The following is a 102,997-nucleotide window of genomic DNA, read 5'->3' as shown; positions in this document are numbered from 1 at the left end:
TGAGGAGAGATTGGGAAAACTGGGGTTGTTCTCACTGGAAAGATGGAGGATGAGGGGTGACCTAATAGAGGTGTATAAAATTATGAAAGGCATAGATAGGGTGAATGGTGGGAAGCTTTTTCCCAGGTCGGTGGTGACGTTCACGAGGGGTCATAGGTTCAAGGTGAGGGAGGGGAGGTTTAACACGGATATCAGAAGGACGTATTTTACACAGAAGGTGGTGGAGGCGGACACACTGGGAACGTTTAAGACTTATCTAGATAGCCACATGAACGGAGTGGGAATGGAGGGATACAAAAGAATGGTCTAGTTTGGACCAGGGAGCGGCGTGGGCTTGGAGGGCCGAAGGGCCTGTTCCTGTGCTGTATTGTTCTTTGTTCTTACCACATCTCTATTCTAAAATTCACATCCTTGTTTTCAAATCCCTCCATGATGTAACCTCCTTCAGCTCTGTAACCATCTGTTCCTCCAATTCTGCCATCTTGATCATCCCTGATTTCAAATTGCTCCATCATGAGCAGCCACATTTTCAGTTGCCAATTCCTAAACTCTGGAATTCCCTCCATAAAACTATTTAACTTCCTCTTGCATCCTTTAGAATGCTCCTTCACTGTCGCTGGGTCAAAATCCTGGAGCTCACTCCCTAAAAGCACTGTGAGTGTAACTACACCATGTGGACTGCAGCAGTTCAAGGGGATAGCACACCACCATGTTCTTAAGGACAATTAGGGATGGCCCAGCCAGATCCTAAAAAGGAATTGGAAAAAAATGCTCCTATAATCTACCTCTTTGACCAAGCTTTTGGTCATCTGCCCTAGTGTCTCCTTATGTGACTTAGTGTCAAATTTTGTTCAGTGGGGCATTTTACTACATAAAGACATCTTATAAATTTAAGGTGTTACTTTTTTGGAACAGTTCAAATGCATTGATTTAATAAAGATGCTTCTCAAAGATTTTGAGTTTGTAAACTGTACAACATACAAAGAATCAAAATAACAATTAAATGATGATAGCTAACATTCAGAGTAGCTTTATCAAAAAAGCAAGAGTAATAATTACAGATTAAGGGCAGGGTTCTCTGATCTCGTCGGTGCCCGCCCCACTGCAAGTGAGAACAAAGAATTTGGTGTACCAACCAAAACTCCATTCACTTTCAGCAGCACCGGAGAATCCCAGCCACGAGCACCAAAGGTGGTTTTCGGCAAGAGTTTACGTTCTCAGACAAGTTTAAGATAAATTATTTGTCATACTTGTGGTAAACCACTGTTAGCTTATTGCCGGTGTGTGTGACATGCCTGGACACGTCCCTGCCCAGGACTCCTCCCCCCCCCCGGTCCAGGTATAAAGGTGACTGCTCCCCCCCACCCCCCCACGGTCCAGGTATAAAGGTGACTGCTCCCCACCCCCTGCCTCAGTCTCTGGACCAGTTCATCAGCATGGGTGTGCTCCAAGTCTTTTGCTAATAAAAGCCTATTTGTTCTTGCATACAAACTAGTCTTTGCTTGATTGACGGTGCATCAATTTTATTAGCAAAGGTTTTGGGATGGAGCAGATACTAAAACCCGATAAACTAGAACTGGACGCTCAAGCTGGAGGAGCCTCCAACAGCTTCGATCACTGGCTGCGCTGTTTCGAAACTTTCCTCACCTCCTCCTCCGTCGTCCGGACTGAAACCGACAAGCTACACGTGCTCCACGCCCGGGTAAGCGATCAAGTCTTCTCGATGATTAGAGACACTGAAACTTACAAGGATGCGATCGAACTTTTAAAAGGCCAGTACAACAAACAGTCTAATGAAATCTATGCCAGACATCTTCTGGCTACTCGCAGACAACAGCCAGGAGAATCGGGCGATCAATTCCTGCGTGCGTTGCGAGCACTTGGCAGGGCCTGCAACTGCAAGGCCGTAACAGCCGCCCAAAACACTGAGGACTTAATCAGAGATGCCTATGTCACGGGTATCAGGTCAAACTATATCCGACGACGACTGCTGGAACAGGGTGGGCTTGACCTACAAAAGATTGTGGCACTTGCCGACTCGTTAGAGGTGGTTTTCCGTAATCTCGAGGCCTACACCCCCGACCACGGGGGCGCATCTTGGACACCGCGGCCGCCGCCACCTCTGTATTCGGGAGGCCGCAGGCCTACGCCACGCCACATTCCACCAATGACCCGACCGCTGCGGCAGTCTCCAGAGGCCCGAAGTGCTACTTCTGCGGCCTGGGGAAGCACCCCCGACAACGCTGCCCTGCGAAGGATGCGATCTGCTCCGGATGTGGAAAGAAGGGCTATTACGTGAAGGTATGCAGAGCGAAATCGACCACCAAGCCCAGGAGCGCCGCGTGCGACCCGCGGGGGCCGCCATCTTGGACACCAGGAGCCGCGTGTGAGCTGTGCGGGCCGCCATCTTGGACGCCACCAGCCACGTGCGGGCCACCATCTTGGACGCCATCAGCCACGTGTGGGCTGCCATCTTGGACGCCATCAGCCACGTGCGACTACCCGCAAAATCCAACGGTGGCTTCGATTACACTGGACCAGTCCATGATGGACATCGAGGTAAACGGTCGCATTATGAACTGTTTATTTGACTGTGGGAGTACGGAGAGCTTTATTCACCCTAACACAGTGAGTCGCTACGCCCTTTCAGTACTGCCAGTGAAGCAAACGATCTCCATGGCTTCAAAGTCCCACTCGGTGGATGTCCTCAGGTACTGCGTGGCGACCCTGACTGTACGGGGCACAGTGTACAAATATTTCAGGCTCCTCGTGCTGCCACACCTCTGCGCTGCAGTACTCCTGGGGCTAGATTTCCTGAGTCACCTTAAGAGCATCACCATGGAGTAAAATGGGCCTTTTCCCCCGCTTTCCGTTTGCAATCAGCAGTTCTTAGATCGCCCACCGCACACCACCTGCAGCCTCTCGACCCTTAGAGTCGCCCCTCCTTCACTGTTTGAAAATCTCACCCCCGATTGCAAGCCCATCGCCACCAAGAGCAGACGGTACAGTGCTGGAGACAGAGCTTTTATCAGGTCCGAAGTGCAACAGCTCCTCGGGGAGGGGATCATTGAGGCCAAGTAGTAGTTGTTAAAACTGGGGAGAAACAGTCAGACCATTAACTGATACACGCAGCTGGATGCGTACCCCCTTCCCCGCATATCTGACATGGTTAATCAGATTGTGCAATATCAGGTGTTAGAACATAGATAGAACATAGAACAGTACAGCACAGAACAGGCCCTTCGGCCCACGATGTTGTGCCGAGCTTTGTCTGAAACCCAGATCAAGCTATTTCCTCCCTATCATCCCGAAGTACTCCATGTGCCTATCCAATAGCTCCTTAAATGTTCCTAAAGTTTCTGACTCCACTATCCCTGCAGGCTGTCCATTCCACACCCCAACCACTCTCTGAGTAAAAAACCTACCTCGGACATCCTTCCTATATCTCTCACCATGAACCCTATGGTTATGCCCCCTAGTTACCGCTCCATTCATCCGAGGAAATAGTCTTTGAACGTTCACTCTATCTATCCCCCTCATCATCTTATAAACCTCTATCAAGTCTCCTCTCAACCTCCTCCGCTCCAAAGAGAAAAGCCCAAGTTCCCTCAACCTTTCCTCATAAGACCTACCCTCCAAACCAGGCAGCATCCTGGTAAATCTCCTTTGCACTCTTTCCAGTGTCTCCACATCCTTCTTGTAGTGAGGTGACCAGAACTGCACACAATATTCCAAATGTGGTCTCACCAAGGTCCTGTACAGTTGCAGCATAACCCCACGGCTCTTAAACTCAAACCCCCTGTTAATGAACGCCAACACACTATAGGCCTTCTTCACGGCTCTATCCACCATCGACTTCTCCACCATCGACTTAAAATCTGCATACCACCAGCTCCCTATCCGCCCGGAGGACCACCAATATACTGCCTTCGAGGCGGATGGCCGCCTCTATCACTTCCTTAGAGTCCCCTTTGGCGTCACCAACGGGGTCTCGGTTTTCCAGCATGAGATGGACTGAATGGTAGACCAGAACGGGCTGCGGGCCACCTTCCCGCACCTGGAAGACGTCACCATCTGCGGCCATGATCAGCAGGACCACGACGCCAACCTCCACAAATTCCTCCACAATGCCACACTCCTAAATCTGACCTACAATAAGGAGAAGTGCATATTCCGCACACACCGCCTCGCCATCCTTGGTTGTGTTGTGGAAAACGGGGTCATCGGTCCCGATCCCGACCGCACGCGTCCCCTCCTGAAACTCTCCCTCCCCACCAGCCTAAAAGCACTGAGGAGATGCCTGGGCTTCTTCTCGTATTACGCTCAGTGGGTCCCCAATTATGCGGATAAAGCCAGTCCGCTTATCAAATCCACCTCTTTTTCCCTGACAGCAGAGGCCTGCCTGGCCTTCGACCGCATCAAAGCGGACATCACGAAGGTCACGATGCATCCCATTCCAGGTGGAGAGCGATGTGTCTGACTTCACCCTACCCGCCACCGTTAACCAGGCGGGCAGACCCGTGGCCTTCTTCTCACGAACCCTCCAAGGCCCTAAAATTCAACACTCCTCTGTCGAAAAGGAGGCCCAAGCCATAGTGGAAGCTGTACGGCACTGGCACCACTACTTAGCTGGTAAACGATTCACCCTACTCACGGACCAACGGTCAGTTGCATTCATGTTTAATAACACACAGCGGGGCAAGATCAAAAATGATAAAATATTGAGGTGGAGAATCGAGCTTTCCACCTACAATTACGACATCTTATACCGGCCCGGGAAGCTCAATGAGCCCCCAGACACCCTGTCCCGGGGAATATGTGCCAGCGCACAAATAGACCAATTGCAGACTCTCCACAACGACCTCTGCCACCCGGGGGTCACCAGGTTTTTTCACTTCATTAAAGCCCGTAACCTGCCCTACTCCATTGAGGAAGTCAGGTCTATAACCAGACACTGCCAGATCTGCGCAGAGTGGAAGTTGCACTTCTATCGGCCAGACAGAGCACATCTCATAAAAGCCACCCGCCCTTTCGAATGCCTAAGCGTCGACTTCAAGGGCCCCCTCCCCTCTTCTGACCGCAACATATACTTCCTCAACGTCATTGACGAATATTCACGTTTCCCCTTCGCTATTCCCTGCCCGGATATGACCTCGGCAACGGTCGTCAGGGCCCTGCACAGCCTCTTCACCCTGTTCGGTTTCCCTAGCTATATCCATAGCGACCGGGGATCCTCCTTTATGAGTGATGAGCTGCGACAGTACCTGCTCTCCAAAGGCATAGCCTTGAGTAGGACCACCAGTTACAACCCCAGGGGGAACGGACAGGTAGAGAGGGAGAACGCGACAGTCTGGAAGGCCGTTTTACTAGCTCTGAGATCTAAAGGTCATCCAGTCACCCGCTGGCAAGAGGTCCTCCCTGATGCACTACACTCGATTAGATCACTCCTTTGCACAGCTACCAATGCTATCCCTCATGAAAGAATGTTTGTTTTCCCCAGAAAGTCCTCCTCGGGGACCTCACTACCGTCGTGGCTGACGTCCCCAGGCCCTGTCCTGCTCCGGAAGGACGTGAAGACCCATAAGTCGGACCCCCTGGTCGAAAGGGTCCAACTCCTCCACGCCAACCCCCAATACGCCTATGTGGCGTACCTCGACGGGCAGGAGGACACGGTCTCTATTCGAGACCTGGCACCCGCAGGTGCCCCAGGGACCACTATGACCCACAACCCCACACCCCCAACCCCCGTATACAGCACGCCTGAGCCTCAGGAGCCGCCACCACGCACCCGACAATCGGAAGGGACTACAGACGATTCGAGCGACTACGGCCTGGCACCTGAACCAACACCGCGGCCACCAGAACCGACACCACAACCGGCACTACGGTGGTCACAGCGGCAGATCAAGCCCCCAGAGAGACTAAATTTGTAATTCTGTAAATATCGTTCCACCCACCTCACCCCCGCCGGACCCTTTTTTAAAAACAGGGGGTGAATGTGGTAAACCACTGTTAGCTTATTGCCTGTGTGTGTGTGTGTGTGTGTGTGTGACATGCCTGGACACGTCCCTGCCAGCCCTGCCCGGGACTCCTCCCCCCCCTGGTCCAGGTATAAAGGTGACTGCTTCCCACCCCCTGCCTCAGTCTCTGGACCAGTTCATCGGCATGGGTGTGCTCCAAGTCTTTTGCTAATAAAAGCCTACTTGTTCTTGCATACAAACTAGTCTTTGCTTGATTGATGGTGCATCAATACTAAATGCCAAATTTCAAGTAGCATTAAATATGAGGCATCCATATCTCTGGTAGTGGGCAGGATAACAAGAAAAAGAAGAGCAGCTTACATTTATACAGCAACATTCATGTTCTTAGTAAGTATTAATGTTTCACAATCAATGGAGTTCTCTCTTAAAGGAGTTTAATCACTGTTAAGTCAACAACATTGCCTGAAACTCAAGTAAAAGTTGAAATTATTCCGAGTCAGAATGAATGGGCAGTGTCAGGGTGGCACTGCACAAGAGGCATTGCCCCCGACCATCCATGGGGCTTCAGTGGTTTCTATTCCCACCAGCGAGGCCATCACGTCTGGTTTCCATTGATGGGAACCATACGTGATCCTCGCCGGTGAGAACCTTGACTGGTGAACAGATATAGGCAAGTGAGCCCGGACGATAGCGTCCAGGACTCATTAATAATATTTAATTTAAGTAATGAAGGGCACAAAGCTGATTTCGCCAGCAAAACAGGACTAGTAAGATCGCGAGAGGCAAAAAAGCAGGCACAACTTCGATTTTTCACCTCTTTCTCAATCTTACTGGCTTGCTACACCGATCAACCAGCGGGACAAGCAGGTAAGATTGCCCCCTTAGTCTTTAATCCAGTGCCAACTTAATCCCCAATTTTCATCCCATCATTGAGAAGCTGACATTTAACCTCCTACACAATTAAGTTTAAATGGTTTAAATAAGCACTGACTCAATATCAAGCACATTAAATAAAAATGAGGCCTTCTCCCATGCTTTCCCTCTCCCAAGAGCTTGTAGTTTCAAATGATCCTTGTCAACACAGCATTTATCAAGTAGTATTTGAATATTCAACTGACTAGAAAGCCTATAGCAAACATTCTTACAATTAAACCATCTAAATTAATTTAAGGACAAAGGAGAAGTTTAAGTTATCTAAACATGTATATATAGTACTTGTGGCATCAAAGGAGATCAATTCAGAACTTCCTCCCTCTGGATTCAAGCCTAGTAGTGTGGAAAGACACTCTGCGACCTCTTCCTCAGCCATGCATTCACCTAAAACAAGACAAAACAAAGGAGAGCAGGATTTTATAGAATGCTCGAAAGAAACACAAGAAGCACCTCCAGATCAACAACCAGTTCATAAAACACATTGTTTTTCTTATCATTTTAATTATTTTGGTAAGTTTTCAAATGGAATTTTTATCTTTGTATTTTCAACACATTTGATAATTATATAGAAGAGATGGGACTCCGTGGCACTTATAATGCTTTTAATAATTAAAGTAATTGATAAATGTTGAATTACTAAACCATTCCCACTAATTGCTTTCACAATTAGTGAGTTGGATTCTTATTTTTAAAAATCTATTGAGTATTGTGAACGACCTTTGCATTTCTTTGACCATAACTGACTGACTTTGCGAACCAGCTACTATAGTAACTATTCATTGAATTTCATTAGTTTTGAGCTGGAACACTGCATAAGACCCTCATCTTTTTGTTCTTATTATTGCACTTTCCAACAACTCTACAGGCAACTTAACAACAAAGTAGAAATAAAAGTAAATGCCAAGTTGGGAAAGGCAGCCATGCAGTGAATCTTTGTACCATTTCACACTGAACCCAGGTGACCTACCTAACCGTTGATATCTCTGCTGCTGGAGAGTGCTCAGCTTTTACCATTGACATTGTTGCCTTTGTACAAGGCACGAACTGTACTTAAATGTGTGTGCATCCAAATCCACACATTTCTGAAAAGGTTTGTAACTGTTCACTTATTTTATACATCTGAATTCTTTTCTCTCCTCCTTTGTACGCTCTTCCCCTCTAACCGCTTTTCACATGTTTGCGACCATTTTATACATCTGAAACAATGATGAATTTATACTTTTGTCTTTTGTGAACAGAGGAACCTGGTTAATAGAAAGTAGTTTTTGTTTTTTGTGTGTGATGTGTGCCTGTCTACTTTCTAACTTTCTATTCTCCCTGCACAAAATCAAAAATATCAACTGTGACTGTACACGCATAGCTCCATCTAATGGATTACCATAGAAATTTCACATGCATCATTGTTAACAAATCAGCCTAAATTTTCATGCAAGACTATAAGAGAAAACCTCCTGCATTTCAGCTGGTGGGATTTAAGTTTAATTCGTAAATCTGGAATTGAAAATCAATCTTTTGACCATTACAACTGTAATAGACTGAGGGCGACTTGACGTGGCTTGAATGAACAAAAGCTTTATTGCCAAACAATAAGAATAATATATACAATAAGGTCAGACTAAGTTGCAATACAACTGCTCGACTCGACTTCCTGGCTCCAACTGTGAGTCCCTCCTCGACCCATGGTACGCGCCGTGGTGCCAATTGGCTCAGCTTCCCACTATAACAATCCATAGGGTCCGGACCAATCACGTGGCCCTCGGGAAACGCCCCCCTCCCTAAAATGGTCGTGCCACAACACTCCTTCCCCCTATCGGGCAGCACGGTGGCACAGTGGTTAGCACTGCTGCCTCACAGCGCCAGGGACCAAGGTTCAATTCTTGGCTTGGGTCACTGTCTGTGTGGAGTTTACACATTCTCCCCGTAACTTCATTGCAGTGTTAATGTAAGCCTACTTGTGACTAATAATTAAAACTCTAAAATTCGAAATACACCTGTGGAGGAGCAAACAACAGGATTAGTAAGGCACACAATAGGCTTCAATTAAGAAGGGTAACAGGAAAAAAAAACCACTGGAGAACTCAACGGTTTAATTGGCCCAGAGACTTCTGGAGTCTGGTGGAACACCTCGGTTTGGTGGTAGGCTCTTTTAAATTTAAGGAGTCAGAGGGGACAGACGAAAAAGACAGTCTCATTAATCCAGAATCTAGTAACCCTTCGGCAGCTTCTGGCTCCTCAGTCACCACAACCATCAATTGCTACGGTCCCACATTCTCCACTGAAATCCCAGTAACCAGCCCTGGCATCCTCGAACTATCTGCAGGGGCCGCCTGTTGATCCCGTGTCCATTGCTGCTCTCCTTGATGGTCTACATGTTTCCTGAGCCGACAGCCTTGTATTTCCACGATGTAGGAGACCAGTCCTGTTTTCTCTCCACAATTTTACCAGCCACCCATGACAGGTCTGCTGCAAAATCTTTAACCATGACACCATCCTCCACTTTAAACACGTTTTTCCTTCCTGAATCATGATTTTCCTTCTGAGAGGCTTGCCTAGCCGCCACCCTCCCTGTCAAATTTGGGAATATCCTGTCCAATCGTGTTCTTAAATGGCATATGAATTCAGTAACTCAGCTGGCATGATCCCTGTGGTCACATTTGGGGTGGTGTTATCTAATAGAAAACTGGCTTGATGTAAAGGAAGGGACCTGCTCACCTGTTCTTTTATTGATGACTTAAATGTTTGTACTGCTCGCTCTGTCAGCCTATTTGATGCTCGGTGGTAAGATGCCAACCTCACATGGCAAATGCCATTAGACTTGAGAAATTTTGGGAATTCTTCCACCATAAGTGATATCCCTTTTGCAACACAGCCACTTCTGGAATGCCATGAATAGTAATGATCTTCTTTAACTTGTCAATGATTGCCATGGACTTCAGCAACTGCATATATAACCACTTGGAGTGTGTGTCTACTAATAATAGTAATTTATGACCCATAAATGGCCCAGCAAAATCAACATCTAGCCTTGCCCATGGTTGGTTAAGCCACTCCTTTGGATGCAAATTCACCGGTGGTGGTAAAGTCTGTTGAGCTTTGCAAATAGGACATTGACGAACCATCTCTTCTATTTCTTTGTCAATGCCCGGCCACTGCACATAACTCCTTGCTAGGCCTTCATGACCTGGATGAAAGTTGTGCAGTTCTTGTAACAGGAGTTGTCTCCCCTGAGGTGGGACCAAAACTCTAGCCCTTGCACAGTAACACCCCGTATTCACAGGTTATTTCTATCCTTTTACTTTGGTAGGGTTTCAGCAACTCTGACTTCTCATACCCTTGCATGACCATCCTTTTTATTTTTGATAATACAGGGTCTTTTTTGATGCTGGGTGGTATGTCCACAGCTTTGTGTTTAGCTGAGACTTGCACGGTCTTGACCAGTGCCAGTATAATCTTTTGAGGGACCGGTGGTGATGCTACTGTACATCCCTCCTGCCGATTGGCTCAGCATCCTGCCATCATGAGGCCCTCGGGAAATGCTCCCCTGTATAAAGGGCCACGCTACTGCAACAACTACTAATTGTTGTATAAATCCACCTGGTTCACTAATGTCCCTTAGAGAAGGAAATCTCCCATCATTACCTAGTTGGAATCTACATGTGACTTAAGACCTACAGCAATGTGATTGACTCTTAACCTCTCAATCAGGGGTGGGCAACAAATGCTCACCTTATAGAATCCCTACAGTACAGAAGGCGGCCATAAGGCAAAGGAGAATCCAAAGAGCTTCTACAAATACGTAAAGGGCAAAAGAGTAACAAAGGAGAGAGTAGGGCTTCTTAAGGATCAACAAGGTCATCTATGTGCGGATCCACAAGAGATGGGTGAGATCCTAAATGAATATTTCTCATCAGTATTTACTGTTGAGAAAAGCATGGATGTTAGGGAACTTGGGGAAATAAATAGTGATGTCTTGAGGAGTGTATATATTACAGAGAAGGAGGTGCTGGAAGTCTTAAAGCGCATCAAGGTAGATAAATCCCCGGGACCTGATGAAGTGTATCCCAGGACGTTGTGGGAGGCTAGGGAGGAAATTGTGGGTCCCCTAGCCAAGATATTTGAATCATCGATAGTCACAGGTGAGGTGCCTGAAGATTGGAGAGTGGCAAATGTTGTGCCTTTGTTTAAAAAGGGCTGCAGGGAAAAGCCTGGGAACTACAGGCCAGTGAGCCTCACATCTGTGGTGGGTAAATTGTTGGAAGGTATTTTGAGAGACAGAATCTACAGGCATTTAGAGACGCAAGGACTGATTAGGGACAGTCAGCATGGCTTTGTGAGTGGAAAATCATATCTCAAAATTGAATGGAGTTTTTTGAAGGGGTAACCAAGAAGGTAGATGAGGGCAGTGCAGTTGATGTTGTCTACATGGACTTTAGCTAGGCCTTTGACAAGGTACCGCATGGTAGGTTGTTGCATAAAGTTAAATCTCACGGGATCCAGGGTGAGGTATCTAATTGGATACAAAATTGGCTTCTTGACAGAAGCCAGAGGGTGGTTGTGGAGAGTTGTTTTTCAAACTGGAGGCCTGTGACCAGCGGTGTGCCTCAGGGATCAGTGCTGGGCCCACTGTTATTTGTCATTTATATTAATAGAGAACCATAGAACATTACAGCACAGAAACATGCCTTTTGGCCCTTCTTGGCTGTGCCGAACCATTTTTCTGCCTAGTCCCGCTGACCTGCACCTGGACCATATCCCTCCACACCCCTCTCATCCATGTACCTGTCCAAGTTTTTCGTAAATGTTAAAAGTGAGCCCGCATTCACCACTTCATCTGGCAGCTCATTCCACACTCCCACCTAATATTCCCTTTAAACTTTTCCCCCATCACCCTTAACCCATGTCCTCTAGTTTTTTTCTCCCCTAGCCTCAGTGGAAAAAGCCTGCTTGCATTCACTCTATCTATACCCATCATAATTTTATACACCTCTATCAAATCTCACCTCATTCTTCTACACTCCAGGGAATAAAGTCCTAACCTATTCAACCTTTCTCTGTAACTCAGTTTCTCAAGTCCCGGCAACATCCTTGTAAACCTTCTCTGCACTCTTTCAAACTTATTAATATCCTTCCTGTAATTAGGTGACCAAAACTGCACACAATACTCTAAATTTGGCCCCACCAATGTCTTATACAACCTCACCATAACATTCCAACTCTTGTACTCAATACTTTGATTTATAAAGGCCAATGTACCAAAAGCACTCTTTACGACCCGATCTACCTGTGACACCACTTTTAGGGAATTATGTATCTGTATTCCCAGATCCCTCTGTTCTACTGCACTCTTCAGTGTCCTACCATTTACCTTGTATGTTCTCCCTTGGTTTGTCCTTCCAAAGTGCAATACCTCACACTTGTCTGCATTAAACTCCATCTGCCATTTTTCAGCCCATTTTTCTAGCTGGTCCAAATCCCTCTGCAAGCTTTGAAAACCTTCCTCACTGTCCACTACACCTCCAATCTTTGTATCATCAGCAAATTTGCTGATCCAATTTACCATATTATCATCCAGATCATTGATATAGATGACAAACAACAATGGACCCAGCACTGATCCCTGTGGCACACCACTAGTCACAGGCCTCCACTCAGAGAAGCAATCCTCCACTACCACTCTCTGGCTTCTTCCATTGAGCCAATGTCTAATCCAATTTACTACCCCTCCATGTATACCTAGCAACTGAACCTTCCTAACTAACCTCCCATGCGGGACCTTGTCAAAGGCCTTACTGAAGTCCATGTAGACAACATCCACTGCCTTCCCTTCATCCACTTTACTGGTAACCTCCTCGAAAAACTCTAATATGATTTTAATAATAAAATGTTAATAATAAAACTCTAATAATGATTTGGATGAGAATATAGGGGGCATGGTTAGTAAGTTTGCAGATGACACCAAGATTGGTGGCATAGTGGACAGTGAGGAAAGTTATCTCCAATTGCAACGGGATCTTGATTAATTGGGCCAGTGGGCTGATGAATGGCAGATGGAGTTTAATTTAGACAAATGCGAGGTGATGCATTTTGGTAGATTGAACCAGGGCAGGACTTACTCAGTTAATGGTAGGGCATTGGGGAGAGTTACAGAACAAAGAGATCTAGGGGTACATGTTCATAGCTCCTTGAAAGTGGAGTCACAGGTGGACAGAGTGGTGAAGAAGGCATTCGGCATACTTGGTTTCATCAGTTAGAACATTGAATACAGGAGTTGGGACGTCTTGTTGAAGTTGTACAAGACATTGGTAAGGCCACACTTGGAATACTGTGTGCAATTCTGGTCACCCTATTATAGAAGGGATATTATTAAACTAGAAAGATTTACGAGGATGCTACCGGGACTTGGTGGATTGAGTTATAAGGAGAGGCTGAATAGACTGGGACTTTTCTCTCCGGAGCGTAGGAGGCTGAGGGGTGACCTTATAGAGGTCTATAAAATAATGAGAGGCATAGACAAGGTAGATAGTCAATATCTTTTCCCAAAGGTAGGGGAGTCTAAAACTAGAGGGCATAGGTTTAAGGTGTGAGGGGAGAGATGCAAAAGTGTCCAGAGGGACAATTATTTCATACAGAGGGTGGTGAGTGTCTGGAACAAGCTGCCAGAGGCGGGTACAATTTTATCTTTTAAAAAACATTTAGATAGTTACATGGGTACGATGGGTATAGAGGGATATGGGCCAAATGCGGGCAATTGGGATTAGCTTAGGGGTTTAAAAAAAAAGGGTGGCATGGACAAGTTGGGCCGAAGGGCCTGTTTCCATGTTGTAAACCTCTATGACTCTATTCGGCCCATCGAGTCTGCACTGACCACAATCCCACCCAGGCCCTAACCCCGTAACCCCACATATTTACCTAGCTAGTCCCCTGACTCTAAGGGGCAATTTAGCATGGCCAATCAACCTAACCCACACATCTTTGGACTGTAGGAGGAAACCGGAGCACCCGGAGGAAACCCACGCAGACACGGGGAGAATGTGCAAACTCCACACAGACAGTGACCCGAGGCTGGAATTGAACCCAGGTCCCTGGCGCTGTGAGGCAGCAGTGCTAACCACTGTACCACCCCAGTGACACCCACATTAAAAAAAGAGTGGTACTGTGCCCACCTTGTTTTCAGTGACTCTACTCAGGAATAGAGTACAGTGTAGAATTAAAAACAAAAATGATGGCACTCCTGATGGTTCCATTAATAAGTGCACAGTTCAGTACTCAATTATACAAATGAGAAAGAAAGGTGTGTATTAAATAGCACATCCTGATGTCACTTTGTAAAATCTCAAAGCACTTCACATGTAATTAATTTATTTGAAGAACACTGCAGTTGTGATTTTTAAATGTGTACAAAATATAACAAACAGTTAGGTTAGATAATAGGAAGAATGTATGTTCACAGAGAGTCATCGTCCAGAATAGAATACCAAAGCATTCATCGTCTAGGGAATCGGTTGATAACGCATGTATCTGCACCATGTCCAGTTCGGGCTTTATAGACCAGATGGTCATTTTCTATCTTTCCTTTGTATATAATGGGAGCAACCGTTATAAACATGCAAAATCTCAAACAGTAATGAGATGAATGTTAATCTAGATTTTAGTTCTATTTCTTCAAGGAGGAACATTAGCTAGGAGGCCAAAAGGTTATTCTTCTCTTTTCTCAAAGGATCATGGGATCATTGATGCCAGTCTCAACTTCAGGAACAGGCAGATGGTCTCTTTTGAAGGATACAACCTCCGTCGCTCTTTTGGAGCGACGAAGGTTGAGGGGAGACCTGATAGAAGTCTACAAGATTATGAGAGGCATGGACAGAATGGATAGTCAGAAGCTTTTTCCCAGGGTGGAAGAGTCAATTACTAGGGGGCATAGGTTTAAGGTGCGAGGGGCAAGTTTTAAAAGAGATGTACGAGGCAGATTTTTTACACAGAGTGGTGGGTGCCTGGAACGCGTTGCCGGGGGAGGTAGTGACTTTTAAGGGGTGTCTTGACAAGTACATGAATGAGATGGGAATAGAGGGATATGGTCCCCGGAAGCGTAGGGGGTTTTAGTTAAGTCGAGCAGCATGGTCGGTGCAGGCTTGGAGAGCCAAAGGACCTGTTCCTATGCTGTAATTTTCTTTGTTCTTTGATAACACTTCCAACAACATTGCACCCCTCAGTGAAGGTCACTCCAAATTATGTGCCCAGGTCATAGAGTGAGGCTTGATCCCAAAGCTTTCTGACAAAATCAAGAGTGCTACCACTGAGCCAAACTGATGCACAAATTAAGGTTTCTTTTTGGAACAAAAGCAAATTACTGCGGATGCTGGGATCTGAAACAAAAACAGAAAATGCTGGAAAATCTCAGCAGGTCTGACAATATCTGTGGAGAGAGAATAGAGCTAACATTTTGAGTCTAAATAACTCTCTGACAGCTCTGATGAAGGATCATCCAGGCTTGAAATGTTGGTTCTGTTCTCTCTTGACAGATGTTGTCAGACCTGATGAGATTTTCCAGCATTTCTTATTTTTGTTCCTTTTTAGAAATTCAGCTGTCCAGAATCAGTTAATCTCAGTTGGGATGGTAATGCTGCAAATAGCTTAGTATCTTTGGAGGAGGGAAAGTGTAAAAAATTAGCAGGAGAACCTGCTCCTATTCGATATCTAGCAACTCTTCTGGAATTATCCAAAGAACATCTGGTGAGAAAATGATTTCTCTCATGCTTCAGGACAGGAGAAGACTCAAAGCTGGGTTCAATGACATCCTCACAATATCTACAGAAATTTGACACACCATCCTAACTTGAAAATCTATCGCTGTTCCTTTACTGTCGCTGGGTCAAAATCTTGGAACTCTCTCCCTAACTAACACCAGATACACTAAAGCGGTTCAAAGCGACAGCTCACCTTCTCAAGAGCAATTGGGATATGTAGAGATGGGCAATAAATGCAAGCTTTTCCAGCAATGCTCACATCCCACAAAAGAATTAAACAAAAAGCCTTGCATGGATGTTGAAAAAGGCAGAATTAAATTCAGCATTCAAGAAGTTCCAGAGTGGAATACTGTACTCACTTATTAGATTCACCTGCAAACAATGTCTACTTGGATGAGATACCATAAGGCTCCCACAAATTTAAATGTATCTTAGCTTAAGTCTTTAGAAACAATGAGAAAATTAGAAATAAAAACATGGGGGGAAGAATGTCATTACCGTGTGGTTTTACATGAATCACAGAATCCTACAGTGCAGAAGAGGCCCTTCAGCCCATCAAATCTACACTGATGCACCTAATCCCACTTGCCAGCATTTGGCCCATAGCACATGGTGCCTTAGTACTCAGTTTATATAAGAAATAGATTTATTGCTGTGTACTCGCTCATTTCTTCTCTACACTTGTATTAATATATTCATTTCTAAATAACAGAGAAATAAAGAGTTGCATTTGTATAGCACCTTTCATGATCACATCTCTAACGTTTTACAGCCAGTAAATACTTGTGAAATGTAGCTATTGTAACGTGGCAGCCAATTTGCATGAAGTAAGTTCCCAAAACAGCATGTGGTAATGTCCAATGTTTTACATTTTAATGATCTGTTTTACACACATTACATTTACACTTCGGCATTTGACTCACCTCCATTTTGCAATAGTTGCAGTAATTTTCCTAAGTTAATTGCTTTTTCTCCATTCTCATTGTCATAGCCAAGAACATCAAATGTATGCTGCAGCTCAGAAGCAGTTATGCCAAAAGCCGGTCGATAGTTTATATACAGTTTAATGAATTCGCCGAGATCAATGTGTGTCACATATTTTCCGGTATCCACATATTGACTGAACTTCACCTCATTCAGTATGTCTTCGATCTGGAGATGAAAGCATTCAAAATTACCAAATGATACAATCAATTTAATGGAAACTTACTCCCAATGCATTTGTTCCTTTTCTCAATATTGCAATGCAGGCCTTAGTCTGGTAGTCAAGATCTGCTCCAGCCATCAGTGGGGTCAGGACCTTGGCTTCAAAGCCACTGTCTTGCATTAATAAAGCGTCCAGGGTGAAGAATAAATTTATCAGTTTATTACCTAAGTAGGCTGAAAGCCCTTTATCACTTCTTCACCCTGATTTCTAACTTTGTTCTACCTTCTACACCTCAAGACTTTTATCTTGCTTTACCTTTTCCTGCATTCTCAATTTCTAACTGTTCTCTACCTTCCCTTATGTCTCAAACTTTAACCATCTTTTTTCATCTGCTGTATTCTCTGTAAGCCTGTTCTAGCTTTTCCCCCCACGCTAAACTATGCTTTCCCCCCCTCAGCCTCAAGCATCAGGGATGTCTCATGGTCACATCTACTTTTCTCCCATCCTTTAATACTGCTTGACCTGAGAAATTCATTTAGTCTTAACTCTACCTGCATAACATCATGTAAGATAGATTCATGTATATTGTGTTTATGCAGTGGAGACTGAGCCACAACAGGCACTGTTTAACATCAAGTCAACCACCACAGCGCATACCATCATCTCTCAAAATGGAAGGCTGCCTTCAATGCCATATTTATTAAGGAATTGTACACCAGCCCCTATTAGCAAAAGTGAGCTACTTTTGCAGACGTGATCATATACAATGTACCTCTTTCTCGGTAGGGTAGAATCCCAGTGCTCTCATCACAAATGGAATTTCCTGTATTGGAATATGAGTTGACACCCCCCTGGTTTCCATTGAACTGACATGTTGAAAACGCAGCTGCGAATAGTAGAAATAGTTCTCCATCTCCTTTATAGGGCATCAAAACAAAATATTAATTGATTGGAACCAAAAGAAAGTCTGACTGGAAACCAATATAGTATATGTAATTGCATTTTCTTCATACTTTTTGATCTAAATTGAATTGCAGGTGGCATCCCAATGCTGAGTAAGAGTTTGCTATATTTCTCACTTGGGTGAGCCTATGAACAAAACATGTTGAAGTGGCAGAGATGGAAATTATGTTAATATGGCACAAATACAGTAATCTATGGCAACATCTATTCAATGGCCGGACTGTGCACATTACTGTGGCTCAACAAACTGGGAGCACTAAATATAGCTGTCCATTATGTTTATTCAGGTGGACATAAAATAACTAATAACAGTAGTTTGAAAAAAAATGGAATTTTCTTTTAGTGTTCTGGTTAACGTTTACCCTCAAACTTTTATCACCAAAAAAAGATACAGATCAACTGGGTATTTACCTGACTGCTGTTCGCATACTGGCTGCTCCCTATATAAAACATACCTCAATAAAAGTGATTATATCTCGGGATGCACTGAAGATATGAAATATGTTTTATATATATATATGCAAGGTATTTTCTTAGCTTTGTAGCCAGGAGAGACTTTTGGTTTAAATTATGTTTATCATAATTTAATATTATAAACATAATTTATCATATTTTGCACAAAGAAAAAAGTTGCAGTCATTTAGACAATAGGAGATTATCTCAATGAGTTGCCTTGAATAGAATAGTTCCGACATCAAAAACATTATCCTCATCAGATTGAGTTAAACAGATAGATCTTTAACACACACAGATTTTCTAGCATGCTATAGTAACTGATGTATCGAAAGAACAGTCTGTGGGACAGCAGACCTTGGACAAATCCACTGCTAGCATTAGCTGGCTTTATTGCAGCAGTACTAGTCAACTTTGATACAGGAAGGAAGTCAGAGGTCAATCTGCCAACGTCCTGCCCAGAAAAGACAGAAATACATATTCCGAGTTCAGCTACGGAAGGCTGGTAGGAATAACAGGAAGATGACAAATACCCCCATGTTAAAGATAAAACAGGTCAGAAATCAGTGTGCTTCACCTGAGTGCTGAGCAGTTCTACTTCTCAAAAGCTTGGAGAAACACTCACTATTGCACATAGAAAATGACGGCACTGAGTATATGTTGGTGCTGTGGTCCTGGGTCATAAGATTACTAGATTTTAGGGAGTTAAGGTACTCTCTGGATCTGCTTATGGAAGAAACCAGTGAAACTGAATCCATAAAAATATTTAGCATAGCCCCAAATTTGCAGTGGCACCTTTTAGAAATGTTTAGGCTCAGCAAGGCCGAAACCAAATCATTTCTCAGTGTATCAAATGTGAACTGCATTTTTCAAGGCAGTCTGCCACAAAAACCCAACGTTCAGAAGAAATTTGAACACCAGGAGTTATTTTGCTGAGTTCAATTAAATTTATTTTGAGGAGTTGGTGGAGTGAAGGTGTAGGTGTGGATAAACATAGCGACTGTGACAGAATTTACGACTCATTAATTCTCAGAGAGATTGTTTAGATACAACAAACCTCTCTTATCGGTTCCAAGTCATGAAACACTGAGATAGCTGTCTTTTATGTTAATATACAGATACCTGCAAACTTTTACTCTACATCAATAGAATAATTCTTGCTCAAAGAATCAGCCTTTTGGAAGTACCCTGTAAGTTCAAAATTCAGATGGTGAAACATGTCAGTACTGTACAAGAGCAAAGTCCAATACTGTGGACGCTGCAAATCTGGAATAAAAAACAGAAAAAGATGGAAATACTCAGCAGGTCTGGTAAAATCTGTGGAGAGAGTAACAGAGCTAATAGGTAAAATCTAATGGTTCCAGCTGGAGAGCCAGTGACAACCCTACCATGGCCATTTTAGGACCCCTCACTGACCTGATTTAATGCCAATTAGGCTTGGTGATGAGTTCTTTGGTATCTTCAGGGTGGATGTCCCACATCCAAGAGCAATTGGCCAGAGGCCAGCGGCTCTCCAGTACCTGAAACACCACCAGGTGCAGTGACCACTGACAGTATTTCATTAGACCCAGGCTGTAGATCCATCACTGGAGCCCTGAAGAAAGGGTAGATGAAGCAAAATCACTGGGGCCAGTCAGGGAGAACACAGGAGTAGGAGGAGACCATGTGGCCTGTTGTGCCTGCTCCACTATTCAATAGGATCATGGCCACTATTGTGCTTCAACTTCACTTTTCTGCCCACTCTGCATATCCCTTAATTCCCTGAGAGATTAAATCCCAACCATGAACATATTCCCAATGAGGGTGGGAGGGGGTTTCAATTTATAGGTCATACAGGAGTCTGGTCAGCCTTTACCACTAGTAGTCTCTCCATTGGGCACAGGCTGCACAAATCGGTCGGACAACCCTAACAGCCAACAAGCAATTTTTATTTCACATGGCATGATCCCCACCTGCCACAGGTTGAATACAAGCCCTTAAGTGGCCACTTAAGGGCCTCAATTGGTCTCTGGGCAAGAAGGTAATTCTTCAACCATCCTAGGCCCTGGACTTAATCAGTGTGAAGGCAAAATGGTTCTCCACCCAGCACCTTCCTGCCCAAATGTATAGCCCCCAGACTTCCCAGCCCCTCTCTGGGGAACCATTAAATTCCACCCAATGTTTCAGGTCAGTGAGCCTTCATAAAATGGGGAGTGCTTCGCAATGTAACAATTTTTCAGCAAGACAGGGAGAGAGGGGGGATAGAACAAAGAGGAAAGTCAATGATAGTGTGGAAGGCAAGAGAGATTAAATGACAAAAGGGATGAATATGGAAGACAAAAAGAGATGATAATAGGACAAGAAAAGATGGAAATTTTGAAATTGTGCCCTGTACCCCAAGTCTAAGACTGGGATTTTCTGGCCCTGTCACAGTGGGACCCACTGCAGGAGAGTCACTGGCCCAGCCAAAGTCCATTGACTTTTGGCAGGACCAGACAAACTCGGCGACAGGCAAGACCAGAAAATCCTGCCCTAGGTCATTAATATAGATTTTAAAAAGCAGTGATCTTAACACCTGGGAAACTCAACTATATACCTTCCTTATGTCATACCTTTCCTACTTTATTTCAGATCTTAAGCTCTGCTCTAAGGACGTGTGATAAATGCGAAGTGATGCATTTTGGTAGAGCTAATGTAGGGGGGAGCTATACGATAAATGGCAGAACCATAAAGAGTGTAGATACGCAGAGGGACCTGGGTGTGCAAGTCCACAGATCCTTGAAGGTGACGTCACAGGTAGAGAAGGTGATGAAGAAGGCATATGGCACGCTTGCCTTTATAGGACAGGGCATAGAGTATAAAAGTTGGGGTCTGATGTTGCAGATGTATAGAACGTTGGTTCGGCCGCATTTGGAATACTGCGTCCAGTTCTGGTCGCCACACTATCAGAAGGACGTGGAGGCTTTAGAGAGAGTGCAGAGAAGGTTTACCAGGATGTTGCCTGGTATGGAAGGGCTTAGTTATGAGGAGAGATTGGGTAAACTGGGGTTGTTCTCACTGGAAAGACGGAGGATGAGGGGAGACCTAATAGAGGTGTATAAAATTATGAAAGGCATAGATAGGGTGAACGGTGGGAAGCTTTTTCACAGGTCGGTGGTGACGTTCACGAGGGGTCATAGGTTCAAGGTGAGCGGGGGGAGGTTTAACACGGATATCAGAAGGACATATTTTACACAGAGGGTGGTGGGGGCCTGGAATGCGCTGCCGGGCAAGGTGGTGGAGGCGGACACACTGGGAACGTTTAAGACTTATCTAGAATACCACATGAACGAGTGGGAATGGAGGGATACAAAAGAATGGTCTAGTTTGGACCAGGGAGCGGCACGGGCTTGGAGGGCCGAAGGGCCTGTTCCTGTGCTGTATTGTTCTTTGTTGGTGATGATTCTGTTATTCCCATTTAAAGCTCCTCAAATCCCATGATTTGGTTCTTTACTTGTCCCATTACATATGGAGATTTGTAAAGATGAGTAACACAATTTTTTCTTTATAGGTTACAATTACAGCATTTGTAAATTATTTCATGATTAGAGTATGAAAGAAATGTAAAATTATTTTAATTATCAGTATTCGAAACAATGAAAATGACAAGAACATTAAGTGTAAATTCTCCATTACAATAGCTAAATTTAGAAAAATCCAGAAATATCATGACCTGAAATAATTCTCCATCTCGTCCACCTTCCAATAAACCATAAAATGGGATCAAATCTTCTCCTCCAAGTGTAGTTACTGCCTCATGAGCCCTTTAATATCAGAAATTAACAGTTATTCCTTGTGCATGAGATGCAAAAGCCCAGTCTGCAGGTACAACAGGTGATCAAGAAGGCAAATGGGATGTTGGCCTATATCGCGAGGGGGATAGAATATAAAAGCAGAGATGTCTTGATGCACCTGTACAGGGCATTGGTGAGGCCGCAGCTGGAATACTGTGTGCAGTATTGGTCCCCTTATATGAGGAAGGATATATTGGCATTGGAGGGAGTGCAGAGAAGGTTCACCAGGTTGATACCGGAGATGAGGGGTTTGGATTATGAGGAGAGGCTGAGGAGATTGGGTTTGTACTCGTTGGAGTTTAGAAGGATGAGGGGGGATCTTATGGAGACTTGTAAGATAATGCGGGGGCTGGATAGGGTGGAGGCGGAGAGATTCTTTCCACTTAGTAAGGAAGTTAAAACTAGAGGACACAGCCTCAAAATAAAGGGGGGTCGGTTTAAGACAGAGTTGAGGAGGAACTTCTTCTCCCAGAGGGTGGTCAATCTCTGGAATTCTCTGCCCACTGAGGTGGTGGAGGCTACCTCGCTGAATATGTTTAAAGCGCGGATGGATGGATTCCTGATCGGTAAGGGAATTAAGGGTTAGGGGGATCAGGCGGGTAAGTGGTACTGATCCACGTCAGATCAGCCATGATCTTATTGAATGGCGGGGCAGGCTCGAGGGGCTAGATGGCCTACTCCTGCTCCTATTTCTTATGTTCTTATGTTCTTACTGTACATTTACCATTGTAATAAGACATTATGAAACAGTAGCATTGAACATTTAATTGCAGTAATGGTCGTTAGTGGTCTCAAAAATAAATCCTGGTAGTTTTTGCTCCACTTAGATGTAAAAAAACTTTATGATGTATTACTGAGTCCTGCAGAACAGGAAGGTCTCAGATTAATGTGGCTGTGTGGAGGTTAGCAATCTTAAAGGAGGTCAATAAGGGTGTTACTGCTTCCCATATTTGTGCGCAATCAGGTGTGAAAGTAAACCCTAACTGTTGTATTAGCTGATGTTATTACGATCCCCAGAGACTGGTAACATTTAGAAAGGTATTTGAATTTTCAGTGACTGACTGATAGGATCACATAAAGAAGATTTGAAGTTTTAAGACTTTCACGATAACAAACAAATAAAAAGCAACAGGATCCAAACATTATTGAGTAGGCAATTTTGACTCTAAACCAGTGGTTCCCAACCTTTTCAGTATCACAGCACACTTCAATGAGACAAACAATTCCACAACGTACCCACTTTTTTTCAGCAGAGTCAATTGCTCATAAACATTGCATTTGCTCCGAGATGTGACAGATGCTGTCCCATTTAGCATTTGGGCCCAGTGTGAATAGCAGTACTGGTGGCCACTGGACTGATGCTTGGGGGTTTGCCAGCGGTTGTACCAGCACCTGCTGGGTGTGCCAGATCACCTTGTGGTGCTTTCTTTGTTGCCTGGAGATTGCAAGTTGGTTGCCTGTGCTGCCAACCCGGCTGCTGCCACCGGTACAGCGTTCACTGCTATCATTGCCGGTGCTGGGCTTGACTGAATCGTAGTTAACAACACCCATGCTGGCCTACTGCTGGGCAATCCTCCCGTTCTGCATTGCCTCCTGCACACATTTGATCACTTTGTTAGTCCAGGGGCACATGTCGTACCACCTTTTTTTAATGTCACCTATATCCCTGGTGCACTTGGACACAGCATTGGTCTTGGCCAGTATTGAGAGCCAGATCTTATTTTTAGCCCCGGGGGCAGTTTGGTATCCCTTCTGCCAAAGAGCTGTTCCTGATGCAGTGTCACTTCCCAGATCAGAATTTCCATCCCATCTCATTGAAGTTGAGTTTGACGGCAGGCTTCCTCCTGAGCCAAGTGTTGCAGATGATCACTGGTGATGTGCAACCTCTGCCCAGGAGGGAAGGGGGGGTTGGTGGGGGGACTCTTTTGTATATTAAAAAAATACAAGCACACATAGGAAGCAGCCTCTCTGACAAAATGGGAGTTTAAGATGGCAACTAAGTTGCAAGTTGTGCTCCAAAGGGACGTCGCATCTGTGGTGTGTTTGAAGTATATGAATTTGCGGCGTCACAACTTTGTTGCATCGCAGGAGGAGATGTGACAAAATTTAGGGAGGGAGGAGGTGATGAAATTGAGCAAAGTTTCTCAAACCTGGCCCTTGACTTGAGAGAAACATACACACAAAAATAAACATTTCTACTTACAGATTTATGCAATGCAAACCTGCCCACTCATGTATCGCAGTGTGTTTCTGACCTGTGAATGATGTGTCATTTTTAATTAGAGACAGAAATATATCTCCTGAATCATGAACATTCTGCGCCAAACATTGGCCAGACTATCAATTACCAGAAAGTGTAACTGCAGTGTGTCCAAATACATTATGCCAGGAACCTCCTGCCGGCACACCTCTCATCCTTTCCTGGTCCCATTTTGCCAGCTGCGGCCAGCAATTGATTGTTTGTGTGAGATTGAAACGTGAAGAGATTCCTCTTAATTCTTTAAGGGTTTGTATAATTGCAGACACGCGAAAAATAACTTTGCCAAAAAAAAATCATCCTGAAACTTTATAAACACAATTATCAGGCTAATCCCCTCTGATCATTTTGCCTCTTACTGCCTATTTACCACATGAATACTTTCTATTAAAGAAGCCATCGCAATCACATAAGAGAAAAACTTACCGGTGATCATTTGCGAAGTTACTTAGACTTAGAACTTAGAACAGTACAGCACAGAACAGGACCTTCGGCCCACGATGTTGTGCCGAGCTTTATCTGAAACCAAGATCAAGCTATCCCACTCCCTATCATCCTGGTGTGCTCCATGTGCCTATCCAATAACCGCTTAAATGTTCCTAAAGTGTCTGACTCCACTATCACTGCAGGCAGTCCATTCCACACCCCAACCACTCTCTGCGTAAAGAACCTACCTCTGATATCCTTCCTATATCTCCCACCATGAACCCTATAGTTATGCCCCCTTGTAATAGCTCCATCCACCCGAGGAAATAGTCTTTGAACGTTCACTCTATCTATCCCCTTCATCATTTTATAAACCTCTATTAAGTCTCCCCTCAGCCTCCTCCATTCCAGAGAGAACAGCCCTAGCTCCCTCAACCTTTCCTCATAAGACCTACCCTCCAAACCAGGCAGCATCCTGGTAAATCTCCTCTGCACTCTTTCCAGCGCTTCCACATCCTTCTTATAGTGAGGTGACCAGAACTGCACACAATACTCCAAATGTGGTCTCACCAAGGTCCTGTACAGTTGCAGCATAACCCCACGGCTCTTAAACTCCAACCCCCTGTTAATAAAAGCTAACACACTATAGGCCTTCTTCACAGCTCTATCCACTTGAGTGGCAACCTTTAGAGATCTGTGGATATGGACCCCAAGATCTCTCTGTTCCTCCACAGTCTTCAGAACCCTACCTTTGACCCTGTAATCCACATTTAAATTTGTCCTACCAAAATGAATCACCTCACATTTATCAGGGTTAAACTCCATTTGCCATTTTTCAGCCCAGCTTTGCATCCTATCTATGTCTCTTTGTAGCCTACAACAGCCCTCCACCTCATCCACTACTCCACCAATCTTGGTGTCATCAGCAAATTTACTGATCCACCCTTCAGCCCCCTCCTCTAAGTCATTAATAAAAATCACAAAGAGCAGAGGACCAAGCACTGATCCCTGTGGCACTCCGCTAGCAACCTGCCTCCAGTCCGAAAATTTTCCATCCACCACCACCCTCTGTCTTCGATCAGATAGCCAGTTACCTATCCAATCGGCCAACTTTCCCTCTATCCCACACCTCCTTACTTTCATCATAAGCCGACCATGGGGGACCTTATCAAACGCCTTACTAAAATCCATGTATATGACATCAACTGCCCTACCTTCATCAACACACTTAGTTACCTCCTCAAAAAATTCAATCAAATTTGTGAGGCACGACTTGCCCTTCACGAATCCGTGCTGACTATCCCGGATTAATCCGCATCTTTCTAAATGGTCGTAAATCCCATCCCTAAGGACCTTTTCCATCAATTTACCAACCACCGAAGTAAGACTAACCGGTCTATAATTACCAGGGTCATTTCTATTCCCTTTCTTAAACAGAGGAACAACATTCGCCACTCTCCAGTCCTCTGGCACCATCCCTGTGGACAGTGAGGACCCAAAGATCAAAGCCAAAGGCTCTGCACTTTCATCCCTTGCCTCCCAAAGAATCCTAGGATATATACAATTTATAAGAAGTCATTAAGCTGTGACTTTCCTACTTACAGAACAGGCAATGAATATAAACAACAAAGCTACAGTTAAATATTAGTTTAAATTGAATTATTTCACTACTTGCCAACAGTTAGCAATTTATCCTCACCATTAACATCTGAGTCAGCGATTGCTGACAAAAATCCTTTCAGCAATGCTGTTATTGGTATGGAAACTGGTTCCAGTCCCTGTCAGCATGAATTCACAGGAGAACCAGAGCCCCTAACTGAATTCACAGCCCCTAGAATCACTATGGAGGAAAAATTGATGCTGAAGAGACAAAGGAAAGAGGGAATGGATGACAATGAATTTAAAGAAAAGGAGGAAAAGGAATGGATAATATTAAGGGGAACCATGGGAATCAGGAAAAGGTAGGAGGCTGTGAAAAGGAAAATGAACGGTAATAAAAGAGATGGAGAAAAAGGGATTTGGGAGAGAGGCTTTGGTATGTGAGGGGAAAGCGAGAGCTACCATTAACTGGGGTGAAGGAAAAGCAAAGCCATTTGGAACTTAAGTGGGGGAAGGGCGAAGAAAGAATGTCAGCATGATCTGAGAAAGTTAGAGGGGCAAAGCAAGACCAATTTGACTAGGGTAGTGCTGGAAGCAGATTGCCTTTTTATTTAATGTGGGCGTCACTGGTAAGATGTGTTATCTATCCCTCATTGGCCTTGGGAAGCTGGTGGCGAGCTACTTTCTTGAACCACTATAGGCCATGTGATGTAGGCCCACACTAGAATAGCAGGATTTTGCCCACATGACGATGAAGGAACAGCAATATATGCCTCTAGAAAACAAATATGCAGCACATATGAAAGTAGAAAAGAACTCAAACAGGGACTTAGAAGGGCAAAAAGGGATCACGAAATGTCCTTGGCAGACAGGATTAAGGAGAATCCTAAGGCATTTTATACATACGTTAAGAACAAGAGGGTTGTTAGGGACAGAATCGGATCTCTCAGGGACAAAGGAGGGGAATTATGCTTAGAACCAAAGGAAGGAGGTGAGATCCTAAACGAATACTTTGTATCAGTATTCACAAAGGAGAGGGACATGTTGACTGGTAGTGTCTCAGAGAGATGTGTTGACCCGTTAGAAAAAATCTCAATTACAAGGGAGGAAGTGTTAGGTTTTTTAGGAAACATTAAGACAGACAAATCCCCAGGGCCAGATGGCATCTATCCTAGACTTCTCAGGGAGGCGAGAGATGCAATTGCTGGGCCTCTAACAGAAATCTTTGTCTCTTCACTGGACACAGGTGAGGTCCCATAGGATTGGAGGATAGCAAATGTGGTCCCGTTATTTAAGAAGGGTAGCAAGGATAACCCGGGTAATTATAGGCCGGTGAGCTTGACGTCCGTGATAGGGAAGTTGTTGGAGAAGATTCTTAGAGATAGGATATATGCGCATTTAGAACTGAATAATCTCATTAGTGATAGACAGCATGGTTTGTACGAGGGAGGTCATGCCTCACAAATTTGGTTGAGTTTTTTGAGGAGGTGACAAAAACGATTGACGAGGGAAGGGCCGTGGATGTTGTCTATATGGATTTTAGTAAAGAGTTTGACAAGGTCCCTCATGGCAGGCTGGTGCAAAAGGTTAAATCTCACAGGATAAAAGGTGAGCTAACTAGATGGGTGGAGAACTGGCTTAGCCATAGAAGACAGAGAGTAGCAGTGGAGGGGTCTTTTTCCGGTTGGAGGTCTGTGACTCGTGGTGTTCCGTAGGGCTCTGTACTGGGACCTCTGCTGTTTGTGATATATATAAATGATTTGGAGGAAGGTGTAGCTGGTGTGATTAGCAAGTTTGCGGACGACACAAAGATTGCTGGAGTTGCGGATAGTGATGAACATTGTCAGAGAATACAGCAGGATATTGATAGGCTGGAACATTGGGCGGAGAAATGGCAGATGGAATTTAATCCAGACAAATGCGAAGTGATACATTTCGGTAGATCTAATGTAAGGGGGAGCTATACAATAAATGGCAGAACCATCAGGAGTATAGACACACAGAGGGACCTGGGTGTACAAGTCCACAGATCCTTAAAGTTGGCAGCACAGGTGGAGAGGGTGGTCAAGAAGACATATGGCATGCTTGCCTTTATTGGACGGGGCATAGAATATAAAAGTTGGCATATGATGTTGCAGCTGTATAGAACATAGAACATAGAACATTACAGCGCAGAACAGGCCCTTCGGCCCACGATGTTGCACCGACCAGTTAAAAAAAAAAACTGTGACCCTCCAACCTAAACCAATTTCTTTTCGTCCATGAACCTATCTACGGATCTCTTAAACGCCCCCAAACTAGGCGCATTTACTACTGATGCTGGCAGGGCATTCCAATCCCTCACCACCCTCTGGGTAAAGAACCTACCCCTGACATCGGTTCTATAACTACCCCCCCTCAATTTAAAGCCATGCCCCCTCGTGCTGGATTTCTCCATCAGAGGAAAAAGGCTATCACTATCCACCCTATCTAAACCTCTAATCATCTTATATGTTTCAATAAGATCCCCTCTTAGCCGCCGCCTTTCCAGCGAAAACAATCCCAAATCCCTCAGCCTCTCCTCATAGGATCTCCCCTCCATACCAGGCAACATCCTGGTAAACCTCCTCTGCACCCTCTCCAAAGCCTCCACATCCTTCCTGTAATGTGGGGACCAGAACTGCACACAGTACTCCAAGTGCGGCCGCACCAGAGTTGTGTACAGTTGCAACATAACGCTACGACTCCTAAATTCAATCCCCCTACCAATAAACGCCAAGACACCATATGCCTTCTTAACAACCTTATCTACTTGATTCCCAACTTTCAGGGATCTATGCACACATACACCTAGATCCCTCTGCTCCTCCACACTATTCAAAGTCCTCCCGTTAGCCCTATACTCAACACATCTGTTATTCCTACCAAAGTGAATTACCTCACACTTCTCCGCATTAAACTCCATCCGCCACCTCTCGGCCCAACTTTGCAACCTGTCTAAGTCTTCCTGCAAACTACGACACCCTTCCTCACTGTCTACCACACCACCGACTTTGGTGTCATCAGCAAATTTGCTAATCCACCCAACTATACCCTCATCCAGATCATTAATAAATATTACAAACAGCAGTGGCCCCAAAACAGATCCCTGAGGTACACCACTTGTAACCGCACTCCATGATGAATATTTACTATCAACCACCACCCTCTGTTTCCTATCCGCTAGCCAATTCCTGATCCAATTTCCTAGATCACCCCCAATCCCATACATCTGCATTTTCTGCAGAAGCCTACCATGGTGAACCTTATCAAACGCCTTACTAAAATCCATATATACCACGTCCACTGCCTTGCCCCCATCCACCTCCTTGGTCACTTTCTCAAAAAACTCAATAAGGTTAGTAAGGCACGACCTACCTGCCACAAAACCATGCTGACTATCACCTATCAATTCATTACTCTCCAAATAACTATAAATCCTATCCCTTATAATTTTTTCCAACATCTTGCCGACAACAGAAGTGAGACTCACCGGTCTATAATTCCCGGGGAAGTCTCTGTTCCCCTTCTTAAACAATGGGACAACATTCGCTAACCTCCAATCTTCTGGTACTATACCAGAGGCCAACGACGACCTGAAGATCAGAGCCAGAGGCTCTGCAATCACTTCTCTTGCCTCCCAGAGAATCCTTGGATAAATCCAATCGTATAGAACGATGGTTAGGCCACATTTGGAATACTGCGTCCAGTTCTGGTCGCCACACTACCAGAAGGACGTGGAGGCTTTGGAGAGAGTACAGAGAAGGTTTACCAGGATGTTGCCTGGTGTGGAGGGTCTTAGCTATGAGGAGAGATTGGGTAAACTGGGGTTGTTCTCCCTGGAAAGACGGAGGATGAGCGGCGACCTAATAGAGGTGTATAAAATTATGAAGGGCATAGATAGAGTGAACAGTGGGAAGCTTTTTCCCAGGTCGGAGGTGACGAACACAAGGGATCACGGGTTCAAGGTGAGGGGGCCAAGGTTAAACACAGATGTCAGGGGGACGCATTTTACACAGAGGGTGGTGGGGGCCTGGAATGCACTGCCAAGCAAGGTGATTGAGGTGGACACGCTGGGATCATTTAAGACTTATCTAGATAACCACGTGAACAGACTGGGAATAGAGGGATACAAAAGAATGGTCTAGTGGGCACATGAGCAGCGCAGGCTTGGAGGGCCGAAGGGCCTGTTCCTGTGCTGTATTGTTCTTTGTTCACAAGTACAAATCATCTAAATGCTACAGTTGAGGTCAATTTTCCTTAAAAGCATATCAACAGTGTACTTACATCAAGTCAACTTTCCACATATGCACAGTGCAATCATCTCCTCCTGCAGTGAATATGTAAGAACCATCATATGAACAGGCAATATTGGACACCATTGTTCCATGGCAGATAACTGCGCAGGACTTATGGGGATTTCCATCTAATGGCACAGTTTGTAAACCCACCTAGGTAACAGGAGGCAATAGTTTTAGAATTCCTGGGCACAAATGCTCATCAAATCAGCAGAACATCACACCTTTACATCAATCCACTACATTACCAAACCCACAATCCAAAACTAAATTCTGTTCGAATTATTCTCGTAAAATCATTGGCCCAGGAGCTTCTATAGGGTCCTCCCGCTGGCCATATAAAGACCAGTGGGAACCTCAAAGAAACTGCATAAATGACTAGTTTTAATTGTTTAAGCCATTTATCTAGGGTCTCACAAATCTCCCACCGTAAAGCCTCCATGGAAGTGCCAAAATTATTTTTAACATTAGAATATTAAATCAGCAACTTGAACGACTGTAAATTAATACAGATATATCCCTTTTCAAGTGAACTGAATAAGCAGCATTTTAATTAAAAATAGGTTCAATTCATCGGGTCATTTCAATTATCCTGTTAAATTTAGCTGCCAACCCATCAATAATCCCCCAACCACTTCACATCCATATGAACACACTTTAAGCAGGAGTAACTACAATAATCAGGAGTTAAATTCTAGTAGATTTTTCTCTTGCTTAGCCAGGGACACTGGTTCGATAGAATGGCCCCAATGTGGCAGTTCAATAGGAAAGGAATAGAAAATGTGCAGAATCTTCTGCTCCCACCAGCAACGGGAATCTTAATGGGTGGGAAGCACGATTTGGCAGGAGGCCAAAAATCAGTTTCCCAATGCGGGAAATTAGTTTGGAAACTTGTTCTCCTGACTTTCATAGCTGTTGAAAGGCAGGTCAAATGTCTGCGGAGCTACAATGTGAACCCCGTTTGAATCAAATGAATGCTTGTCAAAAGGCCAACACACTGCAATCGTGCTCTCCCTCCAAATTAAGCACTCCAATAGCAGTAATTTGGAACAAACACTTTCACGACTGTACACAAGTGGGTGTGCATCTGGCATGGTACACTTCATGCTGTCACTGAGAGATATCTGCCTGTAGCACAAGCTGTACCAAGGCTGGACACAGGAAGGATGAGACTGAAGCAGAACTGAGGGTGAGGGGGGAATTCAAAAAGCTGAATGACTGTCCAGGTGCCATTTAAATATGGTGCCCAGACATTGGAGCCTATCGGGGCAGGCCACTTCCTGCCCATCCTGTCACGGGATTCGATTCGCTGCACAATTAATAAGCTGATCAGTTAATGACCTCACGTGTTCTGCCAACCCGCTCTCCAGCGGAAGGCACGCAGACTTCCACCCTCATCAGCAAACTCAGTCTCCAGAATGGAAGATTCTGCCCCACATTTTCAAAGAGCACATTTATTCACTGAGCCATTATAAAAGGTCTTTGAAGAATTATTTTCGGAAACAAACAAACACAAAAGAATACAAAATAGTTTCTCTCACAGAATAGTGAAAACTGAGAACAACATCACTACATTATATTTCCTTTTAATGCAGATACTTTTGTAGATGAATGCATATACCTTGTTATCTGTGATGTAGGCTAAATAACACTTTTTAACTTCACCGTCATTTGAGAAAGGGAGAACTTCTATCTTCTTAACAGGAGATCCATAAATTGGACCTAATACTGTCTTCCTAGAGAGAAAGGAAACAACCTAAACATACAACAATAAAATAAATTGCAGGATGTTATCAAAAACAAGAGTGGAAGGCGATACACACTGCTACTACTATGTGTGGTGGTGGAAGGAGATACACACCTGCCACTATGTGTGGTGGTGGAAGTAGTGAATGTTTAAGATGGTGGATGCTGTGCGCAGAGTGAACTGCTCTTTCCTGATGGTGCCACTTTTCTTGAGTGTTGTTGAAAGTGCAGACATCTAGACAATGGAGAATATTCCATCACAGTACTGATTTGTGCCGATGGTGGACCAGCTTTGGGGAGTCAGGAGGTGAGTTACTCACTGCAGTATTCCCAGTCTCTGACCTGCTCATGTAACTCAGTATTTACATGGCTGGTCCAGTTCAGTTTCTGGTTAATGGTAACTCCCAAGATGTTGAGGGGGTGGAATTCAGCGATGGTAATGCTTAAGGGGAGATGGTTAGATTTTGCCTTGTTGGAGGTGTGATGTGAAGATGCCGATGTTGGACTCGGGTGGACAAGATGAGAGGTCACATGACCAGGTTATAGTCCAACAGGTTTATTTGAAATCACTAGCTTTCTGAGTGATGCTCCTTAATCAGGTGAAGTAAAGACTTCACCTGACGAAGGCGCAGCGCTCTGAAAGCTTGTGATTTCAAATAAACCTGTTGGACTATAACCTGGTCATGTGACCTCTCATCTTGTTGGAGATAGTCATTGCCTGGTCCTTATGTAGCACAAGCATCAATGTTATCTAGACGTTTGGATTGCATGGACTGCTTCAGGGGGTATCACGAAGTTTCAGAGCGCTGCTCCTTCATCTTGGGAGTTACCATTAACCAGAAACTGAACTGGACCAGCCATGTAAATACTGAGTTACATGAGCAGGTCAGAGACTGGGAATACTGCAGTAACTCACCTCCTGACTCCCCAAAGCTGGCCCACCATCGGCACAAATCAGTACTGTGATGGAATATTCTCCATTGTTTAGATGTCTGCACTTTCATAGTAGTAGTATCTGAGGAATTATGATGATATTGAACACTGGCCAATCATCAGCCAACATCCCCACTTGTGACCTTAGTCAAGAACCAACTGGATGCTCCAATTTGGTGGAATTAGGGGATTTATGGATGGGCCAAATGGCCTTTGTCATCTATTGTTGTGATTTGAATCAGCCTAATTTTGCTCTAATTATTTTGTAAGCCAGTGAAATTGAGAAGATACATTTTACGACTGATAGCATTGACTAAAGTAATCGTGGTATGCCATTTTTTATTTGGGCACAGTAAGAAGTCTCACAACACCAGGTTAAAGTCCAACAGGTTCATTTGGTATCACGAAGTTTCAGAGCGCTGCTCCTTCATCGGTGAGTGATTTTTTATTTGGGCAACTTGTCATGCTTCAATCTTAAAGGACAGGACAAACCAGTAAACAGAAAACTTTCACTTTCCTAAATGACTGAGCTGCACTGCTCACCCTGCTGAGAGCTGGAATACAAAGCTTTGGCATCTAATGCTTATCTTATCATCAGGAGACACACTTCTCCTGGAGAAAATTGTGAAAATCATCTTCTTCTGTATGTCTCATAGTTCCCTGGAGGCAGCAGAGAACCATATACTTCATAACATTTTGGATTGGAATAGCTGAAATTCAGTTTTGTCAAACATGTGAATCAACAGTTTAATAAAACTTTGTGAATAGATGCATACTGTGTGTTCACATCTTTATTTAAGTATTTTATGTTGGTGTTAACACATTTTCATCAACTCTGAACCTTTTTGTAATGTGAAAATTTGTGATGAACTAAAAGGCTCTTCAAATGGCGCAAGCCAGCAATGCTGCAAGTGCTCCAAAAAATAACTTTATAAATCTGGAATAATTCGGCTATGCTCAAAATCAAAGAAACCTAACCACAATGAAGTAGTTATTTCCGTATTAGACTGGTTAAAAAGATTAATGTTTTGAAAGCAAAATGTTGTGCCTTTTCTGAATAAATGGGTTTCACAAACCTGCACATTTTGGTAGTGGCATTGTAGAGCTTTAGCTTATACTGGTTGTTGGCTGTGATAATAAAGCTCTCTTTACTGATTGGTGGGTACCAGGCCATGCATGTAGGGACAGCACTCTGTTCTATTCTTTCACTGCTTAATATTTGCAGGTCGCCCTCTGTACTGTGAGCCAGATCGTACTCCACCTGAGAAATAAAAATAATAATTTTTAAAATAAGTTTTGCATGACAGCTACCACATCTTTATTTTTTTTAAACTGGAAGCGATGTTGCAAGGAAAGTGGCAAATACAACAGTAAATATGAAGCAATGAAAATAAAATAGGTGAAACACAATAACAAATGCATAGCAAACAATTTTCAAAAAACTCAAACAGTGGAGAATAATCAATAAATTTTGCAAAGCAATTACTTACTACCAGAAGAAAATATCTAGCAACTCAAAGTTAGAGCTAAGGAGCTCCTATGTATGTTGGATTCTTATCATTAATATGATGCCACACCTGGAAATGGATCTGGCTGAGATGAACTCCAAAGAGTCCACCCTAAGTCAGAGAGGCCTGAAGAAGGCATTCATTACTACATGAACCAACAATGAAAGCATACTTCTATTTGAGTTTGAAATATGTTAACATCTCTTGAAAGAGTTCCAAGCAATTACAATTAACATGTTGCTCTCTTTTCAGTTTCTTTTTATAATTTGCATAAAGTGAAAAGCTAATTCCATTAAGCAGCGATCATGCTTTGAGGTTAGTGAATCTAGCAGTGCATTTACAATATTTTTCATTCACTTTAACACTTGCTAATCAATAACAGATGATTAGTTTCAGCCAAATCATATTTAGGGTTTGAACAAACATTTAACAGTTATTATTTTGCCAGGATGTTGCCTGGTATGGTGGGAAGATCGTATGAGGAAAGGCTGAGGGACTTGAGGTTGTTTTCATTAGAGAGAAGAAGGTTAAGAGGTGACTTAATAGAGGCATACAAGATGATCAGAGGATTAGATAGGGTGGATAGTGAGAGCCTTTTTCCTCAGATGGTGATGGCAAACACGAGGGGACATAGCTTTAAATTGAGGAGTGAGAGATATAGGACAGATGTCAGAGGTAGGTTCTTTACTCAGAGAGTAGTAAGGGCATGGAATGCCCTGCCTGCAGCAGTAGTGGACTTGTCAACATTAAGAGCATTCAAATGGTTATTGGATAAGCACATGGATGATATTGGAATAATGTAGATTAGAGGGGCTTTAGATGGGTTTCACTGGTCGGCGCAACATCAAGGGCCGAAGGGCCTGTACTGCGCTGTAATGTTCTATGTTCTATTCTGAACTATGTCAAAGGAATGGATTTTAATGCATAAAAGGAGCCTGGCCAAAATAAAACAGTTACCTACCAGAACTCTGTCCTCTCCAAGAGATAATAGTCTGGGTAGATTGCTGTCCAAATATATCCCAAACATGAGATTTTGGATAAGTTTAAAGTGTGCATTTTGTCTGCCTAAGTAATTCCAAGACTTATCCTTGAACAGAAAGACTGTTACTGTGGTTTTACTATCCTGCAATAAAAATAATAAATCATTACAAGATTCTTTGTACAAACCAAGATTTATTATTTAGCTGGAATAAACTGCACATTGGATTATGTAATTGGTTCTTAGACGACTAATATATTTTGTGTAGTGTTAGAGTTCTGGATCCAAACCCCAAAGTATATTATGAAGCCAGACTGGACCTCAATGATGTTATTATTTTGTGAGGAAAGGATGCTTCACTCCAGGAGTAATTCCACTGACAAACTAGGGATTTTTTAAATCAAAAACAGCTTTATTCATAACACAGTTAAGTATAATTCTGACAAAACGAAGCAGCTTAACTCTCAACAGTTGAACAATCTTTAAACATGAAAATAATTTCTAACTTACCACAATTTCAGTTCCAAATAAGCAACATTCTTCCTACACACTTAAATGTCACTGTAAATACAGTTAGCAAACTTAGGCATATTTACTATAAATGATTGTAGAAAATCTTGGATCTGTCAGAGAGCAGACTTCTGTCTTTAAACAGCTCCAGCTGGCAACTTCTCAACTGAAACTAAACCAGCACAGAATCTTTGCCACAGACCTAGCTCCTCCCATAAACCAGATTATCATATGACCCTGCCCCCTAATCAAAAGTCCCAGTTTCCAGTCCTTTAGTCAAATAAATCCAAGGGACCTTTTCATTTATAAACAATAGTCTATTAGCCTTCTGCTAAATAAACATTACATGGATAAAATTAATAATTATCCTGCTGCCAGCATCTGACCAGATACACCAACTGTCTGTAGAAAAACACTGAATCTCAAAACAGTACCCCTTTAAACAAAAAATATATCAACAGCACAGTGTCATCACAGTAGCACAGATTATTGTATGCAGCAGTGTTGAAATAGAAAATTAAATTTTAAAACTGTAAAAAAGTAATATCAATCATCATTGTAGTATAGCATTTTACACAAGTTTTTGACCATATAAAACCAGGACTTCAAAGATGATTGAACAATTACCCTAGCTCCATATCACTTAGTCATTGTCTACCACTTTATAGCTTTCTTACTAAGCACAATCTATAAAGAGAACAACCAGAATTAGCAAACAAGATTTTCTTTTCTCAACTGTTGTTATTACAGAAAGATAGGTCTTAGTGTGCCAATTTGGGCAGGTGTTGAGTTGAAGCATGGCACATGTTTGCCTCATGGCACAGTGATAGTACCCCTGCTACTGGACCAGAAACTCCAGGTTCGAGTCCAACATCAAGATTTGTTGGTCATGGAAGGGGTGTTCTACATGGCTCAACAGACTGATAATCAGTTCGGAAATCTTTCCACCACTTCCCCACTATTCCCCAAAGGGTAAAAGAACAGTGCAGGTGTGAACGTATGCTGACAACAACAACAACATGGCACTTGTGGTGGTATAGATTCCAGTTAGGACATAGTTCCAAAATGTGCTAGTCACCCCAATACTTTATTGAAGCTGCTATTCTTCAAATGTGAATTTACATCATGAATGTTGGTATGCTATCCTACACAAGAACATCATTTCTGAGCCCAATCCTTGGCCTTTTACAGCAATGACATAAACACTTTGTAGAAGGGGGCTCACTGGAGAGTAATCCTTACAGTGTCCCTAACTCAAAACTGATTTGAAATTCAATCACACAACTGTTAGTCTATTCACCTCAGCTAAATGCTGCCTTTATTAAATGAGCAGTCAGACTGACAATTTCTCCTATAGCTCACTTGGTGAGATGGTCCCCACATAAGACACTTCCAAGTACACCTTCATGTGTAATATTTCATCTGCTTGCCTCTTCATCAGGGTATATGGGATTTGAAAGAGGAATAGAAAAATAAAGCCTAAAGAACTTAACATTATATTAAATTTAATTCACTGTACTATATGAAGTAGGCCTAGATTTATTGTGGTTCATCATATTGGCCTAAGTTTTACTGTACTAATAATACCACTATCATTGACTAAAACTGACAGCAACTTTGGGATCCTCACATATGCATATATTAAGCTGATCTTTCTAGCTATGACAGTAACACTATATTCTGCACCCTCTCCTTTTTTTCTCCCCATGTACTCTATGAACGGTATGTTTTTTCTGTACAGCATATAAGAAACAATACTTCACACTGTATCCCAATGCATGTGGCAATAATAAATCAAATCAAATATGCAGTTAAGTAGTTTAAGTTTAAACATTATTTATTAGTGTCACAAGTAGGCTTACATTAACACTGCAATGAAGTTACTGTGAAAACCCCCTAGTCACCACACTTCAGCGCCTGTTCAGGACACTGAGGGAGAATTTATGTGCACCTAACCAGCACGCCTTTTGGACTGTGGGAGGAAACTGGAGCACCTGGAAGAAACCCACACAGACACGGGGAGGACATGCGAACTCCGCACAGTGACCCAAGCCAAGAATTGAACCTTGGTGTTGTGAGGTAGCAGCTCTAACCACTATGCCACCATGCTGCCCTAATACTAAAATCCAGAAGTTGCTGTCAGTGATGTCCACAGGGTGCACTGTTATGATCTTTGCTGATGGAATCTACACAGAGATCACTGTTACAACGTGACATTAGGCTAATTACCCATTATAATTGTACAAAATTGTATGGAAACCTTAGCCTTGTTCAATCAGGAGTAACTGGGTATTTAATATTATAGCAAGTCATAATTACTGCTGAAGGACTCCTCTAGCACCCCAAAAATATTCTTACAAGTGTGAAATCTTATTTGCTTAGAAGAAAATCAATTTTGCAAATATTTTATAAAATAGAACATTTTAGTTTTTATAGTTTTAATTTTGCTCTTTTATGTCTTTTACCTAATCCCAGGTGAATGACCAAATCTTTACTTCACTTTCAGTACAATGATCTAAATGTAATATATTTCCTGTTTTTCACTTCCTGCTTTTCTGTCAGTAAAGATTCTGCAGTTTGATTAGCCAAGCAGATTCTCTACTGCCTTCCCTACTTTCAGACACAACAGACCCCTGCAGAGAGAGTTGAATTCAAACAGCTGCCCGAAGACTGGAGTCCACACTCACAAGCCTGCTAGAAGTCTGTGGACAGTTGTACATGAGGTATGGCAAAAACAGTTCCTTTGCTACTCACTTTATCAAGATTTCAAGATCCAGGTATACATGCATATGTATCAGGTTCTTTTATCAATTAGTCTAAGCAACCATTAAATATTTCAATAACTCACTATGGTTGCTAGGTAAGTGGAATCATGCGAGAAGGCGATCTGAGTAACAGCATCCCTGGCATACTGGAAAGGTTCTGGGCACTCATCATTTAGAGAAATCGCATCAAGGATGTGAACACATCCGTCAGTGAGGCCAACTCCCAACAGTGTACCTACAGGAGGTAAGAAAATGTTATTCAGCCAATGAAAACATCGACAGAGAACATAGATTCATAGAAACCCTACAGTGCAGAAAGAGGCCATTCGGCCCATTGAGTCTGCACCGACCACAATCCCACCCAGGTCCTACCCCCATATTCCTACACATTTTACCCGCTAATCCCTCCAACCTACTCATCTCAGGACACTAAGGGGCAATTTTAGCATGGCCAATCAACCTAACCCGCACATCTTTGGACTGTGGGAGGAAACCAGAGCACCCGGAGGAAACCCACGCAGACACGAGGAGAATGTGCAAACTCCACACAGACAGTGACCCGAGCCGGGAATCGAACCCAGGTCCCTGGAGCTGTGAAGCAGCAGTGCTAACCACTGTGCTACCGTGCCGCCCAGGGCATACAGGACAAATTTACTTTTTCCATTAAATGTTCGTTCATTTCTGGGTCTACAGAAAAGGAAATGGGGTGAAGTGTACAGACAGCATCACAAGCAATTCACTACAAACCCCTTTACACCCAGTGTAAAGCATGGGTGTAATTCATCCCAAGCCCTGGTGTAGACCAATTTCAACAACAAGATGTGACTGCTCTTTGTTGCTTTGGAGAAAGGCAGAGGTGTGACAGGAGTTTGGGGGTAAGATTTAATTTAAAGTACTTTTTCGCAGGTGTTATTTATTTATTTAATTATTTTTAAATTTTGGCGCGAAACTGGCAGTGGCCACGGGGTTTACTGGGAAGGGTCTTTTGAGTTTTTTTTAGTGCATGGGAGGTTTAAAAGGCAGGCCCCACTATCTAACGGGCAGCGTTGGGAGCGGGCAGCAGAGTGAGAGGGAGCTGTGTGAGAACTGAGGGGCTTTGGCTCATCGGGCTTAGGCAGAAAGGGCGAGCAGGGGTGAGTTTCTTATTTATTTTAATTTATAATTTACTTTTCTCTGTGTACCTTGGAAGAAAGGGTGAAATATGAGTGTTAAGCCAGTGTGTTGCTCGCAGTGCAGTATGTGGGAGGTCTTGGAGGCACCTGGCCTCCCGGACATCCACATCTGTGAGGGGTGTGTCGAGCTGCGGTTCCTGAGGGCCCGTGTTAGCGAGCTGGAACTGCAGCTTGACGATCTTAGGCAGGTGAGGGAGAATGAGGAAGTGATAGACAAGAGCTATCATCAGGTGGTCACACCAGGGCCACGGGAGGAGGCCAAGTGGGTGACAGCCAGGAAGGGTAAAACACGGGTGACTGAGAGCACCCCGGTGGAAGTGCCCCTACATAACAAGTACTCCTGTCTGACTACTGTTGGGGGGGACAGCCCATCTGGGGGAAGCAGCAGTGGCCGTGTCTCCAGGGTGGAGTCCGGCCCTGTAACTCAGAGGGCTAAGGAAAGGAGGAGGAAGGCGGTATTAATCGGGGACTCAACAGTCAGGGGGACGGACAGGCGATTTTGCGGAGGCAGGCGGGAGTCTCGCATGGTGGTCTGCCTCCCTGGGGCTGGGATCCAGGATGTCGCTGGGCGAGTCCCAGAAATCCTGAGGTGGGAGGGAGAGGAGCCGGAGGTAGCGGTACATATTGGTACCGCTGATGTGGGTAAGAAGGGGGAAGGGAACATGAAAAAAGGGTATAGGGAATTAGGGAGACAGCTGAGAAGGAGGAAAGCAAAGGTAGTAATCTCGGGATTGCTGCCTGTGCCACGGGAAGGTGAGGAATGGAGTGAGGTGGAGGATGAATGTGTGGCTGAGGGAATGGTGCAGGGGGCAGGGATTCAGATTCCTGGACCATTGGGACCTCTTTAGGGGCAGGTGTGACCTGTATACTAAAAACGGGTGGCACTTGAATCCCAGGGGGACCAATATCCTGGCAGGAAGGTTGGCTAAGGCTACTGGGGAGAGTTTAAACTAGATAGGTTGGGGGGAGGGGATCAAAGTGACGTGACAGAGTGAGGAAGGTAGCTCGCAAACAGAGAAGGGTTATAGGCAGTGCAAGAGGGCAGGTGGACTGGGAACAGAGAAGGGGAGAGGTCAGACCATAGGATTGAGATGTGTCTTCTCTAATGCCAGGAGTATAGTGAATAAACAACTAGCTAAAGGAGGAGAGGGCTTGGGAGATGTTAGTAGCGCTTCAACAAACCGGGTCCAGATAAAGGCTGGCATAAAGACACTTTGCCTGAATGCACGAAGCATTCGAAACAAAGTAAATGAGTTGATGGCACAAATCCATACAAATGAATGTGATCTAGTGTCCATCACAGAAACGTGGTTGCAGGGTGACCGGGACTGGGAACTGAATATACAGGGTTATCAGGCATTTAGGAAGGATAGACAGGTAGAAAAAGGAGGTGGGGTAGCTTTGTTAATAAAGGATAATATCAGGACAGTAGTGAGAGACGACATAGGCTCTAAGGAGCAAAACGTGGAATCGTTGTGGGTGGAGATAAGAAATAGTAGGGGGAGAAAGACACTGGTAGGCGTGGTCTATAGGCCCCCAAATAATAACTTAGAGGTGGGGAGGGCTATAAACAAGCAAATAATGGATCCGTGCAAAAGTGGAACGGCAATAATCATGGGGGATTTTAACCTACATATTGATTGGTCGACTCAAATTGGACGTGGAGGGCTTGAGGAAGAGTTCTTGGAATGCTGTCGGGATTGTTTCATTGAACAGTATGTTACAGAACCTACGAGACAGCAAGCTATCTTGGATCTGGTTCTGTGCAATGAGACAGGTAGGATTAAGGATCTTCTTGTGAAGGATCCTCTTGGGATGAGTGATCATAATATGGTGGAATTTCTGATACAGATAGAGGGTGAGAAAGTAGGGTCCCAAACCAGTGTCCTCTGCTTGAACAGATGGGAGTACGATAGGATGAGGATGGAATTGGCTAATGTAGAATGGGCGAGCAGACTGGTGGGTAGGACAGCTGAGGAACAGTGGAGGATTTTTAAGGAGATTTTTTAAAGTACTCAGCAAAAATATATTACGGTGATAAAGGACTGTAAGAAAAAGGATAACCGGACGTGGATAACGAAGGAAATAAAGGAGAGTATTAAAATAAAATCAGATGCGTACAGAGTGGCCAAAAATAGCGGAGAATTAGTGGATTGGGAAAGCTTTAAAGAAAAACAAAGAACGACTAAGAAAGCGATTAAGAAAGGAAAGATAGATTATGAAACTAAACTAGCTCAAAATATAAAAAATGATAGTAAAAGTTTTTACAAGCATATAAAAAGGAATAGAGTGGCAAGAGTGAATGTTGGACCCTTGGAAGATGAGAGGGGGGATTTAATAGTGGAAAACGAGGAAATGGCTGAGACTTTAAATAAGTTCTTTGTGTCGGTCTTCACGGTGGAAGACACAAATAGTTTGCTGAATATTATCCTTAGGGATGGGATTTACGACCATTTAGAAAGATGCGGATTAATCCGGGATAGTCAGCACGGATTTGTGAAGGGCAAATCGTGCCTCACAAATTTGATAGAATTTTTTGAGGAGGTAACTAGGTGTGTTGATGAAGGTAGGGCGGTTGATGTCATATACATGGATTTTAGTAAGGCGTTTGATAAGGTCCCCCATGGTCGGCTTATGATGAAAGTAAGGAGGTGTGGGATAGAGGGAAAGTTGGCCGATTGGATAGGTAACTGGCTGTCTGATCGAAGACAGAGGGTGGTGGTGGATGGAAAATTTTCGGACTGGAGGCAGGTTGCTAGCGGAGTGCCGCAGGGATCGGTGCTTGGTCCTCTGCTCTTTGTGATTTTTATTAATGACTTAGAGGAGGGGGCTGAAGGGTGGATCAGTAAATTTGCTGATGACACCAAGATTGGTGGAGTAGTGGATGAGGTGGAGGGGTGTTGTAGGCTGCAAAGAGACATAGATAGGATGCAAAGCTGGGCTGAAAAATGGCAAATGGAGTTTAACCCTGATAAATGTGAGGTGATTCATTTTGGTAGGACTAATTTAAATGTGGATTACAGGGTCAAAGGTAGGGTTCTGAAGACTGTGGAGGAACAGAGAGATCTTGGGGTCCATATCCACAGATCTCTAAAGGTTGCCACTCAAGTGGATAGAGCTGTGAAGAAGGCATATAGTGTGTTAGCTTTTATTAACAGGGGGTTGGAGTTTAAGAGCCATGGGGTTATGCTGCAACTGTACAGGACCTTGGTGAGACCACATTTGGAATATTGCATGCAGTTCTGGTCACCTCACTATAAGAAGGATGTGGAAGCGCTGGAAAGAGTGCAGAGGAGATTTACCAGGATGCTGCCTGGTTTGGAGTGTCGGTCTTATGAGGAAAGGTTGAGGGAGCTGGGGCTGTTCTCTCTGGAGCGGAGGAGATTGAGGGGAGACTTAATAGAGGTTTATAAAATGATGAAGGGGATAGATCGAGTGAACGTTCAAAGACTATTTCCTCGGGTGGATGGAGCTATTACGAGGGGGCATAACTATAGGGTTCATGGTGGGAGATATAGGAAGGATATCAGAGGTAGGTTCTTCACGCAGAGAGTGGTTGGGGTGTGGAATGGACTGCCTGCAGTGATAGTGGAGTCAGACACTTTAGGAACATTTAAGCGGTTATTGGATAGGCACATGGAGCACACCAGGATGGTAGGGAGTGGGATAGCTTGATCTTGGTTTCAGATGAAGGTCGGCACAACATCGTGGGCCGAAGGGCCTGTTCTGTGCTGTACTGTTCTATGTTCTATGTTCTATTAGAGATCGAGAGTTGGTGGGAGGGGAGGTCCTTAATACAATTACTGTTACTAAAGAGGTGGTGCTTGGTAGACTAATAGGACTGAAGGTAAACAAGTCCCCGGGCCCGGATGGAATGCATCCCAGGGTACTGAAAGAAATGGCTGAGGTAATAGCAGATGCGTTAGTAGTAATTTATCAAAATTCGCTGGACTCTGGGGTAGTGCCGGCTGACTGGAAAACAGCTACTGTTACGCCGCTGTTTAAAAAAGGAAGTAGACAAAAGGCTGGTAACTACAGGCCGGTTAGCTTAACGTCCGTAGTTGGGAAGATGCTAGAGTCCATTATTAAAGAGGAAATAACAGAGCACCTGAATAAGAATGGTTTGATCAAGCAGACGCAGCATGGATTCATGAAGGGAAAGTCGTGTTTGACGAATCTACTGGACTTTTATGAAGATGTCACTAGTGCGGTTGACAGAGGGGAACCGGTGGATGTGGTGTTTTTAGATTTCCAGAAGGCGTTCGATAAGGTGCCTCACAAAAGGTTGCTGCAGAAGATTGGGGTACACGGAGTTAGGGGGTAAGGTGTTGGCGTGGATTGGGGATTGGCTATCTAACAGGAAGCAGAGAGTTGGGATAAATGGGTGCTTTTCTGGTTGGCAGTTGGTGACCAGTGGCGTGCCGCAGGGATCGGTGCTGGGGCCTCAATTGTTTACCATTTACATAGATGATCTGGAGGAGGGGACTGAATGTAGGGTATTCAAGTTTGCTGATGACACGAAGGTGATTGGGAAAACAAATTGCGTGGAGGACCCGGAAAGTCTGCAGAGAGATTTGGATAGGCTGAGCGAGTGGGCGAGGATCTGGCAGATGGAATATAACGTTAGCAAATGTGAGGTTATCCACTTTGGAAGAAATAATAGTAAATTGGAATATTATTTAAATGGAGAAAAATCGTTGAATATGTTTAAATCACGGGTAGATAGCTTTCTGATCGATAAGGGAATTAGGGGTTATGGGGAGCAGGCGGGTAAGTGGAACTGATTCGCTTCAGATCAGCCATGATCTTGTTGAATGGCGGGGCAGGCTCGAAGGGCCAGATGGCCTACTCCTGTTCCTATTTCTTATGTTCTTATGACTGTGGGTGTCTGAAATAGAGGGGTAGATCTTACCAAAAACGTTCTAAGTCCAGGATGGCCATGAAAACAGGAGAGTTTCTTATCCATTTTTGGGTGAGTTCAAATCCAGTATCCTATCGATTCAGCGCAGGGAAAAATGGGCTAAAACATTTCTCGCCTGTCGGGGAAGGGGCAAGACTTAAATCGCCAGCAAGCCTGGTGTAGCAGCAGTGAGCGCCATTGTTCATGTGCAGACCTCTGTGGTTGTACATGCACAATGGCAAACAGCAGAGGCCTGACAGGTCTGAGAAAGAGACCTGTCAAGCCTCTACTGCTGCAGCCAGCCTTGGCCCAGCACCCCCACCCCCCCAGCTATCGCAAGGGCCCACAGCCGATTGCGAGCCTCACCCCACCCAGAAATAGCACCCCACCCCCCCGGCTGATTGCACCAGATATCCCCTGCCGGTAAGATCACGAGAGGTGAGAAATCGGGTGCGAATCTGATTTGTCGGCTCTTGCACAATCTTACCGGCTCGCCCCGGCCAACGGGGCATAATGGTAAGATCACCCCCAGAGTGTGTGTCAGTCATCAGTGAGAACATCCCTGGCCTCATTATGCATGAAATAATATTTACATGCTAAAAAGATTGTTCTTTTAATACCTGTTTTATTATAGGTCACACACTGAATATAGTTCCCTGTTCCAAACAGCCTGCTACAGAGAGGTTCCTTCTTCTCATAGTCCCAGACCTTCAAGAGCCCAGAATAGCTTCCCATGCAGATGAGAGGTTGAGCAGGACTACATGCTATAGCATGTACCGCTGCACCATGCTCCTGCAACAACACTTCAAGTTTGCATCCGTCTCCAGTTACATGAGCCACTGTAGCATCAACTGTTGCTACAACAAAGTTTCTACATAGAACAAAACACACAATAAAGCATATCAATTAAGAAAATATTTTAATTCCTTAGGCAATAAGTGAAATTCTGCTTTTCAAATGTTAATGTGTTGAGACAACTTGAAGAGATACAAATAGGTTGGAAACATTGGTAAATATCAACAAATGTTCAAAATCATAGAAAGCCTACAGTGCAGAAGAGGCCAGTTGGCCCATCGAGTCAGCACTGAGTCAGCACTACCCTCTGACAGAGTACCTTACCTAGCCCCCTTCCCCACCCTATCCTGTAATCCCGCCCATTTACCATCCATCTAACATACACATCATTGGACAATAAGGGGCAATCTAGCATGGCCAATCCACCTAACCTGCACATCTTTGGCTTGTGAGAGGAAACCAGAGTACCTGGAGGAAACCCACACAGACATGGGGACAACATGCTAACTCCACACAGTCACTCAAGGCCAAAATTGAACCCGGGTCCCTGATACTTTGAGTCAGTAGTGCTAATGGGGCTTAAACTAGTCAGAAGCATTACATTACTCCCACTTTATAGGCTGGATTTCAGAGGGGAGGGAGCACATTGCTCACCACCCCATTGCAAGAGTTGGCCAGCAGTCAAAGCACCTGGTAAAAGCCCACACAGCCACAACATGCTTCCTGCAGATTAAACATACTAAGAGTGGGACCTCTTCCCTTTAGTGGGAGGGGATCCCACCCTCGAGAGCTGCTAGCTAATCAGACTGGATGGCAGGTCCAGCAGGACAAGCAACATCATAAATGTGTGTTACTGGGACTGCAAACGGGCCCAAACAGAACTTACATGGATCCTGGAACTTGGTAAGTCCCAGCTTTTGGGATAGGGAAAGATTGGGAATGTAAGGAAGGGGATGAGGAGGCTCGAGGGGGCACGTTTAGGAGACCACGTAGAGAGAAACAAAGCTGGGAGTGGGATAGCATTTTGGGAAATGGAGTGCCTCCGATTTGAAAGGACATGCCCCAAAGGACACCCCGCTTCTCCCCCTCCTCCCCCGCTTCCTTCTTAGCTTTAACCATGTGTTTAAAAATTGCCTTGTCCACTCCCGTGTAAAGGTCAGGCCAATTGGTTTGGTAACCAGCTCAATTGATCATTAATTATTTATTCTAAAATAATGGGCAGAATGCTGATTTTGGTCCCATTAATCTACCATATTATGGGGGACAACTTGGGAATGGGTGGGAAGATGGTAGGATGGGCATCCCTCATATTTTGTAACCTCCCCCACCCAACCCCCAAAAACACACCCAGAGAGAGGCCATAAAATCCGGCCCCATATGTCTAATCCTGTATCACCAAGAGTGAGTATCTGTGACAAAGAGCAGGCCAACAGTTCATTCCAAATTAAGTCATTGAGGTGAATTTTCCCATTCCGCCCACCACGGGAATCGTAGCGGGCAAGGGACAGATCATGAAAAGGTACGTTGACCGCGGGTGGGATTTTCCAGCTCCAGGCAAGCGCGGCCAGAAAATCCCAACCATTGGGTTTGAGATAGAGGAATATATATTTTCTTCTCCAGCTCTCCATCCACATGTGACATGGAATATTCCAGAGTTAACTACCTTTGAGGTCCTACTAGCTAGTTTCCTTCCTAGCTTTGGGTTCTACATCTAGTTAAAAACTGATTACATTCTTAACATAATCAGGATATTTCAAGCAAACATATATAACGATTAATAACATTTAAATAAGTACAAAGATCACTAACCTGACAATAAATTGCTGAGCATTGATGGTAGATTCCGATGGATAAGAAGTTTTCTCATCAGCTTTGAGAGCTGGTTGACTGGAGAAGGAAATTGAACTGATGGGTCCCAGGTTGAAGTTACTGTACCAATTAAGTAAGCAAAGCTGCTCATCATAAAACTTGATGCAACCTTTGACATCACATGTCACTATATATCTGTAATGAATATTAAAAATGCAGTTAGTATTATATAAACAAATTAATTCTGTTGCATAGGCACTAACACAATTGTCTTATTTCAACATCATTGGACTCAAAATACAACCAGCATATAAGGGCGCAAAGTGTATGCTTATGTCTATTTTCTGTAGCTTGTTTTTCCTAGAATAGGTTGTTAGCCTGAACCCAGAGCTATAGCTTGAGGGCCATTAAGTAAAGCTGACCAGGAGTCTTTCCTGCTCTTCCTACCTGCCACTGGCATGTTGGGATTTGGTTGATAATCTACTTGTTTGGCGATGTTATGAACACACCATCCATGGCCATCTGGTCCTGGAGTCTAGAGACACCATCCACTGCACCACAAGTCTGCCTTTCAACACCATTGCAATCACAGAAATACTAAGATTAACTTTTAGGTGCAACTTTATATTTGAGGATGTTTAAGCTGTCTAATTCTCCATTCCAAGTTGATAACAAATGCCATAGAACATAGAACAGTACAGCACAGAACAGGCCCTTCGGCCCACGATGTTGTGCCGAGCTTTATCTGAAACCAAGATCAAGCTATCCCACTCCCTATCATCCTGGTGTGCTCCATGTGCCTATCCAATAACCGCTTAAATGTTCCTAAAGTGTCTGACTCCACTATCACTGCAGGCAGTCCATTCCACACCCCAACCACTCTCTGCGTAAAGAACCTACCTCTGATATCCTTCCTGTATCTCCCACCATGAACCCCATAGTTATGCCCCCTTGTAATAGCTCCATCCACCCGAGGAAGTGCCTTTCAAGTTATTAAAGTCACCCCTCAGCTCCTTACAGTATTTGCTAAAGGACATTGAGCCAAAAATTGCAATGGCAGCATTTCCCTTTCAGAGTAGGATCAGGGCGGTAAGCTCATCATAACACTGTGCCCTAGCTCTCCTCAAGGCTTCTTAAACACCCCCTCAACCTCAGTGGGGCCCGAACTTATTGTCAGTTCAATTTCCTTAACCTCTTCTTTGGGTTCTGGCTGTAGTGCCAGCAGTGGCCACCACTCAGACCTGACACTGCTGTGGCCACAAAGCTACCAGCCAATTGGATTAGTCAGCAGCTCTCGAAGCAGGACTTCCTCCACACATCATTTTGTGGTTCACCAAATCATCCTTGGAAGGCTGCATTCAGAAACCTATGTTTTTCAGATTCAGGTTTGACCTGCAAATCTTTGATTTCCTGGTTTGGCTCCTTCTTGCAATGTTGGTCAAATCACCAATTCAACGCCACTGCATCTCACCTCTCCACCCTGTCAACATTCCCTGAGGTTGACCAAGCAGCCAATTTCAATCATTATTTACATAGTGCAGGAAACAGTCAGAGATGAAAATGAAATTTGACAGTGCAATGCAGAGGCTCAACAGAAGTCAGCCCCAAATCCTGATCTTGAATCCTCAGGACTCTGTTTCAAAGTGGGACCCCAATAAGCATTGCACCCACATGGAGATACTGAGGCCATATTGAAGGACTGACTCAGATGGCAGAGATCACAGGGTAGTCCAAAGCCATCCTTAATGCTAATATCCAAGAAAGATTAAACATAGCACCTTACTACCTGGAGAAGGTGGTGGAAGCACAGATGTCTACTCTTTTTCCTCTACCAGAAAAGCCTTCAGATCAGTCTATGCATCCAACTGGAATGTACATTGGCTTTCAGGCCTGAGACCATTTGGAAATAATGATAAAAAGTGGCTTCTGAGAGCTTAGATCCAATAATAAGAATGAGGCTAGAGTCTGACTTCACCATATTATTTTTTGTTCTGCTGACAGCTCCTTTAACCTTTCTAACTAATCCCCTCAAATGGCTTTGCATAGTTATGAAACATTACATAGTGCAAAATAACAGATATTAGAGAAAAAATTCAAGATTATAAACAGATGTTGTTTGGTTCATGATTACAACTAAAATCCTCAATTCTCAACTTCAACTTAGAAATTAATTTCTGTGATTGCTTTTTCTATCTCTTTTACTCATCTCTGAGAAAATATTTAGCTTTCAATTTGTAGATAATGGCATAATTAAGGTTTCAAATCATCTCAATGCAAATAAGTATGTTACAAGGTACAGTTTAAAAAACAGTTGAATTGTACGTTCATCAAGTCCTATAGTTGATTATGGGGAAATTTTCATTCTATATCACAATTATTTCTTCATTTGTGGTATTCTCTGAAAAGGTGAAGATATAGGGAAGATTACTATTTGGTGCAAAATTATAAAAATATTCTTTATCTGAGTTATAATTTCAGTAGCGAAAGAAAATGATGTATAGACATACTCATGTTAAAATTCATCTTCAAATTCTTAATTGGATCAAAAAGATCCCACTAATTCAGATGTGTTTTAAGAATCCAGCAGGGAAAAAATTTCTTCTAACAAAAATGAGAGAAAAATGTTTCTTCTTTTCCAGCACTGATGCTGCATGAACAAAAGATTTTGAATGCGCAGGTTCAAAATACGTAATTTCTAAGAAAACAATTTTGTTAAGGGACCAGTAATTAAATAAAAACATGCATTTTCCCATTATGAAGGGCAATTTTGAATGATTGCAATGAAAGTTAAATATGCATCTGAGTTTTGCAAAGAATTCAATGGTTAAAGCGTGCCTTTCCCTTACCTGTCAGACACAGTGACCACTGTAATACTATCATTTTGCAGATTCATCAGTTTTAGTGCTTTTTTTTTGTATGATTTTGCTGCATCAAATTGAAGTTGTGGTGTCTGCACAGTGTCCCAGATAACCAAATTCCCCACAGAAGTAGCACTGAGTACTTGTGAAGCGGTAAGATGAAAAACGGATTGACTGTAGAGTCCCACAATCTTGTTAAATGTCTGTGGAAGGAAAGCTTAGTAAGAAGTCTCTCAACACCAGGTTAAAGTCCAACAGGTTTATTTGGTAGCAAATACCATAAGCTTTCGGAGCGATGCCCCTTCGTCAGATGGAGTAGTTATCTGTTCTCCAACAGTACACAGACACAGAAATCAAGTTACAGAATACTAATTAGAATGCAAATTGACAGTGCAATGCATTCTAATTTGCATTTGTGCCGCTCATTGGTCCAACTAGACCATTCGTGTGTATCCCTCCATTCCCAGACTGCTCATGTGACTATCCAGGTAATTCTTACTATTTGCATTTGCATTCTAATTAGTATTCTGTAACTTGATTTCTGTGTCTGTGTACTGTTGGAGAACAGATAACTACTCCATCTGACGAAGGGGCATCGCTCCGAAAGCTTATGGTATTTGCTACCAAATAAACCTGTTGGACTTTAACCTGATGTTGTGAGACTTCTTACTGTGTTTACCCCAGTCCAATGCCGGCATCTCCACATAAGGAAAGCTTAAGCAGTTAACCATTTGGCTGTAAACAGGCAAACGCCAATCACCTCGCTGCAATTCTGAAGAAACATTGTTTATTTTCAGTGAGTAGGAAGTTTGAGAACAGCTGCTTAATAGTTATTAACATAGTCTATGTTATTCCTGTTTTTCTATTTTCAACCCCTTCAACTATCAGGCTGCAAGCCTGCTCTAAGGCAAGTCATGCTACTCAGCTCCTATCAGCATGCTGCTGAGAGAGACTGCTCTCTCCTCTGATTTTCTTTCCCACTGTTGGAAGAGATCAGACCTTTAGTTATGCACTTGGTTTGAATCAGGAACTAAAGAAAGTAAGGCATGACTGTCCCCTCCATGCCATGATGTGGAGATGCCGGCGTTGGACTGGGGTGAACACAGTAAGAGTTTTAACAACACCAGGTTAAAGTCCAACAGGTTTATTTGGTAGCAAATGCCATTAGCTTTCGGAGCGCTGCCCCTTCGTCAGATGGAGTGGATATCTGTCTCAAACAGGGCACACAGAGACACAAAATCAAGTTACAGAATACTGATTAGAATGCGAATCTCTACAACCAACCAGGTCTTAAAGATACAGACAATGTGAGTGGAGGGACCATGCCATGCAGCAGTCACACACTGACATTCAACACCACCACACTACTTCTCAACATTGTTTTTAAGATATTTATAACTTGTGAATAAATGAGTTAATTGATGTATCATTAAATGCTTTGGTTTTGATTCTGTTTCAAATGTCTGCTGCTCTATAGAAAAAAGGAAATCCTCTCAGCTTTAGTTTCATCTGAGGCTTGTTAATTTAAAAAATGTAAATAACTTTCAAAAATGCTACATAATGTGGAAAATATTGAGTATTTCGGAAACAAAAATGCTCCATTATTAAATTAATGATCTTACTAATTCGATCTACATACATTATATGTGTAGTTTATTTCATGTTTCAGTGTATCACTTTAAATAGTAATGTGTCATCAATACTTACTTCATCTGTAAGGATTGGTGATGCAAATTCCAACTGGTTATTTTTCTAAAAGGAATGCAATACAGACATAAATTAATGAATACATTACTATTAAAATTGCAGTACATATCTGCATATTAATATTAAGCTTGTCTTAAAAATTAGTATAACTTTCCTGTAAAAATAAATGCCATTTCCCAATGCTCCTTAGTTTGCCCTTTCCACTGCAGTTCTTTTTTCAAAATATCGATAGATGCAGCAAATTGCCTTTATGTCATTGTTGAGTTTCTGATTGCTGGTTATTACGGATTTTAATAGCGAACTGTGCAATCAGGACCGCTTCAACAAGCAGGAACGGCCTTTTGGGTAATTAACTGTTTCTCCATATCTATTTTCCTTTCTCAAACAAAGGCAGGTTGTTATTATAATGTAACAAGTTGACATAAGTTGCTCCATTTTAAACGTGAACACAGGAATTTATAAACCGGAGCAGTAAAATTCAGGATAGAATGTATGGCTTTAAATAAGCGCTAAAGTATGCCTGCAGGCTCTGTTCCAATTATGTGTTGTTGTCTAATAACCCCGCCTCAACTGAAGATTACATTTGTTCTTAAGTCCCCATTTCCAATGAAAATCAAATAGAGTATTAAAAAAAGAAAATCAGTAATTTCTTTCAGTATTCTCTGTCCTGGAGCTGGAATGTACAAAAAGTTACAAATGTCCTTAATTAACCTCAGTTTATGAGCGGGGACAATTGCCTGGATTTACCTATTTAGAGCCTTTCCCATACAGAGCATTTAGGTAATGATTTTAAGAGACAGGGAATATCAGATTACCTATATGCTGCATGAGAAAGATTTGAACAGATCTGGATTTATATTAGTATAAAACTAAAAATTTTAAAACGAAAATGCCCAGAGAAGATACCAAAGTCAATCATGCAAATTTCAACTGCTTGATAAATCCTTTATGAATAAAGATCACATTTTAAAGAAATGAAATTACTGTGTTGTATATTACTTACATAACAAATATCAGTGAATTAGACATGTTAGACCCAAGTTTCAAGTTTTGGACAGAACTGGAGTTTTCCCCCCCTAAACAAAACTGTGTCATGACGGCGAGAATAATGGAGAGATCTGCACCAGGCTGTCAGGCACTCCACACCGCTATCCTCCCACACAGTCATTTTTTTGGAGAGTGGCGAGTTTTGCGCTGGTACTGGAGAGGGCAGGGCCTAAACACAATGATCAGCCTATCTTCAGAGTGCTCTGGCACCGTTCTGCAAGGGCACTCTGATCTCACAGTGCACTGGGAGACCCCCTCCCACACCCCAATGGACATCAGGACCTCCCCCCACAATCAGCGGCATGTTCCCCCTTTCCCCCGACACAGGTCACCTGCATCGGGGCATCAAAGAACAAAGAACAGTACAGCACAGGAAACAGGCCCTTCGGCCCTCCAAGCCTGTGCCGCTCATTGGTCCAACTAGACCATTCGTGTGTATCCCTCCATTCCCAGACTGCTCATGTGACTATCCAGGTCATTCTTAAACGATGCCAGCGTGTTTGTCTCCACCACCCTACTTGGCAGCGCATTCCAGGCGCCCACCACTCTGTGTAAAAAACGTCCCTCTGATATGAGTTATACCTCGTCACTCTCACCTTGAGCCCGTGACCCCTCGTGATCGTCACCTCCGACCTGCGAAAAAGCTTCCCACTGTTCACCCTATCTATACCCTTCATAATTTTGTACACCTCTAATAGGTCTCCCCTCATTCTCCGTCTTTCCAGGGAAAACAAGCCCAGTTTACCCAATCTCTCCTCATAGCTAAGACCCTCCGTACCAGGCAACATCCTGGTAAACCTTCTCTGCACTCTCTCTAACGCCTCCACGTCCTTCTGGTAGTGCGGCGACCAGAACTGGACGCAGTACTCCAAATGTGGCCTAACCAGCGTTCTATACAGCTGCAACATCAGACTCCAGCTTTTATATTCTATACCCCATCCTATAAAGGCAAGCATGCCATATGCCTTCTTCACCACCTGTGCTGCCACCTTCAAGGATTTGTGGACTTGCACACCTAGGTCCCTCTGTGTTTCTATACTCTTGATGGCTCTGCCATTTATTGTATAACTCCCCCCCCCCCCCCCCCTACATTCGTTCTTCCAAAATGCATCACTTCGCATTTATCTGGATTAAATTCCATCTGCCATTTCTCCGCCCAATTTTCCAGCCTATCTATATCCTGCTGTATTGTCCGACAATGTTCATCGCTATCCACAAGTCCAGCCATCTTCGTGTCATCCGCAAACTTGCTGATAACACCAGTTACATCTTCTTCCAAATCATTTATATATATCACAAATAGCAGAGGTCCCAGTACAGAGCCCTGCGGAACACCACTGGTCACAGACCTCCAGCTGGAAAAAGACCCTTCGACTGTTACCCTCTGTCTCCTGTGGCCAAGCCAGTTTTCTACCCATCTAGCCACCTCTCCTTGTATCCCATGAGCCATAACCTTCTTAACCAACCTGCCATGAGGGACTTTGTCAAATGCCTTACTGAAATCCATGTAGACGACATCCACGGCCCTTCCTTCGTCAACCATTTTTGTCACTTCCTCAAAAAACGTCACCAAATTTGTAAGGCACGACCTCCCTCTTACAAAACCATGCTGTCTGTCACTAATGAGATTGTTCCGTTCTAAATGCACATACATCCTGTCTCTAAGAATCCTCTCCAACAACTTCCCTACCACGGACGTCAAGCTCACCGACCTATAATTTCCTGGGTTATCCCCGCTACCCTTCTTAAACAACGGGACCACATTCGCAATCCTCCAATCCTCAGGGACCTCACCTGTGTCCAAAGAAGCGACAAAGATTTCGGTCAGAGGCCCAGCAATTACATCTCTTGTCTCCCTGAGCAGTCTAGGATAGATGCCATCAGGCCCTGGGGATTTGTCAGTTTTAATGTTACCTAAAAAACCTAACACTTCCTCCCTTGTAATGGAGATTCTCTCTAACGGGTCAACACCTCCCTCTGAGACAATCCCAGAAAACAAGTCCCTCTCCTTTGTGAATACCGATGCAAAGTATTCATTTAGGATCTCCCCTATTCCCTTGGGTTCTAAGCATAATTCCCCTCCTTTGTCCCTGAGAGGTCCGACTTTTTCTCTGACAACTCTTTTTGTTCCTAATATATGAATAAAATGCCTTCGGATTCTCCTTAAGAACATTTCGTGATCTCTTTTTGCCCTTCTAACTCCCCGTTTGAGTTCTTTCCTACTCTCTCTGTATTCCTCCAGAGCTCCATCGGTTTTCAGTTGCCTGGACCTAACGTACGCCTCTCTTTTCGTTTTGATCAGATCCTCAATTTCCCTGGTTATCCACGGCTCTCGAATCCTACCTTTCCTATCCTTCCTTTTTACAGGCACATGCCTATCCTGCAGCTTTATCAACTGTTCCTTAAAAGACTCCCACATGCCAGACGTGGACTTACCCCCGAACAGCCTCTCCCAATCAACGACCACCAATTCCTGCCTAATCCGGCTATAGTTAGCCTTCCCCCAATTTAGCACCCTACCCATCAGGACCTTTCCAATCAGTCCCTCTGCCTGGCAACATGCACCCCCATCATGACCCCCCCCCCCCCCCCGCCACTCTCATGTTCGACCCCTCCATGATCCACTTCATGATCCATTTCCCCCCGCCCGTCAAAGCCCACACCCAGACCCCATCTCCCCCAGGCACATTAACAGTGCCCCACTGGCACTTCCAGGGTGCCTGTGACCACTTGGGGATCCTGGTAGGCAATGCCAGAGTGTCCGGAGGGCAATGCCCAATGGGCACTGTCCGGGCATGCTCTCAACCACCCAGGACTTCAGTGGCTTCTGAGCACCGCCCCCACCACCCCCTTCTCCCCACCCCGGCGTAACCATCACGCCAGGCCTCCGCTAGTGGAGACTAGTAGTGATTCTCGCTGTTAATGTGCTGCATCCGAAAGCCAGAAGACTCCATGTGCTGGGTTTCGAACAGGCTAAGCATATTTAAATGTTATTTTAAATATGCTAATCGGACTTGTGCCTTTTCTGGGCACGATCTTGTTCGTGCCATTAGGATGATCGCAAACCAAATCGCGCCAGGTATGAAACCAATTTTTAAGACTCGCACGCTACTTTCCAGGATTGGCATGCTTTGCAACAGGCACGGAGAGGTCGAAAAATTGCCCCCATCATCTGAAATCTTTCTCCAAATGTCATCACTTATTTGTAGCCATCTTCTAATATTTGCCAAGCAAAATTTTAAAAAAGACATTTGAAGTAAATGACTGGGTCACAGCCCGCTAATATGCAATAAAACTCACCCATGTATAGAATACAACTTCAGTTTTACTGTTGCTGAGCAGCTCAGTATTATCCTCAGGATTAAATAGTACAAAAGTCTAGAAAAATAAAACAGGGTAACTTAAGAGAAACTATCAAGCTACTTTTCCACTTGTTACAGTCCATCTAAGTGAATGTCTGACAAATTACCTTAGATTAAAATGAATTAAAAAATCTTCATTCCTGATTGCTGAATAATTATGAACATAAACTACAGTTACACAAAAATGTTTTTTTTACACAGATTTCAGCTCTTATGTTTAGCAGTCACTTTCTGAAAATCCTCTTTATTGTAAATTCATACAAATCATAGAAACCCTACAATGCAGAAGGAGGCCATTCGGTCCATCGTGTCGGCACCAACAACAATCCCACCCATGCCCAATCCTCATAATCCCACCTATTTACCCCACTAATCCCTCTAATTTACGCATCACGGGACACTAAGGGGCAATTTAGCATGACCAATCTACCTAACCCACACTTCTCTGGACTGTGGGAGGAAACCGGAACGCCCGGAGGAAACCCACGCAGACACGGGGAGAATGTGCAAACTCCGCACAGACAGTGACCCTTGCTGGGAATCGAACTCGGGTCCCTGGAGCTATGAGACAGCAGCGCTAACCACTGTGCCGCCCTAGAAGATCATTAGAATATGAATAGAATTAGAAGATCAATGCAAGAATAAAGATTTTACATTTTCAAAACTGTTTCCATTAGAATTAATTTTTGATCAGCAATTACGTAACACCAACGCTGTACTCATATTCACTGTGAAGCATTAGCAAGTAGATACAGCTAAATTTATGACAAACAGGTCACTTTCATAGAATAAATTAAGTACATTATAACAACACAGCATTAAAATGAGTTTGGTAAATATGCTTCATGAGAATAGCTATAACAGAATTAAGCCTTTTAAACATTTGATTATGTGGCAAATATATTTATGCAGAAAAATCTATTAATTTGATTTTTTTTAAGGGCCATATAACACCAAATGTAAAATTATGATCATTTTGCAACAAAATATATTTATATGTTAAAAAATTACTTTTGCACAAGTTTCCTGTCAACACTTTTCCCATTACAAATTCTTATGTCCACACTTATAATGGAAATGACCTATGTAAACTTGCTGCACTGTAATTCCACTCTCCCCTAAACAGAGGCACAGAAGGAGAGCCTAATTAAGCTGTGGCAGGTTTCATTATAAATGTTGCATAAGAGTTTATAATGAAAATACATACATAAGAACAGATTATATAACTTAAAATTGGAACTGAACTATATTTGCACATCTGTTCCAATTATCCCCAGCTAGATAACTTCATTTCATGTGCCGGCAGCATTCGCTGTTAACCCAATAGGGGAGTTTTAACATGGGTGAGTGGGTGGGATTGAACAAGTGGGTGGTATTGGGTGGGGGTGCGGATCTAAAGGATAAAAATTCCAAGTGTGTCAGGCAGCCAGCTCCAGAACCATCAAATTATAGGTTTTATGGAGGTGAGACAAGGGACAACCTGACCCCAGGAGGCGCTCCAGCAGGCAGGTTGGCATTTTAGTTATATTAATGAAGCTAGAATCCTCAGATACAAGCTGCTTCATGGGTTTAACCAGGGCTAGTCCAGTTTTCTGGGCATTTTCTAAGTTCACCATTATCAGATCAGACCACCACCTTCCCCCCACCCTCCCCTAAATAGAGGCATAGCAGACACGCATGCTAGAATTACCACAGATTAAGTGATCATACAAATCATCAATGTTAGAACATAGAAAAAATACAGCACAAACAGGCCCTTCGGCCCACAAGTTGCGCCAGTCATGTCCCTACCTACCTAGGCTTATATATAGGCTTACCTATAACCCTCAATCCTATTAAGTCCCATGTTGCTGGATCTTCATTGTTGCTGGATCTCCAATCTGCATCAAATGGCTGACATGTATCAAAAGTCTCTGCACCCTGAAGCAACTCATTTTAATGTGAATTGCTTTGACATATTTTTATGCTTAAATTGTCAGCTGTGACTGAGTTGATAGCATTCTCGCCTCTTGTGTTCAGAAGGTTGTGGTTTCAAGTCTCACTTCATATACTCGGGCACAAAAATCTAGACAGACATTTCTATGCAGTACTGAGGAAGTGCCTTAGTGTACTGTTGGAGTTGTCATCTTTGAGATGAGATACTAAACCAAGGTCCCTTCTGCCCTTTCAAATGTAAAAGACCTCTCAGCACTATTTTGAGGAACAGCAGGAGAGTTCTCCTCAGACCCGGCCAATATTTATCCCTCAACCAACATCACTCAGCTCATTGTCTCACTGCTGTTTGTGGAACTTGGGTGTGGGAAAATTGACTGCCATGTATCCTACATTACATCAGGGACAATACTTCAAAAGTACCTGTTGGTTGCAAACCACTTTAGAAAGCCTACAGCCATGAAAGGCATTATATGGAAGTCTTCCTTTTCCTTTTTGGATTAGAAACGATGCTTGTATTTAAGGATGAGATTTCTACAGGAGCTGCCTGATCTCCCATCTTAATATTGGTGGAAGATTTGCAGAAAACCGGGAGAAACAATGTAGCATTTTTAAATGGCAGCCAAATGTGACATGAGAGTTTTATGTGTGCTATACGTTCCAAATGGTATTCAACTTACTAATTTTAAATATCTTAACTGAAGCAAAAAAATTATGATAATATTTCAGTTATGTACCTGAAGGCTAAAGGCAGGACTCAGGTCCACAGAACAAACTGGCCCTTTAACTTCTGAAGTCCAGTCCCAGATGGACACCCGCTATCAAAAAGTACAAAATTAAGGTTTCAGACACAATGAAATGAACATTTAATGAGGTACAGATAATTAATAACTTAATGGCGCTAAAATTTTATATCTTGGTTTGAATTTCTCCAATCAGATTTTTACCCCTTTCAAAGCGTGAAAACATCTCTAAACAAAATCATAGACCAAATTCTATGTGATTGTACTCCACCTCACTCTCATTATCCAGCTCAGTGGAATCATCATCTCATGGTTGTCTCCATAACTATCCAATTAGAACCACTGATTCTCCCATAAGGGCTTCTATTCTCAGCCTTGTTCTATACTGTCTCGCAAGGATTTCTTTTTGCATCTCTCCTCTTCCTTAGCAACCATTCAATGCTGAATCCAAGTAGACAATCTTCTTACCCAAGATCAGATACTGAGTATTAATAAGCTATTCAACACAGTCACTTCAAAAGGAATACATCCAGATGAACCAGTTTATCCTTAAGGGGCAAGAGCTCTACTCGCCAATTACTAGCCACGGATGACTAAAGAGATATGGGACAAGGTAAAACTTGAAGAAAAAGCATTAAAAATGCAAAAATATAGTACAGCTCCTGGTAAATGGGAGAGATACAAAGAAGAGTGACAAAAATAGTAATAGTTACAAACAGTGTGTATAAGAAGAAACTTGCAAGAGATACAAAAATTAACACAAAAATCTCTGCAACTGTATTAGAAAAATATGTGAGTGCTGAAGAGAAATGTGGGCCTCTTAAAAACTGAGAAGAGTGAAATTATAAATGAAAATACGAAAGTGACCGACATGTTTATTTGTGATGGTAAAAATAATATAAAGCAAAGAAAGAAGGTAGCAAATTAACAGTAATAAAGAAAGTAATGGCACTGAGGCCTGACAAATCATAGAAATCATAGAAACCCTACAGTACAGAAGAGGCCATTCGGCCCATCGAGTCTGCACCGACCACAATCCCACCCAGGCCCTACCCCCATATCCCTACATATTTTACCCGCTAATCCCTCCAACCTACTCATCTCAGGACACTAAAGGGCAATTTTAGCATGGCCAATCAACCAAACCCGCACATCTTTGGACGGTGGGAGGAAACCGGACCACCCGGAGGAAACCCACGCAGACATGAGGAGAATGTGTAAACTCCACACACCAAGCCGGGAATCGAACCCAGGTCCCCGGAGCTGTGAAGCAGCAGTGCTAACCACTGTGCTACCGTGCCGCCCTCTCTCCAGGACCAGGACCAATGATTTTCATCCCAGGGCTTTAAGGGGAAGCAGTGAGAACATTGCAGATGCCTTACTATGACCTTACAAAGTTCTATTGATGCATGAACAATTCCTTTAGATTGGAAATTTCACTTCACATTACTGATTAAGAAAGGTGCGAAAGGGAAAGCAGGGAATTATAAACCGGTTAGTTTAACATCTGTTGTTGGGAAATTACTGGAGTATACAATAATAAAAGATGGAGCGACTGAACATCTTGAAAATTTTCAGCTGATCAGAGAGAGCTGTGGAGGGTAGATAGATCATGAACAAGTTGATGAATTTTCTTGAAGAGGTGACTAAAGTAAAAGACAGGAGAATGTCAATGAATGCTATTTATATAGACTTCCAGAGGCATTCAATTAAATTCCTCAGAAGAAAATTTGGCTAAAGCTCATGAAATTGAGGGCAAATTGTTGACATGCTCAGGAGATGGCTGCACAGCAGGGCACATGTAATGGGGATAATGAGCTGTTAATTTAATCGGCAGGATGTGATATTAAGGGGATCTGATAAGGTAGCTAGAAAGGAACTATTTCCATTGGTTGGAGATTCTAAACCTAGGGGACATAGTCTGAAAGTTTGAGGCTGGCCCTTCAGGAGTAAAATTAAGAAACATTTCCACATGCAAAAGTTAACAGAATTTTAAAACTTTCTTCCTCAAACAGCAGTTGATAATTGTTAAATTGTTAATTTTAAATTTGAGATTGATAGGTCTGCATTAAACAAAGATATTAAGTGATATGGAACAAAAGGTATGCATATTGCATTAGGTTGCAGATCAATGAGGTGGTGGAGGCTACCTCGCTGAATATGTTTAAAGCGCGGATGGATGGATTCCTGATCGGTAAGGGAATTAAGGGTTATGGGGATCAGGCGGGTAAGTGGTACTGATCCACGTCAGATCAGCCATGATCTTATTGAATGGCGGGGCAGGCTCGAGGGGCTAGATGGCCTACTCCTGCTCCTATTTCTTATGTTCTTATGTTCTTAATGATGATCCCATGGAATGGGAGAACAGATTGAGGGGGCTAAAAGACCAACACCTGTACATACGTTCCTATGCAAACTGTCCTCAAACACTCCTCAAAAAGTGTGTACTTTCTGGCAGAGGCCACAAGATAACAACCCCAGGTTGACTTTTCCTCTCTTACAACCTTAATATTTTAAGACCCTTATTACTACCATGACCGTGAAATTCTGTTTCCCGTCTTTGAATTAGCGAGCTTTAACATTCCAGCTTGACTCATGAAGGTTGTGATTTCCATCATTTTTAGTTTTACCGTGTCTCTTTGAAAAAATATGACAAAAAAGGAAGGAGTTGCAAAAGGATAATACAAGACTAGATTTTTTTTAACTGGCAGTTTACACAGGATGGATAATTCTCAATCAAGAGTTAATTAATTAAAATATATTCAAAAGAGGTAAAGCTAAAGGAAAATCATAATCCTTTGTGCACCTGAACTGCTCCTGTGCCAACTGTTGCTAGGTACTTCGCATCTTCAGTCATAGCCATGGCACCAACTCCACCCTCTGGGTGACAGTCAAAGAGTGTTTGTACAGGTATACTGCAACCCAAAATAGCAAATATACAGCGATTACAAAGTCCAACATTTAAATCTATAAAAACAATAAATACACATCCAAATTCAGTAACTGTATCTGATATGCAACATACCATCTACCTTTATGAATATGCAAAAAATATATACTTTTAAAACAAATATTGACTCAGCAACATGAAGGACATTACAGTAACTTCATTGCAGTGTTAATGTAAGCCTTACTTGTGACTAATAAATTAGCTTTACTTTAACGCTGGAAATGGAACCCAGCATTGGTATAAAGCACCCCCTTGTGAGGTAAATGTGGTTAGTTACAGAGTAAAGCTTCTGCTAGTTTACGCTAAAAAGCCTGGGCATAAACTCAAAAGAGGCCTGTGTCTGTGTGATTTTTTTCCCCCTATTTTTCACACTTATCTTGTGGTCTTTCTGAGATTGCTGTGCTCAGCCTCCTTTTGGGCTGTAGAAAAATACTGACAAAAAACAAGATTGACATCATTCAAATTAATGGGTGTAATTTTCCCAAATAATGATTTAGTGTCTTAAAGATGAGAAAACTGGAGAGATCCTCGCCACTCTGTCCAGCACAGACCGGACTGCAATTGTCCCTCGGGGAAAGGACGCCCTCATCTCATAGTGCATTCTCTCCCCACATGGACATTGCATCCCCAACGTATTGGAGGCATGTTTTCCCCATCCCCTCCCCGACATGGATAGCCAGCATTGAGCCCATCCCAAAGGGTCCCCCTCATGACTGCCAGCATGCACACTCTTCATGGTCCCCAACCTGCCCTCCCTCCCTGGCCCCTCCTTCATGCTGTACCCTTTCACAAATGCCCCCAGCATAGCCCCCCCTTCATATTCCCCCCTTCATAATGTCCCCTTCAAAGCCCCCTCCGCATAGCCTCCAATCAGGCCTCACCCCTTGGCATTGCCCCAGCACACTGGCAGTGCCTACCTGGCAGTGCTCACCTGGCAGTGCTCACCATGCTGTCACCAACTAGTTTAAGGCTACCAGAAAATAGCTTTGTGAAAGAATTCTATTACATTTTTGAGCGCAACATTATTTTTAAAATGTTGACTCGAATACAAACTACTTGGCTCCCAGATTCCTGCCAGTAATGTTCCAAAATGATTTTTTTAATTTGCTGGCAATGCCAGCCACCCAACTCTGGTACCAAAAATGTCCCTACAAGCATGGAGGAAAAGAGAAAGGAGAATTACCCTGAGGTACTCTCAGACATCAGTTCAGTTACAGTGCAAAATTATCAGAGGCCTGGAAAGATGTTTCTTGTCCTCTTAAACACAGGGGATGTGTGGAAATGAAAAGTAATGAAAAGGAAACAAAATTAAAATACTTTGAAAGCTGTAATTTAAAATAATAACTTCTAAAAAATACACCTTTATCACAGGGATAGATAGAATTAATTTAATAATTAATCATCATTCACTCAAACTTACCCAGAGAAAGTGTCCCATACAATAACTAGACTCTCAGAGCTTTGATCTGCTGTTGCCACCCATCTCCTATTCCCACTCACAGCTATACATGAAAGTGGACTACAATGACCCTAGAGAACAAATTATATTTTATTACACAAGACACAAAAAACTGGGGTATAAAATAATCAAGTGATTTTAAATTTACGGTGCTACTCAGATATTTATTTTTTTCAATTAATTAATGGAATTTGGGTGTCGCTGGCAAGGCCAAAATTTATTGTCCATCCTTCTACAATTGAGTGGCTTGTTAGGCCATTTCAGAGGACATTTAAACATTGCTATGGGCCAGGAGTCATATATTGACCAGACTCAATAAAGTGGGCTGATTTCCTTCCCAAAGGACATCAGTAAACTAGATGGGTTTTTGTGACAATCTGGTAGTTTCATATTTGTTCCAGATTCATTTAATTAATTGAGTTTATATTCCCTAGCTGCTGTGGTGGGATTTGATTCAAGTCTTCAGATCATCAGTCCAAACCTCTGGATTCATAGTCCAGTAAACATAACTACTATGGTGCTAAACCAATTATTATTAATGTAGAATAATATACATAATAATGTGGTCAATATCAAAACTCGGTTGAAATTACCTAAATATTGAATGCTATTACCATCTTACCTTCTATGTTCATAAATTATTTTCTAAAAAATAGTTAAGAGAAAGTAGGAGCATTCATGGATGAAAGGAGTCCAATTGTGGAGGGGGAAGATAAGCTAAAGTGGTTAGCACTGCTGTCTCACAGCGCCAGGGACCCAGGTTCAATTCCGGCCTGGGTGACTGTCTGTGTGGAGTTTGCACATTCTCCCCATGTCTGCGCGGGGTTCCTCTAGGTGCTCCTGTTTCCTCCCACAGTCAAAGATGTGCAGGTTAGGTTGATTGGCCATGCTAAATTACCCCTTAGTGTCCCAATATGTGTAGGTGGGTTAACGGGGCAAATACACGGGGTTACAGAGATAGGGCCTGGTAAGATGCTCTGTCAGAGAGTCAGTGCAGACTCAATGGGCTGAATGGACTCCTTCTGCACTGTAGGATTCTACGATAAAGATATTAAACAAATGATTTTCATGGATTTTTACAAATGATAGTTGAGATGAGAATACAAGTGTACTTGAGGAAAAACAACTAAGAACAAGCTATAGCAAAGGATTTTTTGAACATTTCAGCAGAATTTATGGTGGTTAAGTCATTAGACTCAGTTAGCATGTAACCAAGGTTGTTGAAACACAGCAAAGAAGAATAGCAAAACCTTTTCATTAAATCCTCTAAATATGCAAAAGAATATGATAGGATGAGGGATGAATTGGCTAAGGTAGACTGGGAGAGCAGGCTGGCAGGTAGGATAGCTGAGGAACAGTGGAGGATTTTTAAGGAGATCCTTTTCAGTTCTCAGCAAAAATATATTCCAGCAAAAAACAAGGATTGTAAGAAAAGGGAGAACCAGCCGTGGATAACGAAGGAAATAAAGGAGAGTATTAAAATAAAAACAGCTGCGTACAGAGTGGCCAAAAATAGTGGAGAAACAAGTGATTGGGAAAAATTTAAGAAACAACAAAGAGAGACTAAGAAAGCGATAAAGAAAGGAAGGATAGACTATGAAGCTAGGCTAGCAATTAATATAAAAAATGATAGTAAAAGTTTTTATAAATATATAAAAAGGAATAGAGTGGCTAGAGTGAATGTTGGACCCTTGGAGGACGAGAGGGGGGAGTTAATAGTGGGAAATGAGGATATGGCTGAGTCTTTAAATAAGTTTTTTGTGTCGGTCTTCACGGTGGAGGACACAAATAGTTTGCCAAATATTAACGATAGAGGGTTGGCAGCAGGAGAAATACTTAATACAATTAATGTTACCAGAGAGGCAGTGCTGGGTAGACTAATGGGACTGAAGGTGGATAAGTCCCCGGGTCCGGATGGAATGCATCCCAGGGTATTGAAAGAAATGTCAGAGGTAATAGTGGATGCGTTAGTGATTATTTATCAAAACTCGTTGCATTCTGGGGTAGTGCCGGTTGATTGGAAAACGGCTAATGTTACGCCGCTGTTTAAAAAAGGAAGGAGACAAAAGGCGGGTAACTATAGGCCGGTCAGCTTAACGTCTGTAGTAGGGAAAATGCTGGAATCCATTATTAAAGAGGAGATAGCAGGGCATCTGGATAGAAATGGTTCGATCAATCAGACACAGCATGGATTCATGAGGGGAAAGTCGTGCTTGACGAACATGTTGGATTTTTATGAAGATGTGACTAGGGCGGTTGATGGAGGAGAACCGGTGGATGCGGTGTTTTTGGATTTCCAAAAGGCGTTTGATAAGGTGCCCCATAAAAGGCTACTGAAGAAGATTAGGGCACACGGAGTTGGGGGTAGTGTGTTAAAGTGGATTGGGGACTGGCTATCCGACAGGAAGCAAAGAGTCGGAATAAATGGGTGTTTTTCTGGTTGGAGGAAGGTAACTAGTGGCGTGCCGCAGGGATCGGTACTCGGGCCGCAACTATTTACCATTTATATAGATGATCTGGAGGAGGGGACGGAGTGTAGGGTAACGAAGTTTGCAGACGACACAAAGATAAGTGGAAAAGTGAATCGTGTGGAGGACGGAGAAGATCTGCAGAGAGATTTGGACAGGCTGAGTGAGTGGGCGAGGATATGGCAAATGGAGTATAACGTTGAGAAATGCGAGGTTATACACTTTGGAGGAAATAATAACAAATGGGATTACTATCTCAATGGAAACAAATTAAAACATGCTACCGTGCAAAGGGACCTGGGGGTCCTTGTGCATGAGACGCAAAAGCCCAGTCTGCAGGTACAACAGGTGATCAAGAAGGCAAATGGGATGTTGGCCTATATTGTGAAGGGGATAGAATATAAAAGCAGGGATGTCTTGATGCACCTGTACAGGGCATTGGTGAGGCCGCAGCTGGAATACTGTGTGCAGTATTGGTCCCCTTATATGAGGAAGGATATATTGGCATTGGAGGGAGTGCAGAGAAGGTTCACCAGGTTGATACCGGAGATGAGGGGTTTGGATTATGAGGAGAGGCTGAGGAGATTGGGTTTGTACTCGTTGGAGTTTAGAAGGATGAGGGGGGATCTTATGGAGACTTATAAGATAATGTGGGGGCTGGATAGGGTGGAGGCGGAGAGATTCTTTCCACTTAGTAAGGAAGTTAAAACTAGAGGACACAGCCTCAAAATAAAGGGGGGTCGGTTTAAGACAGAGTTGAGGAGGAACTTCTTCTCCCAGAGGGTGGTGAATCTCTGGAATTCTCTGCCCACTGAGGTGGTGGAGGCTACCTCGCTGAATATGTTTAAAGCGCGGATGGATGGATTCCTGATCGGTAAGGGAATTAAGGGTTATGGGGATCAGGCGGGTAAGTGGTACTGATCCACGTCAGATCAGCCATGATCTTATTGAATGGCGGGGCAGGCTCGAGGGGCTAGATGGCCTACTCCTGCTCCTATTTCTTATGTTCTTATGTTCTTAATAGCTTAAGTTATGTTCTTGTTGAAAAAGAAGAGAAGAACAAGCTGGGTAACCATAGACCAATTCATCTAAATGAGGCTGGATTTTGTGGAGCTTGCTTCTGTGAGCAAGTTGGCACGGAGAATTGTACAGGAGGCCATGCATCAGAGTCCCAGTGGTGGGAAACCTAAGCGGTTAAGTCAGTGGTAGGAGGGTAACAAAATGGAAAATTCACCCATTAGCAGCAGGAAGCTCAATAACATGATTAATCGTCCACTTTAATATAATTTAAATATAGGCCAAGGCAAATTCATCCTGCCTCCTGAATTTAGTGAAATTCACTCACATCTCTCATGCCTTCGGTTACCCACCCAATGAAAGGTGGTGACTTACTGTGAGAGTCCCTTGGACTTCTGGGAGACTGAGTCACACGTTGCACTGGATTGTAAAAACTTACTGAGCTGATTTGGGGCAAAACCTCAGGCAGGAAATTCAGAATCCAGAAGTGCTGAGACCAGTGCAAAACTGAGTTACAGAGGGGCCAACCTAAAAGTATATCACAAATCTGAGTCTCTAAGCGGAGGACGTTTAGGAGACTGCCTGTGATGAAAAGGAGGTAGTGACAGTATGGAAATTATCTACCCTGTCTTTCTTCATCCTAAAATGCTGGAGGAGATGCGCTGGCTGGGCTGTGACATCTCAGACCTTAGTTAAACCAGTTGCTATCACCCAATGATCTTGTGTGACGGTGGAAGGGTCTTCTCCCTGGGCTTTGGAATGTCTATTTGTGCTGAAGCAACAGAAATTTGGATGCTGGAGATTTAAAATACAAAGTTTTCTGAAAAAGATATTTTCCAACTATAACATAGGCCTGACTATCCTTTAAATATAATGCCAGCTCCAGAATGGCCATCAGGTGACACGGGCTTCCTGACTTGCCTTGCCATGTGATCCTGCAGCAAGCCTGCATCACCTGTGTTTATGAGTTTGCACCACAGACCCATGCCAATCTCTGACAACTTTGGTGGATGCCACAATAGTAGGACTAAGTCCAGCCCTCGTTGTGGGCAAACTCTTAGACTGCAGAATGAGCATTTGGACATGTACAGTTTAATCAAGGCCAGTCAGCACTATTTGTCATGAGTCTTTATGTGTTTGGTATGTGGCAGGGGGATAGGAACCAGTGCAGGAAGTCAGAGGGTAGTAAAGTGGGGACAGAAACAAAAGGCAGTAAGAGGAAAAGTGGAAGGCAGAGAAACCAAAGACAAAAATCAAAAAGGGCCACAGTACAGAGACTGTGGAGAACTCAATGAATGGGTCCAGTAAGGCTAAGAGAAATAAAACAGGGTGAGTGTACAAAACATGACAGGGCAGATGGTCTGAGGTGTGTTTGCTTTAACGCAAGAAGTATGACGGGTAAGGCGGATGAACTTAAAGCTTGGATTACTACATTGAACTATGATGTTGTGGCAATTACAGAGACTTGGATGAAAGAAGGGCAGGTCTGGCATTTTAGCATTCCAGGATTCAGATGCTTCAAGCGAGATAGAGAGGGTGACAAAAGAGGTAGGGTGTTGCTTAACTGATTAGGGAGAATGTCACAGCTATACAGAGGGAGGACACTTTGGTGGGATCATGCAATGAGACCATATGGGTAGAACTCAGGAAGAGGAGTGATGCAACCAAACTGTTGGGGTTGTACTACAGACCTCCCAACAGCCAGTGAGAATTGGAGGAACAGGGTTGTTGTGATGGGCGATTTTAACTTCCCCAACATAGACTGAGATTCCTTTAGTGCAGGGACTTGGACGGGGCAGAGTTTGTTCAGTGTTCCAAGAGTGCTTCTTGAGACAATATGTAGATAGTCCAACTCGGGGTGGGATTATCTTAGACCTGGTTCTGGGAAACAAGCCCGGACAGGTGATTGATGTCTCAGTGGGGGCTCATTTTGGGAACAGTGATCACAATTCTATAAGTTTCAAGATACTTGTAGAAAAGGATAGAAGTAGCCCCAGAGTGAAAGTACTAAACTAGGGAAAGGCAAACTACGACAGTATTAGGCAGGAGCTACAGAATGTAGACTGGGGGCGGCTGTTTGAGGGTAAATCCACATCCGATATGTGGGAGTCTTTTAAAAGTCAGTTGTTAACAATTCAGGATAAGTATGTCCCTGTAAAATGAAGGATAAAAATGGCAAGATACGGGAACTCTAGATGACAAGAGAGATTGTGAGTTTAGTGAAAAAGAAGAAGGAGGCATACATAAATTTCAGGAAATTGAAAATGGTTAAGGTTCTTTATAAGGAGGAAGAGGGTAGCTAAGGAAAGGGTAGGTCCACTCAAGGACAGTGGAGAGAATGTGTGTGTGGAGCCTGTTGAGGTGAGTGAGCTCCTTAATGAGTACTTTGCATCAGTATTCACAAAGGAGAAGGATGTGGTGAGTGTAGAAAGAAAGATGTTGACATTCTAGGACATGTTGAGATAAAAAAAGAGAGGAGGTTTTGAAAAACATTAAGGTGGACAAGTCCCCTGGGCCAGATAGGGTCTGCCGCTGAATACTGAGAGAGGAGAGGGAAGAAATTGCTTAGGCCTTGGCCAAAATCTTTGTATCCTCTTTAGCCACGGATGAGGTACCAGAGCATTAGAGAGTAGCTAACATTGTTCCTCTGTTGAAGAAGGGCAGAAGAGACAATCCGGGAAATTACAGGCCTCTGAGTTTTACATCACTGGTGGGGAAATTATTGGAGAAGGCCCTGGCAGGTAGGATTAAGGAGAACCCTAAGGCGTTCTATAAATATGTGAAGAGTAAAAGGATGAGACGTGACGGAATAGGGCCGATAAAAGGTGAAGGCGGGAAAGTCTGTACGGAACCAGTAGAAATGGCAGAGGTGCTTAATGAGTATTTTGCCTCGGTTTTCACAGAGGAGAAGGACCTGGGTAGATGTACTGCAGGCGTGCGGTGGACTGAAAAGATTGAGTATGTGGACTTTAAGAAAGAGGTTGTGCTGAAATCTTTGAATGGCATCAAGATAGATAAGTCGCCGGGTCCGGATGGGATGTACCCCAGGTTACTGTGGGAGGCGAGGGAAGAGATTGCAGAGCCTCTGGCGATGATCTTTGCGTCGTCGATGGAGACGGGAGAGGTGCCGGAGGATTGTGGATGTGGTTCCTATTTTCAAGAAGGGGAATAGGGATAGCCCAGGTAATTACCGACCGGTGAGTCTAACCTCAGTGGTTGGTAAGCGGATGGAGAAGATCCTGAGGGACAGGATATATGAGCATTTAGAGAGGTTTAGTATGCTCAAGAATACTCAGCATGGCTTTGTCAAGGGCAGATCGTGCCTTACGAGCCTGGTGGAGTTCTTCGAAAATGTGACTAAACACATTGACGAAGGGAAGGCGGTAGATGTGGTTTATATGGATTTTAGCAAGGTGTTCGATAAGGTCCCCCATGCAAGGCTTCTAGAAAAAGCGAGAGGGCATGGGATCCAACGGGCTGCTGCCCGGACGATCCAGAACTGGCTTGCCCAAAGGAGGCAGAGAGTGGGTATAGATGGGTCTTTTTCTAAATGGAGGTCGGTCACCAGTGGTGGGAAATGAGCCCGGTCAGGTTGTCAAAGTTTCGGTAGGGGAACATGTGGCAAATAGTGACCACAATTCTGTTAACTTTAGGATAGTAATGGACAAGGATGAGTGCTGTCCTTCGGGCAGGATGCTAAATTGGGGGAAGGCTAACTATAGCCGGATTAGGCAGGAATTGGTGGATGTTGATTGGGAGAGGATGTTCGAGGGTAAGTCCGCGTCTGGCATGTGGGAGTCTTTTAAGGAACTATTGATAAGGCTGCAGGATAGGCATGTGCCTGTAAAAAGGAAAGATAGGAAAGGTAGGATTCAAGAGCCGTGGATAACCAGGGAAATTGAGGATCAGATTAAAATGAAAAGGGAGGCGTACGTTAAGTCCAGGCAACAGAAAACAGATGGAGCTCTGGAGGAATACAGAGAGAGTAGGAAAGAACTCAAACGGGGAGTTAGAAGGGCAAAAAGAGGTTACGAGATGTTCTTGGCAGGCAGGATTAAGGAGAATCCTAAGGCATTCTATTCTTACGTTAGGAACAAAAGAGTTGTCAGGGAGAAAATCGGACCTCTCAGGGACAAAGGAGGGGAATTATGCTTAGAACCCAAGGGAATAGGGGAGATCCTAATACTTGGCATCGGAATTCACGAAGGAGCGGGGCTTGTTAACCGGGAGTGTCTCGGAGGGAAGTTATCACCGTTAGAGAAAATCTCCATTACAAGAGAGGAAGTGTTAGGTTTTTTAGGGAACATTAAAACTGACAAAGCCCCAGGGCCTGATGGCATCTATCCTCGACTGCTCAGGGAGACGAGAGATGAAATTGCTGGGCCTCTGACGGAAATCTTTGTCGCTTCTTTGGACACGGGTGAGGTCCCTGAGGATTGGAGGATTGCGAATGTGGTCCCGTTGTTTAAGAAGGGTAGCAGGGATAACCCAGGAAATTATAGGTCGGTGAGCTTGACGTCCGTGGTAGGGAAGTTGTTGGAGAGGATTCTTAGAGACAGGATGTATGTGCATTTAGAACGGAACAATCTCATTAGTGACAGACAGCATGGTTTTGTAAGAGGGAGGTCGCGCCTTACAAATTTGGTGGAGTTTTTTGAGGAAGTGACAAAAACGGTTGATGAAGGGCCGTGGATGTCGTCTATATGGATTTCAGTAAGGCATTTGACAAAGTCCCACATGGCAGGTTGGTTATGAAGGTTAAGGCTCATGGGATACAAGGAGAAGTGGCTAGATGGGTGGAGAACTGGCTTGGCCATAGGAGACAGAGGGTAGTGGTCGAAGGGTCTTTTTCCGGCTGGAGGACTGTGACCAGTGGTGTTCCGCAGGGCTCTGTACTGGGACCTCTGCTATTTGTGAGAAATATAAATGATTTGGAAGAAGGTGTAACTGGTGTAATCAGCAAGTTTGCGGATGACACGAAGATGGCTGGACTTGCGGATAGCGAAGAGCATTGTCGGGCAATACAGCAGGATATAGATGGGCTGGAAAATTGGGCGGAGAGGTGGCAGATGGAGTTTAATCCGGACAAATGCGAAGTGATGCATTTTGGAAGAAATAATGTAGGGAGGAGTTATACAATAAATGGCAGAGTCATCAGGAGTACAGAAACACAGAGGGACCTAGGTGTGCAAGTCCACAAATCCTTCAAGGTGGCAACACAGGTGGAGAAGGTGGTGAAGAAGGCATATGGTATGCTTGCCTTTATAGGACGGGGTATAGAGTATAAAAGCTGGAGTCTGATGATGCAGCTGTATAGAACGCTGGTTAGGCCACATTTGGAGTACTGCGTCCAGTTCTGGTCGCCGCACTACCAGAAGGACGTGGAGGCGTTAGAGAGAGTGCAGAGAAGATTTACCAGGATGTTGCCCGGTATGGAGGGTCTTAGCTATGAGGAGAGATTGGGTAAACTGGGGTTGTTCTCCCTGGAAAGACGGAGAATGAGGGGAGATCTAATAGAGGTGTACAAGATTATCAAGGGGATAGATTGGGTGAACGGTGGGAAGCTTTTTCCCAGATCAGAAGTGACGTTCACGAGGGGTCACGGGCTCAAGGTGAGAGGGGCGAAGTATAACTCAGATATCAGAGGGATGTTTTTTACACAGAGGGTGGTGGGGGCCTGGAATGCGCTGCCAAGTAGGGTGGTGGAGGCAGGCACGCTGACATCGTTTAAGACTTACCTGGATAGTCACATGAGCAGCCTGGGAATGGAGGGATACAAACGAATGGTCTAGTTGGACCAAGGAGCGGCACAGGCTTGGAGGGCCGAAGGGCCTGTTTCCTGTGCTGTACTGTTCTTTGTTCTTGTTCTTGGTGTGCCCCAGGGATCTGTTCTGGGGCCCTTGCTGTTTGTCATTTTCATAAATGACCTGGATGAGGAAGCGGAGGGATGGGTTGGTAAGTTTGCCGACGACACGAAGGTTGGTGGGGTTGTGGATAATCTGGAGGGATGTCAGAAGTTACAGAGGGACATAGATAGGATGCAAGACTGGGCGGACAAGTGGCAGATGGACTTCAACCCAGATAAATGCGTCGTGGTCCATTTTGGTAGGTCAAATGGGATGAAGGAGTACAATATAAAGGGAAAGACTCTTAGTACTGTAGAGGATCAGAAGGACCTTGGGGTCTGGGTCCATAGGACTCTAAAATCGGCCCCGCAGGTGGAGGAGGTGGTTAAGAAGGCGTATGGTGTGCTGGCCTTTATCAATCGAGGGATTGAGTTTAGGAGTCCGGGGATAATGATGCAGCTATATAAAACCCTCATCAGACCCCACTTGGAGTACTGTGCTCAGTTCTGGTCGCCTCATTATAGGAAGGATGTGGAAAAGATTGAAAGGGTGCAGAGGAGATTTACAAGGATGTTGCCTGGATTGAGTGGCATGCCTTATGAGGATAGGCTGAGGGAGCTTGGTCTTTTCTCCTTGGAGAGACGAAGGAAGAGAGGAGACCTGATAGAGGTATATAAGATGTTGAGAGGCATAAATCGGGTGGACTCTCAGAGGCTTTTTCCCAGGGTGGAAATGTCTGCTACGAGAGGACACAGGTTTAAGGTGCTGGGGGGTAGGTACAGGGGAGATGTTAGGGGGAAGTTTTTCACACAGAGGGGGGTGGGCGAGTGGAATCGGCTGCCGTCAGTGGTGGTGGAGGCGAACTCAATAGGGTCTTTTAAGAGACTCCTGGATGAGTACATGGAGCTTAATAGGATGGAGGGTTATAGGTAGGTCTGGAAGGTGGGGATGTGTTCGGCACAACTTGTGGGCCGAAGGGCCTGTTTGTGCTGTAGTTTTTCTATGTTTCTAAGATTCTTAGGGACAGGATGTACTCATATCTGGAAGAGAATAGGCTTATTAGCGATGGGCAGCATGGTTTTGTGAAGGGGAGGTCATGTCTCACAAACTTGACTGAGTTATTTGAGGAAATGATTTTAAAAATTGTCCAGGGCAGGGCAGTGGATGTTGTATACATGGACTTTAATAAAGCCTTCGATAAGGTTCCTCATGGCAGGCTGGTGCAGCAGGTGAAGTCATTTGGGATTCGAGGTGAGCTGGTAAGATGGATACAAAACTGGCTTGGGTATAGAAAGCAGAGAGTAACAGTGGAAGGGTACTTTTCTAACTGGAGATCTGTGACAAGCGGTGTTCCACAAGGATCAGTGCTGGGGCCTCTGGTGTTTTATAAGTGATTTGGAGGAAAATGTAGGTGGTTTGATTAGTAAATTTGCAGATGATACAAAAATTGAGGGAGTAGTGGATAGGAGAATTGTCAGAGGATACAGCAGGATATAAATCGGCCGGGCACCTGGGCCAAAAGATGGCAGATGGAATTTAACCCGGACAAATGAGCGGTGATGCGATTTGGAAGGTCTACTGCTGAAAGAAAGTATACAGTAAATGATAGAGCCCTTAGAAATATTAGCATACAGAGGGATTTAGGCGTTCAGATCCACAGTTCCCTGAAGGTGGCAACTTCAGGTGGACAAGGTGGTCGAGACGACGTATGACATGCTGCCTTCATCAGTCGGGGCGTTGAGTATAAGAATTGGAAAATCATGTTGCAGCTGGATAAGACTTTGGTTAGGCTGCATTTGGAGTATTGTGTACAATTCTGGTCGCTGCATTACCGGAAGGATGTTGATGCATGAGAAAAGGTGCAGAAGAGATTTACCAGGATGTTCCCTGGTTTGAAGGATATGGACTACAAAGAAAGGTTGAACAAACTGGGATTGTTTTCATTGGCGTATCGGAGGATGAGGGGGGAACCTGATAGAGGATTACAAGATTATGACAGGCTTGGATAGAGTGGATAGTCAGAGTCTTTTTCCCAGGGTTGAAGAGTCAATTACTTGGGAGGAAAGGTTGAAAGTGAGAGGGGGAAAGTTTAAGAGAGATGTAAGGGGCAAGTTTTTCACACAGAGAGTGTGAATGCCTGGAACGTGCTGCTGGAGGAGGTGGTGGAAGCGGGTTCAATAACAACGTTCAAGAGGCATCTGGATAGACACACGAATAGGCAGGGAATAGAGGGATATGGACCACAGAGAGAAGAAAATATTAGATTAGAGAGGCATCTGTGTCGGCACAGACTTGGTGGGCCGAAGGGCCTGTTCCTGCGCTGTACTGTTTCCCAAAAATTAAAAGTTTTTTGAAGAATTATACATAGAACATAGAACATATACAGAATTATATAGAATATTACAGCACAGTAACAACCCATTAGAACTAACTTGTCTATGCTGGTGTTTCTGCTCTGCATGAACCTCCACCCCTCTTCAAAATACTTGATGAAAGAGAAAGAAAGCTCTACCAAATATTACCTACCTGTAAGAGGTGCTGACGGGTAATTGAAAAATTGTTCATAACTGCAGTGTGTGAAGAAGCGTAAAGGATCAACCTCCGGTTATCAATATGTAGAGCATGCACTGGAGTATCGTGGTTTATTCCAAAGGACCACACTAAGTTCTGGTAAAAGAAAGTAAAACTGTTCTATCTTTAGATTTTTGTATGTAAATGATTTGTATGCTTTCCAGGTATTAAACAATTATATTGTACAACAGTTAATATTATGTTGAAGTCACAATGTGTGAATAAATATTATAACTTTATATGTCTATACCTCAAGAGCAAACATAAATTTTCAGTCACACATTTTCAATAAAACCTTATATAACAATGATTTACCAAGAGTAAAGTGAAGTAAAGTAAAATTCATTTTTATCACTGTTAAAGTGGTGAGGTACAGATGTTAGGAAGATGAGATTATAGTGGCACAGTGCACTCCAGTGCCAACATGAATTTACAACCACGATTTCCCATCTGATCAGTTCCCCGTCTCAGCTGGGCAATTTCCAGAAGAAAATTCACTAAAGACTCTCACATACCTCCCTCTGGCTTCTTAAAGAACAGCATCAACATAATTTTCAGTTCATTTGATTGGGAAATAGTGCATGGTATGGAAGTAAAATGTAAAAGTGAAGACAAATAAATGAGTGTAAGGGATGATAGACAATATTCTTTGTTGTTCAACAAATTAATTTCAGATGGTGGTAATAACAAAATAATTTCTTACCAAAGAATTCTGTTTAATGTAGGAGTTTTCTTCAAACACAGTGTCACAGACAGAAGTCTCAACCATAGATGAATCTAGGCCTGACATTGGATCTATACAGCTGCACATATCATTAATTAATGCACTAGGTACGCAGAACGCAACATCAGGACGTAATCTTGCTGGGGCTGAGGTAATGCGCATTTGTCCATCTGCTTCATTACTATCTGCGCCTTGCCCATCCTTCATTAGATGCAAGACAAAATAAAATTAATGGTCCATACTCAACTGTTTTGTAAAGATGATCATAATCTGTTACATCCGTTAATTTTTTTATAGAATAGATAACTTTTCAAACAATACAAATGTGAAAATAATTACAAATCAGACTCAAGCTCTATTATAAATTTCAAATACCCTGACATTCTCAATATGATTGGTCAAAATAAAATCTGAAATTATTATTGTTTACATCACAATATAAAACTTTAACTTGAATGAACTAATCATTGAAAACAAAGTATTACATTAAACAGAGTATATAAACATTCTGTATGACGCATTATGACCACAATAGATGTTAATTGCCAAGCAAACCAAATCCCAGAGGGAAAACCTGGCTAACTGGGCCATAAGAAGAACACAGTAAGAGTTTTAACAACACCAGGTTAAAGTCCAATAGGTTTATTTGGTAGCAAATACCATTAGCTTTCGGAGCACTGCTCCTTCGTCAGATGGAGTGGAAATCTGCTCTCAGATTTCCACTCCATCTGACGAAGGAGCAGCGCTCCGAAAGCTAATGGTATTTGCTACCAAATAAACCTATTGGACTTTAACCTGGTGTTCTTAAAACTCTTACTGTGTTCACCCAGTCCAACACCGGCATCTCCACACCATAAGAAGAAACCATTGGGGAAACCATGCAGACGCTACGACAACAGATGAATGAATACCGCTCGACAATCACCAGGCAGGAGTGTTCTCTTCCTGTTGGGGAGCACTTCAGTGGTCACGGGCATTCAGCCTCTCATCTCCGGGTAAGCGTTCTCCAAGGCGGCCTTCACGACACACGACATCGCTGAGCAGAAACTGATAGCCAGATTCCGCACACATGAGGACGGCCTCAACCGGGATATTGGGTTCATGTCACACTATCTGTAACCCCCACAACCTGCCTGGATGTGCAAAATCTCACTAGCTGTCCTGTCTGGAGACAATACACATCTCTTTAACCTGTGCTTAATGCTCCCTCCACTCACATTGTCTGTACCTTTAAGACTTGATTAGCTGTAAAGGCTCACATTCCAATCATTATTCATGTAAATTGAGTTTGTGTCTTTGTGCCTTGTTTGTAATCAGAACTCCCACCCACCTGACGAAGGGACAGCCTGTTCCGAAAGCTCGTGGCTTTTGCTACTAAATAAACCTGTTGGACTTTAACCTGGTGTTGTAAGACTTCTTACCATAAGAAGAAAATATACTCATCTCAGCAGCATGAAATCCAGTAACAGTTTTGGTATTTTAAAATTAACAAGAAGCATATTTAATCACACAAGATTATATTACACAGTTAAAATTAGTCTTTCAAAGCATTCCCCCAAAAAGACTCCCTATCTAGTCAGACCCACAAGTAAACACCACCCAAGCAACACTGCCTTATCGTTGTTTAAACATAAAAATTTAATAATATTACCCCAGAGCAAAAACCACTGTCACTTTAATAATACATACCACACAACCTCTCAAACTCTCTTCCATTCTGCTGTAGAAACCCAGGACTTCAGGACAAGATTGATTTTTACAGCCTCAAGACTTTTCAGACTTGACTGGATGGCTGATTCGAGCTGCACCTCTTCCAACCTAGAGCTGTTTCCAGCAGGTCTTTCTCACACAATCAACAGCTTCAAACATCTCTCCTTAAATATTCTTTTTTTCCATTGTTCTGTGAGTCCATTACCCTCAGCACTTCTTTGAACTTAACTTTTTCAAAACATAAAAATCTTGCATGTTTTATTATGACGTCCACTTCTGGGTCAAAGACAATTAAATAACCCCCTCTTCTTTACTTCTGAAACCTCTGCAAGCTGTCAAAGACTTTAATTCCACTTTGAAATGTAACAACTGAAAACAACAGATCTCTTTGTATCTCCTAATGCAAATTTCTAAACTTAATCTATTTCCCTATAAACCATGTGACATGAAAAGCTTCCTTACAAATGAATACATCGAGCATCTTTACTCTTTCCCTCAACTTGTTAAGACAAATGTCTCAATTATCTTTTCTCAGCTCAATTAAAACACACACACACGCGTACACCTTTACAGGTGATTCTCACAGGTCAGAATAAAATATTAGATCTGTTGCAAGTTGGTAAGGTATGAAGTATTTGTCTGAAGCTAATCCATTTCACCTATACATCTTATGACAATTTAGCATGGCCAATCCATTTAACCTGCACATCTTTGGTCTGTGGGAATAAACCACAGCACCCAGAGGAAATCAACGCAGACACGGGGAGAATGTGTAAACTCCACACAGATACCCCAGGCCGGAATGGAATCCGGAATTGAGGCAGCAATGCCACTGTGCCATCATACCATGTTCCATCATTGTTATTATCAGTATAAACTATAGCATAGATGTTACAGCACTATGGCAGTTGCAATAGCTATAATGTTGACTGAACAGTACATGATGCAGAAAACTCAAGATCCAAAATTTGGTGCAAAATGAAAATTGTGTTGTCAAAGAAGTGTAATTTCTGCTTTGAAAGAATTTTCGATATTTACAAACTATCAGAAAAGGCAATCTGTGTAATGTTCAATATACTAGTCTACATTTTCCATATCCAAGTGGAGGGAGGGCATTGATCAAACAACAAAAAGATACCACTAAACATATAGCTACTTTTATAGTGACCAAACACATTGACGAAGGAAGAGCGGTGGATGTGGTCTATATGGACTTCAGCAAGGCGTTCGATAAGGTCCCCCATGCAAGACTTCTTGAGAAAGTGAGAGGGCATGGGATCCAAGGGGCTGTTGCCTTGTGGATCCAGAACTGGCTTGCCTGCAGAAGGCAGAGAGTGGCTGTGGAGGGGTCTTTCTCTGCATGGAGGTCAGTGACCAGTGGAGTGCCCCAGGGATCTGTTCTGGGACCCTTGCTGTTTGTCATTTTCATAAATGACCTGGATGAGGAAGTGGAGGGATGGGTTGGTAAGTTTGCTGACGACACCAAGGTAGGTGGTGTTGTGGATAGTTTGGAGGGATGTCAGAAGTTGCAGCGAGACATAGATAGAATGCAAGACTGGGCGGAGAAGTGGCAGATGGACTTCAACCCGGATAAGTGTGTAGTGATCCATTTTGGCAGATCCAATGGGATGAAGCAGCAGTATAATATGAAGGGTACCATTCTTAGCAGTGTAGAGGATCAGGAGGACCTTGGGGTCCGGGTCCATAGGACTCTTAAATTGGCCTCGCAGGTGGAGGATGCGGTCAAGAAGGCGTACGGCGTACTAGCCTTCATTAATCGAGGGATTGAGTTTAGGAGTCGGGAGATAATGCTGCAGCTTTATAGGACCCTGGTTAGACCCCTCTTGGAGTACTGCGCGCAGTTCTGGTCACCTCATTTCAGCAAAGATGTTGAAGCCATTGAAAGGGTGCAGAGGAGATTTACAAGGATGTTGCCTGGATTGGGGGGCATGCCTTATGAGGATACGTTGAGGGAGCTTGGTCTCTTCTCCCTGGAGAGACGAAGGATGAGAGGTGACCTGATAGAGGTTTACAAGATGTTGAGAGGTCTGGATAGGGTAGACTCTCAGAGGCTATTTCCAAGGGCTGAAATGGTTGCTACGAGAGGACACAGATTTAAGGTGCTGGGGGGTAGGTACAGAGGAGATGTCAGGGGTAAGTTTTTCACTCAGAGGGTGGTGGGTGAGTGGAATCGGCTGACGTCGGTGGTGGTGGAGGCAAACTCGTTGGGGTCTTTTAAGAGACTTCTGGATGAGTACATGGGATTTAATGGGATTGAGGGCTATAGATAGGCCTAGAGGTAGGGATATGATCAGCGCAACTTGTGGGCCGAAGGGCCTGTTTGTGCTGTGGCTTTCTATGTTCTATATGCTGGTTCAAATTCTGTTACTGATTCTTTTGCAAAATTGAGTCAACACAGACTAAGCCATATATAGACATTGGGTACAAGAAGCTTATTGAGTTATTTTTAAATGTTTCCTGAACTGCTTTAAAATTGAGCTATCTCCTTGGTGATAATTATATGCATGCTCAATTTGAATTTTTCGCATATATGTGCAACTAAAACAAAAAGCTGCCAAAAAAAAAATTGTCTCACTACACTGTGTGACCCACATTTTCCATCCTGGCTACTTTGTACTCTCACCCTGTGTGTCCCCAAATTCCATTTGGGAAATATGTTCGCACTATTGTTGAAGCATTAATCTGCAAAATCTACTAGCTCATACTAAACCCAATCCTGTGCTGAGAAACCAGCTCACTATGCTGATTAGTTAAACTAATCAAAAATGAGAAATGTGAAATACATTGAGTGGTCTCAATACATATTCTTAGTCCACCAAATAAAACTGCCTTTAAGTTTCCTTTAAGTGGAAATTTCTCTTTGATTACACAGATAGATTGCCATGGGAAAGCTAAATACCACACTGGTACAGAAGGGGGTTCTTTTTTGATTTTCCCATTGCAAGCATGCAATGGAAAATACAGTACAGAACTATCCTAAAGCTATATGATAACATGCCATTTAGGTGTTATCAAATGATTGCAATTTATACCAGAGTTTAAACAGCTTTCATTGTTTTTCAGCTGATACAGCAAATAATTTTACCAAAAAAGTGGTAGGCCAACACATTTAACAATATCAGTGGGATCAGAAGTAGTTAACAGCAGTGTTTTACGCTGTCACTAAACTAATATTGTAGCATTTTCCAGATTGTCACAAATGCACATACATCTATTGTACAGTTTTTCAACAGTGCTAATTCTTTTTGCTGAACAATGCTTAATTACAATTTGAAGCAAAGTAGCATATAATGGTATGAGGGGAATACAGGACAACGGAAACAGTTTTGGTTCACTCTGGAAAGTGATGGCACAGATGCAGGCAGCCAAATGACCATCTTCTGCTCTGTAAACTCCAATGGTTTGATATTCTTACTAGACTTTATATATGAAACCTCCCGTAAAAGATAGAAAGATTAAAGTATTAATTACAAATTTTAGGAAACTTTCTAAAGGAATTGAACTTTAGCTGCAAATTGGCAAAATAACAGCACTTTCAGGAATGCATGGGGGGGGTGCTCTGATTATATCACAGTATTAAGTGCCATTTAAAGGAAACTAAAAAGTAAATAACACCTGCAATATCATTATTAGTATCTACCTGTCCTGTGTTCTGAGAAGTTGAGATACCACCTATTTCTAAACAAGTTAGAGGTGCAATCGGAGGCGGAGCATCAGTTAGCGTTGGTGAAGGAACCTCTGCTTGCACCTGATCAGTTTGTTCTTCAGTTTCCAATTGTTCTCCAAAATCGTGCACCTTTCCTTCAACTGACTGAGTTTCATCATCACCTGATGGAAGCAATGATTGCCCTGCATCGCTGATTGTTTCTAGACCTTCAACGACCACTCCATCCTGTAGTTGTTCACTGTGACTGGCCTCACTTCCTGTGTTTGCACTCACAATCAGATTATCAGTGGTTAGCTCTCCTGTATCTTCAGGAGCTGAAATACTGTCATTCTCTGTAGCATTTTCAGGGCCAGGGGAAAACTGAATTTCACCTGGAGGCGATCTCCCTGGCTGCAAATCTTCCTCTTGATCAGAAGGTTCTTCAACATTCTTAAGTAGTTCTTGAGGATCCTCAGCCAGTACCTCTGCATCTCCACCCGGTGCATCTTCAGTCAGATCCTGTTCACTTTCAGCCATGCTTAATAACTGAATAAAAGAAATGTCACAAATTAGTCTACAATTCCCCAAATGACAAATCATCAACCTCAGTATGCCATTAAAAGTCAGTGAGGATGACATATTCTAACATGCATGATTAACTTAAAATAGATATTGTAAATTGTCTTATCTTTCTGACCTTGCATAGTCAAGTTTATTTTTTGTGGCTTTATTCTTTTAGTGGGTATTTTAGATCTCAAACTTTGTCTACTTTAAACAAAATGTTACTGGTCGCATTTGTTACCGGACAGCACGGTGGCACAGTGGTTAGCACTGCTGCCTCACAGCACCAGGGACCCGGGTTCAATTCCAGCCTTGGGTTTGCACATTCTTGTGTCTGCCAGTGCTCCAGTTCCCTCCCACTGTCCAAAATACGTACAGGTTATGAAGATTGGCCCCTTAGTGTCCAAAGATGTGCAGGGATGAATTAGCAATGATCAATGTGCTGGGTTAAGGACAGAGGGTGGGGGGAGTGGGGCTAGGTAGAGTGCTCTTTTGGAGGGTCGATGAAGACTCGATGGACTGAATGGCCAATTTCTGCACTGTAGGGATTCTACAGTCACTAACTGGATCTTCCAGGATCATAACAGCAGTCATTGATGAACCCTTGGGAGCCAGCCCAAAATGTAAACTTGAGTAGCTACTCATTCTGACTGGTGTCACATCTGAGGTCTACATAATTACCAGCCCTGAGAAACAACCCAGCAGTAGCCTGCATTTATATGAAATCAACTGGGAGATTCTGGATATGATTCTGACGATGGCAGTGGCCACTTTCACAGTCAATGGTAATGCATTGTCACTAGGTCCAGCCAGGAGCAGGTTTTCTAGGAGCCCACAGAAACCAGGCAGCACCAACCATCCAAACCGCTGGGAACACTACTATTCTGAGAGGTAAAGGAAGCTAAGCCTCTGCCTGTACACCCTGGTTCATGAATAGTCACTCATGGACAGCAGACACATGGGAACACCACCATCTGCAAGTTCTCTTCCAAGCCACACACCATCCTGACTTGAAACTATAATGCCATTCCCTCTTTGTTGCGAGGTAAAAACCTGAAATTCCCTTCTTAATAACTGTGCATGTACCTACACCAGATGGATTGCAGCAGTTCAAGAAGGCAGCTCTCAAGAGCAATTAGGGATAGACAAACAGCTGCTGGCCTTGTCAAATACTCAAATTCCATGACAGAATAATGAAATATTGAATTCTGCTATCTCTCCACGGCAGGCTGCTGCTGTTGCTCTTGGTCTTTGACTAAGCTGCAACCTAAGGCAGCCATGATGTCAGCCATTGCTGATCTTGGGAATCAATGGGTGGAATTTAACACCATTCCCTATGGAGGGCGTTTAATTGGGCACAAGGTGGGGACCCCGTTGCCTTCCTGCCTCTGCCCGATTAAGCCTCAGGTGGGAAAGCTAGTAGACTGCCTACCCACCCCGATGACAGTTGAGGCCCTTAAGTGGCTCAGTAACACCTATTTAAGGGCCTCATCCCATCACCATTGGCATTCAACCTGTGACAGATAGGCTGTCACCACACAGGAAGAATGGGCTTCTGGGCTCCTGGAAGGATCCCTCATTATCAGGCACAGCACTTGATCAAGGCACCTCGTACGCAGAATGAAAGAGACTGCTAATAGCCACCTATCTGCCCTTTCTTTTAACCATGCTTTTCTCCACATAGCTAGTGACCCCCTCCTCATGACCCCCACCCCGCCCTCACTCATCTGTGGCCAGGATCCTCACTATCCTGGGCCTCAGGTGGGTGTATTGTCAATAGGTACCACATTCCTCCAGTGGTGTGGACAGCAAAGAGGAATTTATGGCCTTTGATTGGTCATGGTGTAGTTCTGAGGGATGCATTTCTGAATTGACCCCATTTGGAAGCCTGGACCAGAAATATGGAGCTCCATCTTAGTACAGACAAAGGAGTGAAATGGCAATCTGACAGTGATTCGAATCCCTGTAAGATTGGGCCTGTTAACTTTATTTCTCTCTTCAAGAGTGCTATTTGGTCCACTGAATATTTCCACCATTTCTGTTTTTCAGATTTCCATTAAATGCAGTTTCTTCTCACCTTAATAAAAGCAAAATACTGTGGTTGCTGGAAATCTGAAGTAAAAACAGAAAATGCTGGATAAACTCAGCGGGTTCTTCGCCCCTTGGTCCAATGTAAGTTTCAGTGGACACAGAGGGCCTGATTTTACCAAACCTTCGCGCCCGAAAATCGCGGTAAAGTTGGGCGTCGGGCCTATACCGCGATCTGCACCCGAATCCGAGCAGATCGCGGCTTTACCGACACCCGATTCGGGCGCAGGTCCGGCCCGCGCCCGAATCGGGCGGCCCGACGATTTAAATGCATTTGCATGCATTTAAATCGACTTAATGAACCGCACGCCCAACCCTTTCACCAAATCCCACTTTACCGTCTTCTGGCCCGATCCGCGTCCGCGCTGTTACCGACCTGCAAAATAAAAGTCTGAAGTCGCCGCTGCAGCCTCCGAAGAGCGGGGTCAGAGACTGCAACGGCTCCCTGACCCAGGTCATCCTCTGGTCGGGGCGGGAGGGGGGGTGGGAGGAGGAGAGGGGGTGTGATGTCTCATCCCCTGGGGAGGGGGGTTGTGGGAGGAGAGGGGGTGTGACCGATCATCCCCTGGGGGGGCGGGAGGAGAGGGGGTGTGACCGATCATCCCCTGGGGGGGGCGGGGGGGGGGGAGGAGAGGGGGTGTGACCGATCATCCCCTGGGGGGGGGGGGGGGGGGGGGGGGGGCGGAGAGGGGGTGTGATGTATCTTCGCCTGGAGGGGGGGGGGGAAGAGGGGGTGTGACGTCTCATCCTCTGGTCGGGGGGGTTCCGCTGCGTGTCTGCGGCCGATCCCTCCTGGCACCATCACTGGGACACTACCAGCCACAGATTACTCTTCCCTGCTGGTGCGAGAGAGCGGGAGAGATGGCTGTGGCTGGTAGTGAACCAGTGATGGTGCCAGGAGGGATCGGCCGCAGACAGGCAGCGGAATCCCCCCGACCAGAGGATGAGATATCACACCCCCTCTCCATTCCCCCCCCCCCCCGGGGATGATCGGTTACACCCCCTCCCCTCCCACCCCACCCTCACCCCCAACCCAACCACCCCCCACCTAGAGGATGACCGTCAGAGAGCCGCTCTCTCCACTTTCTGCTTTTTCTCTCGCGCCCAGGCGCGCTGTCAGATTTTTTTTGAACTGCGCATGCGCAGTTCAGAGCTCCGATCGGTCCGACAGCGCTAAGCCCCGCACACAGCGTGGATCGGGCCGGAGCCGGCAAAACGTGTATGGGCACGCTGGAAAGAGGATTCCAGGCGCGGATCTATTTGACGCCCAGATCCAGCACTTAGACTCAAAATGGTAAAATTCCCCCCAGAGAATCTTTGCACGTGCTGTTAAATGTAAATGGCCATTTAAACAGTATTGGAATATTCTTATTTACACATTCAGATCACAGCCTGCCTCTCCAGAGGTTACAACCATGAAGCCAAAAGTGCCCTATTTAAACACAAGAACACAAGAATTAGAAAGCCGCAAGGCCCTTCAAGTCTGCCCTATAGTTCAATACGATTATAGCTGATCTATGCCGGCCTCAACTCCTTTTCTGTATCATTTCCCCAGAGCTCTCTATTCCTTGATCTATCAAATATTTATCGACCTGCATTTTAAATATTTCTAATGATCCAGCCTCCACTACCCTTTGGGGAAGAGAATTCCAGAGATTCACCACCCAGAGGTTGGTGTGTTTAAGCCAGTTTCCATGTACCCTGTCATTTTCATCAAATTCAAGCCCTGCCCACACCTAAATCTGTGTCGATACTATGCAGACGCTGCGACAACGGATGACTGAACACCGCTCGACAATCACCAGGCAAGACTGTTCTCTTCCTGTTGGGGAGCACTTCAGCGGTCACGGGCATTCGGCCTCTGATATTCGGGTAAGCGTTCTCCAAGGCGGCCTTCGTGACACACGACAGCGCAGAGTCGCTGAGCAGAAACTGATAGCCAAGTTCCGCACACACGCGGATGGCCTCAACCGGGATATTGGGTTCATGTCACACTATTTGTAACGCCCACAGTTGCATGGACCTGCAGAGTTTCACTGGCTGTCTTGTCTGGAGACAATACACATCTTTTTAGCCTGTCTTGATGCTCTCTCCACTCCCATTGTTTTGTTTCTTAAAGACTTGATTAGTTGTAAGTATTCGCATTCCAACCATTATTCATGTAAATTGAGTCTGTGTCTTTATAAACTCTGTTTGTGAACAGAATTCCCACTCACCTGAAGAAGGGGCTTAGAGCTTCGAAAGCTTATGTGGCTTTTGCTACCAAATAAACCTGTTGGACTTTAACCTGGTGTTGTTAAACTTCTTACTGTGTTCACACCTAAATCCACATTTTCATCAATATTACAATTCCCCCACAGTGTTTCTGCCACAGATTGTTGTGCATGACAAATAATTAATAGATGGGCAGCATTCGTACCACAAATAGGTTGGATTCGATTTCTGACGGGTATATATTGCTCTCCAAGGGAACCAAACAGATTGGATCAAATTACTCATTCCAGTCGGTCATTTTCTAATAGGCTCCAAAGCCCATAGTACTAACATCAGTGAGTAGAGAACAAACAGGGCTCATACTACTGAGTTCAAAGAATGTGCAGTGCTGAGTTCAGAGAACATTAAGCCTTCCCACTTTCAAGCTCATGGAGGGATTTCACCATGAGAATGAGAACTTTAAAACTGAAGCGTTTCTAGATCAGGGTCAATGTAGGTCTGCAAGCACAGGGCATGTTGGGAGTTAGGGTAGAGGGAGCAGAATTTTCGATGACCTCAAACACATTGAAGTTGAAAGATGGCAGGCTAACTAGGACAACATTGGAGGAGTCAAAATATATTGCAATGGACGTTGGTAGGAACATATTGTTGCAATCCTTAAAAAGGAAAGTATACTTTGTGTATTTACATAGCACCTTTAAAACAACAAAGCATCCCTAGGCATTTGTATTCGTTGGAATTTAGAAGGCTGAGGGAGGATCTTATAGAGACCTATAAGATAATGAAGGGGCTGGATAGGGTAGAGATGGAGAGATTCTTTCCACTTAGAAAGGAAACTAGAACTAGAGGGCACAGCCTCAAAATAAAGGGGGGTCAGTTTAGGACAGAGTTGAGGAGGAAGTTCTTCTCTCAGAGGGTGGTGAATCTCTGGAATTCTCTGTCCACTGAAGTGGTGAAGGCTACCTCGTTGAATATGTTTAAATCACGGATAGATGGATTCCTGATCGGTAAGGGAATTAGGGGTTATAGGGATCAGGCGGGTAAGTGGAACTGATCCACTTCAGCTCAGCCATGTTCTTATTGAATGGCGGGGCAGGCTCGAGGGGCTAGATGGCCTACTCCTGCTCCTATTTCTTATGTTCTTATTTCATAAGAGTGTCAGCAAATAAAATTTTCACCAAGCCACTTAAGGAGATATAAGGGCATAAGCACAAAAGTTAAGTCGAAGTTCTACAGAGGAAGATGAAAGGAGGTTAAGGGAGGGCATTCTCGAGCCCAGCTTTTTAGTTCCAAGTTCAGTAACTGAATTTAAATTCCATTAGTTGCTATGGTGGGATTCAAACCCCTGTCCCCAGAGTATTAACCTGGGCGTCTGGGTTACTAGTCCCCTGACATTACCATCATGTCACTGCCTCCCCTCTCCCTATGAGTTTTGTTTAGAAAAGGTAAATATAATAAAAATGCAGTGTTACCCAAAACAGCAAGCAGCACACTAGAAGGTGAGACTTGATTTGCTGATGTGAGAGATTGAAAGGGCCCCTCTCCTGTTGCTGGGTAAGAGGGGTCCTGGCAGTCAGTAACAGAGAGAATAATTCAAATAGACAACAACAGTATCGCGAGCCTCCCGCTTTACCTGCTGGGCCCGGTCTCTAAAAATACAGCCTTTCCCGAGCTCAGCTCAGTCTGTTGCTAGGATCCGGATAACAACGGACCGGTTGCTATGGACGCCGGTTGGACGGTGACCTCACGATTTCTGAGTCGCTGATTGGATCGCGCAGCTATTGTGACGTATGCGCCAGGCTCTCAGCACAGAGCAATGCTGTGGGGCCACTGGCAACTTTCTCCAGAATCACTTCTCCATCCTTATCTAAATACCAATTACCAATGAAAGATTCACAAAAAGATCAGAAAATAATTGATTAAAGTAAAATGTTCAGTATTTGATAACTGCCCAGCTATACAAACTGGAGCGAATTTGCTCCAATTTGGAATTGTATTAAAATTGTATTAAACTAATATGGTTTTCATGAGAATATATATTCACTGTTTGGAGAAGAGTCAAAATATACTGCTTCGTCATGGTGACATCAGATGTAAGGAATAGCAGGAAAGAGATAGGCTGGAAAATTGGGCGGAGAGGTTGCAGATGGAGTTTAATCCGGATAAATGCAAAGTGATGCATTTTGGAAGAAATAATGTAGGGAGGAGTTATACAATAAATGGCAGAGTCATCAGGAGTATAGAAACACAGAGGTGTGCAAGTCCACAAATCCTTGAAGGTGGCAACACAGGTGGAGAAGGTGGCGAAGAAGGCATATGGTATGCTTGCCTTTATAGGACGGGGTATAGAGTATAAAAGCTGGAGTCTGATGATGCAGCTGTATAGAACGATGGTTAGGCCACATTTGGAGTACTGCGTCCAGTTCTGGTCGCCGCACTACCAGAAGGACGTGGAGGCGTTAGAGAGAGTGCAGAGAAGGTTTACCAGGATGTTCCCTGGTATGGAGGGTCTTAGCTATGAGGAGAGATTGGGTAAACTGGGGTTGTTCTCACTGGAAAGACGGGAGAATGAGGGGAGATCTAATAGAGGTGTACAAGATTATGAAGGGTTTAGATAGGGTGAACAGTGGGAAGCTTTTTCCCAGGTCGGAGGTGACGATCACGAGGGGTCACGGGCTCAAGGTGAGAGGGGCGAAGTATAAACTAGGGGCTAACGGGAGGACTTTGAATAGTGTGGAGGAGCAGAGGGATCTAGGTGTATGTGTGCATAGATCCCTGAAAGTTGGGAATCAAGTAGATAAGGTTGTTAAGAAGGCATATGGTGTCTTGGCGTTTATTGGTAGGGGGATTGAATTTAGGAGTCGTAGCGTTATGTTGCAACTGTACACAACTCTGGTGCGGCCGCACTTGGAGTACTGTGTGCAGTTCTGGTCCCCACATTACAGGAAGGATGTGGAGGCTTTGGAGAGGGTGCAGAGGAGGTTTACCAGGATGTTGCCTGGTATGGAGGGGAGATCCTATGAGGAGAGGCTGAGGGATTTGGGATTGTTTTCGCTGGAAAGGCGGCGGCTAAGGGGGGATCTTATTGAAACATATAAGATGATTAGAGGTTTAGATAGGGTGGATAGTGATAGCCTTTTTCCTCTGATGGAGAAATCCAGCACGAGGGGGCATGGCTTTAAATTGAGGGGGGGTAGTTATAGAACCGATGTCAGGGGTAGGTTCTTTACCCAGAGGGTGGTGAGGGATTGGAATGCCCTGCCAGCATCAGTAGTAAATGCGCCTAGTTTGGGGGCGTTTAAGAGATCCGTAGATAGGTTCATGGACGAAAAGAAATTGGTTTAGGTTGGAGGGTCACAGTTTTTTTTTTAACTGGTCGGTGCAACATCGTGGGCCGAAGGGCCTGTTCTGCGCTGTAATGTTCTATGTTCTATGTTCTATAACTCAGATATCAGAGGGACGTTTTTTACACAGAGGGTGGTGGGGGCCTGGAATGCTCTGCCAAGTAGGGTGGTGGAGGCAGGCACGCTGACATCGTTTAAGACTTACCTGGATAGTCACATGAGCAGCCTGGGAATGGAGGGATACAAACGATTGGTCTAGTTGGACAAGGAGCGGCACAGGCTTGGAGGGCCAAAGGGCCTGTTTCCTGTGCTGTACTGTTCTTTGTTCTTTGTTCTTTGAAATTTAAATACAGTTTACATTTAAGTTGATTGAAAATAAATTTTAAAAGTTCCTTACTTTTGAGTAACGTTTTTATGGCTTGGCTTCCAATTATTTCTTTATATTATATTTTTTTTCAGTGCAGTGTAAGCTAGGAATTTGATTGTTTTAACAGTAGGTGCAAATTATACTCCCTATACTTGTTGCATTGACACAGAAAAGGCTTATACAATTAATTAGAAAATATATAAGCAAGCAACATAACTAAAATGGACAATTTTCCAATATTCATTGTCAGAAATAAACAATTGAAGCACAGATAATAAGATGCAGCAGATACCAATATCCTTCTGAAGTTAAGAGAATCTTTCAATTCTCTACAAAACTGTGAAGTAAACATTACTTCTTGCATTTTTGTTATATATTTTGCAATAGGTCATACCAATTTTAAAAGACAAAGTGCAACATTTACATCTTACATTACATTCTACACTACACTACATAGGGACACATGGGATTGAGGGTGATTTAGTGGTTTGGATCAGGAATTGGCTAGCTGTAAGAAAACAAAGGGTGGTGGTTAATGGGGAATATTCATCCTGGAGTTCAGTTACTAGTGGTGTACCGCAAGGATCTGTTTTGGGGCCACTGCTGTTTGTCATTTTTATTAATGACTTGGATGAGGGCGTGGAATGATGGATTAGTAAATTTGCGGATGACACTAAAGTCGGTGGAGTTGTAGACAGTGCGGAGGGAAGTGGCAGGTTACAGAGGGACATAGATAAGCTGCAGAGCTGGGCTGAGAGGTGGCAAATGGAGTTTAATGCGGAAAAGTGTGAGGTGATTCACTTTGGAAGGAGTAAGAGGAATACAGAGTACTGGGCTAATGGTAAGATACTTGGTAGTGTGGATGAACAGAGGGATCTGGGTGTCCATGTGCATAGATCCCTGAAAGTTGGCACCCAGGTTGATAGGGTTGTTAAGAAGGCGTACGGTGTGTTAGCTTTTATTGGTGGAGGGATTGAGTTTCGGAGCCAGGAGGTCATGCTGCAACTGTACAAAACTCTGGTGCGGCCGCATTTGGAGTATTGCGTACAGTTCTGGTCGCCGTATTATAGGAAAGATGTGGAAGTGTTGGAAAGGGTGCAGAGGAGATTTACCAGGATGTTGCAAGGTATGGTGGGAAAATCGTATGGGAAAGGCTGAGGGGCTTGAGGTTGTTTTCGTTAGAGAGAAGAAGGTTAAGAGGTGACTTAATAGAGGCATACAAGATGATCAGAGGATTAGATAGGGTGGATAGTGAGAGCCTTTTTCCTCGGATGGTGTTGGCTAGCACGAGGGGACATAGCTTTAAATTGAGGGGTGATAGATATAGAACAGATGTTAGAGGTAGGTTCTTTACTCAGAGAGTAGTAAGGGCGTGGAATGCCCTGCCTGCAGCAGTGGTGGACTCGTCAACGTTGAGAGCGTTCAAGTGTTTAATGGATAAACATATGGATGATATTGGAATAGTGTAGATTAGAGGGGCTTTAGATTGGTACCACTGGTCGGCGCAACATCGAGGGCCGAAGGGCCTGTACTGCGCTGTAATGTTCTATGTTCTATTCTCACCATGGCAATTAAAAACAGCCACACGATACGTAATCAGATTTTACTAAAATAGATATGAAATAGTTATTTTATTTACCACAAGAGAAAATGCTAGAAAATCTCTGCAGGTCTGGCAGCATCTGTAAGGAGTGAAAAGAACTGACGTTTCGAGTCCAGATGACTCTTTGTCAAAGCTAAAAGGCACAGAAAGTAGGAAATATTTATACTGCAGGGTGAGGGAATGAAAGATGAGTCATAGCCACAGAAACCAGCGGAAAGGCTGCTAATGGCCATCCATAGAGAGAATAAAGGATGTGAATGGCCAAACGGCAGAGAAGCTAAAATCAGAATGTAAGCTGTGACAGATGAAGATGTGGGGGGAGGGTGGGGAATGGATGGGAGAGAGTTTTATCCAGTTATTTTATTTAGTTAGGCCTAAATTAATAGCATTTTACACTCTGCCTTATCATATTGTTGAACATCTGGAAGCTTCACACAATTATTTTTTGGCATGCAATTTTACATATGCTAACCCATCGTTATTCTCACATGAAAGGGAGTCTCATTGTACATTATAAAGCACCTGAAGTTGTCACCTGGGCTCAGTGGTAGCACTCTCACCTTAGTCAAAATATTCAAATACCTTCTCCAGGGCATCAATACCAGATTTTGCAGTAATAGTGACAGTGAAATGTTTACCATCATTGCCCCTCTGAAACTGACGGAAATTTCTGGAGTCTACCCATGCGTAAACACTGAAATCCAGAAATTGCAGTCAGTGATTTGGTTTCTCAATTGGGTGTACTGTTGAAGTCTCTACAAATTAAAATCAATTCGAAATATTTAAACTGACAATAACTTTGTTGTCATACTAATGTTAAAAAGAATTGGTAAAGTGAAATCTTGTTAATGAGGCCGAATTGTTTTTCTAATGGCATAACAACTGCTGCAGAACCTCTCTGACCCTGCAAAAATAATCATTTTTTCCAAGATAAAAATTATTTTGTAATATTATAAAAGTTCATTCTGAACAGCTTTGAGATTTCAGCTTCCAATCACATTTCACTGTAAAAGATGCAGGATAATCTGTGCGTTTTACTTCCTGGTTTGCATCAGAGAATTCTTCAATCTGATTGGCTGCTTTCCCTGTTTGATGACATCACAGTTGCTGGGACATCCCCTTGACTTGGGTTCATATTTAAATTAACATCAAAACAGTGAATCGTTTTTAGCGGATCTTCACAATCACTTTTTTCCCCTTTAGGGAATATTGGGGAAGTGTTGAAGTAATTCCCGAGTTGATTATCAGGCACTAATCCACATTACGAATATTCCTTCCGGCTAGAAATTTGGGCTTGTGATGCAGAGGCACCGCTACCACTGCCACAAGACCAGCACAGTGGTTAGCACCGCTACCCTCACAACAGCGTCAGGGACGTGGGTTTGATTCCCAGCTTGTGTCACTGTCTGTGTGGAGTCTGCACGTTCTCCCCGTGTCTTCTGTGCATTTCCTCCAGGTGCTCCAGTTTCCTCCACAGTGCGAAACAACGTGCTGGTTAGGTACATTGAGGGAAAATTTAGCATGGCCAGTGTACCCGAACAGGCGCCAGAGTGTGGCGGCTAGGGAATTTTCACAGTAACTTCATTGCAGTGTTAATGTAAGCCTGAGTGAGACACTAATAAATAAACTAAAAAAGACTAACAGTGATTCTGAGAGCTTTGTGGGTGGCTTTCTTTGAAGCCAGCGGTGAGCACCATTGGTTCGTTGCTGACAGCATGGAAAGAAGTCTAACAACACCAGGTTAAAGTCTAACAGGTTTATTTGGTAGCAATTGCCACTAGCTTTCGGAGCGCTGCCCCTTCGTCAGGTGGAGTGGGAGATGTGCTCACAAACAGGGCACAGAGACACAAACTCAATTTACAGAATAATGATTGGAATGCTAATCAAGCTAATCAATGCTAATACAGCTAATCAAATCTTAAAGATACAGACAATGTGAGTGGAGGGAGCATTAAGCACAGGTTAAAGAGATGTGTATTGTCTCCAGACAGGACAGCCAGTGAGATTTTGCAAGCCCAGGCAAGTTGTGGGGGTTACAGATAGTGTGACATGAACCCAAGATCCTGGTTGAGGCCGTCCTCATGTGTGCGGAACTTGGCTATCCGTTTCTGCTCAGCGACTCTGCGCTGTCGTGTGTCGTGAAGGCCGCCTTGGAGAACGCTTACCCAAAGATCAGAGGCCGAATGCCCGTGACCGCTGAAGTGCTCTCCAACAGGAAGAGAACAGTCTTGCCTGGTGATTGTCGAGCGGTGTTCATTCATCTGTTGTCGTAGCGTCTGCATGGTTTCCCCAATGTACCATGCCTCGGGACATCCTTTCCTGCAGCGTATCAGGTAGACAACGTTGGCCAAGTTGCAAGTGTATGTACCGTGTACCTGGTGGATGGTGTTCTCACGTGAGATGATGACATCCGTGTTGATGATCCGGCACATCTTGCAGAGGTTTCTGTGGCAGGGTTGTGTGGTGTTGTGGTTACTGTTCTCCTGAAGGCTGGGTAGTTTGCTGCAGACAATGGTCTGTTTGAGGTTGTGCGGTTGTTTGAAGGCAAGAAGTGGCCTTGGCGAGATGTTCATCTTCATCGTGCCATAGCGAAAAACTGCACCGACCTCCTCAGAAGACAAACACGGGACATGGTGGACAGAGTACCCTTCGTCGTCCAGTACTTCCCTGGAGCGGAGAAGCTACGACATCTCCTCCGGAGCCTTCAACATGTCATTGATGAAGAGATTAATAGATAGAAGTTATAGTCAGGCAGTGACACCAGGGTCTCGGAAGGAAGACACGTGGGTCACAGTTAGGAGGGGTAATAGTCAGAAGGGTGTTGTGCCAGAAAGTACCCCAGTGGCAGTCTCCCATAAAAGAAAGGGATGGGCAACAGATGGGATAAGGGAAGGGAGTGAGCAGTCTGTGGAGGGATCCCCTGTGGTTGTCCCCCTCCAAAATAGTTATATTGTTTTGGATTCTGTGGAGGGGGATGACCCTCCAGGGGTAAGCCACGAGGACCAGATCGCCTGCACAGAGACAGGCTCAGGGGTCCGGAAGGGAAAGAAGGGGTTTAGGAGAGCGATAGTGGTGGGGGACGCGATGGTTAGAGGCACGAACAGGCGGTTCTGTGGGAGCGAACGAGAATCCAGGATGGTAGTCTGCCTCCCTGGTGCCGGGGTACTGGATGTCTCCGAGAGGGTAGGAAGCATATTAAAAAAGGAAGGAAGTCAAACGGACGTAATTATACACATTGGTGAAAATGATGTAGGTAGGAAGAGCAGGGGGGGTCATACGAGAGAAATTCAGGGAGATGGGTGCTAGGCTAAAAAGTAAGGCCTCCAGGGTAGCAATCTCTGGACTGCTCCCAGTGTCTAGTGCAAGTGAGGCTTGGAACAGGGAGATTCTACAGTTGAACGCGTGGCTAAAGGACTGGTGCAAGAGGGAGGGTTTTAAATTCATAGATAACTGGGAAATCTTCAAGTCAGGATGGCAACTGTACAGAAAGGATGGGTTACACCTTAACTGGAAGGGAGCAAATATCCTGGCTGGGAGTTTTGCTAGAGTGTTTCGGCAGGATTTAAACTAGTGTGGCAGGGGGGTGGGGATCAAAACAGTAGGTCAGTAAATACTGAGGCTGGGGTTGAGCTGGGGGCCAGGGCAAGGCTAGATAAGAAGAGGAGCATTCTGGAGGAGGATGACCTGAGTGGGCCTGGAGGTCTGGAGTGCATCTGCTTCAATGCGAGGAGTGTAACGGGTAAGACAGACGAACTTAGGGCCTTAATGCTTACGCGGAATTTGGATGTGGTTGCGGTGACGGAGACTTGGTTAAAAGGACAGGACTGGCAGCTGAATATTCCGGGGTATAAGTGTTTTAGGCGAGACAGAGGAGGGGCTAAAAAAGGTGGGGGAGTAGCAATATTAGTTAGGGAGCATATTACCGTGGTGCAGAGGGTAGACAACTTAGAGGGGTCATGTACTGAGTCACGGTGGGTGGAACTCAGAAACAGGAAGGGTGCAGTCACTATGCTGGGGGTGTACTACAGACCACCCAACAGCCCACGGGAAGTAGAGGAAAGGATATGTCAGGAGATTCTGGATAGGTGCAGAAAAAATAGGGTTGTTGCAGTGGGGGACTTTAATTTCCCTGGCACAGACTGGAAAGTGCTTAGAGCTGGGGTTCCAGACAGGGAGGAATTTGTAAAATGCGTACTGGAAGGTTCTTTGGAACAGTATGTAGATAGCCCGACTAGAGAGGGGGCTATACTGGACCTAGTTCTGGGAGATGAGCCCGGTCAGGTCGTCAAAGTTTCGGTAGGGGAACATGTGGCAAATAGTGACCACAACTCTGTTAACTTTAGGATAGTAATGGACAAGGATGAGTGCTGTCCTACGGGCAGGGTGCTAAATTGGGGGAAGGCTAACTATAGTCGGATTAGGCAGGAATTGGTGGACGTTGATTGGGAGAGGATGTTCGAGGGTAAGTCCACGTCTGGCATGTGGGAGTCTTTTAAGGAACAATTGATAAGGCTGCAGGATAGGCATGTGCCTGTAAAAAGGAAAGATAGGAAAGGTAGGATTCGAGAGCCATGGATAACCAGGGAAATTGAGGATCTGATTAAAATGAAAAGGGAGGCGTACGTTAAGTCCAGGCAACAGAAAACAGATGGAGCTCTGGAGGAATACAGAGAGTAGGAAAGAACTCAAACGGGGAGTTAGAAGGGCAAAAAGAGGTCACGAGATGTTCTTGGCAGGCAGGATTAAGGAGAATACTAAAGCATTCTATTCATATGTTAGGAACAAAAGAGTTGTCAGGGAGAAAATCGGACCTCTCAGGGACAAAGGAGGGGAATTATGCTTAGAACCCAAGGGAATAGGGGAGATCCTAAATGAATACTTTGCATCGGAATTCACGAAGGAGAGGGACGTGTTAACCGGGAGTGTCTCGGAGGGAGGTGTTGACCCGTTAGAGAAAATCTCCATTACAAGGGAGGAAGTGTTAGGTTTTTTAGGTAACATTAAATCTGACAAAGCCCCAGGGCCTGATGGCATCTATCCTAGACTGCTCAGGTGTTAGGTTTTTTAGGTAACATTAAATCTGACAAAGCCCCAGGGCCTGATGGCATCTATCCTAGACTGCTCAGGGAGACGAGAGATGAAATTGCTGGGCCTCTGACGGAAATCTTTGTCGCTTCTTTGGACACAGGTGAGGTCCCTGAAGATTGGAGGATAGCGAATGTGGTCCCGTTGTTTAAGAAGGGTGGCAGGGATAACCCAGGAAATTATAGGCCAGCGAGCTTGACATCCGTGGTAGGGAAGTTGTTGGAGAGGATTCTTAGAGACAGGATGTATGTGCATTTAGAACGGAACAATCTCATTAGTGACAGACAGCATGGTTTTGTGAGAGGTAGGTCGTGCCTTACAAATTTGGTAAAGTTTTTTGAGGAAGTGACAAAAACAGTTGACGAAGTAAGGGCCGTGGATGTCGTCTATATGGATTTCAGTAAGGCATTTGACAAAGTCCCACATGGCAGGTTGGTTAAGAAGGTTAAGGCTTATGGGATTCAAGGAGAAGTGGCTAGATGGGTGGAGAACTGACTTGGCCACAGGAGACAGAGGGTAGCGGTCGAAGGGTCTTTGTCCGGCTGGAGGTCTGTGACCAGTGGTGTTCCGCAGGGCTCTGTACTGGGACCTCTGCTATTTGTGATATATATATGAATAGAACATAGAACATTACAGCGCAGTACAGGCCCTTCAGCCCTCGATGTTGCGCCGACCAGTGGTACCAATCTAAAGCCCCTCTAATCTACACTATTCCAATATCATCCATATGTTTATCCAATAACCACTTGAACGCTCTCAACGTTGACGAGTCCACCACTGCTGCAGGCAGGGCATTCCACGCCCTTACTACTCTCTGAGTAAAGAACCTACCTCTAACATCTGTCCTATATCTCTCACCCCTCAATTTAAAGCTATGTCCCCTCGTGCTAGCCAACACCATCCGAGGAAAAAGGCTCTCACTATCCACCCTATCTAATCCTCTGATCATCTTGTATGCCTCTATTAAGTCACCTCTTAACCTTCTTCTCTCTAACAAAAACAACCTCAAGCCCCTCAGCCTTTACTCATACGATTTTCCCACCATACCAGGCAACATCCTGGTAAATCTCCTCTGCACCCTTTCCAACACTTCCACATCTTTCCTATAATACAGCGACCAGAACTGTACGCAATACTCCAAATGCGGCTGCACCAGAGTTTTGTACAGTTGCAGCATGACCTCCTGGCTCCGAAACTCAATTCCTCTACCAATAAAAGCTAACACACCGTATGCCTTCTTAACAACCCTATCAACCTGGGTGCCAACTTTCAGGGATCTATGCACATGGACACCAGATCCCTCTGTTCATCCACACTACCAAGTATCTTACCATTAGCCACGTACTCTGTATTCCTGTTACTCCTTCCAAAGTGAATCACCTCACATTTTTCCGCATTAAACTCCATTTGCCACCTCTCAGCCCAGCTCTGCAGCTTATCTATGTCCCTCTGTAACCTGCCACTTTCCTCCGCACTATCTACAACTCCACCGACTTTAGTGTCATCCTCAAATTTACTAATCCATCATTCCACGCCCTCATCCAAGTCATTAATAAAAATGACAAACAGCAGTGGCCCCAAAACAGATCCTTGCGGTACACCACTAGTAACTGAACTCCAGGATGAATATTTCCCATCAACCACCACCCTTTGTTTTCTTACAGCTAGCCAATTCCTGATCCAAACCACTAAATCACCCTCAATCCCATGTGTCCGTATTTTCTACAAAAGCTTACCATGATTTGGAAGAAGGTGTAACTGGTGTTTTCAGCAAGTTTGTGGATGACATGAAGATGGCCGGACTTGCGGATAGCGATGAGTATTGTCGGGCAATACAGCAGGCTATAGATAGGCTGGAAAATTGGGCGGAGAAATGGCAGATGGAGTTTAATCCGGATAAATGCGAAGTGATGCATTTTGGAAGAACTAATGTAGGCAGGAGTTATACAATCAATGGCAGAGCCATCAAGAGTATAGAAACACAGAGGGACCTAGGTGTGCAAGTCCACAAATCCTTGAAGGTGGTGGCACAGGTGGAGAAGGTGGTGAAGAAGGCATATGGTATGCTTGCCTTTATAGGACGGGGTATAGAGTATAAAAGCTGGAGTCTAATGTTGCAGCTGTATAGAACGCTGGTTAGGCCACATTTGGAGTACAGCGTCCAGTTCTGGTCGCCACACTACCAGAAGGACATGGAGTTGTTACAGAGAGTGCAGAGAAGGTTTACCAGGATGTTGCCTGGTATGGAGGGTCTTAGCTATGAGGAGAGATTGGGTAAACTGGGGTTGTTCTCCCTGGAAAGACGGGAGAATGAGGGGAGATCTAATAGAGGTGTACAAGATTATGAAGGGGATAGATAGGGTGAACGGTGGGAAGCTTTTTCCCAGATCAGAAGTGACGATCACGAGGGGTCACGTGCTCAAGGTGAGAGGGGCGAAGTATAACTCAGATATTAGAGGGATGTTTTTTACACAGAGGGCCTGGAATGCACTGCCAAGTAGGGTGGTGGAGGCAGACACGCTGACGTCATTTAAGACTTACCTGGACAGTCACATGAGCAGCCTGGGAATGGAGGGATACAAACGATTGGTCTAGTTGGACCAAGGAGCGGCACAGGCTTGGAGGGCCAAAGGGCCTGTTTCCTGTGCTGTACTGTTCTTTGTGTCTGTGTATGCCCTGTTTGTGAGCACATCACAAGGATAAGAGTAGGACCTATCAAATGTGACGGAGGGAGTCTATATAGAACTGGTAGAAATGGCAGAGGTACTCAATGAATACTTTGCTTCAGTATTCACAGTGGAAAAGGATCTTGGTAGTTGCAGTGCAGACTTGCAGTGGACTGAGAAGATTGAGCATGTGGACATTAGGAAAGAGGATGTGTTGGAGGTTTTGAAAAGCATCAAGTTCAATAAATCGCCAGGACCGGATGGGATGTACCCCAGATTACTTTGGGAGGCGAGGGAAGAGATTGTTGAGCCTCTGGTGATGATCTTTGCGTCATCAATGGAGACGGGAGAGGTTCCGGAGGATTGGAGGATTGCGGATGTGGTTCCGTTATTCAAGAAAGGGAGAAGAGATAGCCCGGGAAATTATAGGCCAGTGAGTCTAACCTCAGTGGTTGGTAAGTTGATGGAGAAGATCCTGAGAGGCAGGATTTATGAACATCTGGAGAGAAATAGTATGATCATAAATAGCCAGCACGGCTTTGTCCAAGGCAGATCATGCCTTACAAGCCTAACTGAATTTTTTGAAGATGTAACTAGACACATAGACGAGGGAAGAGCGGTAGATGTAGTTTATATTGGTTTCAGCAAGGCGTTTGATAAGGTGCCCCATGCAAGGCTCATTGAGAAAGTGAAGGGGCATGGGATACAAGGGAACATTGCTTTGTGGATTCCCAGGGTACTGAAAGAATTGGCAGAAGTAATAGCAGATGCGTTGGTTGTAATTTATCAAAATTCGCTGGACTCTGGGGTAGTGACAGCTGATTGGAAAACAGCTAATGTGACGCCACTGTTTTAAAAAGGAGGTAGACAAAAGGCAGGTAACTATAGGCCGGTTAGCTTAACGTCCGTAGTTGGGAAATTGCTGGAATCCATCATTAAAGAAGAAATAGCAGGACACGTGGAAAAAAATGGTTCGATCAAGCAGACGCAGCATGGATTCATGAAGGGAAAGTCGTGTTTGACGAATTTACTGGATTTTTATGAAGATGTAACGAGTGCGGTTGACAAAGGGGAACAACCGGGATGTGGTGTTTTTGGATTTCCAGAAGGCGTTTGATAAGGTGCCTCACAAAAGGTTGCTGCAGAAGATTAGGGTACACGGAGTTGGGGGTAAAGTGTTAGCGTGGATTGAGGATTGGCTATCTAACAGGAAGCAGAGAGTTAGAATAAATGGGTGCTTTCCTGGTTGGCAGTTGGTGACTAGTGGCGTGCCGCAGGGATCGGTGCTGGGGCCTCAACTGTTTACCATATACATAGACGATCTGGAGGAGGGGACCGAGTGTAGGGTAACAAAGCTTGCGGATGATACAAAGATGAGTGGGAAAGTGAATTGCGTGGAGGATGCGGTAAGTCTGCAGAGAGATTTGGATAGGCTAAGTGAGTGGAGTATAACATTGACAAGCGTGAGGTTATCCACTTTGGAAGGAATAATAGTAAAATGGATTATTATTTAAAAGGTGAAAAATTACAACATGCTACTGTGCAGAGGGACCTGAAAGTCCTTGTGCATGAATCGCAAAAACTCAGTTTGCAGGTGCAGCAGGTGATCAAGAAGGCAAATGGAATGTTGGCCTTTATCGCGAAGGGGATGGAGTATAAAAGCAGGGAGGTCTTGCTGCAATTGTACAAGGTACTGGTGAGGCCGCAACTAGAGTAGTGTGCGCAATTTTGGTCCCCTCCATTTGCCTTGGAGGGAGTACAGAGAAGGTTCACCAGGTTGATACCGGAGATGAGGGGGTTAGCTTATGAGGAGAGATTGAGTAGATTGGGCCTGTACTCGTTGGAGTTTAGAAGGCTGAGGGGAGATCTTATAGAGACATATAAGATAATGAAGGCGCTAGACAGGGTAGAGGCAGAGAGATTCTTTCCACTTAGAAAGGAAACAAGAACTAGAGGGCACAGCCTTAAAATAAGGGGGAGTCAGTTTAGGACAGAGTTGAGGAGGAACTTCTTCTCTCAGAGGGTGGTGAATCTCTGGAATTCTCTGCCCATTGAAGCAATGGAGGCTACCTCGTTAAATATGTTTAAGTCACAGGTAGATAGATTTCTGATCAATAAGGGAATTAACGGTTATGGGAAGTGGGCGGGTAAGTGGAACTAAACCACTATCAGATCAGCCATGATCTTATTGAATGGCGGGGCAGGCTCGAGGGGCTAGATGGTCTACTCCTGCTCCTATTTCTTATGTTCTTATTCAGAACTGGCTTGCCCACGGAAGGCAAAGAGTGCTTGTTGATGGTTCTTTTTCAGCATGGAGGTCGGTCACCAGTGGAGTGTCCCAGGGATCTGTTCTGGGACCCTTGCTCTTTGTGATTTTTATAAATGACCTGGATGAGGAAGTGGAAGGATGGGTTGGCAAGTTTGCTGATGACACAAAGGTTGGTGGGGTTGTGGATCGTGTAGAGGGATGTCAGCAGTTGCAACGAGACATAGATAAGATGCAAGACTGGGCGGAGAAGTGGCAGATGGACTTCAACCCAGATAAGTGTGTGGTGGTTCATTTTGGCAGGTCGAATAGGATGAAAGAATATAATATTTAGGGTAAGACGCTTGGCAGTGTGGAAGATCAGAAGGATCTTGGGGTCCGGGTTCATAGGACGCTCAAAGCAGCGTCGCAGGTGGAGGCTGTGGTTAAGAAGGCGTATGGGATACTGGCCTTCATCAATAGAGGAATTGAGTTTAGAAATCGGGAGATAATGCTGCAGCTGTATAGGACCCTGGTCAGACCCCACCAGGAGTACTGTGCCCAGTTCTGGTCACCTCATTACAGAAAGGATGTGGAAGCCATAGAAAGGGTGCAGAGGAGATTTACAAGGATGGTGCCTGGATTAGGTGGCATGCCTTATGAGGATAGGTTGAGAGAGCTAGGACTTTTCTCCTTGGAGAGGCGAAGGATGAGAGGTGACCTGATAGAGGTGTATAAGATGTTGAGGGGTATTGATAAAGCGGATTCTCAGAGGCTTTTACCCAGGGCTGAAATGGTTGCCACAAGAGGTCACAGGTTTCGGGTGCTGGGGAGTAGGTACAGAGGAGATGTTAGGGGTACGTTTTTCACTCAGAGGGTGGTGGGTGCATGGAATCAGCTGCCGGTAGTGGTGGTGGAGGTGGATTCGATAGGGTCTTTTCAGAGACTTTTGGATAAGTTCATGGAAGTTAGTAAGATAGAGGGTTATAGGCAAGCCTCGTAGGTAGGGACATGT

The 102,997-nt window shown here is 44.0% G+C and overlaps 1 protein-coding gene across 1 annotated transcript; it reads right to left on the bottom strand.

The window, feature by feature from the left end:
• Positions 1-930: 930 nt before the first annotated feature.
• On the bottom strand, positions 931-82,346 carry cfap251 (cilia and flagella associated protein 251). The gene is given in 19 exon segments (XM_078227536.1): positions 931-968; positions 7,197-7,298; positions 16,582-16,810; positions 17,578-17,721; positions 21,913-22,003; positions 30,621-30,784; positions 32,253-32,367; positions 34,387-34,571; positions 35,780-35,941; positions 39,156-39,307; positions 45,765-46,015; positions 47,749-47,943; positions 50,595-50,809; positions 52,314-52,358; positions 56,661-56,738; positions 59,392-59,472; positions 62,204-62,312; positions 63,768-63,883; positions 81,804-82,346. Coding segments are annotated over 19 exon segments (3,015 nt in total).
• Between the last annotated feature and the right edge of the window lie 20,651 nt (positions 82,347-102,997).

This window comes from Mustelus asterias, chromosome 13 (assembly GCF_964213995.1).
Source record: "Mustelus asterias chromosome 13, sMusAst1.hap1.1, whole genome shotgun sequence".
Lineage (NCBI taxonomy): Eukaryota > Metazoa > Chordata > Chondrichthyes > Carcharhiniformes > Triakidae > Mustelus > Mustelus asterias.
This window is presented reverse-complemented; position numbering and strand designations above follow the sequence as displayed.